Genomic DNA, 144,179 nt, shown 5'->3' with positions numbered 1-144,179 from the left:
ATTCCCTCTGTAGGCGACAACCTCTTAAATATAACTTTTTGGATGTGGTAAATGAGTATTGGGACATAATAAAATCCAGCATTAGCTAGCCTCCTTTCTGACAGTTTCCTTTTTTTGTTTTTTTACACTGAATACAGTTAAATAGAAAAAAAATAACATAAAGAAAAAGAAAATAGATTACAAAGATTCTGCATGTACTACTACAACCCCACCAAAATATCTCAGGGGAAAGAGAGGCTGATATATTTTGTGTCAGAGCCATAGATGAAGAACAATAAAACGGTTCTAATTTAGAATATCTTGGATGAATTTCTATATTACAATTAATGCCCCAAAGCTACATAACAAACTTGTTGTTTTGTTCTTTTCTTTTGTGCATCGCTATTCTGATATCCGCTTAAGTTCCATGATATAAATATACCATAATTGTCTAATGTACCAATTTTGGAAAACATAAAACCTCTTGTTATATTCCTCCCTTTATCTAAATATGCTTTATTCATAAACAATTGCTATTTCATTAAATGTAATGGGAATTCGCTGAGATTTTCTATGTGCTCTTAATAGTAGACTCGAAATGCGTCCTAATAATTGTTTCCAAAAACATAAGCAAAATAGTTTTTTTTACTGTTTCTGAGTTAATTGCTTATTACTTAAATTTGTACAATATTTCCCTATTATGAGCGATTATGTCTGCCAGGAGGAGGCAGTGAGAGTTGGGTAATGCAGATTACGCTCTATAAATGACCTCATTTAACATGGAAGTCGATAAATTCTGCTCGCTTGTTTGTGCCAAGCCGATTACATAATCCTCCCTGAACTGTAATCAAACAATACTGAAAAGCTAATTGTAACGTTGTAACCAGTTTAGTGCACACCAGCTCTTTGAACGGCAACATAAATCACATTTTTCTGCACCCAAAAAAATTCTAGGCTGAATAAATGCATAGAAACATTTTAATTTAGTCCTAAAAAAAATGTATTGACATTTCAGAGATTGCTTTATTTATGTTCATTTACAAAGAAATGGAACAAATTGCAAAGATTTTATAGAAAGTAAAAAAAATAGCTAAAGCCAAAACCGGATTATAGGGAGGGCACCTCAGCGGAGAGGGCCATGCACATCCACAGGTGGTCAGGTGCGGTCCAGGTCCAAAAGGTATGATGGTGGCCCCACCAAATATTTTGCCCAGGTTGGCCTCCCCCAACCGTAATCCAGAATATTCCAGAAATTTAGGGTTTATTCACAAATTGCGGTCATATCGCGATTTCACCGTGACATGTAAATAGACCCTAAGACTTTATTCACCCAACCTGGTGTCAAATTGTTTTCCACGGCCGATTTGCACTTGTGCGGGACCCGTTTTTACGGATCCCTCATAGACTTGAGTGAATTGAGGGATCCGGGAAAAAAATAGGACGTGTCCTATTTTTTCCCGGCCCGTTCATGAGGTCCGTTAAAAAAAACGGCCGTGTGAATAGCCCCATAGACATGCATTGATTTTAATACAGTCGTGTGACAGCCGTTAGAAAAACGGGCATCACACGGTCGATTACCCCTGTCATCTGAATAGTGCCTAAAAGAGAAATTTACTCAAGGATATATCCTCTCCTTCTCTGCACAGGTCACAGAGCGTGCACACAAGACTCTCCCGTAAAAGTCAATGGCGTCGATTTACAATAAATACGTTAAAAACCTAGAGGAAACTGGCAGAATATGCGCCAAATTTATCACAGTGGCTTACTCTGTGTGATACATTTGAGGCATCTTGATAGAAGCTTTCATGTTAGAAGCTTTCCTCTAAGTAATGCAACCTCTTGGTTGACTTGCTTTAGACTAGTATTTTTCAAAAAAATTGTGGTTCACGTCATTAAGGAAATTTGGCGCATTTTAAGACCACATTAAGCCATGCCCTCTTCTATAGAAATTTTTTAAAAGTGTCTGGTAAGGCACAAAAAGTGTCTAAAGCACGTAAAAATTTGGTGCACAACATGTACGTCAGTGTTTTGGCACAATTTGAGGCAGAATTCTTGCACATTTAACATAGTAATTCTGCCCCAATGAGTCAATTTCAGACTAAGGTTTTCTATGTCCATGTGCAAATTTCTGAAATACAGTTCACCATTAAGAGTAGCACCTCAGTCAAGATGGATAAACATGAAAAGAAAATTTAAAAAAGTACAATCAAAAAATTATTAGAAAATAAAGAATTTGTTTCAATATTAAGTTTTAATTAGTAAAAGCAATGATAGGTTGATACATTTTCTTTGGAACAATCTAGATCTTTGGAACTTGATGTTATATACCTCTGGCTGTCTTATAAGGATCCTGCAGCCTCTACCCCAGTCCTTATCATTCATTTGTTATGTAAATTAATAATATGGACAAGCCTATACCTTGAAAAACAATAACCTAATAAATGGGTACATTTCAGAAAAAAAAAACTTTACTATGTCTGCATTAGGATGACCAGTATATTCCAAATATACTTGGGGTTTGTAAATGCCATCCTTCCATCTGTGGCTAGGTGTGACATCACCGTACCATGACATCACCGTACCATGACATCACCGTACCATGATTGTCTGCTGCGGTCACATGACATAACTTTACAATGGATGAAATCTCACAGCCTGCCATTGTAAAAAGAGCCTAGGATATACTTGTCCAAATATACCTGTCATCCTAATATGGGTAGAGTAAAGGGATCATTTCAGAAATGCCCCTTTAATAATAATGACAATAATTAAATTAGTCACACGTAAAAGTCAAGTAAATAGTAAATTTATAAAAATGTTGTATAGAAAAAAAAAATGTATTCTCTTGCTTCAAACATAAATTAGACATCATTTTGATGATGTTAATCAGATAATGAGGACACTGCAGGATAAGCTAACTTGTTGGTAATAAAACAAAGTCGTTATCGTCTGATAAACAAATTATAATAATATTCCTATCACTGACCCCTATTATTTTATTACAGTCTGCACATGCAATAAAACAAACACATCAAGTTATAATTAAACAGTTACTGGAGCACAAAAAGACTGTAGTCAATGCTAATTAGGTGGTCGGGAGTTAAGGAAACAGCCGAGCTCGCTGAGTTACACTGTTTCCGTAACTCCTATAGAAGTGAATAGGTTTTACAGAAACAGACTAGCATGTGAGCTACGCTCATTCCATAACTCCCATTCCCTTCTATAAGAGTTATGGAAACAGCGTAACTCAGCTGTTTCCGTAACTCCCGACCACTTAATCAGGAAGTGGCCGGAAGGCAGCGGGAGCCGAAAAAGGTAGAACGGGGTTTAGGGGCCCCGATTTTAGAGATAGGTGCTATCCTGTGGATAGGTCATAAATGTAAAAGACGGGAAAATCACGGTCGTGTGCATGGCCCCATAGGAATTAATGGGGCCGCAATTCTCCCGTGGATTTTCGGGGGAATTGCGGCCGCAAAAGCACGTTTGTGTGCATGGGGACTAAGACATCTATAAAAATAAAATAAAAAATGTAAAGGTGTACATAGCCTTTAAATCAGCCACAATTGTATCCATTTATAAGTATCTTATGGGTGGAATACAATTGTCCATTTGTGATGAAAACAGCCATTTATATATTTTTAGTCTTGTGTCCTGAATCTGTAGTAACACTTACGTAGAATGTGGATATTTTAAATAATGATTATTGAGTGATAATGCAGAAACATATCAACTGCTCTGTAAAAAAAAAAGGTAGAGAGAAAACAAGAAAGCTTCACAACTTGACCCTGTAAACTCTCCCGTAATCTCTGCTCTGATCAGGATATTCCCCCATGAGTTCAGTCAGCATCCTGAAAACATCTTCCCTGGCACGCAAGCTTTGTCCATATGGAATAAAAGGCAGTGATCTGTCAGACACCCGGAGACATACAGTTATTCTTCTAAATTATTCCTACACAAGCTCTGCCCTCCGCTGACCCTTCTCACTGTCTTTTCCAGTTCCATAACTTTCTCTATTTCCCGATCTTCAAATCTGGACATGAAATCTATAAAATTTCTGCCAACCAGAAAAAACAATACTTTACAAAAAAAGCAAAACTTTTCTTCTTTTTCACTGTACAAACTTTTATCTGTTTGGGGTATTCCTTTAAGAAATGAGAGTGGTTGAGAATAAAAACTCTCAACATGCGTTTGGAATTCGATTTTTACAGGCCACACAGTACTTTTCTTGAGCAGAAGTTTGTGCTTCAGAGCTCCTTTTTCTACTGTGCGCCAGGAGAAGAGATCACAACTAGAGCCAGCCATTTTGGAGTCTACGGAGAACTGCTTTTGGTCACCCACCTGTATACAAGAATACACATCACTTCCTTTCTCCATGTCTAGCAACCTTGTGTGTTCCTCCTAGTCCCCTTGCTTTCTGTAAGTAATCCTGCACTTGGATAGGAACATCAACATACATACATCATCGGAGCTAGCAATGAAAAATCCTCCTCTTATGGTTTTCATTCACTTTAATGGAGGACACAATTTGGACCATAGTATGGTAAAGAAGGGATAACATTATTAAATAATAGCGCTCCCTGGGGAACATCTTTACTGAAAAACGCCGTTTTTTACTCCCTTTGACTTATAACGGGTCAATCAGGTTTTGATCTGCAAAAACCAAAGAAACCTGACGTAAAAGAACTAATGCAAGAGTGAACAGACCTTAATGTAATGACAGGTAGTAAAGTTGGTAAGAGGCATAATGGCACAACCTTCATGGCCGCCACCACAGTTCCCACCATGGTTGTCACATTTGAATTTGAACATTCACCTTTTGTAAGACAATTAGGTCATCAGACGATGTCCTGCTGCAGAGACCACCAGCAATAACATGGGGAAACCCATCAGCAAATGGTCAATCTCCCTGCAGCACCTCCACAGGTGAAATTAAGCATTACACACTACCCATTAAAATTAATGCTCGGTCCGTGTAGTGCACACTGGATCCTCCAGAGCAAGAGACACTCTTTGTAGCCAATCTCCCCTCCGGCTAATAAATGAGGGTCCTCAATGGTGGATGACCCTCTAATGTTAGAATTCCCTAACAGAGGTTTCTAAATCAGAAAGTCCCTTCAGGGACTTATAGTACAAGGACATGCTCTGTAATTATTGAAAGCAGAAGAAAATAAATAAATGATAAGGGGACTAACTTGAATAATTCAGATTTTTTTTTCCATTTTCCCACCGGAAATTTAACTTTAAATTTAGAGAAATATGTAAGACTGTAGAATGTGACTCCCTAAATTGATCATTAAAAGTGAGCGGTATCAGGCCGTCTATGGAACTATAATACAATGAGATCACTCATTAGTCCAATTAACAAAAACTAAACGTCCTAATTTCTTCTCTTAAGCACAATTTAAATTGCTAATTCTTTTATACATTAAACTTTTAGTGCAATGTAAAATCTTTTGGATTTTATGTAAGCCCATGCTGCCAGTGTTTTTACTTCTGAATTAATCTGCTTTAAAGTTAATTGCAATTGATCTGAATTATTAATGATGCCTGATTGTAGTTTAGGGTGGTGTCAGGTGCGGATTAGCACATGATAAATGATCCTTCACTGTCCTAGAAAGCAATAGTATGAGATCTGTAAAAAAGGAGACAGGTAATAATCTGCTTCTAGACAGATACTCTCAAGGAAAGAAAAAAATAACTTTAAGTGAAGCTACAGTTTGGAGTCATTTAAGATTATATTAATGGAGTATTCCCAGAATAGACATTTATCACCTATGCAATAAGTGTCTGATCGCTGGGGGACCCACTGCTGGAACCCAACTGATCACTAGAGTAGGGGTCCTGACCAGGGGCGTAACTAGGAAAGACTGGGCCCCATAGCAAACTTTTGACTGGGGCCCCCCCTCCCCTGGGTGTCACACAACCCCCCCCTTGTAGATAGTGCCTTTATTACAAACCCCCCCTTTTGATAACGCCATACAGCCCCCCCCCCGTAGATAACGCCATACAGCCCCCCATAGATAACGACATACAGCCCCCCTGTAGATAACGCCATACAGCCCCCCTGTAGATAACGCCATACAGCCCCCGCGTAGATAACGCCATACAGCCCCCCATAGATAACGCCATACAGCCCCCCCCCCCCGTAGATAACGCCATACAGCCCCCCTGTAGATAACGCCATACAGCCCCCCTGTAGATAACGCCATACAGCCCCCCCGTAGATAACGCCATACAGCCACCTCGTAGATAACGCCATACATCCCCCCTGTAGATAACGCCAGACCCCCTGTAGGGAACGCCATACAGCGTCGTCCCCCCTGTAGGGAACGCCATACAGCGTCCCCCCTCCCAAAAAATGCGACCTACAGTGTGTCCTAATAAAAGACATGTATCCCCTATCCACAGGATAGGGGAGACATGTGTGATCGCTGGCAGCGATAGGGAGAACAGGGGACCGAAATTCCCCCTGAAGTTCTCCATGACTAACCTCTGATTTCCGGCGTCTGCGCAGCTCTGTAGAAATGAATGGAGCGCTGGTCACGCATGCGCACAAGCGGGACCGGCGCTCCATTAATTTCTACGGAGCTGCCGACACAGACCCCGGAAGTCCGAGGTTTGTGATGGAGAACTTCATGGGACTTTCAGTCCCCCGTTCTCCTTATCGCTGCCAGCGATCACACATGTATCCCCTATTCTGTGCATAGGGGATACATGTCTTTTGTTTAATGGCAGAGCGGGGAGATACCTCCCTGCTCTGCCGTACTGTTCAGTGGCGTCCCGCTGTAGCAGCCATAGAGGCTGCTAGCGGAGCCTCCGGCCATGGTGGGGGCCCGTGCCGGCGGGCGACACGTGCCCCCTCATGCCGCGGGCCCCGTAGCAGCCGCTACTGCTGCTACGGCGGTAGTTACGCCACTGGTCCTGACGCTGAGTCCCCTCGTTCCCCCTCACTGAGTCCCCTCGTTCCCCCCAGTGGTGGGACCCCCAAGTGATCACACTTATCACCTTTCCTGTGGATAGGTGATAAATGTCCATTCTGGGAAAACTCCTTTAAAGTGGTTGTCCAGGTTGGGGACTGTTTTGGAGGCAGCGGAACAGCTGATCAGTGCGGGGTCTGGGTGTCGGACCCCCACCAATCATATACTGATGACCTATCCTGTGGATAGGTCATCAGTATAAAAAATGGCCCCCAAACTGGACAACACATTTAAGGAGTTACTTAAAGGGGTTATCCAGGGAATAAATATTGTTAACCATTAATATTATCAGGAAAATACATCTCACTTACTAATATAGTGTAATTTTGAATGCCATTCTGAATCATGAATTGAGGACCCCGTCACGTGGTGCCGGAATCCCTGTAGTTTTCTGTCCACCACTCCAACACGGCCCCATGTGAAAAAAGGCTTGCACCCCCTTCCGTTTGGTGTCGGTGTGTCATCAATCACGTAACCCCTACTGCTCCATTTCTAAGGCAGCCCTCTTCCTATTCCTGTAGCTCACGGACAGGCAGCGTCAGAGCGCATGCGCAGCCTCACCTCCTCTCAATGCGCATGCTCCAGACTTTCCGGGGGATCCTGGGATTTGTAGTTTTTCAGCACATGCTGAAAAATGAAAGAAGCATAAGAAGACAACCATGTGTGTGGCAATATAGCGGTATGGTAAGTAGCCCGAAAAGAACATTTAATGCTTGGAAATGATACATAACAGTAACTAGAGGTTTTAAGTAAGTGTTTTTTGTGGATTATTATTTTTTTTCTTGGGCCGCCGGATAACAACTTTAAGTAGCAATTCGCTAATATGATGTTATTATCTGAAATATTCCCTGATCTGATGATGACATGCACTGCTGGAATTTCAAATTCCCTCCGCCAGCCTTGTAGAAACTGTCAGCGTATGCTGACAGGTTCTTACGTCAGTGTGTGTCTGCAGTACATTGAGACAATACAGGCTGCTTTTATTCTTTTTATGACTTTTCCACTACTTTATGTGTTAGATACATACACTACCGTTCAAAAGTTTGGGGTCACCCAGACAATTTTGTGTTTTCCATGAAAACTCACACTTATATCTATCAAATGAGTTGCAAAATGACTAGAAAATATAGTCAAGACATTGACAATGTTAGAAATAATGATTTTTATTTGAAATAATAATTTTCTCCTTCAAACTTTGCTTTGGTCTTGGAATGCTCCATTTGCAGCAATTACAGCATTGCAGACCTTTGGCATTCTAGATGTTAATTTGCTGAGGTAATCGGCAGAAATTTCACCCCATGCTTCCAGAAGCCCCTCCCACAAGTTGGATTGGCTTATGGGCACTTCTTGTGTACCATACGGTCAAGCTGCTCCCACAACAGCTCTATGGGGTTGAGATCTGGTGACTGCGCTGGCCACTCCATTCCAGATAGAATACCAGCTGCCTGCTTCTTCCCTAAATAGTTCTTGCATCATTTGGAGGTGTGCTTTGGGTCATTGTCCTGTTGTAGGATGAAATTGGCTCCAATCAAGTGCTGTCCACAGGGTATGGCATGGCGTTGCAAAATGGAGTGATAGCCTTCCTTATTCAAAATCCATTTTACCTTGTACAAATCTCCCACTTTACCAGCACTAAAGCAACCCCAGACCATCACATTACCTCCAGCATGCTTGACAGATGGCGTCAGGCACTCTTCCAGCATCTTTTCAGCTGTTCTGCGTCTCACAAATGTTCTTCTGTGTGATCCAAACACCTCAAACTTCGATTCGTCTGTCCATAACACTTTTTTCCAATCTTCCTCTGTCCAATGTCTGTGTGCTTTTGCCCATATTAATCTTTTCCTTTTATTAGCCAGTCTCAGATATGGCTTTTTCTTTGTCACTCTGCCCTGAAGGCCAGCATCCTGGAGTCGCCTCTTCACTGTAGACGTTGACACTGCCGTTTTGCGGGTACTATTTATTGAAGCTGCCAGTTGAGGACCTGTGAAGCGTCCATTTCTCAAACTAGAGACTCTAATGTACTTGTCTTGTTGCTCAGTTGTGCAGCGGGGCCTCCCATTTCTCTTTCTACTCTGGTTAGAGCCTGTTTGTGCTGTCCTCTGAAGGGAGTAGTACACACCGTTGTAGGAAATCTTCAGTTTCTTGGCAATTTCTCGCATGGAATAGCCTTCATTTCTAAGAACAAGAATAGACTGTCGAGTTTCACATGAAAGCTCTCTTTTTCTAGCCATTTTGAGAGTTTAATCGAACCCACAAATGTAATGCTCCAGATTCTCAACTAGCTCAAAGGAAGGTCAGTTTTATAGCTCCTCTAAACAGCAAAACTGTTTGCTAATTGCACAAGGGTTTTCAAGTGTTTTCTAATCATCCATTAGCCTTCTAACACAGTTAGCAAACACAATGTACCATTAGAACACTAGAGTGATGGTTGCTGGAAATGGGCCTCTATACACCTATGTAGATATTGCATTAAAAACCAGACGTTTGCAGCTAGAATAGTCATTTAGCACATTAACAATGTATGGAGTGTATTTCTGATTCATTTAATGTTATCTTCATTGAAAAAAACTGTGCTTTTCTTTCAAAAATAAGGACATTTCTAAGTGACCCTAAACTTTTGAACGGTAGTGTACATTCGTACTGCATTTTTTTTTTCTTAAAGAAGCAGTTCTAAGAACTACAGTATGCTATTCTCCCCGCCAAAAGCAATAGAAACATGGCGGAATAGAGGCTAACCGATGACATTTGCTATAATTTGACAAATCCTTTTGAAATAAATGAGGATATTGACTGCAACATTTCTCCACGCTAAATAAAAAGGTCAGCAGGAACATTCAAAACTCTGTGGCTAGCACCTAATGTGTAAGGGGGTTATCCAAACACAGAAAATCATATTTTAATGCTTTACTGTAAATGCATAAAATAAGGACACTTATCAAAATACACTTAGTTGCAATATTTATTGTGCCTATGCCCCGTTTGGGTACACAGTCATGTGTCCCTGGAAGTCTTCTAGCTCTTTCCGCTTTGATGACGCGCCGACACATAACCACGTGACCGATAGAGGTCTCCCTCTTCCATTGTGTCGGCACGTCAACAAAGCATGTGACCGCTAGGGGGCTGGCACTGTGATGACGTAGAGGAAGTAAGCCAGCCCCCTTCTTCCTCAGTGCTATCTCGGGCTGGCATTTCCCAGAGCATGCGCACTGTAACAGCCAGCAGGGCCAAAAGGAAAAGAAGTGCATGATGGAACTGTAGTTTTCAAAGCGCACTGAAACTGCTGTCGGGCCTACCTGAAAGTTTTGCGATCGGCTACTTCGGAATAGGTAAGTAATCCAGAAATGAGATTTTGTGCAGGTAGAGTAGATGCAGTAGTGTATAAATGTGTTTAGACATATTTGTGGTGTTTTTTTTTTTGTGTTCTCTAGATGACCCCTTTAATAACAAAATTCACAAACACTCATTGGGCAGATCTAGACGTAGTTGTGTGTAACCTGCGTATTTTCCTTCCCTCTATATCAATTCTGTAAATACTCTATATGTTTTCTCTCTCTATACTTACTGAGTGGGTGGGATCTCCCTGGTGTGATGTAAGAGATGTGCTGTGTGCTCTGAACCAATCAGATGTCTCCCTCTCATGCAGTATCACAGAGATGCTGGGGCAGGAAGACTGTAACATGATCTCCCTCCTTACAGCACCTCGGCACCGAGGGGAGATCCTGCTGCAGCTTCCCTCTCCTACCCATTTCTTTGCTGTTTTCGGCAAAACGTGTATACAGGTGCAAGAACGCCTGTGACAGCAAAACAATACAGTACACAAGAAAATGGCGGCAGCACACTGCGAACACTAATGCCACCTAAACCACTAAATATATATAAATATGCGACACAGGCGTTCTTGCACCTGTATACACGTTTTTGTTTTTTGTTTTTTCATTTTGCTGGAATGTGCTGTCCAAACTTTTGTATTTCTTATGTATTGCATATATGTGGGGTTAGTTACTGCCTCCATTTTTTGATCTCTGGGTGTATGAGCAGCATTAGGGAACTACCTTATAGAGGTCGCCTTGTCGTGGCAGGTGGGCTCACATAATTTGATCAAAATGTGCCCTAAGAACCTCACTATTGTAAATAGATTCAGCAGAAATGCATATTTATTTATATTTATTGGCTTAGGTGGCATTGGTGTTCAAGTGTGCTGTCGCCATTTTCTTGTGTGCTGTATATATATATATATATATATATATAAACTCCTCTCATATCACTGAATAACTAGATCATTTTGCAATTATAAACTTTAGGAAAGCCAAGCGACAAACCTCGTGGGAGGTGACCCTTGTGGCCGTTACCCAAATATCCCAGAAATAGATGAAAACAAGAAAAGTTTGAATACAATTTCTATACAATTTTAGATGAAATTGCCCGTAAAAATTTTGTCGACAGTATCTAACTACATTTTTTAATCTCTCTTGCTGCATACTTAAGTATATGTATTAGAACTCCCCTGTAGCACTATACAGCAGATTTACTTTAATTAGTTTTAAAAGAAAAAAAATAAACTCTTTCACTTGCCATAAAATTATCCATTTAGTGGTGGTCCAAAGGGAAGCAACCCAAAACGCTGACTAATAAATTCTGCCAGTAATTTTATGTTTCAAGTCTTGTTTAGATATAATTAGCACCAGCATTTTTGAAATCTCCATATTTAAAAACCCTTGCGGAAAAATTGTATATTTATTTCAAAACCACTTTTCTGTAATCTAAGAAGAATGAAATCCCTTGCACCCTGCCACTGTGCATTTATACCTTCTGCGAGTTCTGAAACCTCCTTCTCTCCAGCTGTAAATAACTAACATGCTGTATTAGTGATTACAATTAGTGACTACAATTGCTATACATGTAATAGACAAAATCGCTGTGGTCACCGATCGTGGCAGTTGCAGTATTTTCGTTACAAACTCCCAGGAGTTTCTGTTAAGCCTGCATGTCAGAATCCTTCTTTAAAGCGTACCTAACTTTTCAGGTGACTTTTCAGAATAAGCTATCATATGTGTGTACATGAGGAATAACACTTTCTCTGGCCATTATATGACTTGTATCCTGCATTATTTAGCAGTTTTCCCCTCTGCAGGATCTATCTCTAATTCTCGGTTGTCTGAGTTAGTGGGCGGAGTCTAACGTCTATCATATCTTCTATACCCTGCACACATAGAAGAGAATCCTGCTCTCCTCGCTCTCTCTATCTAACACACTAACACACACACACACACACACACACACACACACACACATGTTGCAGTAGTATGGAGGAGCTTATACAGCAGTAATGAGCAGTGTAGCTGAGAATCCAGCACCGGGGTGACATAGGAATCTTACCAGCAGCCTGTGTCTTTCTCACTTTGCTCCTGCTTCCTCTCCCTGTTCATGCCTCCCCCTCCATAGTTTTACATTTAGCGTGTGTGACTCACTCTCTCTCTGCTCCCACCTCCCTTCTCCAAAGAAAGTTATAGGCAAGCAGTGAAGTGACACATCCCTACTTTCGTAAGCCCGTCAATTCTGCTCTGTAACCAGGGACGGGCAACAGGTGGTGGACAGCAGATTACAGGAAGGGAAACACCTAGTGTCAGTAACTTCACACAAAATTTGCATGGATAATACAACTCAATTTTAACAGTAAGTAAACTACAAAGTTGTTCTATATAAGGTATACTATTAGGCTAGCATGTTGTTTGAAAAGCTAGTGTCCATTTAAATTCCACTCAAGACAATCCCTGTCGCATATCATGCTACATTTTGCTGGTAGCATTGATGCGTCTGAAATTTGAGTGCAAATTTGCTTGCCTTAGCTCCATTAGCTCCTATTGGCGGAGCTGTCTCATAAAAGGCGCTTGTCCCTGATGGACAACCCCTTTAAGGATTTGTAACATACTGCAGTCACATGTAATACACTGAAGGATGCAATGCAATGAGAAAACTATGCTATGCTGATAAGGTCACTGTGCCCTGAATAGTTGCACTGACATCCGGTTGCATTCTCAACATACATCTTTGCCCACAGCATGACCCTACAGTGCCACATCTCTATAAAAAAAAGCTTTGGGGCAATGTGGACTCAATGTGGCAACACTGACAAGGAAAACCTAATTCGACAGCCACATTGTTGCACTGCTATGGCATTACTGTTTCCACCACCAACACTTTTACCTACTCATTATATAGTTTCGGTAGAGGGTTCAGTATATCTGTTATAACTGCCATCAGGCAAAAACAGATCAAACTACACTGACCAATCCAGCAGGAAAGAGTAAGCATTGTGCAGCCCACCACACTTAGTTGCTGTAGAGTTAACCTAACACCAACTAGATTAACCCACGATGTGCAAGTTGTCCGTCTTAAAGAGACTCTGTCACCACATTATAAGTGCCCTATCTCCTACATAAGGAGATGGGCGCTGTAATGTAGGTGACAGCAGTGCTTTCTATGTAGAAAAACAATCTATTTTTACCACGTTATGAGCGATTTTAGCTTTATGCTAATGAGTTTCTTAGTGCCCAACTAGGCGTGTTTCTATTCACAATCCCGACACTTCGGTAACGTTTCTGTGGTATTTACAGCAGAGCAAGCGTAATCTCGCGAGATCTCTCTGTAAATGACAGGTTACAGGGAGATTACGCTTGCTCTGCTGTAAGTAGCACAGAAACGTTCCCGTAGTGTCGGAATTGTGAATAGACATCCCGTCCTAGCTGGAAGGAATGTCTATTCACTGTCTAAACACTTCAGTAACATTAATATGTCAGTATAAGACAGCACATAAGAGATCTAGCAGGATCCATATGCGCTGAATAAATGAATCGAGAGAAGTGTATGACGCTGATTGGTCACTGATTGGTCAGCATCATACACTCCTCTGTACAACGCCCACTTGATCTAAAGTAAAAACACGCCCAGTTGGGCATTAAGAAACTCATTAGCATAAAGCTAAAATCGGTCCTAACGTGGTAAAAATAGATCGTTTTTCTAAATAAAAAGCACTGCTGTCACCTACATTACAGCGCCGATCTCCTTATGTAGGAGATACGGCACTTATAATGTGGTGACAGAGCCTCTTTAAGACAGAGGTGACTTTTTTTATTATATAAATTTTCCCGCTTTCAAGCTAAGAAGACAACAAGAGGAATATGTCTACATCATCTAAATAAAAAGTTGTTTACCAGCAAAGAAATCCTCAGTCAGGCACACTAAATCCTCTCTGGGGACACACTAAAATATTCTAAATTAGAGATGACGCTATGAGAATCTGCTTATTACGAGCAATTTATTTCACATTCCAACTATTGTATGACAACGTGGCATTACAAGACTCATTAAAAGGACACAAACAATCTCAGAAACAAAAAACTCTAAGACATTAAAATAATTAAAACTGCAGAAGACTCCTGGTGCAGCGCACATGAAGTGGTTGGTGTCCTGGCCTCATGTGGAGAAGATCTGAGGGCACTGGCGGCAGACCTGCCAAAATTGAAAACTCCTTCCTCGGACTCCTCTTCATCTGTGGTTTCTCGCTGTCAATTATACCCTGATGACAATTCTCAACTCTACCTCTACTGTCCCGATCCTTATTACTTACTATCCAATATTTCTGACTGTCCATGAGCAGTCTACTGCTTTTCTTCAACGTGCTTCCAATGGCAAAAACTGAGTTCATCATTTTTCTGCTGTCTCAAAAATACCCCAGCTTTTCCTGCAACCTCCGACTTAAAATATTTTCCAACTTAAGGTCTTCCTCACCATTATACAGCCTAAATGCTTTTGCAAGCCTTTATCATATCCCAATTTGAACACTGCAACAGCCTGGACTTCCATCTAATAGACTGGTGCCCATCCACTACAATAATGGTTCATGCCATCAGTACCCTACCATGCCTAGCACTTGTCACCTCCTTCCCTTATAGGAAATAAAAGCAACATAGTCGTCTGGCCGTCGCCCCTCTCACTTGTTGGGCCATGTTGCTGAGATGGTGGAGAGGGGGATCAGGTTCATACAGCCCCTAGGATAGGGCTAATAGGGATAGCATGAGGTAAGCCAAATAGCAGTAGCTATGGCACATGTCCGTTTAATCTATTCTCAATTCCAATGCTCAACAATTCTTTGTTATTCCCTTCATTTACTGTCGATCAGCCAGTAAATACAATCCAAAATTCTTAAACTGACATAATGCAAACTTGGAAGAAAAAATTGCTCCTCTGAACGGCGCTCAGGTGTGAATTTGAACTAGTATTTTCACAAAATCGTCGGTATTTGATACAACGATTTTATTCAATATGCTATTAAAACAAATACAAATTCAGTTGCTGCAACGCGTTTCAACCACGCACTGTGGTCTTCATCAGGCAGAACTGAACTGAATTTTTATTTGTTTTAATAGCATATTGAATAAAATCGTTGTATCAAATACCGACGATTTTGTGAAAATACTAGTCAAATTCACACCTGAGCGCCCGTTCAGAGGAGCAATTTTTTCTTCCAAGTTTGCATTACTTCAGAACCACGAGGAAACTAATTCCAGATACGAATTCATCCCATGCGGTTATGGCTCCAGAGGCAAGCACAGTGTGACTGAGTGCATACAAGCTACAAAGTCAAGTTGTGCTGGAGACACTGCACAACTAACCAAGGTGAGCTCTATTCATAGTAACATCTTGTTCAATACATATCAGAACTATATCACCTTAGAGGAGCGCTGTTTTCTCTTCTTTTTTATCTTTTTCTCAAGAATTAAACTGACATACAAAGCTTTCTAACCCTGAAACTTAATAAATTCCTGTAAATGTTCAGAAACTTCCCAAAAAATCCATCTAGTGTAAAACAGTAAATAGAAAACAGGGAGGAGGGGGATGCAGCTGCAGCTTCTCACTCAGCGTTTCCCATAAAACAGCATGGAGGGGAACGGCAGGGGTGAGGCATTGGACTGGCACAGAGAACAGTAGTAGCTTACCCCAGGAGGAGCCTGTCCCATACAGCAGGCATGGACGGAAAATGTACATTTACAAAAAGCATGAGGAAGAAAAAATATCCCAAATCTACAGCTGGTGGATCTGTGATTGTTGTTGTGTATAAGCAACACAGACCCAAATAGTTAAATGGAAATTTCAGCTCTGCTACTTGAGAACAGAATTACTGACTTTTTTTTCCTCCATCACTTTGGTTCTGAATCCAAAAACTAAATTACATTAATTTCCAAGTGAAAATTAGAAATACATTTGGGGAGTAATAGCATAATTCTCCTTCCTACTAATACATTTCACTACATTGTTGAGATAAAACACAAGACTGATTGTTTTTATGGACCAGACCAAATTGTGACTTAATGTGAACTGGTGGTGTAAAGCCTCATTAATCAAAGTAGAAATCCCAAGGCTTGTAGATGTTCTAATTAATCTTCTTCTACTTATACCTAGTCAGGAATGGCAGTACAAGTATTCACAAGACCTTCCCCTCTGCACTGCGCAAAGTCAGCAAAGTGTAGAGACGTTGACATTGCCGAAGTCTCAGTCCCCAAATATTCCAATACTAACTTAAACAGAGGGTGCGTTATACGATGTTGAGTTGTGGGGACTTTTATATACCATACCATTGCTCTGTGGATTCATCAGTAGCGACGGTCATTCAAATGAGAGGAGGGCGGGAAGAGGCGGGGGCAGCTCCCTTTTCATGAACACACCGGACATGCATGAGTCCTCTGTGCACACTGTAAAGGGTTACTACACAAATAGGACACTAAGACCATCCTTTTCCCGGCACATGGACATCAAAGGGGGGAATCTCCTGCACGCTACTCCCCTCTGTTCACAAACAGAAGCCCTTGCACGGGTCGAGCTGGACCGCCCATTTATTACGCGGTTGGCAATTCATTTTTACGACCTGCAGGGACAATGCATGGCCAGACCCGGCTTCCCCTGACGATAACTGATCGTTAGGGTTTAGAGAAGACGGATCCACTTCTACATATAAAGGGGTTGTCTTCATGAGACGCTAGTCCAGCATAATATACTGACAGATACGGACAGTCTCATAGTAAGAGTCTAATTTTTTTCTAAATTATTTTGTCTCATATCACAAAAACACATCCCGAAAAAAAGATGGGCTTTTAAGTACATCTCATTTCAAGCTAGATGCCGAGCACAGAAAACAGGTCCTGGGGGGACCCTGGTTCGGGGAGCCCTTAGCCCACACTAGTTTAACCCTTTATAGGCATGCTCCTATTTAGAGTTACTCTGTCGCAAAAAAGATGCACTTTAACTTTAATGATGATGTTTTTGCTCATTTCCGTATACCGTTCCTTTCATGACTGAGCTTGACTTATCGACCGCGTACAATCCACTGCAGGAAGAGAACCATTATTTATATCACTTTAATGTAATGTGATTAACAGAGATACACTTGGATCTACATCTATAATACGGAATGTGTTGATTCAAAGTGAAAGTCATTAAAATCTTTTTTTTTTAAATCTCTGTCCCTCTGAATGCATTGGCAAAGGCTGTTCTGTTTTGGCTGCAAATCTGAGAATGAAAGCTGCCAGCGGCATTTGTAATTGTAAACTGGCTGATGTGAATTTGCACATTTTACGCTGCCAAATTCTGTATTTGTTTACAAAGGAAAAAGTTGGTGCAGGTAAAGCAGATACTGTATTGTTTTATCTCAAAGTGATCGAGACCTGCAGCATAAACTTCCAAAGACTGCGGCTGGGTCTGAAAGTTTTCTGTCCTTCTATGGGTGAAGTCAATGGCATTCTGGTCAGCACAATATATCCATTAACTCCTATGAAATCTATTTGGTTGATCCCCTAATGATAAGCTGATTGCTGGGAGAGCTTTGTCGAGATCCCCACATGATATTTTATCAGGGGGGGGGGGGTCAGATGGCTAGTCTTCAGCTAACGCTGTGAATGAGAAATGAAGTACTACACAGCGCCCATTGAAACCAATAAACAGACGAGCCGGGTCCGGATAGTTGCTCTTTGCTGTGGCCCTCCACTAATAGAGGGGGTATATCCATATACTCTAATAGGGCATATAAAAAGGGGTTCCCTTAAGCATACAACACCATTATCAAAGGATTTCAAGCTAAAATGAAAAATAAAAAAATCTATAAAAACAAGATCTTGAGTTGTCCGCTTCAATCACGTTGATAAGTTACATTCATCTGTTGTTATTTTTTTTTTCGTTTGAGCTGTATCTGGGAGAGCCGGGTGACATGAAATTCGTCTGCCTCACAGTGGTTGTCTGATTCTGCACAAGCTCAAAAATTGATGACTATGGATGATGGCTATGGTTATCATTTCCAATTACAGTAGGAGCTACAGCTCTGGGGCACAAACTTCTACCCTTAGACCTGAAATACTGTGAATACTGAGAAAAAAGGAACATACAAGTCAGGTTTTTATTTGTATCAAGCTTAGCTCTATGACTTTACGGGGATGTGCTATCTGGATAACCTCTGTTATGGCATACTGATGTCATAGTCAGGAGTCCCCCGTTTGGGACACCTCCCTGTTAGCCAGAGAGGACAGCGTCTGGGTAATAGAGCGACCCACTGCAAAGAGTGTCTCGTTCTGAATGTGAGCATAAATTACATGGTTGCTGATTTAAATGGGGGTCAAGTAATAGGACATTTCTGTAGCAGATACTGTAGGCAGCTACCTCCAGCGTTAAAACTTGACGGCCACGGGAGCTGCAATAGCAATGGGCGTCTTCCTCGTGAGACAACAACTTTAAAGCGACTGTCTCATAAAGACTACCCTAGTCCATATGCACTATTCAGGCATATAGATGTCATACAAGCGTGTCCCCCACTTTGGACCCCTGTTAGCAAGAACAGAGACCTGCAGAGTAAGAGTGGTTCTAGCTCTGGCGGACAGCCCAGCAATGTAATATAATTTCCCTAACAATGTCAGCTGATTGGTGCGAGTCCGGACTGCCAGAGTGGCTTTTATTTTAAAGTGGTTGTCTTAGTTAGACAACCTCTGTAGCGTCCATGGCCATGGGCCGTCGGGTTTACTCACCTCCCGACGCCCGCAGCCATGGATCCGTGAGCGCTGGCCCCCATCTCCTTCCTAGGAGACGCCAGCGCTCACTTCTGCTGGGTCCCGTAGGGTGCCCGCGCACGCTCGTGCCCGGCCTAAAAGGGCCAGCGCGCGCACAAAGGAAGTCGTCATCATTATCAACTGCCACGATTCCTGGTCTATAAGAAGGCCCCAGGCCTTCTGATCCTTGCCTGAGCGTTGTTCGTTTTCCCAGTCTGTCTTACAAATGGTCCCTTAGTGTTTCCCGTTCCAGTTGTTACCCGTGCCTTGTTACCTGTTCCTGTTTCCCGTGCTGTGCCTTTAGTATTGAGTCTGGCACGTCCGGAGGAATACGCCACGCCCTGTGTCATCTGCCACGTCGGGAGGAATCCGCCACGCCTGGCGCAACCTGCGGCTCCTGTGTCATCCGCCACGTTTGGCGTTATCTGCTGCACCCATCTCCATCAGTGCCAGAGCTGCGGCCACCGTCTGGACTATCCAGGTACCCTTGTGCGGGACATTGTATTACTGGGGTTTCCTGTTGTTTGGCCATCTGCCTCCCCGCTACGGTGGTACGGCCTAGTGGGTCCACTAACCCGCTCCGTGACAGCCTCTTTAAAGTGTTATGTGGGGACCAAAAATTATTAGCAGTGTAGTTACTGCAGTATGTGAGTACATTCGCTAATATACATTCCGGTCCCCCGTCACACTAATTCAGAAGGGTCTGGACGCAGCCTGCAGGGCTTAAGGGGAAGCCTCCATGACCTCCCTGGTAGGAAAAGGGTTAAAAGGTGAGGGAGAGTTGGAGGGAGTAGGAGGGGGGGACAAGGAGGAGTCAGGGGGCCGTTGCTGCGCTTCCCGCTGTTTTCGGCATTGAGCCGGAAGCAGCGGGAGGAGTAACACAGGGAAGACAAGCTCCCTGTTGCCCGCGCTCGTAAATATGTTGGAGGCAGTTTTATTAGAGCAGCTGCGTGCAGCTGCTGTGCACCACGGTCCCGGATGGCTGGAGGAGACCGTGGCTGCATTAGCGAGGATCCCGGACGCCGTTTTGCCACTTCAGGCCCGGCGTTCGGGGTCTGTTGCAGGAGACAGGCTCCCCTCCCCCGGCCCCCTTCCTAGCATGGCGGCGGGGGGGGAGTCGGCAACAACCGCTCCTGCTCGGAGCAGGCAGAGAGCGTTGCCGGGGGTGACGGCGACGCAGGCCGGGTCGACCCGTCCCTCCCGGCGGTCCCGACCTCCTGAGCGCCTCAGTCCTGAAGCAGTCCCGCAGACACGGCGTCGCAGAGGGAGCCCGATCTCGGACGCTGCAGGCCAGGCAGCTGGGAGGACCGCGCCTTCCCAGGCCCTGCGTCCTGGCAGGAATCCCAGGCCGGGCTCCCTGTCACCCCTCCCCCATCGGATGGAAGATTTGTAGGACAAGGTACGGCCGCCCCGCCCGGTGATGTTCCGGCCAGGGGGCAGGCTTCTTCAGGATCATCGAGACGGACGCCTAGATCTGCAGCGACGTTGAGGCAACAGGTCCGGTCGGAAGTCTGGGTTCCATCGGTCGGGCGGCAGGTGGCTGGCCCATCGGTCAGCGCTTCATCATCTCCGATCCGAAGATGTCGGTGGTATGGCCAGTCGTCTGCGAGAGAAGAGCTGGAGGAAGGTGAACTGGACGCGTATCGTCGAGGTCAGGATGGTCCGGCTGACGGGAACACAGCGCCTGTGCGGCCCGGTGAGTGTGTAACTCCATCATTGTCATATCCAGCGATTTTTATGTCGGGTGTCGGCGGGGGGGCTGCTAGCGTCGCATCGGTGGCCGGTAGTGGCGCGGGCGGGCGCGATGGCGCGGGTCTGGCAGATTTAGTGGGTTGCTTGAAGGAGCTGGTCGGGCGCCTAGATAGGGCGGCGGCGCCGGTAATCACTGAAGTGTCCCCGGCGGTAGTGTGGGAGGGCCCCAGGGACGTGGGATTGTTACAGGCGCGGCCCGTACTGGCGGTTAGGGAGGCGGTCGCGGTGTCGGTACAGACCGCGGCACAAAAAGATGGCGATCGGGTGCGTATTGATGACCGTGCTCGTGGGGAGGTGTACGTTTGTTTCGAAGGTCCGTTGGGGGCGCATTTAAAGCAGGAGGTGCGTGAGCGGATCTGGAAGGACGAATATGTTGAGATTTTTTCTCTCTTGCCGCTCGCTAAATTTAATTTGGATAAGAGCAAGCGGGACCAGAGTAAAAAGGACGAGGAGGAACGGCGGCGGTATAGGCTTATCCCGCAGACGTTCGTTAATTGGTCGCAGGCGTTCGCCATATTGGCTAGTGTGATAGGGGAAAAGGTGCCGGAAAATAGTTCGGCGTTGTTTTGTTATTTTGATGCCATTGGGGAGGCTTATAGGGCGTATGGGGGTCAGGCGTGGCTGCGATACGATGAGCAATTCCGTCAGCGGAAAGCGGTTCGGCCGGCGATTCGGTGGGACCAGAAGGATATTGCTTTCTGGTTACGGGTTACGGCTCCGGTTAGGCAGTCCTTTCCCGGGAGCGCCGGCCAAGGAGGCCAGTCTAGTCAGGTTGGACAAGGCGGCGGGGGAAAGGCGGGCTTTTGCTGGCAATTTAATGAAGGCCAGTGTAAGTTCGGGGCCACGTGCAAGTTCAAGCACGTGTGTTCCGAGTGTAATGGTGGATCACACGGGGCGGCAAAATGTCTGCGAAAAAAGAGGTCAGGGAACCAGTCCTCCACGGCTGGTCAAGGGGGTGTCACCGGTGAGGGTGGAAAAGATGGCCCCTTATCTAAATGAGTATCCGGATAGGGCGGCGGCTAAGTTGCTTTACGAAGGGTTTTGTGTTGGTTTTGTTATTCCTCCGCCTCCTTATGAGGTTCCGGTTACGCGGAGGAATTTAAAATCGGCTTACTTGCATGCCAAAGTCGTGTCGGAAAAATTGTTAAAAGAAGTTTCGTTGGGTCGCATGTCGGGGCCTTTTGTTGAGTCGCCTGTAAAAGATTTAGTTGTGTCCCCGTTGGGTATTGTTCCTAAGCGCGAGCCCGGAAAATTTCGTTTGATTCAACACTTATCGTATCCCAAGGGTTCGTCGGTAAATGACGGGATTGATCACGAGTTGTGCTCCGTAGTCTATACCTCATTCGATAAGGCGGTGGGTCTAGTGCGGGCTGCAGGTCCAGGTGCGCTGCTAGCAAAAACCGACATCGAGGCGGCGTTCAGGTTGTTGCCAGTTCATCCAGAAAGCCAACGGCTGTTGGGTTGTTTTTGGAATGGGGCTTTTTACGTGGATCGGTGCCTTCCGATGGGGTGTTCCCTTTCTTGTGCATACTTCGAGGCGTTTAGTTGCTTCGTGGAGTGGGTAACGAGGGGAGTATCCGGGGTCGACTCGTTGATCCATTACTTAGATGATTTTTTGTGCGTTGGCCCAGGGGGTTCGCCGGTTTGCGGTAATTTGCTTTATGCACTACAGAAGGTGGCGAGGGATTTTGGGATCCCTTTGGCGCCAGAAAAAACGGAGGGCCCGGTAGCGACGATTTGTTTTTTGGGAATTGAAATAGATTCGGTGGCAATGGAGTGTCGTCTCCCTGCGGATAAGTTGGGTGCTTTGAGGCTGGGGGTACGGCGGGCTTGTAGACTGAAGAAAATGACGCTGCGGGAGCTTCAGTCGCTGCTGGGGAAGTTGAATTTCGCCTGCCGGATTATGCCAATGGGGAGGGTGTTTGGTAGAAGGTTGGCGGCGGCAACGGCGGGAGTGCGTGCGCCGCATAATTTTGTGCGGCTCAAGGAGGAGCACCGAGCTGATCTTCAGGTTTGGGATGACTTCTTGGGCCAGTACAATGGTCGCTCGCTATGGATGGCCCCAGCGCAGGATACGAGTGATTTGAATATTTTTACGGATGCGGCTGGGGCGGGCGGTTTTGGAGCTTACGGGGGAGGTCCGTGGTGCGCAGGTCAATGGCCGGCTAGTTGGGTGTCCAGTGGACTCACGCGGAATCTGGCCCTGCTCGAGCTGTTCCCCATCGTGGTGGCGGCGACCATGTGGGGGGACAGGCTCAGGGATAAGAAGGTTCGTTTTTACTGCGACAACATGGGGGTGGTGTTGGCCATTAATAACATCACGGCGTCCTCTCCTCCGGTAGTTCAATTGTTGCGACATTCAGTGTTGGTGTGTTTGTCGTTGAACGCGTGGGTGGTGGCGGTGCATGTGCCGGGAGTACGGAATTGTATCGCTGATGCTCTTTCTCGCTCGCAGTGGGACCGGTTTCGGCAATTGGCACAGGGAGCGGAACGTCTCGGTTTGGCTTGTCCGGAACATTTTTGGGATCTGGTCTCGGTCCCGTAGAACAACTGTTACAAAGGTCTTTGGCGCGCACGACGTGGAGTGCTTATGCTGCTTGTTGGAGGCAGTGGGAGGAGTGGGTAAGAGAGTTGGGTGACGTCAATACGGATAGAGACAGGTTGGTGGTACTTTTGTACTGGTTAGGGGACGCCTGGGAGGCGGGGTTTTCAGTGGCAAAGGTGAACCGGTTCATATCTGCGGTGGCGTTTGGTTTTAAGTGGCGAGGCTTTCAGGATGTATCGAAGGAATTTCTGGTGTTGCAGGCTTTGAAGGGGTTGCGCCGAGGTAGAGTGGAGGCGGATAGTAGAAGGCCTGTGTCGTTTGCTTTGCTTAGCGCGTTGGGCGGTTCTTTAGCATCGGTCTGTCGTTCTTCAGACGAAATGGATTTGTTTCGGTTAGCTTTTTCGTTAGCGTTCTTTGGGGCATTTAGGATAGGTGAGTTGGTGTTGCCAAGTACCAAACAGGCAGGGGGGCTGAGATCTGGGGAGGTGAGCCTATTCGCAGATCGCCTGGAGGTATGGTTGCGTCGGTCGAAAACTGACCAATTAGGGAAGGGTAAGCTGATAGTTTTGTTCGCCCTCCCGGGGTCGGTTATGTGCCCAGTAGAGTGCATGCAGGGTTTTAAGCTGCAAGGGGGGTCTCCAGATTTGCCTTTGTTACGTCATGTGGACGGGTCGTTTTTGTCCAGGTTTCAGTTTGGAGCTGTATTTAAAAAATGTTTGACGGCGGTTGGTGTCGCGGCGGGCTCATATTCATCTCATTCCTTCAGGATTGGCGCAGCAACAGAAGCTGGGCGCTGGGGGTTGGATGATGAAGGGGTGCGGCGTATTGGTCGTTGGGAGTCCAACAGATTTAAGTCCTATGTCCGCCCCCATATGTTATGAGGTTTGTTGTTAATGCTTAAGAAATGTTATATGGTGGTGTCTAATTGTTTTTTCCGTTTCAGATTCGCCTCCGTGTTTGGTGTGGTTGCTGGGTCATTCTTACGTGCACTGGGGGGCTTTGAGGGCGGACGTCCGCCCGGACGGTCGTCAGTTGCGCATTCCGCGACAGGATGCGGTTGTGCATTGGCTGGGATTTAGAGGTATGTCTTGGAGCAGGGTGTTGGCGGAATTCCAGACATATGCCCGGCTTGATAGGGTTCCGGAGGTCTTAGTGTTGCACGTGGGTGGGAATGACTTAGGAGTCCGCCCCTTTTGTTAGTTGGTGCGGGATATCAAACACGATATGTTGTGTTTGTGGGTTTCTTATCCCAAGTTGGTAATAGTGTGGTCTGACATAGTCCCAAGGAAACATTGGCGGTTGGCTAGGTCTGTGGAGAGAGTCAATAAGGCTCGCATTAAAGTTAATCGGGCGGTGTCCCGTTTTGTGGCAAAAAACGGGGGCATTTGCGTGAGGCACAGGGATTTGGAGTCAGGAGTGGGGAATTTCTGGAGGAGTGACGGGGTTCATCTGACCGAGGTTGGCATTGATCTTTGGAGCTTGGCGATAGCAGAAGGAATAGAAAGGGCGGTGGTGGTGTGGCGGAACTCACACAGGCTTAAGGTGGTCAAGGCCTGTTTCGCTGTGGCGGGGGGAGTCCTTGAGGCCAGTCAGTACAAAATGGTGGGGGGGTCGCATCGGGGGTATGCGTCCCCCCAAAAAGGTACATGGTTGAAGACTTCATCGGGTGTTATCCCTTTGAAGTGGTCTTCTGGTGGAAGGTATATCACTTGAAGGCTTCATCGGGTGTTATCCCTTTGAAGTGGACTTCTAGTGGTCGGTATATCACTTGAGGGCTTCATCGGGTGTTATCCCCTTGAAGTGGACTTCTAGTGGTTGGAGCCATCTGCAGAGGTGAACGGTGCTTCCGAGCTGGTTTACGGCTGGAGGTAATTGGTGGTTTGCAGATGGCTAACTCGGTGTGTTCTTAAAAAAAGGAATATCTGAAAGGGCTTCAAGGACTTCCTCTGCTCGGGTTAATGTTAACGTTAAATTGTTATTTACGATTCTGACCCATGTTGGGTCATGTGAATTATTAGAAGGAATTCTCTGGTGGATTCCTAACTAGTTATCCGAAGGTTTCGGATTTAAATTGTTTTATTAAACTGTGAAATTAATAAACGGCTGCTGTGGCCATTTCACATCCAACCTCGGTGTCACGTGTCTTTCCTAAAGGTGGGGGTGGGGGGGATAGGATGGGGTAAGGGAAGGTTCATTAACACACGACTCTACTTAGGCAGGTCATGAGATTTTCAAAGATTTTTATAGTGCGGCCGGGGAACGGAAGTCTAGTTACGCAGCCTTCTTTGAAGACGTCATGACTCTTCGTCATGTGACTGGCCCTGCTGTACTCTTTGTACAAGCAGTATCATTAGTAGATCAATTACATCGAGTACAGCGAGGCCGGTCATATGATGAAGAGTAAAGAAAACTGTGCAACTAGACTTCCGGTCCCCGGCAGTGCTATAAAAATCAATGAAAATATCAGAATCAGCGCAACGAGGGACCGGAATGTATAATAGTGAGTGTACTCACATACTACAGGGACTACACTGATAATAATTTATGGTCCCGCATAACCACTTTAAGGCATCCCTCCCGTTAAACTCTAACACCCAAACTGGCATCGGGTGTGGGTATACGCTTCTGCACGCTGGGTGATGCCTGAAGAGTATCCTGCACAAGTCCAATCAATTAAAATAGGACCTGGGCACCGGCATGAAATGTTTGCCACAGCAACTGTGCCGTCCGGTGTGCACGGGCAGCTCTCAATACCCGATGTCAGTTCGTATAGCTGGAGGGACACTTTAAGTTAACATCTCATCATGCATCATAGCAGGTGTCATAGATATTGTCCCTCAAAGTCACGTGCTTCTCTAAAATGTGCATTTGAGCAGTGAATTCCAGCACTTGGCATCTATCAGTTCACTTCATGCAGAACTAAATAATTTGGCCATTATAACGTAATAGACGGGGCCCAGAAGATTTACTCAACTATGAGGGATACAAGCGGCAGCCAATACATTTTAATTAAATGAACTTGGGTGACTGATAACATTGACTCGGGAGAAGGGGGATATTTGTACAATTATTGCTATGACAGGTGGTTTTAGATTTCATATTTTGAAGCCAAGTTGGAACGGGTCACACTTAATCAGTATCTGCTGATGTCTGAAATCCTTACACAAAGACTTTGCCCGGTGTGCTATCAAACGCCATACAAACTGCACAAATGCGGGTTATTAGATGAGGCAGTTACAAGTAGATTGTAATAACCAGTTTCAAATAATGGGCAAAATCCTGCGTGAAATGAAGATTATAATTTTTTTTTTGTGTGAAAATCAATGTGGTTATTCACTCTGATAAATGCAAGTAAATCCCATTTTTCTGGCAGACGACTGAGATTGGCTCTTAATGAACGGGACGTTAGCCAGAGGAGCTTGTTAAATTTGATTGCATAATAGTGTAATTCTAAAGAAATGATAGAAGGGGTTCAATGTTTCTGAGCCTTCTTGGAGGGGACACTTAAAGTGAACGACCTCCTTTTACCACCATGTTGTTTAGACATCCAACAGTCTGCTTGTTAATTTCTTAGTATATCTTTATAGTATCTTTAGAGTTCTGTATCTGTAGAGATAAATGAAAAAATTCTCGCTACCTGCATCCACCACCAGGGGGAGCTTAGCACATACTAGTTCTATTATTGAGTTCAATGTATACTGCTCCACAAAATCCATTTACCATTAGAAAATACTCCTTTGATTTTGGAACATCATCGACAAAAGCCAGTGAGATTTCAGAACTTCAATGACAGAAATGTATAAAAATCACCCCCAATAAGTAATTTCTCATCAAAATAATACAAATAAAAATAACCCTTACCTGTGGATCATAGTAGTACCTGAATTACGTCAGGTTTGTTTTTTTGTTTTTTTACTCCATGGAAATCGGAGCAAGCTATGTACTTTCTGTCTGCCAATGGAAACCTGACGGGCCGGAGGCTACCTGAAGGCTAAGGCATCTATCAGAAAATATTAGTGAAATGAATGGAGATAACGGAAAGGTTCCTCTGTAAAAATAATGTATGAGAATAACGTACAGACAAATACCAGGCTCTGTTCACATCACATTTGAGCCATACAGCTGATGGATATACAGTATAAATAACTCCTGTGCTTAGACAGGCCATCAAAATACGGACAGAATAGGAGGAACCACTAATCCTGCGGTTCAACCCTATGATCGCCACATTCCGTTACCGTGGTATGATCAAACGTGACTCCACCCTTCGATTGCGTCACTGGGAAACCTCAGAGACTGGGGAAACCTTCTGCCATCAGCCTTAAGGACCTAGAAACGACCCCAGTGCTGTCTGTTCTATAAGGCCTCGTTCACATCTGGGTTGGAGGCTCCGTTAAAAGCCTCCGTCAAAGATCCTGCAGAGATTACCGGAGATTGATGGAAAACAATAGCGCAGCATGCTGCGCTATTGTCTCCAATAGAATCACGGAATCCCCGACGGAAAGCCAAAGGAACCCTTTAAAGTCAAGTCGGCCGCCGCCGGTGTACGTTGTGAAACGGAAACCGCTGCTTCTGTTATTCCCTTGTTCTGCTTCTCTGACAGAGCAGAACAACGGAACACACTGACGCAGGTGTAAACGAAGCCTAAGCCGGCTGTCAGGGTTCACTAATGTTGCCCTAACAGCAGCCTTTGTCATAGTGACACAATATAATGTATTAGAATACAGGAGTATAAAAATACATTATAAGTATAAAAAAAAAGTTGTCAAATATAGTATAAAACATGTTTTATTATGTATACATAAAGAAACTACACATGCTAGTCCTCAATGAATTAGAATATCATCAAAAACTTCAGTAATTCAATTCAAAAAGTGAAACTCATATATTCTATAGATTCATTTTTCTTTTAATGTTGATGATTATGGAAACAGTTAATGAAAACCAAAAATGTAGTCTCTCCGAAAATTTGAATATTGGGTAAAAGTTGCAGATTGTAGCCTCCTGGTGTGACACTCTAATCAGCGAATCAACACAAAACACCTGCAAAGGTTTCCTAAGCCTTAGGCCTCATTTACACGAGCGTATTATACGCGCGTGCTTTTCACGCGTGTCGTACGCACCTATAATAGTCTATGGGGCTGTTTAGACGATGCGTGAATTTTGCGCAGCGTGAGTGCGTTGCGTAAAACTCACGACATGTTCTATATTCTTGCGTTTTTCACGCAACACGCACCCATTGACTTCAATGGGTGCGTGAAAACAACGCATGCCACACTGACGGTCCTGCGTTGCATGCGCGAAAATCACGCAAGAGCTGTCAAACTCCTGAATGTAAACAGAAAAGCACCACGTGCTTTTCTGGTTACAAACATCCAAACGGAGTGTCAAATTAGAGATGAGCGCACCGAACTTCACCGGGTTCGGCCGAACTCGTTTTAACCGAACCCGGCAAAAAATGTTCGGGTACGCGACGTCAGGAGACAGTCACTGCCCACGGTGCTGAAAGACTTAAACTGTTTCAGCACCATGGACAGTGACTTTCGATCACAATATACATATACGTGTAAAAAAAAAACAGAAGTTCTGACTTACCGATAACTCCCGGCTTCTTCCTCCAGTCCGACCTCCCGGGATGACAATTCAGGCCAAGTGACAGCTGCAGCCAATCACAGGCCAAGCACAGGCTGCAGCCAATCACAGGCTGCAGCCAATCACAGGCTGCAGCGGTCTCATGGCCTGCCGCGTCATCCTGGGAGGTGGGGCCGGATGACAAGAGAGGGACGCGTCACCAAGGCAACGGCCGGGAGACCGGACTGGAGGAAGCAGGCAGTTCATGGTAAGTGTGAACGTCTTTTTTTATTCACAGGTTGGTGTAGATTGTGATCGGCATTCACTGTCGAGGGTGCTGAAAGAGTTACTGCCGATCAGTTAGCTCTTTCAGCACCTTGGACAGTGACGGGCGTCGACTACCTCATCTCTATGATGGCGGCTGCGCGAAAATCACGCAGCCGCGCATCATACACGGATGACACACGGAGCTGTCAATTGCCTTTTGCGCACGCAAAACGCAGCGTTTTTTTGCGTGCGCAAAACGCACACGCTCGTGTAAATGAGGCCTTAAGGGTATGTTCACACGGCCAAATTTCAGACGTATACGAGGCGTATTATGCCTCGTTTTACGTCTGAAAATATGGCTACAATACGTCGGCAAACATCTGCCCATTCATTTGAATGGGTTTGCCGACGTACTGTGCAGACGACCTGTTATTTACGCGTCGTCGTTTGACAGCTGTCAAACGACGACTCGTAAAAATACAGCCTCGTCAAAAGAAGTGCAGGACACTTCTTTCAGACGTTTTTGGAGCTGTTTTCTCATAGACTCCAATGAAAACAGCTCCAAAAACGAGTTGGTAAAAAAATGAGTTGGTAAAAATGCGAGTTGGTAAAAAAACGTCTGAAAAGCAGGGTCTGTTTTCCCTTGAAAACAGCTCTGGATTTTCAGACGTTTTGGTTGACTACGTGTGAACATACCCTTACAAGGTCTGGTCTGCTGCTCAGTGTCCAAAGTCGTGTTTTCACATGACAGTAAATTTTGCATTTAATTTGGAAATCTCGGTCCCAGAGTCTGGAGGAAGAGTGGAGAGGCATCAATCCAAGTTTCTTGCGGTCCAGTGTGAAGTTTCCACAGTCAGTGATGGTTTGAGGGCCATGTCCTCTGCTGGTGTTGGTCCACTGTGTTATACCAAGTCCAGAGTCAGCGCAGCGTCTAGCAGGACATTTTCCAGCACTTCATGCTTCCCTCTGCTGACAAGCTTTATGGAGATGTGGATTTCATTTTCCAGCAGGACTTGGCACCTGCCCACACTGCCAAAAGTACCAATACCTGGTGTAATAACCACAGTATCACTGTGCTTGATTGGCCAGCAAACTCTTGACCTAAATCCCATAGAGAATCTATAGGGTATTGTCAAGAGGAAGATGAGACACCAGACCCAACAATGCAGACGAGCTGAAGGCCGATATCAAAGCAACCTGTGCTTCCATAACACCTCAGCAATGCCACATGCTGATCGCCCCCATGCCACGCCGCATTTATAACACCTCAGCAGTGCCACAGGCTGATCACCTCCATGCCACGCCGCATTGATAACACCTCAGCAGTGCCACAGGCTGATCGCCCCCATGCCACGGCGTATTAATAACACCTCAGCAGTGCCACAGGCTGATCACCTCCAAGTCCCGGACCGAACACAGTGCAGGGAGCCGGGCTCCTAGCATCATAGTGATGTACGACGCTAGGAGTCCCTGCCTCGCTGCAGGACAACTGTCCCGTACTGTAACCATGTTTTCAGTACGGGACAGTAGTTCCACGGAGAGGCAGGGACTCCTAGCGTCGTACATAACTATGATGCTAGGAGCCCGGCTCCCTGCACTGTGTTCGGTTCGGGACTTGCGGCCGAAATACGTTCCGTCCATTACGGACCGAACATGCTCGTGTGAATCCAGCCTAACTGTTCCCATAATCATCAACATTAAAAGAGAAAAATGCTGGAAATAGATCTCTGTGTGTAATAAATCTATAGAATATATGAGAGACACTTTTTGAATTGAATTACTGAAATACATTTTTGATGATATTCTAATTCATTGAGAAGGACTAGTATTAGGTATCCACACGACCATAATACCCTGAGGAATTTATTTACTGGTTTATTTAGTGTAAAACGTGAACAGTGTAAAAATAAATAAAATTTTTAAAAACAGACACATTTTTATATATTCATGTCGAAAAACAAATGACAGTAACTGATATGTACCCCCAAACTATGCCCAAAAAAAAATATTTCTCCAGCATAAAACAAAAGCTTCACACGGCCACGTCAATGAAAAAATATAGCTGCTGAAATGAGAGACATAAACAAAATGGAACTGACCTATTAAGGGGTTAACAGGTAAAAATATACGGGCGCTATACTTCCAGTATACATTCAGATCCTTTTTGTGTAAATATTTTATTTTTACAGTGACAAATAACGCACAGTATCCAACATAAACTTGTCAAACGTGCGCCAAAAGCACCCAGACGTGGAGACTCAACCAGCAGAAAGAGGGTCACGTATCAGACTGTGCAACACTTTAGTATCTGTAGCAACACCATGGAAAATATCATGGACCCCACAATAAGGCTCCATGCACACGACCGTAAAAAAAACTCAGTAATTGCGGACCGCAATACGGTCCGCAATTACGGACCCGCCCGGTTCTATTGGCCGCGGACACCCTTTCGTATCGCTACGGAAGGGTGTCTGTGCCGTAGAACCGTGCCGGGAATTATGGAGCATGTTCTACTTTTTCATTTTTTATGGGCCGTGCTCCCGTACTTTGTAGGGGAGCACGGCACGAAAATGCGGCCCACGGCGGCCGGCCGAGCTCGCAAATTCTGGTGCACGGACAGTCAAAACTGCAACAAATTTATTAAGAGGCATGCACCTCTTAATAAATTTGACGCATCATACTACAGTTCACTTTATTTTTAGACTGGCGTATGAAACGCCAACTTTAGTAAGTTCTCCCCATGTACTCTACTTGTACAAGTCGTGCAGTCAAAAAATAAAAACCACATTGCAAAACCGTGTCATTATGCAGTAAAACCACATTGGGAAAAAATGGCGCAATGTGATGCACATTTCAGAATATATTTATGATTTTCTGGCATAAATAATGCGCTCCAACCTGACGCCATCATTTATCACATTTCTTTCTGATCAAAAAAATGGCGGAAAACATTGCCACTTCCGACCCGGCATTGTTTTTCGCCTGTGCATGCACCAGATTGATGAATACGGAGACTGGCGCACCGACACGAACATATCTCCCCGCTATTGGCTGATATAATTGCGCCATTTTTTGTCATTTCCTGATACATAGACCCTAAATTGTCCATAGCTATCAATTACAGGCCTTGCACAGCGATCTAACCATCCCTAAGTAGCAGCCTATGCGCCATTTTTTCATATTACTGATGTTTCTCAAATGTTCTTTCCCGCCCTCAATTTTTTTTTTATTGCTTTTGTACGTTACAACATTTTGTTTTCCAAAAATTTTTATTTTCTTCAATTTGTACAAAACCATACAACAAATAGGAGCACGCAGGCCCAAACATAATAAACAATATTATCACAATGTGTAATATAACGAATAAAGAAATTGCACATTGTTTTGTATCAAAAATACATGAAGCAGTAGTAAGGAAAAGGGGGCATAAAAGGGGGCATAAAAGGGGGCATAAAAGGGGGCATAAACCCCTCCCCCTTTCTCGGGAAAAGAAAATCCTGATTTAGTTTGGTAAGAAATTTAGCTGTCTCGCAAATGCAGACGACCCAGCGTACCCTTTAAAGCTTCTAACAAGTACCATTTGTTGAGCGTGAAGGGAGACACCGCCTGTTTGAGTTCCGGTTCAGATAAATGCTGCATCATAAATTCCTTCCATTTTATGAATTTTTTTTTAGTGCGTTTGGTTTTAATACGCTCCGCGTTCTATGTGTAAACATTGCTTTAGTTGGTTCATTACATTTTGCATAGTTGGTGTTGTCGATACCAACCATTGTTGTAGCAGTAGTCGCTTAACTACCAAACAGATCAGGTGAAACAGTTAGGCAGGTGTCTCCCTTCCGCTCCGCCACCATCCATCTCCTCCTCCCAATAGTGGAAGAGGAAAAGGACAGGAGACATTGGCAAAGTCAATCCCCACAGCGTATCCATCATGCCACGGATCTGAGACCACAAGGGCTGGATTGCAGAGCATTGCCACAAACCGTGGAACAGATCTGTCCTTTGAATATGACATTTAGGACAGGCCACCAGGCGGTCCGGCCTAGCAGTGCTCGGCGGTATAGTAAAACCGAAGATTGACCTGTGCATTATACGAAACTGAGTATCTCTCCAGAACTCCCTCATCACATGTTTCCGAACTGAACCCCATCCTATCAGAATTTTGTCCCGAAGGTCCCCGTCTCCTAATTGTTCTTCCCATTTTGTAAAAAATTGTTCCGGTGGAGTAACAATCAAGCTATCCCTAATTTTGCAGTAGATATGTGAGACAGACAGCATTCCAGTATGTTGAAAAATTGCTTTATCCATTTAGTTTGTGATCACTTCTCGACCCACCTCCCTTAGCGCATTCCCAAAGAAATGCTGGACCTGAGCATATTGGATGCTTTGGAAAGGTTTTAGCCCAAATTTGTCTATCAATTCTTGGCCCGTAAGCCATCTCGGATCCGTGTCATGGAGTAGATGCTCCACCCTGAGAATACCCCTCGCCCTCCATTCTGCAAAAAGACTACTATCTCTTCCTTGAGCAAAATCCGGGTGATTCCATAGGGGAAGATATTTGGAAATTCGAAAAGATAGACCATAACTCCATCTCATAGCCCTCCAAGCCATGAAAGTATCTCTGCAGATCACCGATTGCTTTATAAACCCAGGCATAGCTGATAGGGACGAGTGTAGGAGCGTGCAGAGGTCCCATAGGGCACAAAAATGTGATTCAAGCGCGTGATCTGAATGATAACTAGTAGACGCCACCCAGTCTATGACATGTCTTGCTAAACAGGCCAAATTATATCCTCGTATATTAGGTAAGTTAATACCCCCCCCCCTCTCCTTAGTGGCCATGAGCTTGTCTAGGCGGATTCGAGGCCTCCTCCCTTTCCATAAGAAGTGACCAAAAGCCGACTGTAATCTTGAGACATCTGCATGCTTCAAAAGAAGTGGCAAGGTTTGTAATGGGTACAATAGCTCCGAGAAGCTCATCATCTTAAGAAGGTGATTCCTACCCAATAGAGAGGGTGGTAAACCATGCCACCTTTTCAAATCATGTAAGATCTTCATAAATAAGGGGAGATAGTTCAAACGATAAAGGGAGTCGGCTGTGCGCCCAATATGTATACCCAGGTATTTGATTGATCGTTTGGCCACTGGAATATTGTATAGCTGAGTGGGTAACCCCCCCCCCCCCCCCCCGTGGGTCTGTGGTGCCCAGAAACAGAGCCTCACATTTTGACACATTCAACTTAAATCCAGAAAAAACACCGAAGTCCGATATGACATCCAACACTTTAGGCAGCTCTGTGTCCGGGTGAGCCATAAATAAGAGGATATCATCCGCAAAAAGAGCCAGCCTCAGTGTCGCTCTCCCGATCGAAATACCCTTAAATGTCCGGTCTGTATTCAAGGACCGGGCCAAGGGCTCTAAAGTCAGGTCAAATGTTACAACATTTTAGCATTGAAATAAATGTAAAAAAATACAAATATTTATTCATTAAAAAGCGTAAAAAAAACGTCCACAGGCTTCATAGTGCAAACACGGATCACAAATGAGCCCACAGGACAAATTACGCCATTGTCTCTTCTTCGCGCTCTTGTTTGAGCAGGTCATGTGACAGGAAACAGTCATACCGTTTTCGGCCACTGGCGTCGCTCTTTGGCTTCACTCTCGGGCTGCTGACTGCTCCGCGTTTTACTCTATAGCGCCACCTAAAGCAACTGCTTTCTAGGAATAACGCTCCATACCATAGCTTTATATATCCTGCAGAAATGTATATGTAATGATTGTTAATTATTGCTAATTAGCTATGGAATTATAAAGTAAAATCACTTGGCATCTAATAACATGAAATTAGTAACGTGATGCTTTCTAGTACAGTTTTTCTTACGGTACAAGGCTGGCCTCTAGCGGCTGAACTGGGGTACTGCATATAGTAATCTGTTCTGCAGCAGAGCTGTTGTGACAGAAAATCATTACCTCATTATTTCACTGTAATGAACACACAATTTGCTACATTGTGTCTGCCTGTTTTCACAAACATTAGGAGAAATTAATTAATGGAAAAGCTGACTGCATCATGATAAACAGCCACAAGTTTCACAAAAGGGTTATACCCTAGTCAGGACTCCATTCATCACACAGGATAACTAGTCTATAGAAAACTACACTTACATATTAGAGAACTCATATACTGCAATTCCCTAATGTACATCTAGTATGGGATAGTAGATAACAAGGAAGCAGAATCAAATTCCTCTCCATTCCGTCAAAATTGTCTGCAGAATACAGATTGCCGCTTACAGTAGTCTGTTTTCTTCCTCTAGCACTGCCGGGACAGGCTGTCATAAAACCGACTGCTTGTAGAAAGGCAGTGGGAAATCTGGTTTCCATGTTTCACTATTAGGGTATGTTCACACAGGGCGGATACGCTGCGTAAAAACACACAGCGTATCCGCTCTGGTCGCCGCAGGGAATTACGACCAAAAAACCGCACTAAATTGTGGTGCAGTTTTTCGGCTAGGATGTCCGCTGCGGAAAACTGCACAGAAAAAAACTGGATACTTACCATGGCGACGCTTCCCTCTGACGTTCTACAGTCCTGGGATGACGTTTCATCCCATGTGACCACTGCAGCCTGTGATTGGCTGCAGTGGTCACATGGGATGAAACGTCACCCCAGGAGGCCGGGCTGGACAAAGAAACACAGAATTCTGGTTAAGTATATTAATTTTTTTTCTTCTAGATTGCGTTTTTTTGCGGCGGAATCGCTGCTTTTCCGATGCAATAGAACGCAACATCTGCTATTTTTTGCAGGTTTTACCTCCCCATTGAATTCAATTTGTTTACGAAAATACAATACAATTGACATGCTGCGGATTAAAAAACTGCACGTCTATTTATGCTTTTATTTTCCGCTCACCATTTACGCAGCGTTGGGATGAGGTTTCTTCAAATCGCATCCAGTTTGCTGCTGCCGTATTATCAGCATTGTGAGAAACTAGACATGGACCGCACAATCCACAATATATACGTTGATCTGAGCCGCTAGGCATAATTTAGAAACATGAACATGAGGTTCTTTGTAAACATTTTGATCAAACTGTATAAGCCCACTTGCCACTTCACGGCGACCTCTTTAAAGTGGGTCGCTACTCTATCGGTTGCAGCACCGCACGGTGGCCCCCGCCACCGCAGAGGGAGCAACCCAATGGTCCAAAACCACCCATGCTAATAGACCGTGCCAAGCCTCCTTAGCTCTGGGCCACGTCCCCCCACAAGTGCAGCACTACAGCAACAGACACCACCATACAGCACCACAACATGTGAACAGATGGAATCAGCTCACCTTGCCATGCGCCCCCAGTGGCCCCCCGTATTATGCTGTGCATTTTCCGCAACAAAATCTGTTGCGGAAAATCTGCAGTGTTTGCGTAGCGTGTGGACTAAGTGGACTACGCTATTGATTCTGCCCAAAAAAAAAAGGGAAACCTTACGGAACGGAGACAAACGGAAACCATTAGCAACGGAAGCGCTGCCATTGAAATCAATGGTAATTCTAACGGAAAGCTATGGTTTCCGTTCTTGGGTTCCCCTGACGGAAAGGTCTGATGGAACCCAAGAACGAAATCCTGAAGCAGATGTGAACGAAGCCTTAAGAGAGAGAAGAGAGAAGAATCTGTGGAAAGCTGCTGGAGAAGCGGTGGCACCATCGCGGGGCGGGAGTCTGTGGTCCTGGAGCGGGTTGCGGGTGACAGGTAAGGGGCCTCTCTGTGCAGAGTCGTGTAAGCGGTGTGGGTACTCTGCATCACGGAGGAGCAGCCTTGTCTCCGTCATCGATCATCTACCAGCCCGAACCGTGTCTGTGCCTCATATTAAGAAGTGTTGTTGTTTTCCTGCTGCGGTCGGGTGTGCCGAGAACTCCGACATTGTTTGAGTTGCCGTAAATCTCCTGTTTTCGTACCATCTTTGCCACAACACACCTGCATTGGCCCTTACACCACCACTAGGGGGCCACACTTTACAGGCGGATTTACATTGAAGATGAATAATCTATATACCACCTACAGCTAGGTTTACCTGCCATTGTGCTTCTTCCATAACAGGATGAGAATTGATCTAATCCGACAACAGTAACATCTAGATCTGACCGCTCCTTCATTATAAAGAGACACTTTACTCATTAACCTTTTATCTAGGAGAAATGGCCAGAACACGGCAATAAGAGCTGACACCGCCATTAATCGGGGACATTTCTCACTGTCTGAATGTGGTGTCCTCAGAGCCCTCGCTGTAGACGCAGATGATGATTCGTTTTCTTTTCACATATTTCAGATAAAAAGCAGCACAATGCAGATATGTTGTCTACAATGCACTAATAGTTCCCAACCGATATCTGTTGATGAGAAAGCTGGGTGACAGCTAATATCGAATCCTTTACAGTTCACACGGGAAGATACCCAGCTTTCCCAGTCATCAGAATGGCAAATCTGCCCATTGCTCACTGCTTTAACTAGTTAGATTTGCAATTTCGAGTCTAGAATAGGTGGGTGACCACCGCTATGAGAGCTGTAATAACATGGGAGCTGTCATGTTGATTGTCCCCCAGCTTTCCTAGGATCAGATATAACTCCAATATAACCTCGTCTATTAACCCGGAGGGGAGTTATGCTGCAAAGAGCTTGACTTCAATGCACGCCACGTAATACTATAATACTAGCCTCGCTGCAGGTAAAATGTGAACGCATTGCCAGGTGTCCCCCCCCCCCCCAGCAATGGCATCACCACGTGGTCCATCCCTTTAAATAAATGAGCCCTAAGTGATTCCACTAAACATCACCCCAATGTGCATATGTGGGGGTTAGGCACTCCTCAATCTCCCTATTTTTAGGGGGTCAACACAGAGATGGCTGCTATACCCATAAGCATATTGCTCCAGCTTCTAGGTGCCTTAAAGGGGTTGTCCAGGCAGACAACGGATTACCCATCCGCAGAATAGGTCATTAGTATATGATCGGTGGGGGTCCGACACCCGGACCCCGCATCGATCAGCTGCTCAGGCTGCCTCCGCGCGCCAGATGTCATCCAGGGTATGTAGTATTCAGAGCCGGAAGGAGATGGCTCCGACCACTGCATAGCGGCCGTGCTGCAGAACGAAAACTCTGCTCCTATTCACTGCAGCTCAGCAGCTATTCCGTGACCGGAGCCATCGGCTTCAGGCTCCGAATACTGCATACCCTGCAAACATCTGGCGTGTGGAGCAGCTGATCGGTGCGGGGTCCAGATGATGGACCCCCACCGATCATATACTGATGACCTATCCTGTGGATAGGTCATCAGTTGTCCGTGCCTGGACAATCCCTTTAAGGACAGCAGACCCAGGGAAATTGATTTCCCCACATCTGCTCTTCCCTATTAGTGATTCAGCTAATATACAAGCACAAGATGAACCTTCACGATGTAACGGGGTTTCCCACTAACAAGATAGGTAATAATTGTTAGATTACTGGAGCCCCATTGTTAGGACCCCCATGATCAATAGTACAGTATAAAATGGGTGGCAGCCCCTAACAAAATCTATCGTTACGGATTTTTTTAATTGATTTTTTTTAAGTTTGGAAAGGAAATGATTAAAGAGATTTACAGAGGAAATTATTAATGATCACAATGTTGTTTGCTGGGCTTAGTACAAGCAAAATATAATAGCACAAATCCGTGTTCGCCGAAATTTGATATCCAGACTGTCTGTCAGAGGCAGGGAAGTGTGAGAAATTAATTATAGATGGATGTTTAATCACCTTCATTACTAGTCACTCCCGGCATCCAGGCATGTGAGCAGAATGACTGATGAAAGACATCTCTTGTATTTTCCAGTCAATGGCCGAAATATCGGAGCTGGGGCAGGAACAGAACATGACCCGAGACATTCACGTTGTTCTAGAACAAAAAAATTATATTTTCCACTATATTTAATTAGATTTTCCATCTCGGGGTCATAATGCATCCAAATTCCTATAAATATCACTACCATAAAGTGGATACTACAGGCTATCAATGAAACCAGAAGACATGGGATAATGCCATTAGTGATAAGCAACGACCATGTGCCCATTATGGAAATTCAATGTAGTTTCTCTGTTGGTAGAGTCAGTTGAAGTAAGGCTCTGTTCACACTGGTGTCATGACGGATATGATGGATCTGTTATGGTCATTTCATTTCCCCCCAATTGACTTATAATGGGATTAAGCAACATGTCTCCGAATCTCTAGATACTTTTGGCCATGTGGCCACCAGGCCTGGTCAACATATAACATTCGTAGTGAATACTATAGCAGCGTGAACATTTTCATAAAGTAGATCTTACAACCCAAAAAAATAAAGGCGGCCACGGAGTCCACCAACGCCTGATACCAGAGAGCATAGAATGGCAGCTTACATTATACATGTCAAGCAGCAGCTGCAAAAGCAAATAGAATTTTAGGGTGTATAAAAAGAGAGATAAAAACCTGTGATCCAAATTTAATATTACTCCTCTACAAATCCCTTGTAAGGCCACATCTTGAATATGGAATTTCGTTTTGGGCTCCACATTGCAAAAAGGATATAGGAGAAGTGGGCAACGAGATTATTAAATGGGATGGGAGGTGTCGCTTACGATGATGAAAGACTAGAGAAATTTGGCTTGTTCAGCTTGTAAAAAAGAAGACGCCTTAGAGGTGATATTATCAACATGTATAAGTATATGTGTGGTCAATACAGAGAAGTAGCACATGATCTGTTCTTTCCAAGGACTCTACAAAGGACCAGGGGATATCCATTGCGTTTGGAAGAAAGACGTTCATTGCGTTTGAAAGAAAGACTTTTCAGACATCAATATAGGAAAGGGTTCTTTACAGTTAGAGTAGACAAACTATGGAATGCCCTACCCCAAGACGTAGTAACGGCAGAAACTATGTCAGCATTTAAACAAAGGTTAAATTATTATTTACTGGTGAATGGCATTGAGGGTTATAATGAATCAAGCAATGAATGATGTGTAATGTATTGACAAGAGTTGAACTTGATGTCCTGTGTCTTTTTTCAACCTATGTAACTACTGTATATACATGGGAATCAATTCCTTTAATATGGCGGTTAAACACAATCACTATAGAGATGAAAGACACTTCATTATTCTGATAAACAGGAGCGAAGCTCGTAAGGGGGACTCTACTCTTTAATTTAAAAAAATATAGTAAGTGGCTGTGGACTTAAAAAATTATATATTAGTCACTATCTATTAGTAGTTATGGGTATTTATTTAATGGGGTTGTCTAGTTTCAAATTAATTTTATTTTTTATATAATTAAAAGTCATACAATTTTCCAATATACTTTCGGTATTAATTCCTCACGGTTTTCAAGATCTCTGCTTGTTGTTATTCAGTAGGAACATTCATTTTTTACTTCCAGTGGATAAAATTCTATCCAGCAAGCAGAGATCATGAAAACCGTGAGGAATTAATACAGAAAGTATATTAGTAAATTGTATAACTTTTAATTATAAAAACAAAAAACATAAATTTGCTGAAACGGGACAACCCCTTTAATTCGGACCTTTAGCCATATTATATGTACCGTTGCTTAAGGTATTGGTCATTTGCTTTACTACAGCAGCCCATGAGTCTAGGAGCAGGTGCAGTGAATCAAATGACTAACTTTTTACAAGAAGTAGTCCTTTATGTATACTAATATATAACAGTTTTAAGCTCTTGACCTTTCTCTGTGGCAGGAGAAAGGACTTCTGATCATGACAGGGTCTACTTCTATATTGCATGCTGTCCCTCTGAGATCGATCAAGATTTTGCGTGAATCACCCAATTATTTTATGATTCGCTGTCAAATGTCATACGTGTCATAGCTTAACTGATGACATAGCCAATAAAGGGCAAAGTCGTTTTTACCATAGAAATGACCTGACACATACACGCTCATATTGTCATTAAGGTGTGACACATAGGATAGGGTTACTAAGTACCGTACATCTCATGCTATATACTGTACCCATATGATATCCAAAGGCGTGCAGTATTTACAATGCGATGGCTGTATACAGAAGAGGAACTAGAAACTCCACGATTTTAAGAGAATATGGGGCAGATTTACTAATGAAGTCTAAAATTTAGAGCGTAGACTTAGACCAGGCAGTCATAAAATAAATTTATCGAACTGGTGCATGCTGTATGGTACATTTAGTGCATCTAGCTAGACATGTAAGGCTTCGTTCACATCTGCGTCGGGACTCCGTTCATGGGTTCCGTCGGAACTTTCCATCAGGGGAACCCATGACCGGAATCCAAACTGAATCAAACGGAAACCGTAGGTTTCCGTTTGCATCACCATTGACTTAATTGGTGACAGATCCGGTGCAAATGGTTTCCGTTTGTCACCGTTGTTTAAGGGTTCCGTCGTTTTGACAGAATCAATGCCGTAGTCAACTGCGCTATTCATTACATCAAAACGACAGAACCCTTACACAACGGTGACATATGGAAACCATTTGCACCGGGTCCGTCACTATTGAAATCAATGGTGATGCAAACGGAAACCTATGGTTTCAGTTTAGATTGCGTTCATGGGTTCCCTTGACGGAACCCATGAACGGAGTCCCGACGCAGATGTGAATGAAGCCTTAGACACATTTCTCTTTTCTATACCACCTCTTGGTTGGCTTAGTTCTTGCCAGTTTTTTGCGACAAAATATTGATGCTATTGTGTCAGCGTATTTTAAGCCACACCCTTTCCACTAAACCACTCCCCTTTTTATACAAAACTATTATAAATAAATTTATTTTGTGGTACAGTACAATGATTGTGACAATAATGGCATTGACTCTGTATGTATCTATGAGTAAAAAATATTTCTCTGGTTCAGGTTAATATAATTTACAATGTTTTTCTTCATAAAATATTTGCTCCTAGAAGAATTAAAGTGTCCTTTACACCAGTGTGAATTTTCTTACATTCAAAAATCACAGATAAGGCCCTGTTTACATTATTTTCCTTCAGAGGTATACGTCAGGAGTAATTCCTGAAGTATATGTCCAACAGAAGCCTCCGACCTATGCCACTATACAGGCATACAGTGCCATATGTCGGCCATTGACTCCCATTGAGAAAAAAAACTATTCCACGCGTCACACGTATTTTCTTTACTGTGTCTAGAAAAGCGCAGCAGACTATGCTATCGCATACAGTGAAAAAAAGGTATACCCATATACCGGCCCTTTTGGCATATGATGGGTGCATGGGGGCCTATGGATACGTTCGCTATGTGCACCAAGAGCTTTCCCAGCGCATACGCCCAACATAATTAAAGTGTGTACAGAGCCTAACAAATGTTTTTAAGTATAAGTAACACCAAAAATATATGAAAACAATTTGGGCCTGTGTAATAGAAAATCTGGCCTTGTTGCTCCTAGCAACCAATCAGATTCCAGCTTTAATTTCCTAAACTGCTTTTGAAAAATGAAAGCTGCACTGTGATTGGTTGCTATGGGCAACAAAGTCAAATTTTCTTCTAGACAGTTTTGATGAATAAGGCCCAATGTGCGTATATCCAGAAATCGCTTGATTGTCCTGTAAAACAGGTTGCAGAGTGGGCGGTGCTTATGCAAATTTGTATATAAGTGGGCGTTCTCGTTAGGATCTGGGGCTTAAAAAGTGTCTTGCATAAGGGGATGCAAATGTTGGGAGGTATGTAAATATACTCAGGATATAATGTACCTAAATTTCAAGGCCTAGACAGCTTACACTTCAAAAGAGTGAGCACTTTAGGACAAGTATTACCATTAAAGATCTGTCACCAGTTTATTAATTCCCTATCTCCTAACTAATCTTATAGGCGCTATGATGCTGATAATTACAGTGTAATTTTTTATTTTTTTTAAAAACGTTTATTATTTGCAAAGTTATGAGCATTTTTCTAAATATGCTAATTTGCCTATACTTGCCAAATGGGAGGTGACGCTTTCTTTTCACTGTGGGCATTGCAATGTTTTCTGTATGACGCTGTCCAATCAGCATCATACAGTTCTCCTCTTCCCTGCGAAACAACACAGTGTGATCTTATAGTATACAGCAGGGGTCTCAAACTCGGCCGGGTAAGTGGGCCACATATATAAAAAATGGGAAGTTGACGGGCCGCATTACTTTCAAATTTGATACAATACAAAATTATTGTTAATCAATTAGTTATTTGATCTACTATAACACTATATTACTATAATAATAATACTACATTACTATAATAATACCGCTAGGTTTAAAATTTGAGAGATTTCTCCACGTGCTTATTTCAACAATCCAGTTTTCCAGTTTAAGTGTCGCTAAATGCAGTCCGGCGGCTCAGTTGGCAGCGTTTGGCAGACACACATGTCAAGATTGGGCAGCCCCTTTTTAGTGTCACAGTGCCCTCTGTAGATAATACACAGTACCCTCTGTAGATGCTGCCACAGTGCCCTCTGTAGATACTGCCACAGTGCCCTCTGTAGATAATGCCACAGTGCCCTCTGTAGATAATGCCAGTGCCCTCTATAGATAATGCCACAGTGCCCTCTATAGATAATGCCACAGTGCCCTCTATAGTTAATGCAATACACCCCTAGATAATGCCAGTGCCCTCTGTAGATAATGCCACACACCCACTTGTAGATGCTGCCACAGTGCCCTCTGTAGATGCTGCCACAGTGCCCTCTGTAGATAATGTCAGTGCCCTCTGTAGATAATGCAACACACCCCTAGATAATGCCACATTGTCCTCTGCAGATACTGTCACACACCCACTTGTAGATGTTGCCACAGAGCCCTCTGTAGATGCTGCCAGTGCCCTCTGTAGATGCTGCCACAGTGCCCTCTGTAGATAATGCCACAGTGCCCTCTGTAGATAACGTCAGTGCCCTCTGTAGATAATGCAACACACCCCTAGATAATGCCAGTGTCCTCTGCAGATACTGTCACACACCCACTTGTAGATGTTGCCAGTGCCCTCCGCAGATGCTGCCACAGTGCCCTCCGTAGATGCTGCCACAGTGCCCTCCGTAGATGCTGCCACAGTGCCCTCCGTAGCTGCCACAGTGCCCTCCGCAGATAATGCCACACACACCCCAAATAGATAGCTCCATTGGCGCTCCCTCTAGGAGTGGAATCCCCAGCCAGAGCGTTGCCGACGCTTTGGCTGGGGATTCCTCTGCTGTTGGAGCCCCTGATGTCACTGTCCATACACTGTGACGTCAGGGGATTGTTCTGGACGGGAATGTGAAATCGGGAGCAACCCCAGAGCTGGAGTCCCGGGCAGAGCACTAGTAGGTTTTTCCTGGGACTCCAGCTGTGATCCTGACATCACTGGGACTCCAGCTCTGGGGAAGCCCCTGACATCATTGTCGATGTATGGACAGCGATGTCAGGGGATTCCACAGAGTCCCGGAGCAGAGCCGATACTAACGCTCTGCACGGGACTCCAGCTGTGGGGAAGCCCCAGACATCGCTGTCAATATGAGGACAGCGATGTCAGGGGATTCCCCAGAGTCCCGGAGCAGAGCCTATACTAGCGCTCTGCACGGGACTCAGGCTCTGGGGAAGCCCCAGACATCGCTGTCAATATGAGGGCAGCCTGTACTAGCGCTCTGCTCGGGACTCCGCTCTGGGGAAGCCCCAGACATCGCTGTCCATAAGTGGACAGCGGTGTCAGGGATTTCCAGAGTCCCGGAGCAAAGCCGATACTAGCGCTCTGCACGGGACTCAGGCTCTGGGGAAGCCCCAGACATCACTGTCAATATGAGGACAGCGATGTCAGGGGATTCCCCAGAGTCCTGGAGCAGAGCCTATACTAGCGCTCTGCACGGGACTCAGGCTCTGGGGAAGCCCCAGACATCACTGTCAATATGAGGACGTATTTCGGCCGCAAGTCCCGGACCGAACACAGTGCAGGGAGCCGGGCTCCTAGCATCATAGTTATGTACGATGCTAGGAGTCCCTGCCTCTCCGTGGAACTACTGTCCTGTACTGAAAACATGATTACAGTACGGGACAGTTGTCCGGCAGCGAGGCAGGGACTCCTAGCATCGTACATAACTATGATGCTAGGAGCCCGGCTCCCTGCAGTGTGTTCGGTCCGGGACTTGCGGCCGAAATACGTCCGTCCATTACGGACGTAATGTGCTCGTGTGAATCCAGCCTAAGAGTGCCAGCCGAACTTTGCATTTGGCCTCCAGTATGGCGGATAGAGGGGGATTCCGAGCAGAGCAAATGTACAGATGTTGTCCTATTGGGATAACCCCTTTAAAGAGGACCTGTCACTAGGTTATATAAGTTGAACTGGTTAACTGACCTGATTAGCACGGTCTTCCTGTTGTGTTGGCTCCCTCTATGCTAATTTGCTGTAGTTAGCCAAACGGGCGTGAACATCCCTCAAGCTGCCTCGCGCTGATTGGTCAGCATCAGTCGCAGGGAAGCTAGCTCCACCCTGTTGGCTAACTAGAGCAAATTAGCATATAGGAAGCCAACACAACAGTGGGCCATATCTCTGGAACGGGAGGGTCCAGGAAAAAAATAAACACAGCCATGGATTTGGGAAGATGGCGCTATTCATGTCTGTGAACCAGTACAACTTAAATAATCTAGTGACAGGCCCTCTTTAAGACACTTACATTAAACTTTCTCGTGTTCACAGATCACTGACATTTTATGAATTAATCAACAATGTCTTCTGAGGGATGACTGACAGGAAGTCCATAAAAATCCCTACACTCATGATCATTACTTTATTAACTGTATCTGCAGTTCTGATAACCCCCTGAGACACATATCTATGAGTGAGTGATACTAGCAGCTCTTTGTCATCCTTGTTAGGAGATTATATGTTATAAAATGTAATTTCTAGACGTGTGTTGCCTTCATTTCAGGTTTGCTTTTTTTTTGTCCCCACTCTTGAATATTGAGTCATTTCATCTGGTCCAATCCAATTCTTGACACCACATAATAGGTCACAGTATGTACTATGTACCACAGTATATCCAATATGGAGATCACGCCTATAAATATCTACAAGTGTCCCAAAATGCTTCCATCATTGATGACCTGTTCCATTCACATCCTCACATTTTCAGAATCGTTTTTGGCAGGTAGGACTTCGTTGCCATTCTTTGCCTTTTCATCACTGCTCACTTGATCATAGTCCTGTTTTTTTAGACTAGCACCATCCTTCATTTCTATATCCTTCTTCTGGTCGTGGTTTTCCGACTCTGCCTCTTTCTTTAGCATACGATAGTTGTAAAAGTTCCCAACGAAAAGGAAGAGCCCGGCAAACACCATAATGGCCCCGCATTCAAAAAACATGTATTTGTAGTCTCCAAAGGTATCTACAATAGCACCTGTATGTAATAAAAACAAACAAATTTTAGGACTATACAATACGCAGGTCTTAAAGGGGAAATCCAGCCAAAATGATCTATTGATATATGAGGTCATATTGGTAAAGTCTGTGACCTCAGACCACCAAGGATTTCTAGAAGGAAAGGGTGATATAGAGAACGTAAATGCTTTCGGCACTTTTCAGAGATTTCTACTACCGAAAATCTGACGCAGCTTTTTGCAAAGGTCCATTCAAATCTATGACATATCAGGTAATTTGACTGGATCCCCCTTTTAATGATATCATAAAGCACCAATATTTTGCCACCTTAAATTCACCTTATACTGGACAAGTATTAAGGTAATACCACACATAGATCAGAGGATACAACTTTTACTTGAAAGTTCAATATGAAGTAATCAGAAAACCATAGGCTAGTTTGCAGAACCTGTTACTCATATGTGGTCCCTCAAACTTGACCAGGTATAAACAAGGCGATTGAAATAAATATATAAGAAAATTACCTCCAATTGGGGGTCCCAGGAGAAGGGGGACACATTCCACAATGGTGACCAGTCCTACAGCACTTGAAAATCGTTTTGCTCCGACAAGATCCATAAGAGTTTCAAAGAGCAGAGCACAAACCATGCCGAACCCTAAGCCAAAAAACACAGAGTACACAACAAGACCAACATAACCCGTAGCAAGAGGGCACATGAGGTGGCAGAGACCATTAAATATTATGGCAAAGCTGAAAAAGTATTGGACTCTTGGCCTTATCCATTTTATGTTAGCGATCATTCCAGTGGCCGGTCTAGCAATCATATCAACGATGGCAAGTATGGACAACAAGAAGGCCGCTGAATACTCGTCCACGCCAAGGTGCTTTCCGTAAGGAGCCAAAAACACTATAGGTGCATAAAAGCCAATAAACATCAACACATTTCCAATGAGGTAGATCAAGAAGCCTCTGTGCTTAAACAAACTCAAGTCCAGGACCTTATTGAATTTCGTCATACAACTTTCTTTCTTTTCAGGTGTCACTACTTTTACAGGTTCTACTAGACTCATGTTCACTTTCTCTGGGTCTTCGTCTTGGATTGACTTGTCTTTGTTCTTTTTGGTTTTAGACGTATTGGGTCCGATCGGTCGAAACAAGGCCCCTGCAACGCAGCAATTAAGCAGTAGGGAACCCAAAATCAGGAAGCTTCCTCTCCAGCCAAACTTGTCAAACAAAAACTGGTTCAAAGGAGCAAGTGTAGAGAGTATAACAGGACTTCCTGCCATCGCAAGGCCATTAGCGATTGGGCGTTTCTTCCGAAAATATTTTCCTACCACGATAACTGACGGCTGGAGGTTCATAGAGAAACCAAACCCTAGATATAAAAAAGAAAAATTATAATTAATAATAGAATAACAAACAATCTGGTCTCTACAACACATTATAATTTATAATAACTCCACTAGGGAGTGCCTTGGCGATATTGAAGTTTACCATTTACATTTTTCATTAGATTGACGCCCTACTGAATAATTTTTAGCTACATAATTTTGTACACAGCAGCCCAAATAGTCTTGGTGACATAATGTGTGACTAAGGCCCCCTTCATATCACATTTATGAACTATGTTTATATTGCACGTTGGGAAGGCTCCCGATTTATGCGATAACATGTCCATAGGGCTCTATTAGCCCGATGGAGGCCAAAAGAGTGTCCCGTCGGGCTGGTATACGTTGGTATACTTTTCTTTCAAAGGATGGAATAGCGTAGAAAACAACATTATTCCATCCTGAAGGATCCAGCAAATAAACGTATAACTTCCCCGGGGACTCCAACCCTGGGGAAGCTCCTACGGTCACTGTCCATATATGGACAGTGTTCTTAGGAGCTTCCCCAGGACTGGAGTCCCCTGGTAGAGGTAGCCTTGCTGCAACTTTGAACAGCAGCTAGTCCCAACTGCTGGTGAGGGGAAGTGCCACAGTATTAAATGATGGATTTTCTAGTACATCCTTTTTCAGAGAAGAATACTATGACTAGTATTTAATTCACAAAGATTAAAGGGGTTGTATAAGTTTAGAAGAAAAGGTCTGCTTCTTTTTCCAGACACAGTGCCACTATTCTCCATGGCCTGTGCCTGGTATTGCAGCTCAGCTCCATTCACTTGAATGAGAATGAGCTGCAATACCAGACACAGCCAATAAAAAAGATGGCGCTGTTTCTGAAATGCAGACCCCTTTATTCTAATCTCATTAATGAAGGTCTCACTTATTATATAAAACCTATTCAACTTCAAAAATAAAAAAGCCAATATTTGATATAATTAGATAGTTTAATCCCTGTATTACTAAAAGCTATGAAACTTTTCAATCAGCTACATATTTCAACAGCGCTACTATTGCCTATAGGCTGTGTCTGGTAATGCAGCTCCATTGAAGAAAAGCAGATCCTTGCTCTAATCTTTTGCAACCTTTTTAAAATCAACATTGACCTAATGCTGCTCATTGAAGAAATCAACCTGAAGTCCAGGACAAGCGAGAGATTTGTGCTGCACAGTTTAGGTTACAGAGGATTGCGTAGACTGAAACATTGTAACAAATGACCATCTGCTAGAAGTATTAGGTCTGTACAGATTTTCTGCCTCTGAATGTAAACAACAATGTTCCCATTGCTGACAGCAAGCAGAGATCTTGAAAATTGTGAAGAATTGAAATGCAAAGTTGAAGAGAAACTCCAGCAGACACATAAAAATAATTCCTAGCACTTCCTACCTTGCTTTTCAAAAGGGAATAGTCTAACTTGTACTGCCATCTTGAATTTTAGCTCTGGTAGCTACAATTCACATGATGTCTTAACCAGGCAACAGATAAGGCGGTATGGCCAGATCACATCTATCAGAAGCTATATTTATATAGATCTTTCCAAATTGTAAGCATGATGTTGGAGAGCCACAAATGCAGGTCTAAGGCACAAGAGGGGCTGCAGACTGTGCTTTGTGCGGCAGCATGCATTTCACAGGCAGTGTGCAAACTCCAGGAATGGTTAGGGATTGTTGGTTGGCAATGACCCTACATCTTCTACAGGAAACAGGAAGCATCCTGGAGGAGATTCAGCATAAACAGCAAAATACATAGGGCTAAGAAGATTTGGGTTGTCATTCAAGTCCATTCCTGGATTTTTGCTATGAAATGACCCAGGTAAATTCTGCCTAACATTTTATTATTTAGAAACCTAAAAGACACAGCAGTGGCATCAAATATCATGATTACAGGGAATTAACATGGGAAACTATGGTTTTCTTTTTCTTAGAAAGTTTCATAACTTTTCATCATACAATGATTAAACATTATTTATCTACAACCCCCTTAAGTTTTAATCTTATACAATACAATACAATACAATTGTATTGTAGAGAGGGGGAATTGCTGGATAAATGGCCTTTAAAATACTTTCAGGAACTTCTGTAACGATATTACAAGAAAAAAAAATCTTAGATAATGAAAAATAGGCATTAATATATTTTGGGTGAGACTCAAAGGATTTATGAAATGTAACAAGTTATGCAAATTTAGGTTGAATGCCAACCACTAGGTTGAATGCCAACTACCCATTTAGGTAATAATCAATTATAGCTCCTTATTATCTCATCATTAAATTTCCACTGACACAAATCTAATTTATTGTCTTCTCATTTTACTAGCATTAATTAGGAGGAGATCGCTTCCTACTCAGCATTCCTCTAGCTGACTTGTCATTAAAATGAGTTTTAGTCACTAACAAAATCCTTGCTGTAAATTACACTCCAAAATCCTTTCCTTCGAGTTACCTGTGGAAATAGGTCCTTTGGGACTGAAATCATTAAATGTCTGTATGGCAGAAATGGACTCTATTAATTTAAACTGTACAAAAACATTTACGCTCTAATGCTTGTCCCTCGTCCATGTTTACTGATAATAGATTTGACTTAAAGGGGTTGTCTGGTTTAATAGGGGCGGTTCCCCCATTCAGAATCCTCATCTATCAGCCAGAGCGGAGAGAATCTATACAGAGTGCCTTTCATTCTGGAGGACCCAACATGTCCATTTATGACATGTACAACCCATTGATTTCAATGGGAACTGTGTAATACTTAATTTTACCGCCGGTGGCGCTGCAGGGGAATTGAACATTTGCTACTGGATTCCTTTGCAGATTATATCACATTGACGGGGGTCCCAGAAGCAGGACACCCTGTGATCAGCCGGCAAGGAACACTTAAGATACACTGTTTTGCAGGGTTCTGTTGGGGAGGGGAGTGTCAGGGTAAATGTCAACTATTTTTGATGTTCTTGGTGTTCTTGGAAGGCACTGGTTCTCCTTGCGGAGATCCAGCTAATGTAGGGAGTCTTACAAGCAATGCTCCCTGGGAAAAGTATGCAAGTTAGCTCTCCTTCAGAAGGAAGAGAACTGTTTCTCTAGTGCTACCTAAAGCTAGCTATCCCAAATGCCTGTACCATTATAAAGAGCCTTGTTGTTCTGTAGTGGATAATTCTGAGTTAATGGTCCCCAATTCAGGGCTATCGTCTATTAGGAGCGGATTTCGGCTATAAAGAGCGTCTCTCACTGTGGGGGATCCAGCACATTCATGCATTACACAGACAGCCCATTGATTTCAGTAAAAATCTGTAATGCTTTATCTCTCCTGTGAGAGTGCTGCAGGAGAATTAAACACTTGCTGCTGGGTTCCCTCATCGATTACAGATGATCACTGGGTTCTCAGCAGTAGAAAAACCTGTGATAAGCTTATCGTTAAGAGGCTACAAAAAAAGGTTGTTCAAAGTAGACAACCCTGTTAATGCCACTTTCGTATACTTAAAATGGTAGAAGAATTTTAATCAAGACTATTTGCAAAGTGCTTTATTTTTTTTATTATTTTAGATGCATTTCAACTTTAAAAAAAAGTTGCAAGTCTTTACATAGGGCAGGATGAAAAATCTGACAAGTCTGCTTTAAATAGCCACAAGAGGATGGTGGTACCCATAACATATATAAATGCCCCTCAACTAAACCATGGATAAATTTGACAACATTACATTAGAATTTTGTATTTTCAGCAGAGCTTACTTTTAAATGTTCCCTGCTGAATCTACAGTATGCATTTGAGTGAGCGGTAAGACATTTTACAAATGGTCTTCATTTTTCCTTATTATTATAATAACACATTTACAAGAAAAATAACTGAGCTGTAATATTTACTGCTTCCCATTAACTTTGCGAATGTACTGTATAAACGGAATATTACATTCCATTTTGTCATACGTTAATGTTACATGACATTTTGTCTAATGGCAATATAACCTTGGGCACCTTTCCTTTATCATAAAATGTCGCTCACAAATCAAAATATTGATCGCCCTGTCCAAATCCCAGCAAGAAATTCATATGCTAAAAGAGATTACGTTAAGTAAATTAGCATATAATGCTTCATTACCTGCTATGACCCCGACACAGATATAAAGCTGTATAATACTGGTGCTGAAAGTGGCTAAAATCATGCCAGTTCCACTGAGGAGACCACCAAATATCACCACTGGTCTGCTGCCATATCGGTTTACCAGAATACTGCTGACAGGACCTAAAAACAAATAAACAGTATAACAATGTAACTAAGAAAGATACATAACAATTATAACAAATACAAATGACAATAGAAATAACAAGTATTGTGTTATGTGTTTGGGATTGTTTATTTCAGCACAAACCTTATCCAACGTTTATTTAGTACATATTTATCAAGTTATGATAAATTTTAATTTTGGAAGAACTAATTTCTTTTTTAATACTTGAGTGATCTCTATGGCATCATCACTCTTACATACATACGTTCCGTCTTTTTTGACAAAAAGAATAGCACAGTCTGCAATGCAATTCTTGCCTTCAAAAACTTTGGAACCTCATCAGAACTCTTTACTGTCACTCTGCAAGACTTCTGAAACAAACATCTTACAGTCCTGCTGTTAGTAGCTGAACTTCCTAGACTTGAACTCTGGACTCTCCGGTCTTAATTTGTAGTCTTGACCCCTCTGCTACAGAGCGTCTTGCGTGTTCTAGTTTTGTCCCAGTCATGTGTTACTAATCTTGATCATTAGTTAGTGATTGCAACTGCTATGTGGTCCATCACAATACTTGCTGCCATATTTTCACCCACAGCTTTGTACTTACCTGATTATTCTAACTTTCCAGTAATCCAACCACTATTGCTCTCCAGTGTAGCGAACTCTGCATGTTTGACCATGGCTGATCTCTTGCCCGTATACCGAATGCTGTATACAACTGACCACGACTGATCTTCCCCTCCAGTGTACAAAAATCTGCATACATCTAACCACTGCTTATCCCTCTTTCCATAGCACTTCATCTGCAGCCCAGCTGTCATTTTGTGAATATCCTAAGGATTGCGACCTGTGAATCCCCTTGCAGAAAAACGAATAATTGTGGGGGTTTAGGCTGCAGCTCAAGGGGTTCCTTAGACTCCATACCAAAGGTTATCCTGTGCCAACGCTATTTTTCTTGCCTTTCCTTTCTTAAGAATGCCTTATACAGGCACAAGAAAAAAGTCAAGGAAGATTTATAGAATGAAGCTGACAAAATCAAATCAAGTCGAAGGGTTTGCAGATAGTCCTTACATGCTCTGGTGATAGAAGCAGAGCATCATTACCCACAGAACAAATGACTTCTCCGCTGTGTGTTCAGCAATTTGTACTGGGAATGCCAGCCAGATTACAGCGTGAAAAAATGCCCAGTCAGTGACTCACACAAATAGAATACAATTTAAAAAAAAATAATATATATACATATAAAGAATTTTCTTGCCAAGGTGAAACCAATATAAGTAATGGGACAGAATGATTTCAAAGAGCGGAGAACAGACAAAGCAAGATGAAAATGATCATTTCTCAAGCATTATACTGGAAATTGTAAATCCTCCTGTGTGTATATATATATATATATATATATATATATACATATATATATATATGTAAAGTACTAAACCTGAAAACACCACAAGGATCCCATGATGGTTACCAAGCAACGCAATCATACATTTTCCATAAAAAGCTGAATAAAATGTGCCGTGCGCTGCCCAGTAAACAAGAAATGCTGCTTACTCACTTATTATTTTTGGTTTTGGTTTAAAATGGAAAATGCAGTTTTACTTACTGAACAAGAAGAGGAAACCATTGAACTTAACTCACTTAAAGAGGAAGTATCACCTGTTATAAGACCCTGTATTAAAGGATTTCCGACAGTTTTTATTCTTAGTAAAGGGGGTCCCCTATATATAAGCAAGAACGAGAGGGGCTACAAAGAGTAGCTCTTGTCCTGGAGGACCCACAAGTTCTGTGCATTGATTATAATGAGCATTGTGTAATGCTTTACTTCCCCTGTAGTGGTGCTGCAGGGAAGCTGAACACTTTCTGCCGAGTTCCCCAACAAATTATAGCTGAACATTCGGTTTTAGCTGTTGAGTTGAAAGACATATCTGAAACAGACCTAAGTACCAATTTCCATTGGTCGGTTTCCAGATTCCCAACATCGGTCTGCAGTTTCTCTCTAGCTGGCAACTGGGTTATACTTAACATCCTTCATCTGTACATAGTCATACGGTTTAGAAGTTAAAAGGGTTTTCTTCATAGAATTTTATAGTGCTGCCGGGGGACCGGAAGTCTAGTTGCACAGTCTTCTTTGATGACGATACGACTCTTCATCATGTGACCGATTCCGCTATTCTCTATGTACTTGCTGTACTACTGCTCCTGCTTGTACATAGAGTATAGTGCCAGTCACACGACGAAGAGTCGTATCGTCATCAAAGAAGACTGTGCAACTAGACTTCCGGTCCCCCGGCAGCGCTATAAAATTCTATGAAAATCTCAGAATCAGCGCAACGGGGACCGGAATGTATATTAGTGAGTGTAATCATATACTGCAGTGAGTACACTGCTAGTAATTTTTGGTCCCCACATAAACCCCATTAAACCTTTTAGTCATATGAGCGTTTGATACCAGGATAGTTGTACGTTTTGAATCATGCTTTATAAACTCATATCTACCCCTAATAGACAGAACCAAATGTATGACCTGGTAATAGAAAAAATAAAACAGCGAGTTCTTTTGAATATGAAACTGTTCTTGCAGGGCGGAGGAAGATTTTAGTTCCCCTTCACAAAACAGCTGTGAGACCTAATCCCCTGATTAACCCAATAATCGCTAGGTGGGAACTCGCAAGTCTCCTTAACATAATGCCAATTTTCCATGATGTGTCTCACATGGCCAGAAATGGAGTTGCCAACTGCGTAACTTATATCAATGTTTGAGAGTGGTCGGTTATCTCATCTCACTGATTATATTACATTATAAACTTCTAATAATTGCATTAGAAACCAGAACATAAGTGGTCACAATGCACATATCAGTTTAGTCAAGCACAGTGCTTTGCGGTCAGATCCGGTCACGCACTTAGTAAACAATTACTAAGTATTCTGTAGAAAATGTGTTATTGATCACAGAAGTCGTCATTACATTTCTATATTTCACTTGCTTTTTACCGATCTCCCACCATCCACTCTCATTTATTCTGGTTTCTAACAAACCTTACTTATATAGCCCGATGGACCTGTCATTACAACATCAGGACAGATCTGCTTCAAGGGGTAGTCTCAGAATCGACAATTATCACCATTCTACAGGATAGGAGATAATTGTCTGATCACTGGGGCCCCCGATTGATCACGAGAACGGGGGTCCTGAACACCCTGTTCCTCCTCACTGCTCAACCTCGGTGCAGAGGACACTGAATGGAGCGGAGATCGTGCCTGTGTGCTGCCGTTCTTTTTAAAGTCTATGAAAATGATGGAAACAGCTGAGTACGGCCCTCTGCTGTTTCCGCCAGTTTAATAGACATTGAATAGAGCGGTGGTGCATGCTCCATTCAAGTTTCTTTTCACTACAGGGGGTGCAGTGAGGAGGAAGACAGTGCTCCGTACTCCCGTTCTCGCGATCGGTGGTGGCCCTGCAGTGAGGAGGAGCTTGAATGGAGTAAGGGATTTTGGTGGCTTAAAATGGAACAGGGCATTCAGGACCCCCATTCTTGCGATCTGTGGGGGTACCAGTGGTGGGGCCCCCAGTGATCAGACAATTATCACCTATCTTGTGGATAGGTGATAATTGTTAATTCTTGAATAACCCAGTTAAAGGTTTTTTGTTAAGGGATTGTATGAGCTTAAAGGGATTTCTACAACATATGCCATAAATGTCTGAAAGGTCAGAGTCCTACCTCTATAAGGAGAATGGGGGTTTGATCTTCCAGGCAGGGCAACCAGCAGGTGTTCCCATAACTCCCATAGTCTTGAATAGAGAGAGCTTCGCACATGCGCGCCAACCTCTCCATTCAGTCTCCCAGGTGTCCAGCCTCAGCATGCCGGGTACCTGTCGGATTCTCTATGATAGTCGTGTTGGAGGAGCTGAAAGGGTTTTTTCGGAAATGTGATATTTGATGACCTATCATTATGATATGTCATCAATAGTACATTGGTAGGGGTCTGCCACCCGGCACTCCCACGATCAGCTGATTGTAGGGCTGTGGTGCCCCGGTGAGCACTGAAGCCCCCTCATTGCTTGCCAGGCACAGCTCTGTACATTCGGTAGTGGCTGTGCCTGGTACTGCAGCTCAGCCTCTTCACATGAATGGGACTGAGCTTTAGTAATATACAGTAGACTACCCGCTGTAACGGCCAAGATTAGAGTTACTCTTAGATGCCACAATCAATAGCGGCCACAGCATCTAGATCGTTAGACAGAGGGAGTGGGTTATGGCAGTCGGGGCCCTGGCAAAAGCCTCCAGGCCTGCCATAACTTTATGCCTATTAGGCCGTGCTGATTGCATAGCCATATAGATTGCCTCTCAGTTTGTTCCTGACAGGTAACAATGCTTTTGTATTTTAAATTAAATAAAGTTTAATAAAGTTAATTTAAAAAAATACATATAATGTATGGGGTATCACCAGAATCATAATGACCCTTACAATAAAGTTATCAAATTATCTGGCGGAATTTTTTTTTCTCTATTTCATTCCTAAAAAATATAATCCTAAAAGTTAATCAATTGGCAAAATAAAAAAGTTATGGATCTTGGAATGCCGCAACATAAAAAAACATTTCATGAAATGTGCTTATATTGTGCAAAAGTAGTAAAACATAAAAACAGATACATATTTGGAATCACCGTAATCGTACCGACTCATAGAATAAAGATAACATGTTGAAAGAGTTAAAAAAGGTGATTCGATAAGTTAAATGTACCCTAAAATGGTGACATTGAAACACACAAGTCCTCGTACGGCTATACAAATAAAAATGTTATGTCTCTCGGAATTCTGCGACGCAAAAACGAAATATAATCTGCGGTTCTGTAGGCCAAAATAGGCTTGCTCCGGAAGGGGTTAAGTGTGATATCAGTGAGCTGCGAAGTAGAACAGTGGGCAATGCTGAAGATATATATTACCAGCCTAGGTCAAGGTTCACCAGTACACTAACACAGACTAAATGGGCCCCTTGAAGTGCTGATTGGGGACCCTAAAATAAAGCACCACATAATCTAATGAGCATTAAAAGGGCAGATACAGGGGTTCCATGCTGAATTTAGGTACAGTAATGCCACATATATTGTGCCTTGTATTTGGCAAATCCTTCACTAAATAAATAATATGAATATAAAAGATGAACACACAATGTGGATATCAACAAGAATCTGCGTTTTTGCAGACTGGCACTCTCACAGCCAAGCATGGTTAATTGTCAAGAAGCGAGACGTGGGGCTGAAAGACTAAACAGACAAATTAGATGTAATGAGCATGTTTCTCCTCCGTTTTCTTTTAATCAGCTTGAAAGTCAGAAAAGTTCACAAGTTGGAGAGAAACTTTTACACAAGTTAAACTTTTACTTTCAAGGTCAAGGTAAAATGTCAAGGTAAACCATTATGTCCTTGTATTACCATCTCCATATAGTTCAAAGAGCAAAAGTTTGTTTAAATAGAAACTCTCACCAGAAGAGACTCTCTTTACATTAAGATATGAGCCCATTTAGCATGACTGGGAAGAGTCATATGACACACTTGCATGTATTGGTGTAGCTACAGGGAATATGGAGGTCCTAGAGTCGAAGGAGGCTCCATATAGTGTGATGTATGTCATGATTACACAATGATAGATAGATAGATAGATAGATAGATAGATAGATAGATAGATAGATAGATAGATAGATAGATAGATAGATAGATAGATAGATAGATAGATAGATAGATAGATAGATAGATAGATAGATAGATAGAAAATAAAAAGATCAGCACCAAAAGTCAAAGAGATATGGGTGCAAGCCCCAGGACCTCAACTTCTAGACCCATAATCAAATATTTATAAGGGGTTTTTATTCACCCATACAAATACGTTTCAGCATCCATCATGGGCCTTTCTTCTTGAGAAAAGCCCATGATGGGGGCTGAAATGTCGCATTTATATGGGTGAATAAAAACCCTTTTTTTCACTTGAAAACTATATGGAGTGCTGCCTATTTTTTGGATATTAGATGGAAATATAGACAGACAGACAGACAGACAGACAGACAGACAGACAGACAGACAGACAGACAGACAGATAGATAGATAGATAGATAGATAGATAGATAGATAGATAGATAGATAGATAGATAGATAGATATGAGATAGATAGATATGAGATAGATAGATATGAGATAGATAGATATGAGATAGATAGATATGAGATAGATAGATAGATATGAGATAGATAGATATGAGATAGATAGATATGAGATAGATAGATAGACTGGGGGGGTCATCGGAGCTGATTGATTTTCATAATTTTTTAAATACTATAGACCAAACCGTGAAATTCACTTTAGTTAGCTCACGGACGACACTACAATTTTTGGACGTCCTGGTGGAGTTTGATGGCACAACCTTCACAACAGACCTTTTTGTAAAACCGACTGACCGGAACAACTTGTTACGATACGAGAGCTCTCACCCAAGGGGTTTAATTAAATCTTTACCAGTCAGCCAACTTTTGCGAACAAAAAGGATTGTAGACAAACCAGATAGACTAGCCTCTGGTCTTGATAAAATGGCTGAGAAGTTTAAAGATCGGGGCTATCCCAGTCGATTATTGGACCAACATAGACAAAGGGTAGAGCTGACCCCTAGATTAGATCTTTTAAGAAATAAAAACGACAAGCCTCATGCTAAACGCATTCCTTTCATCTCAACATTTTCTGAGATGAGTTGTCAGGTTAATAACATCGTTCAGAGACACTGGCCTATGTTGGGCAAGTGCCGACAAATGGTGGCAGTGTTTCAAAATATGCCTATGTTCTCCTATCGGAGACCGCCGAACAACAAAGATAGACTAGTGAAATCGGATATGGGTCCCACTAGAACTGGTCAACAAATGTACATACACCCCCCAAAAAAGGTTGTTTTCCGTGTCTTAATTGCACGAATTGTACACTTATGCTGAAGGGCCACTCTTTCAAACATCCAGATACGGGTCGGGAATTTCTGATTAAACATTTCCTTACATGTGATACGACCTTTGTTATTTACGTACTCCAATGTCCATGTCACCTGCTATATGTGGGGGAAACATCGTTGGATGTTAAAACCCATTTAAATCAACACAGGTACACAATACGTAAAAAGAGACTGGATATCCCGGTTTCAAAGCACTTCACGGAATTGAGACACAATGAACGGGACCTTAAATTTTACATTATCGATCACATTCCCCCGCTTAGACGAGGTGGTAATCGGATCAAACTATTGAAGACACGGGAATTATAGTGGATACATAGACTTAAAGAGGCTCTGTCACCAGATTCTCAAACCCCTATCTCCTATTGCATGTGATCAGTGCTGCAATGTAGATAACAGTAACGTTTTTTGTTTTTTTTAAAACGTTCATTTTTGGCCAAGTTATGAGCAATTTTATATTTATGCAAATGAGCTTTGAAATGTCCAACTGGGCGTGTTTTTTTTCGTATGTCCAACTGGGCGTGTATTGTGTTTTTAACTGGGCGTGTTTACTTGTTTTACTAACTGGGCGTGTTTACTTGTTTTACTAGCTGGGCGTTGTGAGTAGAAATGTATGATGCTGACGAATCAGTGACCAATCAGCATCATGCACTCCTCTCCATTCATTTACACAGCACATAGTGTTCTTACTAGAACGATGTGCAGCCACATACACAAGTGTCCTGATAATGAATACACATGACCTCCAGCCTGGACGTCACGTGTATTCAGAATCCTGACACTTCTGAATCTTTTCTGTGAGATTTCCAGTAAGGGAAACGAAATCTCGTTTACGTCGTAATCTCGCGAGATTACGCGTGGCTTGCTGGAATCTCACAGAAAAGATTCAGAAGTGTCAGGATTCTGAATACACATGACGTCCAGGCTGGAGGTCATGTGTATTCATGATCAGGACACTTGTGTATGTGGCTGCACATCGTTCTAGTAAAAACGTGATGCTGCTGTGAAAATGAATGGAGAGGAGTGCATGATGCTGATTGGTCACTGATTCGTCAGCATCATACACTTCTATTCACAATGCCCAGTTAGTAAAACAAGTAAACACGCCCAGTTAAAAACACAATACACGCCCAGTTGGACATACGAAAAAAACACGCCCAGTTGTCCATTTCAAAGCTCATTTGCATAAATATAAAATAGCTCATAACTTGGCCAAAAATGAAAGTTTTAAAAAAACAAAACGTTACTGTTATCTACATTGCAGCGCCGATCACATGCAATAGGAGATAGGGGTTTGAGAATCTGGTGACAGAGCCTCTTTAAGACCTTAAAACCATTTGGGCTGAATATTGACTTCCCTTTGGGTAATGCTATATAAATTGCCTTTTCCTCTTATGACCCTCTGAAACCGCACTGATGTCAGCCTCTTTGGAGGTATCCTGATTTTATAGTGTTTGTCTGATTTTAACGCATTTCACTTTTCTACTTATTCACAGATCATGCTTTTTTGTGAAATGGAAGAACTCACCAGAAGTGTAACCGGCTATTAATTTGCTACTAATTAATTTTTTGTACTTACAATAAAAATGACTATTTACTGTATCCTATTCTTGTCTATATGTCAGTAATGGATGCACCAAGTATTATCAGTACTGTGTCTATCTCAGGATTTTGTGGGTGGAGCTCATAAATCTTCAGCAGGAATACATAGTGTCCCTTACTTTTCCCATAAGTAATTTGTGACTATTTTTGTCCAATTTAAATGTAGAGTGACAACCATTTCCTAGAATAATCACTATTTATAGTGTGGGACTGAACAATTAGTCCTTTTGAGACATCCTATACAGGATTGAGTGGGGAGGCTTGTAGTCACCTATTCGCACTACAAATGCGGTTAGTGTGCGTTTTCCATACCCGTCCATTTATTGATCTTTCCGTCTTAATTGATGGTTGAGCCTTGAGTGCGCTCCTGTGGGTGCTCTTATATATTCTGTACCCAAGAGGTATAACCTTGGTTGCGTGTATACATAACAAAAGGATAGGTTGTCTTCCTACATGATATAACTATATATACATGGGTTGAACATTGAGGGTAGTGGCACTATTATCTTGGTCTAATAGTACGAACTACTGGAGTGCTGCCTATTTTTTGGAAAGATAGATGAATAGATAGCTGGATGGATGGATGGATGGATAGATATGAGATATAGATAGATAGATAGATAGATAGATAGATAGATAGATAGATAGATAGATAGATAGATAGATAGATAGATAGATAGATAGATAGATAGATAGATAGATAGATAGATAGATATGGGATAGATAGATAGATAGATAGATAGATAGATAGATAGATAGATAGATAGATAGATAGATAGATAGATAGATAGATAGATAGATAGATAGATAGATAGATAGATAGATAGATAGATAGATAGATAGATATGGGATAGATAGATAGATAGATAGATAGATAGATAGATAGATAGATAGATAGATAGATAGATAGATAGATAGATAGATAGATAGAGATGCTCTAGAATTGTTATTTCACGGGGAATGCAAGTAGATGTGTCAGGAGATCCGACAGGTCCTTTTTAAAAAAGTAATCCACCAAAGTTTACTTCTAGAAATATCTAATTAATAATCCATGACACGACTTGACTGCTGCCAGGATAGTTCCCCCTTCCCTGCCCTCATCTCAGTGGAAACTCAGCTTTGATGTATAATCACCTGATTTAGACTGGTTTCTATTGATGTCCTCCCTGGGTCGTTAGGCAACGAGTCCCTATAACCAGTTTGTCTCCGGTCTTCTGCTCAAGACCCAATTGGACCTGATCGGGGGACACTTTTTTTTTTTCCTTACTGTCATATTAATTAGATTTAGAACAAATATCCGCTCCGCTGTATCGTATAGCTCAATAATACACAAACTTCTCATCGTATTACCGTCTAATAACGCCTTTGCATATTTTTTAATCTACATTTGAACTCCACGGTTTATGGGTCACATACGCGGTTCATAAACATCCCACATTTGTTTTCCTTTCTTGGCCTTTGATGCCCAATCAAACTCTATGAAATTGCTTTATTTGACAGTGCAAAGGTCAGACAATCCATTCTGTGTTGAATTGGCAGCCGGGGCGCTTTAATGATCAGGTTAATTCTATGGGAGTATTAACCTTTTACCTTTATAGACTGTTTGTTTGCTTCTCCCTCTTGCTGGCGTGTTAACAGAACGCACGCTCTTGTGCCATTCTCACTGACTCGCGAGCGCATCCATTATCACTTACTGTAATTGTACTGATCGTGTTTACTGAGCTGCATAATTATCATGAGCTTATAACTGGAGCCGGTGACATACAGCGGTCATGAGCGGAACACAAGAATTGCTCCGTCAAAGACGTTTTTTGCAGCTAATAACCGCGACATGCTGTTTAGACATACTGCGCCATTTAATTACTGAACCCATTTAATGTTTTCTTTATCATACGATCACCCGGACTTGCCCACATACTTATTCACATGTCACGTATCATTGGCTGTGCTCATTAAAGATTTCACACTTTATAAATCCTTTTTAATTCTTTCAATGATAAAATCAACCTCTTAGGCTAAGTTCACACTAGCGTCAGTATACGTTCACCTCTTTTCCGTCAGAGGAAGAGAGGATCGAAAGATTAAATGGAAAGCAACGGTTCCGTTAGAATTACCATTGATTTCAATGTTAATTCTTTTGGTTCAGTTGCTCTCCGTTTGTCTCCGTTCGCTAGGTTTCCATTTTTCTCTGGGAAACAAAAGTTCTGCAGACTGCACTTTTGCTTCTGCCAAAAAACAGCAACCTAGCGAACGGAGACAAACGGAAAGCAACTGAAACAAAAGAATTACCATTGAAATCAATGGTAATTCTAACGAAACTGTTGCTTCCCGTTTAATATTTCGATCCTCTCTTCCGCTGACGGAAAAGAGGTAAAAGTATATTAACGGTAGTGTGAAAGAAGCCTTATTAATATTAACCCCTTCCCCACATCTGCCTTATATATACGGCGCATGTCAGGTGAGGGAATAAGCCCGCTCCATAAAACGAGCATGTCGGCTGGGTGTTACACCCCCCGGTGGCCGCAGCCATGGATCTGTGAGCGCTGGCTCGCATCTCTTTCTTAGGAGTCGCCGTGTCCCGTAGGGTGCGCGCGCGCGCTCGTGCATGGCCTTATCCAGCGCGCGCACATTCGAAATCATCAACTGCCCATGATTTCTTGGACTATAAGGGCCCTGCCCCTTTGCTCATTGTCTGAATGTTGCTTGTTTATCCCATGTCAGTCTTGCAAATGGTCCCTTAGTGTTATGCTGTTCCTGTTGTTACCTGTGCCCTGCTACCTGTATCCCATGCTGTGTCCTTTTTCCTGAGCCTGTTAGTGTTGGAGTCATGTTCTATTGCACCGGTGTCATCCGCCACGTCCAGTGTCATCCGCCACATCCACTGTTATCCGCCACATCTGGCGCAACCTGCTGCACCCACCTCCATTCGTACTGAAGCCTCGGCCACGGTCTGGACTACTTCAGGTACCCTTGTGCTACGAACTGTTATAGACTCTTGCATAGACTGTGACTAGGCCAGCTTCCTCTCCGATACGGAGGAGCGGCCTAGTGGGTCCACATACCCCGTGATCGTGACAGTGGCATTATTTTCACTAGATTTGGATTTTTTAAACCACTATAGTGGAGTAAAGACAATGCACAAATTTAGAAGCAATGGGAAACAGCTCCTCTGCTTTTTCTTTGCACCAGTTTTGATAATATTACATTACCTGAATATCATCTCTGGTATTTAGGACAGCAATAAAAAGGATCACATATAACCTGAAATTGGAGCTGTAATCCAGCAATAACCTTTGGGCCACATACAGTAAAATAGTAAGGACTACATTTTATCCAATTGACGTGCCAAATGAATTCAAAGTTGAGAGGATGGTACTGCTAGAAACTAAATATACAGAACAGCATTGAACGTCAACCTATAGGTGGTCATCAGTGCAATCTACATTGGCTCTATGGGGGAAAATCCATCTCCTTGAAGAAATGACAACTTTTTCTTGCAAGTACTACAAACAGTCATGCAACATAGTCGCAGTTGCCTTGAGTTGCACAAGTTTTATGAATCAATGCATCCTTATGAGTGTAACTACCGTGCAACATTAAAACAATTGTTCGTAGTCTTAAAGGGGGTTGTATGAGATACGAAAAAGGGTCTGCTTTATATTTATAGAAACAGCGCCACTATTCTCTATAGGCTGTGTCCGGTATTGCAGCTCAGCCTCCATCACTTCAATATGCATGAAAGCAGTCCCTTTTCTAATTTCATACAAGCCCTTTAAAAGGTTGCATGCCTCCTCAGCGACACCGGTATTACAGTTTTGTAGTAAATACCTTGTTTTTGCTATGAATATGTTTTGCAGCTGATATACATTTGGCAGAATTAATATAATAATCCCCTATTAGGAAGTTCAATCATAACTTTTAAACCTGTCGTGAGTTATTGTGCATCTCAACACAATCGCTGTAATATACTGTAGACCGTTGTGGGCACAGACAAAATAAGTGTATTTAATGTAACAATATATGTGGCCCGCACATGGTTGGAGGGGTTGCCCCATCAAGACACATGCCCTTTTTTGAGACAGGTTCACTTGATCGTGAGTTGAACACGAGGTGCAGGTTTATGGAAAGCCCAGTGTTAATAACAGGTGACTGGGGGTTCTAGACAGAGTCATATCTGGAAACTCCTGATCCTCAATGCAAAATCTTTAAAGGGGTTCTCTGGGCATTTGATATTGATATTTATCAATCCGACTTCCGGCACACCCCCCATCGATCAGCTGATTGATGGGGCTGTAGCAATCGTCACTGCAGCATTTTTCCATTTTGCAGGCAGAGCGCTGTACATATATGTAGCGGCAGTGTCTGTCATTGCAGATCCGGTTCCATTCAAGTTAATCGGACTGAACTGCAATCCCAGGCAAAGCCACTATGGCTGCGTACGGCGCTGTGCCTGGCAAACACTGAAGAGGCCGCGGTGACAAAAGCCACAACCCCATCAATCAGCTGATCGACAGAGTTGCCGGCAGTCGGACCCAAACCAATCTGATATTGATGACCTATTCTAAGGATAGGCCACCAATATAAAATGCACGGAAAACCCCTTTAACAGAACCACCGATCTACCATGTGCCATTTATAATTCTGGTGTCTGTGGCAAAGGGGCTTTTGGGCCCCCTCAGACGAAAGCCGATTCTGCATTTCCTATAGCTACGCCCCTGATTCGAGAAGCTGCCGCTGCTTACATGCTTCCTCCTGCAGGATATAAAGTATTACATGCCGCTTATTAAGGTCAATACATGATGGCTCTGAGTCCTCCAGAGCAGCAGTTCTCCAGCCTGGCTAATAGAGGGGCAAATTGTCTACAATAAAACTGCTAGATTTTACTATTAAGTGCTGGACTTTTTCATTTTAGTATCCATATCCCTGAAGAATAAATGGAGTCCCCTTCTGGCTCCCTCTGAAAGCATGTTCTTAAAAACATATGTATGCTTTTTGCCATGTTAAAAAATGCCTTTTCTTTTGGGCTTTAGGCTTAACTTTAACAATTTAGACTGTGAGCAGAGATCTCTGGGACCTCCGCCATGTGTTTGTCCATTCATATATCCATCCAAGTATAGATACAATGGTACAAAAGTATAGATACAAGACTGTCTGCCTTAGGTGCCCCTTTATTATTTTGCAAGACAGCTGTGGTCACCTTAGGCATAGGAATCTTGGTACAACCAAAGTCCGGCAGCGTCATCCACCAGCCGTGGCCACTGTGGCTAGGGGTCCCAAAAACGTACTTGTGCTGCTGCTTAGAAAACAATGCAAGTAAAAATGATTCCTTAGGAAACCTCCCTAGTGAATACCTACAATGAAAAACTTTTCACCGGAGTTTCCCTTTAAGTGTTACTCTAGATTTAAGCTCATATAGAAGATCCCGCCAGATGCCAACTGTGGCCAGCTCAAAGTTAGTGAGTTGTTTTCTTACAGTGGCCACATTCCAGCGCTGGATAATGTGTTTCCCCTCCTGTATATTGGATTAGTCGTGTTATGCTGTTCCAAGGACATAATAATTAATACTGATCTTTAAACCTTCAATATAAATAATAAGCGAGGAAATTCACGCTGTTTCTCTCCTAATCTATTAATAAAACTGTCCGTTAGAACTTCAGAGCTAGTACAGTAGGTCAATAGTTTGGTCTGTGTTTTTTTTTTTACTTTTGCAAAAGAATTGCTGCTTCCAAAATGCAGGAATTCCCGTTCACAAAATACGGCATATTTGTGTCTAGACCCCAGGCTCTCACCCTATACTACATGTGCACCCTGGAGGGCGACCGCCATGTCTCTAGGGGGCACGCGCACTGTCCCCATACTGTGCTTTTAATGTACAGCATGGTGTATTATCATAGATTGGAGGGACTTTGGTGTCATTTGAGCAAGGGGTACTTGGCTTAGAGTAGTGGTCTCCAGAACTATAGCTCTCCAGCTGTTGAAAAACGACATGCTTGGAGTTGTATTTTTGCAACAACAACAGGTTGGAGACGCCTGGCTAAGGCTTCGTTCACATATCCGTCAGGGCTCTATTCTGGCGTCCTGTCTGGAGCTTTCCGTCAGAATGGAGCCCTGACTGAAAAAAGCGTAAACCATAAGTAGTCGACTACGCCATTCATTCCGTCAAAACAACGGAACCCTTGCACAACTGAGACAAACGGAAACCATTGGCACCGGATCCGTCACCATTGAAATCAATGGTGATGGAAATGGAAACCGATGTTTCAGTCAGGGTCCCGTTCTGACTGGAAGCTCTGAAGGAACGTCAGAATGGGACCCTGACGCAGATGTGAACGAAGCCTTAGATAAACAGTAGCCTAGACTGATGAATTGTAATTGTGTGAGACTACGTCAGGGATTGTAGCCGCTTATTTCTACATTTGTTTTCATTCACTGACAGCTAGCAGAGATCTTGGAAAAAGTGAGTGGTTGAAACAAAAAGTGTATTAGAATGTTGCAAAACTTTTTATTTGAACCCCAAAAATGCACTTTATGAGCAGAATCGGGTGATGAGCATTTTCGTGGGCACTGCCATTGTAATTCGTGTAAGAAGAAAATTGTCGTTTAATGTTGCAATGTGTGAACGAGATTTTGTAAAACCCCACGGAAACATCCGGAGCATATGACACATGAGGTAAAAAAAAAAAAAAAAAAAAAAAAAAAAAAAAACACATTTGCCAAGCTGACACAGTAATGTGAGAAAGCGCTTAAAGGGTAACTTCACACGTAGCGTAAACGCTGCAGATTTTCCACAACGGATTTCATTACTGAAAATCCGCAGTGTAATATGGAAGCTGCAGAGTGGATTAGATTTGAATGAATATCATCCACACGCTGCGTAAACAATATGCCGAAAAAATGTTCAGAAATTGACCTGCGGTGCGTTTTTTTAATCCGCAGACTGTCAATTTATGCATCAGAATTACTTCTTTTCTGTTGCAGGTTTTCCCCATTGAATTCAATGGGGAGGTAAAACCAGCAACAAATAGCAGATGTTGCGATTTTTGCAGCAGTAAAATTGTAATTCGCAAATCAGAAAAAAAAAATATCGTACTTACCTGGATCTCTATGCTTCCCTTTCCAGGACAGCCTCCAGGGATGACATTTCAACCCATGTGACTGATGCAAATCCAACCACATACAATTTGGGCCGGTTTTTCGGCCGGAATTCCCTGAGGGCTCCATGGCAGATACACTGTGCACTTCTACGCAGCATAACCGCCCTGTGTGAACACACCCAAAGCCTCATCCAGGACACATAAAATCTATTTCAATATTTATTCTTGGAGGCTTGTTGCACTCTTCATTAAAGGGGTAATGGGGTTTGGGTGTGAGTCACGTGACCATCTACCTCCGGGACAGACTCTTCACCCAGATATACAATGCCACTACTTCTTTTGCGGACAATAAACATTTCCAGATTGTGAATAAGGGTCATATACCCGCACTTTTACTACGGACAGCACTCACGGGACTATGGCAGAACGTCAGTGATATTTCGCTATCTGTAGAATGTCCCTCATGCATTGAAGCTCTGCCAGTCTGATGACATTCCTCACCCCACCCTGCAGCCAGGTGACACTCCGCTGTTGTATTGCACAATGTTTGCTCAAGATCCATGTAAACGGATGGTAGCCCAAGCAACGAAGCACAGATATCTCTGGGTTTAAAGGGGTATTCCCACCTGAGATATTTATGGCATATCTATGGGATATGCCATAAATGTCTGATAGATGCGGGTCCTACTTTTTGCCACAGTTTTGCAATGTGGTTTTTAGCCGCGCGGCTTGTACAGATGACATAACTACTTTCAACCTGTTTCACCTGTAGAAGCTCGTGACCAAAAACCGAATCGCAAAACCGAGGTGAAACGCGGTTTTGATGCCATAATTGGCTTAAATGCCACTCTGCCAGCGCCATTAAGCATCTCAGGATGAAGTTTCATTTGAAGCCAAGGGCAGAACGGGAAGACCTTCAGGCTCAATACTGCAAGTTTTCAAAGGATATTCAGGGAACAGAAACTCAAACAGCACTGCGGAGTAGTAGAAGTTAAAGGGGATGTCTCTATAAGACACCCCCACAATTATAGCCAACACTGCAAAGAACATCTCACACTGTGGAGGACTCAGCGCCACTATTACATGGTCGACCATTCTTTTGAACAGGCGCCGTGTAATACCACATCTCTCCTGCAGAGGCCACTGACTAGTGGTTTCAGATCCTGGACCCACTTCGATCAGCTGATCGCAAGTGATTCCTCATTTAGAAAAACCAGTTGTCGAGAAGCGATGAGACCCCTTTAATGAAGTGATATTCCTACTTTGTTATGCGTACTCTCTGAACCTTTCAATTCACTGATAGCAAGCAGAGATCTTGAAAAGGTTTCAACATTTTAACACAGACATTATTAGAAGAAATTGCAGAACATTTTATTATACCACGATTAGGCTTTATTTACATGAATAAAGACAGTGGGAGGAGGTTCATCATTTTAGGTCTCCTTTAATAAAATGATTAAGCTGGTCATACACTTTAGATAGCTTTCGGTGAACGATCATTCGGTCGACGGCTATTCCTTCCGATTCCCCCATGCACATGTACGCTCGGATCGGCCGAGCGTATATTTGTTATCATTAGGGAGAAGGTAAAAAGCCTCTGCCAGATTCCTATACTAACTAAATAAGGATTGGGAATGTTGAAATTCAACATGTGTGACCCTTCTCTCCCTGACATCTGCCTTTGAGAGTTGGGATGTCATCATATACATTAGATTATCGGCGAGTTCGGCCGACATACATAGGTCTAATGTTTATGGCCCGCTTTAGTCTTAATTCAATGTAAAGTTTTATCCAAGTCTGGAGACTTTTTCAATATGTGACTGCGCGGTAATTCCTCTAAGTGGCTTAATCTCCTCTATAGCCACAATTACTTCCAGCTGCGCTACTGTATGTAATGCAATAACATATAGAGAAATTCTGCATCTGCTGAAACTTTTCCATCAACAGTAATTATTAGTTGTACTCGAAACAGGGAATTTATATAACATCAATTACTTATTAATAATTGCAACTTAATTATTGCTGGAAACTATCTACAGATGCATAACTTCATCCAGTTGTGAACTAAGAGCCTTCTCTTCCTTAGGCCTATTTCAGACGGCGGTAATATGGCGGCATTAAGTTCGATTTCGTAGAATCGTGCTGTAGTACAGACCCTGGTATATGACCCCAGTAAGGCCATCTGAAACAGGCCTTAGGGTATGTGCACACGTAGTGACCAAAAACGTCTGAAAATACGGAGCTGTTTTCAAGGGAAAACAGCCCCTGATTTTCAGACGTTTTTTGAGCAACTCGCGTTTTTCACGCCGTTTTTTACGTCCGTTTTTGGAGCTGTTTTCATTGGAGTCTATGAGAAAACGGCTCCAAAAACGTCCAAAGAATTGCCCTGCACTTCTTTTGACGAGGCTGTATTTTTACGCGTAAATGACAGGTTGTCTGCACAGTACGTCGGCAAACCCATTCTAATCAATGGGCAGATGTTTGCCGATGTATTTTAGCCGTATCTTCAGACGTAAAACGAGGCATAATACGCCTCGTTTACGTCTGAAAATAGGTTGTGTGAACCCAGCCTTACTTTAAAACCTCAAAACAATTTAAAGGGATTTTCCAATTTGGACAATCTTTACTTGTTAGAAGTGTCTCTTGAAAATAAGCAGATCACAAAGTGTCTTCCTCCTGGAACCCTCAGCGATCAGCTGTAATCTATGGGGAAATCTGGCAGTAAGTGTTGAATTTCCCTGCGGTGCCACCACAGGGTACATTAAGTATTACACAGTGCCCATTCATATCAATGTGATGTCTGTGTAATGCAGGACAGGACAGGTCCTCCAGAGTAAGAGACGCTCTTTGTGACCGCTCTCAAGTCTAGCCAATAGATGAGGATCCTGAACAGAGGACCCCCCTCTATTAACTCTAATTCCCTAATAGGGTGTAGGGAAATGGGTTTAGTGAACTGGACAACCCCTTCAATGTGTAGGTTCAGAATATACTAAAACATTGCTTAAAAGGAAATTCCACAATATAGTGTTATTATCTTAAACACTGAGAGTTTTGCAATTGTGGTTGATTTAGGGTATGTTCACACGCACTGTTTTCAGACGTAATTCGGGCGTTTTACGCCTCGAATTACGCCCGAAAAAACGGCTCCATTACGCCTACAAACATCGGCCCATTGGTTTTATGGTGTTCTGTTCCCACGAGGTGTAATTTTACGCGTCGCTGTCAAAATACGGCACGTAAAAAGACGCCTGCGAAAAAGAAGTGCATGTCACTTCTTGGGACGTTTTTGGAGCCGTTTTTCAATGACTCCATTGAAAAACAGCTCCAATAATGGCCGTAAAATACACCGCGAAAAACGCGAGTTGCTACAAAAACGTCTGGAAATCAGGAGCTGTTTTCGCCTGGAAACAGCTCCGTATATTCAGACGTTTTTGGTCACTGCATGTGAACATACCCTTAAAGTACTTTTGTCATAGCCCGGCGAATCCATCCGCAGAGTAAATGCTGCTGTTTATGACAGCCTGTGTTACATTTTTCTTATATTCAGGTGCAGGGCAGGCTTTAGGTTGGTTGGTGCGCTGTGCTCTACCCGCTATACAATCATAGAGTGCCAAAAATAATATTGTTAGTTGCCTAATGTCACTGTAACATCAATAAACAAGGAAATTTAGCTGCATCCTGTGCAACTGCCTTAGGGTTGGGCACTAAGTGGGGGTTCGGGTGTGCAAGCTCCTGGGCCAGCAGTGCCCCTTAAGTAGTGATAAGTGATGCACCCTGTCGACCAACACAATTTCCACAGCCCTAATAGGGTATCAGATATTTGGGTCCAGTCTCACATAGTGGCCACGGGGCAGCTGAAAGTCGCGCTGTTTGGTGCGGTTATCAAATTAATTGTTAATGTCCACACGGTTTTAAGAGTAAAACTGCTGTTCATCTACAAAATTGTGAGGCCATAGGGTCCTTTCATTAATGGGCACGTGAATTTTCAGTTAAACATCAATTTTACTTACAAAACCATTAACAATCAATTTTAAAATCGCACCGAACAACATGTCGAAGCGGTTTTTAGCCATTTTTTCAGTCTTGGCGACGCACTGGCCACTGTGTGAGACCGTACCCTAAACTTTAATTTAAAAAATGCAAAAACTACATAGGCTCCAAGTAGAAAACAGTCAAGAAAAGTATAACAAAAAGGGCCTTGTCGGCTTTTCCCATAAAATTGGTAATTTACTGGTTGCCCATGAATTTTTGGAATTCTCACCAATGAGAATTTAAAAAAAATAAAAAAAAACACATGGGAAATCTCCTGATTGTTTACATACATGTGTGTAAGGCTGGGTTCCCACGGAACGGATAGGCTGTGTAAAAACCACGCAGCGTATCCGACCTGGAAACCACAGTACATTCCGTCCGAAAACCGCATCACATTGGGGTGCGGAAAGTAATGGTAAAAACCGTTCATACTTACGTAGGCCGTTGTTATGGCGACAAGTCTGGCCTACCTGGATTATGCTGCAACCCATGTGACTGCTGCAGCCTGTGATTGGCTGCAGCGGCGGTCACATGGGATGTAACACAAGTCGCAACACTTGATTTTCTGTTGCGGGTTTTTCATCCCCATTGAATTCAAATGGGAAAACCCGCAACGGAAAATCAACAAAGACGCAACATAAATTGACATGCTACGGAATTATAATCCACACCGCAGGTCAATGTATTAACGTTTACGCTGTGTTTTTTTTCCGCAGCGTGGGCAGGAAATTTTCTAAATCTCATCCACTTTGCTGCTACTGTAAATGCTGCGGAATTTCCGCACAGAATTCCGTTGCGGAAATTCAAACAGCGTTTACGCTACGTGGGAACCCGGCCTTAAGGGTGTTGCATCAAATATGGCTTCCTTGTTCTAGAAACAGTGCCACTCTTATCTATGGGCTGTTCCTGGTATTGCAGCTCATCCCCATTCACTTGAATAAAACTGAGCTGCAATACCAGACAGAGCCCATGGATAAGAGTGGCGCCGTGTCTGGAAAGTATTGGGACACTGCTGCAATACCAGGAACAGCTGCTACAAAAGCAATGGCGTGTGAAAGTACAAATAGGAATGAAACCTGTGTAAAAAATGAAGAGGCTGCAGCGCTCGTACGATCACCACGGCCCCTATAAACCACTGATCGTCAGGGGAGCCGAGAGTTGGACCCCCACCGATGTAATATTGATGTCTGATCGTAAAAATAGGCCAATTTAAAAATCCCGGGTTACCCCTTTAAAGACCTTGAGCTAAATTCTTCCAGATTGGCCACCATTGCTCCGGTACATCGCTCAGCTCAGATTTCTTTTAACGTCAGTGTCTATATTTAGCAGCAAACACTTCTTGAAAGTCTATGAAGTAATTCTCCACGATGTCATGGCCTCAGGGTACAGTGCAAGAGATCTAGTTTTGTTTTACGGTGTCGTCCGAGGAGTAACCACACAAGCTAGCCACAAATCTTCTGAAGGTCCCTCATTCTTCACAATAGCCAACAACAAAAAAGACAAATATACAAGGCGAACGAAACATTGTAATGGGTGGTCTCCAACCTCTGTCTGGCCAGCTGTTGCAGAACTACAACTCCCAGCATGCATGTAACAGAGCATGCTTGGAGTAGTAGTTTTGCAACAGTTGGAGAGCACTACTTTATGCAATGCCGGTTGGGTTCACACTCTAGAATTTTGGTCAGATCACTTCATACATTGCAGTAAAATCACGCTGTATGTATATTTTAATATGACTTATTCCTTTGCCAATAGCAACCAATCATATTGTCAACTTCTCCACTCCCCCCCCCCCCCCTCTACGTGTTATTCAGATTACCCTCATAGCGCCCAATGATAATAACATAGTTACCAACAATTCCAATATTCCTCCGACTGTTCCACAAACTGTACCGCAGAGGGGTGGTGTTTATGATCATTTACTTCAAAGGGGCATTTTGGGTTAGGACGATTCAGTGGAGGATCTGTCAGCTCTCCTGACATGTCTGTTTTAGTAAATACTCATCTCAGAACTCTGCATTGTACCATTCCTCTGTTATTCTTCCTAGAAATGTATGAATACATTGACAACTGGGTGTTACCAGTTGGGGGTGTGTCCCTACACAGACTGACATTGTCCAATCAGTGCTGACAGAGTGAGACTGTGTAGGGACACGCCCCTTTGACAAGGAGAATGGTAACACCCAGTTGTCAATTTATTCATACATTTCTAGGAGGAACAACAGAGGAACGGCACAATGTAGAGTTTTTAGAAAAGATGCACCAGAATTGTGTTGTTGTTTTTTTTTTGTGTTTGACCAGCCATGTGAACATCACTCACCTCCCGCATACATGGCAGCCAGCAGTAATGAGGATATCCAGGCGATTTCACTATAAGAGGCTCCGAAAAACTCCTGGATTTCTTTGTAGAAAACAGTTATTGCTTTGGAGAAGGCGTAGGAGAATCCCATTGATATGAAAGCGCCGAAAACCACAACCCATCCCCAGCCGCCATCTGGAGGGATGTACCCCAAGTCTGTACCTGCTGCCGGAGCCATTATGAAATTAGGACGTTGTTCTCATAGATCTGAAAAATAATCAAAAAGTATTTAAGTGTATAAAATACTAAATATTACACTGCTCTATGCGGGGGGGGGGGTGTATTGCTGTATAACTAAGCAAATTTAGAGTCTGGGAAAGCTGGGTGTCAACCAATCATAAGGGCTCCTATGGTTGTCACCCAACTTTTCCATATTCCTGAATGCAGTGATACATTCCCTGACTTGTGCTTCTGTATAGCGAGGCAAATTTGTCATTCAGGAGTCTGGGAAAGATGGGTTTTCAGCTTTATTGACAACCATACAGACTGTCACCCAGATTTTTCGGAATCACATTTAGGACAAGATTTAATAGAACGGCATAGCTAATTTTTTATTTTAGTGGGTAATCTCTTCTAAATGGGGTAAACTAATGGAAAATTGATGTCATTCTGTTTTCCTGTGTATTCCGGGTAAAGGAAAAGCCTCTCGTATTCTATCATATCTGAATCGGTGACGACTTAATCCCCCTTGCTCTACAGACCGCCCTGTGTTCATGCTGAATTTACCACATTAAACGCTGATCCACATGAAAGCCGCTTATCACATGTTCCTCATAAATATAATAAGCCGGGACTCCGGGGACCCTGGTGGCTGTATACCCACAAAGGGACCATTTATATACAGTTTAGGGTCTGCCGGATGCAATTAAACTGAGATCTGAAGTAGTTTAGCTATCAAGCGGTATCTTGTCTTAGGGCATGACCACACGTGGCGGATTTCCTCCGCAACTGTCCGCATCAATGCCGCACCTAATCCGGGTTGCGGATTACGGCTGCGGATCTGCACAAAATGTGCAGAAAATTGATGCGGACTAGCTGCTGCGGACTGCGGGAAAAGTGCTTCCCTTCTCCCTATCAGTGCAGGATAGAGAGAAGGGACAGCACTTTCCCTAGTGAAAGTAAAAGAATTTCATACTTACCGGCCGTTGTCTTGGTGACGCGTCCCTCTTTCGGCATCCAGCCCGACCTCCCTGGATGACGCGCCAGTCCATGTGACCGCTGCAGCCTGTGCTTGGCCTGTGATTGGCTGCAGCCGTCACTTAGACTCAAACGTCATCCTGGGAGGCCGGACTGGAGACAGAAGCAGGGAGTTCTCGGTAAGTACGAACTTCATTTTTTTTTACAGATACATGTATATTGGGATCGGTAGTCACTGTCCCGGGTGCAGAAACAGTTACTGCCGATCGCTTAACTCTTTCAGCACCCTGGACAGTGACTATTTACTGACGTCTCCTAGCAACGCTCCCGTCATTACGGGAGCCCCATTGACTTCCTCAGTCTGGCTGTAGACCTAGAAATACATAGGTCCAGCCAGAATGAAGAAATGTCAAGTTAAAAAAGCAAGACGTATCCGCAGCACACATGACATGTGCATGACAGCTGCGGACTTCATTGCGGAACTTTGAATCTCCATTGAAGTCAATGGAGAAATTCCGCCATGAGTCCGCCACTGCTCCGCAACAGACAGAGCATGCTGCGGACACCAAATTCCGCTCCGCAGCCTATGCTCCGCAGCGGAATTTTACGCCTCGTCTAAACGAACACTGCTAAATTAAAGTGTAAGTCAATGGACAAACGGCTCCGCTGCGGATTAACGCTGCGGAGTGTCCGCAGCGGAATTTCAGTGAAAATCCGCCACGTGTGGTCATGCCCTTATAGCTACGGAGTGATCAGTTCTGTCTGGGCCTGAAGGGGTTTCCCAGTAAAATAAAAATGGAAAATGATAATATAAAGGTTGATGTTTTTCAATGTCTGTATTATGGACACGACACATGGACTCTTTGCAATTCCACTGAACCAAACGGGGATCAATATAGAAGTCAATAGTGATCTAAAGGGCTTATCCCGGGATCGACATTTATAACATACAGTATCCGCAGGAGAGGAGATAAAGGTCTGACCACTGCTGATCACTAGACCGAAGGTCCCGAGTCCATTGTTTCTCCTCACCGCACCCCCGCAGTGAAGAGAAGCTCGAATGGAGCCACTGTCGAGAGTGCACCCTGTTGCCCCATTTATCATCTATGGAGTTGACGGAAGGAGTTGAGCGTTGTACTTGGCTCTTTCTGTCAGTCCCATAGACATTGAATAGAGCGTCAGCGCGCATGCTCGACCACCGCTCCACTGCTCGGGGTGCAGTGAGGAGGAGCGGGGGGCTTGGGATGCCTGATCTAGTGATCATTGGGTTCCCAGTGATGGGGCCCCCAGCGAACAGACAATTATCACCTACCCTGTGGATAGGTAATAAATGTTGATCTTGGGATAACCCCTTTAAGTTCGGTTCAGTAAAACCATAAGAGTTAAAATAACAGGGTGCATCTAACAGCCGCAACAAGCGGAACCCCCTAAAATATGTCCATATGACAGCCGTCCGACATGGTCCTCAGGAAGGGGTCTTTTTTTGAAGCATGTTTTTTTGCTCTAAACTGATTGACAAACTGATGACAGGGCTGATCTCAGCAAAGAAATGATCCAACATTTATCAAAAAGTTTACACCAGTGTTTGGCATAAAATGTGCAACTTTTCTCAGTACTCATCCAATTTGAAGAATGACGAGAAAAGTGGGCTTGGTCTCCAAGAAGAAATATTTTAGGTCCATTGATTAACTAAACTAAGGGCTTATTCAGACGAACGGGATATACGTCCGTGCAACGCGCGTGATTTTCACCCGCGTCGCACGGACCTATATTCGTTTATGGGGCCGTGCAGACAGGTGCGTGATTTTTACGCTGCATGACATGTCCGTTCTTTGGGCGTATTACGCGCATCACGCACCCATTGAAGTCAATGTGTGAGTGAAAATCACGCATGCCACACGGAAGCACTTCCATGGGACGAGCGTGATTCGCGCAACAGCTGTGAAAAGGATGAATGAAAACAGAAAAGCACCACGTGCTTTTCTGTTTACAAACATCCAAACGGAGTGTGAGGGTGTGTTCACACGGCTTATTTACGCCTCGATTTACGTCCAAAAATGCGGCTCGATAGCGTTGGCAAACATCTGCCCATTCATTAGAATGGGTCTTATGTTCTGTGCACACGGTAATTTTTTTTACGCACCGCTGTCAAAAGGCAGGGCGTAAAAAAAGACACCCGCGTCAAAGAAGTGCCTGTCACTTCTTCAGACGTAAATGGAGCCGTTTTCCATGGACTCCATGGAAAACCAGCTCCATTTAACGTCCGTAGTGGACGCAGCAAAAAGCGCCTCAACATGCCATTACGGCTGAAATTACGGAGCTGTTTTCTCCTGAAAACAGCCCCGTAATTTCAGCCCTTACAGACGCTGCCGTGTGCACATACCCTCATAGTGATGGCGGCTGCGTGAAAAGCATCATACGGGGCTGACACACGCAGCTGTCAAGTGCCTTTTGCGCGCGCAAAACGCCACGTTTTTTGCGCGCGCAAACGCACACACTCGTGTGAATCCGGCCTAAGGGAAATAACACAAACGTATGCTACAAGTCTGCAACTGTGCATAGCAGGCATAGATATTATCCTCTGCCTGTCCTAGAGGTCAAAATGCGCCAAATTTACTAGGAGCCATGCAGCTTTTAACGGGGTTGTCCCAGAATCAAAATGATCACCTATCCTTTTTCTGATTGCTGAAGGCCCCACCGGTCATCAGAACGGGGGTCCTGAAACCCCAAATCCTCCCACTGCACCCCTCGCAGTGATGAGGAGCTTGAAAAGAGCAGCAGTCGAGAATGCGCGTTGTAGCTCCATTCAATGTCTACAGGAATGAAGGAAACAGCCGAGTAAAGGGATCGGACGTTTACGTAATTCCCATAGATATTCAATGGAGCGGCAGCGGGCATGCTCGACCACCGCTCCATTCAAGCTCCTCCCCACTGCTCGACTGCACCCAGCGATCAGAAAATAATCCCCTATACTGTGGATAGGTGATAATTTTATATTCTGGGACAACCCATCTAATTCCTTTTAATTTGCCGCAAATCACTCTAACTACCTCTTCTAATTTGACTGCCGTACAATACGCCAGTCTTAGTAAGTGTGGGTCATTGATGATCAAATGTACGATGGAAAGGCTTCAACTGCTGTGACGTCCGCCAGTCACTAGAATGAAGTTGCGGTGGCACTAGGAAAGCAGTGTGCCACTTTGGGGGACGACGACGACGACACATTGACTATAATGGGCCGACCATGCGACATCCAAAAAAGGGAAAGTGGGGGCGACAGGAGCCGAAGTGGCGCTGCACTTTCCCAGTGTTGTTACCGCTTCATTCTAATGATTGGGGGCGGTTTACAGCAGTTTGACCCCCAGTGATCGAGTATTGATGACATATCCTATACATTTTATTAAATGACACATCACTGGTGCAGTATTTTAGATGTAAAATGACACAACGCCCCTGCATGTACCTGGCCTAACACATAATACTGCAGCTACTCAAGTAAATATGAGAAACTATAACTGATAACACATATCAGAAAATGCTGAATTAATGTAATCTAATCCACTCAAACGGAAAACTCCCTCCTCATATACTCTTGCCTCTTCGAGATTTCCTTATAAGAATGTCCTGTACATGGACAAATACATAGCGCGAAATATATAAGTATCTAATATAGATACATAAACATAAAAACATACATATTGTATTTTTCGGACTATACACACTGACCAACTACACCAGTTTCAACAAACACAGACGTAGCAGAGTTGAATTTGTCATTTAATGCGTTTAGACTGCCTTATTTGTCAACTCTTGGAGTTAAGATGACGCAGGGACTGTAGGCTGACATACAGTTCTATGTAAAAAAGTCAGAAACATATCACAATGAGTTGTCCCAAATGACAAACTCAGCTCTACTACATCTGTATCTGTTAATAGCAGTCTAATAAGGTGCTCTGGTGGCAGTGCAGATGCTGACTTGCCCAGTCCTACCATGGTGTGAGCCGCCCAGTGCAGCATGTGGCACCAGTGCCGCCTCTTCTGTGCTCCACGTTTTCAGAAGTTCCTGCAGAGTGAAGTTCCCCAGCACTGGAGCTTTCATTCACTTACCATGTGCCGGGTGACGTGGAGCTCTCTGCTGCTAGGAAATAAGAGCTGGGGAGAATGAAAAAAGTTTGAACCAAACTTCATCTGTATATGAGGGCAGCAGGATGCTGGGAGGAGCCCTGCACGGTCACACCATGAGCAAACCTGACCCCCTCTTCCTTCCCCTCTCACCTAGACAAAGGGAGGCTGGAGAAGTTTTGTAGCATAATGTGATTGGTGCAAACATCTGCAGAGCTGAGAAAGGACATACAGATGTAGCCATCTTTATCTTGATATTTAACACATGAAATAAAATGTGGCAACAAACTGTAACTTGACTTTTTCAATGGCTTTTGTGTGATATCATGCTGCAGCAAGTTATCAGAGTCAAGGTAAAAGCCATGAACATATTTGAGGGCATTTAAAAAAAAAAAAATAATAATAGATTAGTCAGTGTGATTAGTGTCACTTTGTAATTAGTCTTTATTAACCCCTTAATGACCGGGCCATTTTGCACGTTAATGACCAAGGATTATTTCTTGTTTTTTCACGGTCGCATTCCAAGAGTCGTAACTTTTTTTTTATTCCGTCGACATAGCCGTATAAGGGCTTGTTTTTTGCGGGACGAGTTGTATTTTGTAATTGTACCATTTTTAGATGCTTATAATGTATTGATTAACTTTTATTAACTTTATTTTAGGAGAGAATTGAAAATAAGCAGCTATTCCAGCATTAATTTTCACGTTATAAATTTACGCCGTTTACTATGCAGCGTAAATAACATGTTAACTTTATTCTATGGGTCGGCACGATTACGGGGATACCAAATATGTAAAGGTTTTATATGTTTTTTCTACGTTTGCACAATAAAAACCCTTTTAGAAAAAAATTACTTGTTTTTGCATCGCCGCATTCCAAGAGCCGTAACGTTTTTATTTTTCCGTCAATGTGGCCGTATGTGGGCTTGATTTTTGCGGGACAATGTGTAGTTTTCATTAGTACTATTTTGGGGTACATAGGACTTATAGATTAACTTTTATTTTATTTTTTTGGGGGGGAATGGGAGAAAAGAGAGAATTTTGCCGTTGTTTTTTGCGTTTTCTTTGGACGCCGTTCATCCGGCGGTTTAATTAATGTGTTCATTTTATTGGTCAAGTTGTTACGATCGCGGGGATACCATATATGTGTATGTGTGATTTGTTTTGACAGTTTTACTAAATAAAACCACTTTTTGGGCCAAAAAAGTAGTTTTATTTGACTTTGACTGTAATTTTTTTTTTTTTTTTTTTCACAAACTTTATTTAACTGATTGTCATTTTTTTTTTAAGTCCCATCAGGGGACTTCACTATGCGATCTGTTGATCGCATATATAATGCTTTGGTATACTTAGTATACCGAAGCATTATTGCCTGTCAGTGTAAAACTGACAGGCAACCTATTAGGTCATGCCTCTGGCATCGCCTAACAGGCAGATGCTGAAGACAGACCTGGGGGTCTTTGTTAGACCCCCGGCTGTCATGGAAACCCGACGGCGACCCCCGATTTGTTTGCGGGGGCGCCGATCGGGTGACAGAGGGAGTTCCCTCCCTCTGTCAAACACATTAGATGCCGCTGTCACTATTGACAGCGGCATTTAATGGGTTAAACTGCCGGAATCGGAGCGTGCTTCGATTCCGGCAGTTGCAGCAGGAGCCAGGCTGAGTATAACAGCCGTGCTCCTGCCGCTGATCGCATGGGTACGCTGTCAGTACCCGCGCGATCACAGGACGGATATATCCGTCCTCCTGCGCGAACTAGCAGCTGCTGAGGACGGATATATCCGTCCTTCGGCGTTAAGGAGTTAAAAAATGTTTTTACTTTTGGAGATACAGCTGCTCTGTGTTCTCTATACAGAACAGCTGTATCGCTCGTTTTTACAATTAATCCGTCAGTCGCGGAGACTTGACGGGTCGACACGCAGGATCCACCTGTAATCGATCACATCTAAGTTCATTATTTATTCACATCTAAGTTCATTAGAAACGCAGGACCCGCCGACACCAAACCTGTCAGTGGCGCGGGACTGACGGATTCAGCGTAAATTGAGCGATACTGTTGTTCTGTATAGAGAATACAGAACAGCTGTATCTCCAAAAGTAAAAAGTTTTTTTAAAGGAAGGGTGTCGCGAAAAAAAAATTTTTTATATCAATTTGCTTTTAGTGTTTTATTAAAAAATGTTTTATTTATTTGTGTGTTTGTGTTTTACTTTTTTTTATTTTTTCACTTTTTCTTTTCTATGGGGGCTGCCATTTTTTTTTTTCATCTCTGTATGTGTCGATTAAAGGACCAGTAGCACGAAAAAAAAATTTTTTAGATCAATTTGACTTTAGTGTGTTATTAAACATTTTTTTATTTATTTGTGTGTTTGTGTTTTCTTTTTTTTTCTTTTTTCACTTTTTCTTCTCTATGGGGGCTGCCATTTTTTTTTTCCATTTCTGTATGTGTCGATTAACGACACATACAGACATGGAATACGGCACATACAGTCCCATAGTGAATGCAAACGGGGCCCGTACCATCCACTATGCTGTACGCCGTCTGTGTGGGAACGGCGCATGCGCCGCTCCCACACAGTCCAAGTTGAACTGTGCGACGTCCGGCGCCGTTTTCCTGTGGACCGGAAGTCGTGGCCGGACAGTAAGATTACTACTTTCCGGTCGCGGCTTCCGGACTTGTGCACTTGGAGCGGAGGTAGCAGACGGAGCGGACGGACCGGAGGGAGCGGCGGCGGCAGGAGCAGGTAAGTTAGGTCTGTGTATGTACGTGTTTTACTGTGTGTTTACTACTGTATGTAACCTACTACACTGTGTGTTAGCTCAAAAAATGGCGGCACACAGTGTAGGAGGTTTGACCGTTCAATCCCCTCCTTTCTCCTGGCCCTAGCCAGGATAAAGGAGGGGGGATTGTTTGTGGACACTAGAGCGAGTGTGTTTTCTCAAATTTTGCAGCATAAAGCAATGTGGTTGCTTTACCACATGCCAATGCTGCAATTTTGGGAATAGCTCCATCTAGTGACCAGCACTGGGAAATATTATAAATTAGAATCTAATTTATAATATTTCCTGACTCGTGAAAAAATTAAAAAAATTAGAACAATGTTAAATCATTTATACACTAAGGGTATGTGCACACACACTAATTACGTCCGTAATTGACGGACGTATTTCAGCCGCAAGTACCGGACCGAACTCAGTGCAGGGAGCCGGGCTCCTAGCATCATAGTTATGTACGATGCTAGGAGTCCCTGCCTCGCTGCAGGACAACTGTCCCGTACTGAAAACATGATTACAGTACGGGACAGTTGTCCTGCAGAGAGGCAGGGACTCCTAGCATCGTACATAACTATGATGCTAGGAGCCCGGCTCCCTGCACTGTGTTCGGTCCGGGACTTCCGGCCGAAATACGTCCGTAATTAGTGTGTGTGCACATACCCTAACTGTTTAAAGAGGCTCTGTCACCAGATTTTGCAACCCCTATCTCCTATTGCAGCAGATAGGCGCTGCAATGTAGATAAGAGTAACGTTTTTTTGTTTTTTTTAAACGAGCATTTTTGGCCAAGTTATTACCATTTTTATATTTATGTAAATGAGGCTTTCTAAAGTACAACTGGGCGTGTTTAAAGTAAAAGTACAACTGGGCGTGTATTGTGTTACATCTGGGCGTGTTTACTTCTTTTACTAGCTGGGCGTTCTGACGAGAAGTATCATCCACTTCTCTACACAATGCCCAGCTTCTGGCAGTGCAGACACAGCGTGTTCTCCAGAGATCACGCTGTGACGTCACTCACTTCGGCGATGCAGATAAGTCGATGTAGCTACTTACCTGCAAACGCTGATGCTGCTGCAGAATCAACTGTAGCCTCTGGTGCCGATGTGGCCGACACGATGCAGGACCTGGGGCAGGAAGTGAGTGACGTCACAGCGTGATCTCTCGAGAACACGCTGTGTGTCTGCACTGCCAGAAGCTGGGCGTTCTGAGGAGAAGTGGATGATACTTCTCTTCAGAGCGCCCAGCTAGTAAAAGTAGTAAAAACGCCCCGATGTACGCACATAATACACGCCCACTTGGACTTTTACTTTAAACACGCCCACTTGGACTTTTGCAAGCCTCATTTGCATAATTACAAAAATGGTCATAACTTGGCCAAAAATGCTCGTTTTTTAAAAATAAAAACGTTACTGTAATCTACATTGCAGCGCCGATCTGCTGCAATAGCAGATAGGGGTTGCAAAATCTGGTGACAGAGCCTCTTTAACAAAAAAATAAATTCTAGCGACACATTCCCTTTAAGGTCTCGTTCACATATACGTCAGGGTTCCGTTCTGACGGAGCTTTCCGTCCGAATGGAGCCCTGACTGAAACAAATGGAAACCATAGGTTGATTTCAATAGTGACGGATCCAGTGCCAATGGTTTCCGCTTGTCTCAGTTGTGCAAGGGTTCTGTCGTTTTGACGGAATCAATACCGTAGTCGACTACACTATTTATTCCGTCAAAATGACGGAACCCTTGCACAACTGAGACAAATGGAAACTATTATACAAAAAAATTTGTAAGTATGGCCTGATTTATGTTGTTTTTTTTTGTATATTAGTATGTCCCGTCTTGGTGAAACGGAAACCACTGGCACCGTATCCCTCACCATCGAAATCAATGGTGTTTCCGTTTGTTTCAGTCAGGGCTCCATTCTGACGGAAAGCTCAGACGGAACGTCAGAATAGAGCCCTGACGGATATGTGAACGAAGCCTAATTGCTAAGTTACACTAATTGCACTGACTAATCTATTTACTTAAAAAACAAAAACAAAATGCCCTCAAAGGTGTTCATAGCCTTTAACCCGTTAGTGACCGCCCCATAGTCTTTTTACGTCGGTCACTAACGGGCCTTATTCCGATGCCATAGACTTTTTACGTCGCGGTATCGGAATAAGTAAACAGAGCAGGGAGCTGTCAAATCTCCCTGCTCTCAGCTGCCAGATAAGATCGCCGAGTGTCTGTGTCTCCCATGGCAGCCGGGGGCCTAATAAAGGCCCCCAGGTCTGCCTGGAGTGAATGCTTGCTAGATCATGCTGCAGGCATGACCTAGCAGATGCCTGTCCGTGTTAAACGGACAGGCAGTAATACACTGCAATACAAAAGTATTGCAGTGTATTATAATAGTGATCGCAGAATCGCATATTATAGTCCCCTAGTGGGACTAGTAAAAAAGTTTTAAAAAAAGTTTCATAAAGTTAATAAAAAAAAATTTGAAAAAAAAAATGAAAAACACACTTTTTCCCCTTACAAACTGCTTTAGTATTAAAAAAACAAAATAAAGTTAAAAAGTTACACATATTTGGTATCGCCGCGTCCGTAACGACCCCGACTATAAATCTATTACATTATTTAACCCGCACGGTGAACGCCGTAAAAAAATTATATAAAAAAACACTGAAAAAATTGCTATTTTCAGTGAATCCTGACTTTAAAAAAATGTGATTAAAAAGTGATCAAAAAGTCGCATCTACTCCAAAATGGTACCAATAAAAACTGCAAGTCTTCCCGCAAAAAAAAAGCCCTCATGCGACCGCATCGGTGAAAAAATAAAAACCTTACGGCTCTTCAAATATGGAGACACAAAAACAAATAATTTTGAAAAAAAAAGCGTTTTTACTGTGTAAAAGTAGTAAAACATACAAAAACTATACAAATTTGGCACCTAAAAATGTTGCTATTAAAAAATACAACTTGTCCCGCAAAAAACAAGACCTTATACAGCTATGTTGACGCAAAAATAAAAAGGTTATAGCTCTTGGAATGCGACGATGGAAAAATGTAAAAAATAGCCTGGTCATTAAGGTCTAAAATAGGCTGGTCATTAAGGGGTTAAGGATTACTACTTCTGTAGAAGCTGCTAGTGATCAGGGGGAGTTTTTGAGTCCAAAGAAACAAGCTGCTGCAAAACCTCTTGGCAATTATATTCATGAATTGTCACTTTCAGAGAACATGTTATGTGGAATCATTTTGCAAATTCAATTATTATTATTATTATTAGTATTGTCGTTATTATTAGTATTATTATTAGTATTGTTGTTATTATTAGTATTATTATTAGTATTGTCGTTATTATTAGTATTATTATTAGTATTGTCGTTATTATTATTATTATTATTATTAGTATTGTCGTTATTATTATTATTATTATTATTAGTATTGTCGTTATTATTAGTATTATTATTAGTATTGTCGTTATTATTAGTATTATTATTATTATTATTATTATTATTATTAGTATTGTCGTTATTATTAGTATTATTATTAGTATTGTCGTTATTATTAGTATTATTATTATTATTATTATTATTATTATTATTAGTATTGTCGTTATTATTATTATTATTATTAGTATTGTCGTTATTATTAGTATTATTATTAGTATTGTCGTTATTATTAGTATTATTATTATTATTATTATTATTATTATTATTAGTATTGTCGTTATTATTAGTATTATTATTAGTATTAGTATTGTCGTTATTATTAGTATTATTATTAGTATTGTCGTTATTATTAGTATTATTATTATTATTAGTATTATTATTATTATTAGTATTGTCGTTATTATTAGTATTATTATTATTATTATTATTAGTATTATTATTAGTATTGTCGTTATTATTATTATTATTAGTATTGTCGTTATTATTAGTATTATTATTAGTATTAGTATTGTCGTTATTATTAGTATTGTCATTATTATTATTATTATTAGTATTGTCGTTATTATTAGTATTATTATTAGTATTGTCGTTATTATTAGTATTATTATTAGTATTGTCGTTATTATTATTATTATTAGTATTGTCGTTATTATTATTATTATTATTATTATTAGTATTGTCGTTATTATTAGTATTATTATTAGTATTGTCGTTATTATTATTATTATTATTATTATTATTATTATTATTAGTATTGTCGTTATTATTATTATTATTATTAGTATTGTCGTTATTATTAGTATTATTATTAGTATTGTCGTTATTATTAGTATTATTATTATTATTATTATTATTATTATTAGTATTGTCGTTATTATTAGTATTATTATTAGTATTAGTATTGTCGTTATTATTAGTATTATTATTAGTATTGTCGTTATTATTAGTATTATTATTATTATTAGTATTATTATTATTAGTATTGTCGTTATTATTAGTATTATTATTATTATTATTAGTATTATTATTATTATTAGTATTGTCGTTATTATTAGTATTATTATTATTATTATTAGTATTATTATTATTATTAGTATTGTCGTTATTATTAGTATTATTATTAGTATTAGTATTGTCGTTATTATTAGTATTGTCATTATTATTATTATTATTAGTATTGTCGTTATTATTAGTATTGTCATTATTATTATTATTATTAGTATTGTCGTTATTATTAGTAGTATTTTTATTATTATTATTATTATCATCAGTATCATTTTATTATTATTATTATTAGTAGTAGTATTTTATTAACTAGCTGTGCCCGCGACTTTGTACGTGCAGACCAATGAAAAACTGTGCCCGCGACTTCGTATGCGCAGACCACTCTAAAACGTACTGATGCGGTTTTTTATAAGTATACTCCTAGCCTTGGACCATAATCAAAACAAAGTGAAAAAAAAAGACAATAAACAAACTTCAATTAAAAATTTTTCTTTCAGCAGTCGGGTTCACTACGACAACGCTTCCCTGTAAGGGTATGTTCACACGAGGGCGTCCGTTACGGCTGAAATTACGGGGATGTTTCAGCCTGAAAACATCCCCGTAATTTCAGCCGTAACGGCATGTGCAGGCGCTTGAACGCCGCGTCCATTACGGGCGTAATTGGCGCTGCTATTCATTGGAGTCAATGAATAACGGCTCCAATTACGGCCAAAGAAGTGACAGGTCACTTCTTTGACGCGGGCGTCTATTTACGCGCCGTCTTTTGACAGCGGCGCGTAAATATACGCCTCGTGTGAACAGACAAACGTCTGCCCATTGCTTTCAATGGGCAGATGTTTGTCAGCGCTATTGAGGCGCTATTTTCAGACGTAATTCGGGGCAAAAACGCCCGAATTACGTCCGTAAATAGGCCGTGTGAACATACCCTAAACAATGTTAGGCCGGATTCACACGAGTGTGGCACATCTCGGATGTGAAAAACGGCAGTTTTTCACGTCCGAGGTGCATCCGTGCTCTGCGCTGCGGGACGCGATGTTACGCATCCCCCATAGGAGAGTCTAAGGAGGGATGCGTGAAAAAATAAGACATGTCCTATTTTCTCACGGACCCTTCACATGGTCCATTGAAACAACGGCCGTGTGAACGGCCACATTGAATTATATAGGTCCGTGTGACGGTCGTTGTTTCGACGGCCGTCCCACGGATGTTTAACACGTTCATGTAAATAAGGCCTTAGCAGTAGAACCACCAGGGATGTGCGCATAAAGATTGGTGGAGTTGCTAACACTGGAGAGAGCCACATAGAGCTGGATGTGCGTGCGCAAAGCAGCTGACACCGAGGTCCACGGCCGCAACGCGCAGCACAGAATTTGATTTGATGCAAAATACTGCAATAATGTGACCGATGTGTCCCAATGACAATTACAGACTGAAAACACTTTTAGTACTATAAACTTTGCTTTCTAAAATCGTAAAAGGGTTTTTCGACCATAGACTTTTATGGAATATCATCTAAATATGCCGTAAACTTCTAATCGCTAGAAGTCCAACTGATAAAACCATCAATGATCCTAAAAATAAGGGTGTACGGTCCCCAATCCCATAAGCAGTTATTCTCTATGTATGGGAGATACAGAAACAGATGAGAGCCAAGGCATACATAGCAGAGGCAGACCATGCAGCTGCTATGGGGCCCTTGGAGAGAGGGGGCCCAGCCCTAGTTAGTCCAATCTTCTTTGCTATTAGTTAATGACAACCTGTGCAGGACTCTCCTCTAGGGGAACTGTATTGTTAGCACAAACAAAAGGGTGTGAAGGGGGAAACAAACACAAGGCCCTTCTGTGGGTGGCAAAATCCTGCCCTATAATCAGGGGCCATCTTACTATGGCGCCCCCTCTCTTCTATATATGCCACTGCTGAGCATGCTCACTACAGTAGACTATGATGTTTCATAGAAACGCTTAGACCAAAGATCATTTACAATAAAAGTGTAAGCTTGAAAAGAACAATAACATAGAAACATTCTGTCATTTAAGAAGAATAAAAGCCATGAGATTATGTAAACTCTATAAAACACACATTTTATTTCTGTTTATTTTGGGATGTCACATGTTCACCGTTAATCTTTATTACACAAGTTTATGCTCATTAAAAGTATGATGTCAAGGTTGCTGATAAACATTAGGCTCAATGACCAGTTTTGATGGAGTGACTGAGCCTGGAGTGACTAACCCCAGCCTAAACTACACTAGAAGGACCAAAAGTATTGGGGCACCTACACATTACACCGACAGGAGCATTTATGACACCCCATTCTAGATCCATAGACATTAATATGGAGTTGGTTCCCCTTTCTAGATAAAACATCTTCCACTCTTCTGGGGAGGATTTCTACAAGATTTTCGGGAGTGTGTGAGAATTTTTACCATTCATCCAGAAGAGCATTTGTGAGGTCAGACACTGATGTTGGAGGAGGGGGCCTGGCTCGTAATCTCCGTTCTAGTTCATCCCAAAGACGTTGGATGTTGTTGAGGTCAGGACTCTGTGCGGCTAGCCATTCTTCCACCCCAAATTCCTCCAACCAACCAACCAACCAACCAACCAGCCATGTCTTTATGGACTTTGTGCACTGGAACAGAAAAGGGAGAACCCCAAATTGTTCCCACAAAGTTTGAAGCTGCAATTGTCCAAAATTTCTTGATATGCTGAAGCATTGAGATTCCCCTTCACTGCAACTAAGGGGCCGACCCCTGAAAAACACCCCCATAGCATTATCCCTCCTCCTCCAAACTTTACAGTTGGCACAATGCAGTCAGGCGGGTAACGTTCTCCTGGCATTCCCCAAACCCAGACTCATCCATCAGACCGCCAGATAGAGAAGCGTGATTCATCACTCCACAGAACACATTTCCACTGCTCCAGAGTCCAGTGGCAGCATGCTTTATACCCGTCATCCGACACTTGGCATTGTGCTTGGTGATGTAAGGCTGGCATGCAGCTGCTCGGCCATGGAAACCCATGTCATCAAGCTCCCGGCGCAGTTTTTGTGCAGATGTTAATACCAGAGGCTTGTAACTGCAGTTATTGGGTCAGCAGAGCGTTGGTGGCTTTTCTGCACTATGCACCTCAGCACTCCGCTCTGTAATTTTACATGGTCTGACACTTCGCGGCTGACATTCCTAAACGCTTCCACAATAATATCACTCACAGTAGACTGTAGAATATTTAGGAGGGAAGAAATTTTATGAACTGACTTGTTACAATGGTAGCGTCCTATTACAGGACCATGCTAGAATCCAGTGATCTCTTCACAATGACCCATTCCATCACAAATATCTGTAAAGACGACTGCATGGTAAGCTCTGGATTTTATACACCTGTGGAAATGGGACTGAATTACACACCTGAATTCAATGATTAAGAGGTGTTCCAATACTTTGGTCCATATAGTGCATCTAGAAATGTAAATGTAGTACCAGTCATGACCAGCGATGAAAGTGGCTACCCGTGTATTAGGGTAAGTATAATGCTCAAAACACAGTATTAATGCCCCATGTCCACAGAAAAAAAATTGATGATAAAAAAAATTGTCCTCACTCAAAGCCTCCTGCCCTTCTTCCCCTTTAAAGGGAAGGTGTCACGAAAATTTTTTTTTTTATATGTTATTGCTTTTATTATGTCATTAAAGTAAATTTTATTTCTTTGTATTTTTGTGTTGTACTTTTTTCTTTCTTTTACTTCTCTATGGGGGCTGACTTTTTTTTTCATCTCTGTATGTTTCGATTAACGACACATACAGAGATGGAATGCGGCACATACATCCCCATAGAGAATGCGAACGGGAGCCGTTCCATTCACTATGGTGTACGCCGTCTATCTCCCACACAGTCCAAAAGGAAGGTCTTCGGCAGAGCGACATCCAGCGCCATTTTCATGTGGACCAGAAGCCACGGCCAGACAGTAAGATGACTACTTCCGGTCGCGGCTTCCGTCCATATGTTCAGAAGCAAGGACTAGGAGCGGAGGGAGCGGCGATGGCAGGAGCAGGTAAGTTATGTTTGTGTATGTGATGTGAATGTTCGTGTTATACTGTGTGATTACCACTGTATCTCATCCTCCTACACTGTGCATTCGCTCAAAAAATGGCAGCACACAGTGTAGGAGATTTGAACATTCAACCCCCTCCTTTCTACTGGCACTAGCCAGGATAAAGGAGGGGGGATTGTTTGAGTACACTAGAGCGAGTGTGTCTTCTCCAATTTTGCAGCATAAAGCAATGAGGTTGCTTAACCACATGCCAATGCTGCAATTTTGGGAATTGCTCCCTCTAGTGACCAGCACAGGGAAATGTTATAAATTAGAATCTAATTTATAATATTTCCTGACTTGTGAGAAAAATGTAAAAAATTAGAACAATGTTTAATCCTTTATATACTAACAGTTTAACTAAAAAATAAATAAATATTTTTCTAGCGACACATTCCCTTTAAAGAGGCTCTGTCACCAGATTTTGCAACCCCTATCTCTTATTGCAGCAGATAGGCGCTGCAATGTAGATTACAGTAACGTTTTTATTTTTAAAAAAACGAGCATTTTTGGCCAAGTTATGACCATTTTTGTATTTATGCAAATGAGGCTTGCAAAAGTCCAAGTGGGCGTGTTTAAAGTAAAAGTCCAAGTGGGCGTGTATTATGTGCGTACATCGGGGCGTTTTTACTACTTTTACTAGCTGGGCGTTCTGACGAGAAGTGTCATCCACTTCTCTTCAGAACGCCCAGCTTCTGGCAGTGCAGACACACAGCGTGTTCTCGAGAGATCACGCTGTGACGTCACTTCCTGCCCCAGGTCCTGCATCGTGTCGGACGAGCGAGGACACATCGGCACCAGAGGCTACAGTTGATTCTGCAGCAGCATCGGCGTTTGCAGGTAAGTCGATGTAGCTACTTACCTGCAAACGCTGATGCTGCTGCAGAATCAACTGTAGCCTCTGGTGCCGATGTCCTCGCTCGTCCGACACGATGCAGGACCTGGGGCAGGAAGTGAGTGACGTCACAGATCTGCACTGCCAGAAGCTGGGCGTTCTGAAGAGAAGTGGATGATACTTCTCGTCAGAACGCCCAGCTAGTAAAAGTAGTAAAAACGCCCCGATGTACGCACATAATACACGCCCAGTTGGACTTTTACTTTAAACACGCCCACTTGGACTTTTGCAAGCCTCATTTGCATAAATACAAAAATGGTCATAACTTGGCCAAAAATGCTCGTTTTTTAAAAATAAAAACGTTACTGTAATCTACATTGCAGCGCCTATCTGCTGCAATAGCAGATAGGGGTTGCAAAATCTGGTGACAGAGCCTCTTTAACTTATCACTGCTGCGCTGTACATTCAGCATTTATTACAGGATCATCTACCATCCCCCCCCCCTTATATTTTGTATTTCTGCTCTTTGGGCACCTTTAAGTCTGGAGGAGATTCACAAGGCGGATTTGAGACCTTCATTATCGGCACATCACCAGGCGTCGACTTATCTTCTTTTCAGTAGATGCAGCAAATATTTTGAGTGTCCTGTTTCTTGGCTGCAGGATAGGGATGTCTGTTTACACACATTGCGATCTCTGAACACAGGTCAATCTAGTATTTGTTTTTAACCAATTTTTAAAGTGACCGTCCAACATTTTGTATTTTTAATCTCAATCTCTGCTGACTCATTTCTCAATATATCTTTACCCGGATCAGAGCTTCATTTTTTTTGATCCAGAGCTCCAAATCCCCTGCATAGGCATGGAGTCAAATTATAGAACTGCAGCCACCACTAGAGGGAGCTTATTGCATACACCTTATATATTGAACTATACATGAACTCAATAATAATTACATTTTATTTTTGTCATAAAGAACCACACTAAAGCCTCATGCACACAACCGTAGGGGTTTTTAATGTCCGCAAATAAGGATGTACAGCCGTAGCCATCCACAATTAGGGAAGCACCCATAGACTTCTATGGGTGAGTCTGTGCCATAATCGCAGACAATAGGACACGTTCTATATTTTGCGGATCATTTCTGTGGCTCGGACACAAATGCGTAAATATACAGAAGGGTGTCAATGGCCTATAGACATGATTGGGTAATTACAGAGGAAATTGTGGACCTAATCAGTAATTATGGTCGTGTGCATGAGGCCCAACACTACAATATAACAAAGCGTTGACCGCTTTAATCATGCAAACCTCCATTTCTTTTCTTTTTTTCATATTAGACTATTAGAATTACATATTAGAAAAATAAAAATTGTTCACAGATAAACAGTTGAAAAAAAAACCTAACTCGCTTATTGTAAATATTGTATTTATCTTTTTGTTTTTTGACTTGTGAAGTGTTCTGGCTCCTCCCTTCTGCGCCCATTTCATCGTATTTACAGTCAGCGTGGAAGGTTTACTTAAAGCCGCAAACCGTGACAAACAAAATCTGCCATCAAAAACAGGCACATTTGGGTCCTTTGAGGCTTGAGATTAGGCTTCATTCACATCTGTGCTGTTTATTTCCACTCCGTCAGAAGAACAGAGAAACGGATAGAAAAGTTTCCGTAAAACTAGTCAATGGGATCTGTTCTAGCCCCAGTTAGACTCTGTCCCGTCAGGGTTCTGTTTATTTGACTGAAGCAATACCGTGGTCTGCTGCGCTATTTTTTTCAGGCCAAAATGACAACTACTTGATATAAAGGAGTCTTCGCTCTTTTAGAACATTGAAGTCAATGGATGACTGATACAAACTGATATGCCTTCCATTTGAATCCGTAAGGGCCTGTTCGCATCAGTGTTGGGCTTCCGTTCGTCTGTTTCGTCAGATGAACGGAAAGACAAAAAACGGAAGTATCGTTTCCATTGCCTTTCAAATGGTATTTTTGTTCGTTTTCCATTAAATCACACCTGTTTTTTTTTTTATTCCCCCACAGAAAGCATAGCATAGCACACTATGCGATTATTTCCGTGAAAAGAAACGGAAACCTAGCGTAACAGGCAGGCTGAAACAAAAAGATTTAAAAAAAAAAATTACCATTGAAATTAGTGGTCATGCAACCCGAAACAATACTTACCGTTCATCGGCCGAAGCAGATTAAAAGGAAATCCAAACAGAAGCCCAACGCTGATGTGAACAGGCCCTTACGGATTCAAATGGAAGACATATAGTTTTGTATCGGTCAACCATTGACTCCAATGTTTAAAAAAAAATAAAATCCTGAAAACTCCTTTACATCAATTTGTCACTTTGGACCGGAATTTTTGTTCTTTAACATTGAAGTCAATGGATGACGAATACAAATGGATATGCCTTCCATTGGACGGGTAATCGGGTCATGTGTATGAGGCCTCAAGGTAATAGAATTTTTTTTTATTTTTACAATGACTTAATATTGCAAGGGATGTAGATTTAAACTATGCATGGAGCTTAATTTCCAGTTGACACGGAACCCCCATCTGCAAAACAAAGTGGGGCATCACCATCAAGCAGCGGCTCTCGCTCTGGTGGAGTCGAGTGGTCCATGTAATATTTTAAAAGGCATTGCCCCTTCTAGACAACCCCATTCATATGGGAGCTGGTGCGGCGATCAGCTGATTGCCACAGGTCCAGCTCCTGCCACCCCCAACAGCTGACTTTGTCCATGGAAGCTTAGACAAGCCAGATATTTTCCCTGCAGGTGAAGTGATATAATATTACATGGATGCTCCTGTCCACCAGTGTCTCTCCGCTTTGGCTGGGGGGGGGGGGGGGTTTGCTAGTTACCCTGCATATGATGCCCACACCCTGAGCAGGCATATAGACAGGTGTTATATTTATGCTACATTTCCCTCTGTAGCAGCCGCTGGAAGGGGATGTCTGGTGAGATAACCCAGACTAAGTCATTGCCCCCATGACTCAATAGCTGACATATCTTTGATTCAGCTCACCTTCTCATTCTTAGTACTGGTATTCTGTGGATTATTAGGACCATTATTTGCTTTCAGCGGAATGGAAGAGATTTTTTTTTTTCCACAGAAGTTACGGCGACAAAATTTGCTGTGTGAATCCAGCCTTACAGTCCTCGCAATCTGGAAATAGTCTCTTCAGCTATACTACAATGTCATTGCAGAGACTTTGCTCCTTCCCTGACAAGCAGGGCTAAAAGCTTTTTCGATTGGCTGTTCTGAAGAGAACAGAGGATCACTATGCAGAGAACCGGCTGTGGGGAGATGAACAGCCTGCTTGTCCACCAGAACTCAGCTCCTTAGGTATACACGCACAATGATATACACTTTGAACACAAGATGGCGTCATACTACATGAGTGACAACTTCACTGGATCGTTTTATTAAAAGCATGTAAACATTTGTTTTACTATCTATACAATATATTTATGGTAGTACAACCCCCACCCCCTTTAAAACCAGGAAGATGCCAAATTCTTTAGACCAAGTCGCTCCAATAAGGAACCGCTCCAAAAATAAGTCGGGTTAAAATTTCATAGTATGATTTCTATGATCAGGACTGATAATAGCAAGCTTAGCTCAATAGGGTCTCTAAAAAAAAAAAACATACCATGGTGACAGCCCCCAAGCCAGTGGTACTGTAACTAAACACGTTCATTAGGAGCAGTAACGGGGTCAGTGGAACCAGTTTCACAGACAAGAAAACACAGAACAAAATGAATACATAAAATCTCAAAACAAATTTATTAAATCGGAAAAGTAATGACATCAAGTAGAATGCCAACATGTGCAAGATGGCAATAAAATAAAAAAAAATAAGTTAGCGGGCCAAATGAAATACACACAAACATTTGCCATAACCGCACTACAGTACTCCGTTGTTTTTACAAAATGTGGATCTTCACATGGATATTGTGCAGGTCACTCAGCACCAATGATCTGCCATAGAATCTGGGAACTTGCTTTTATTGGTGAAATTATAAGATTAAAAACATGGAACACTCATGAGAAGAAACTTTAGCGCTATAGCTTATCAGCTTCAATTTTTTTAAACTTGTAGATTGGCCCAATCTTGTTTTTGTTATAGAACTTTATTTCCTGTTAACTCCGCAAGACCCGAGATTTTTCATATACCGCACCACATAAGAAACAGGATACATGCTTTTTTTTTTATGCCCCTCCCCATGAAACAAGTTGCAAAACATAAAACCTAGGGGGGGGGGGGGGGATGTACACAACTATCCAAAACTAGGTGGTAATATTCCAGTAGTCGATCAGATCTGTTCGCCTATAAAACAGGGGGTGAATAAATTACTACTACTTACCATTTGTGAAAAATAAAACCACAAAAAAACCAAAAAAAAAAACAAAAAACCGACATGCTTTCCATTATCCAGACATGGCCCAAAACAGTAGGTTGCACATAGCCTGATAGTAAGTGTAAAAAATATTGAGCGTTTAGTATACATGGACTTGCACCAACATTAATCCACCTGCAAAAAAAATAAATTATAATTCTTAGTGTAGCTAATGTTTGACAAACTTCTGACATGTCATAGTGACATGTCAGAAGTTTGGGTTGGTGGGGTCCGAGCACGGAGATCCCCACCAATCGCTAGAATGAAGCAGCTGAAGAGTTTGTGTGAGCGCTCAACCTCTGTGTGTCTGTTCAGCTTTTTCCGGAAATGAATGTCTCAGAGTACGGACTCAATAGAAAGTCTATGACCCTGTACTCCGATACATCAGCTTTCCGGAAAAAGCCGAACAGACACGAAGCGGATGAGCGCTCACACGAGCACTTCAGCTGTTTCGTTCTAGAGATTGGTGGGGGTCTCAATGCTCGGACCCCACCAACCCAAACTTCTGACATGTCACTATGATGTGTCAGAAGTTTGTCAAACGTTTAGCTACACTTTAAATTAAGATAATAGGTGTAAGTGTTGCCTATAGCAACCAATCATATTCCAAGTGATCCGATTGGTTGATGTAGGTAAAGGAGGTCCAACTTGACCCTGTAGATGCTGCCGATGTTATAGATCACTCCAAATGTCAAATAGCGACCGGAAGACTGCGTTAAAAAAATTATTTTTTCTATCACATCCTTGGTGGACATCACCCATTTGCAATACATTAGACAAACACATTTATTACTGCAACATTGAGATGTAAATCTCACGCACATGACAGACCACTGGAATAGCACGACAAATTGACAAATCTTAGCAACCAATGATCAATTATTTTATATTATAGCTTTATTAGCAGGAGGGGCTTCTGTATCTGTTGGAACTTTAATTCAAGCAAAAGTAAAAAGGTGGAATTCCCCAGTTTTAATAATGTTATTTTTTTTTAGAAAGCAAAACAGACGTACAGACCACGAACCTACTAACCCCCAAAATATCTCATTTACCGGAAGCCCAGCAATGTGGAGATTAAGGATCCTCCTGGCTCAGTCCCTTCAAAAACTCCATCCAATCCCCTATATAAATAGTTCTATTTGGGACACAATGCAGACCCAAAGAGATGCCGAGGAAATACTCTACTCCCTTAACATCTGCACAGGACCCCAAATAAGACTTGCACGACCCAATAACAAACCCCCCGTCCCCGTCACACAGAGCTTCACTTGGTTTGTTAGAGTCATTTGAATAACAAAGCAGAGTAAAAAATAAATAAAATAAAAAAATCCACACAATAGTAATGAGGAAAAAAAAAAGTCATACCCACATTAATGATCGTATCATTCAGATTGAGAATACATATCCAAAAGTCAAAACTTCAAAAAATGCAGCAGATGAATATAAAAACTTAAGCCGTTGTCATAAAAACACGACCTGTAAGTTACATGGGCTTCCTACAGCCCAGGACAGTTAGATCATCAGATCTTCACAACTTTTCTAGAAACCAACTGGTGGACCAAAACCCAAATTGGGGCAATGGTGATATTTGTCCAGTCACAATCAGATTAACCAAGTAGTCTTAGATGTTACACCACAAATTCAAGTACTCTTGATGGATGGGAGTGAAGCCAACAAATAAAGATTGTCCAAAAGCAAGGTATATCCATAAAGCGGAAAAAAAAACCAAAAAAAAAAACCATGGGTTTCATAAAAGAACAAAAACTCTAGAAAGCATTTACATTTATATTGGATTAAAAAAAAAAAAAAAAAAAAAAAAAAAAAGGAATGCTTTCCAAAACTTTAACATTGCTTTCGATACAGAGCGGACAAGGAGAATATATATTAAAAAAAATTAAAGCTGTATGAGATTATAGAAACATGCCAATGTGAATCAGTTCTATTCACTGCAATGGGCTGAGCTGCTATACCAGGCAGAGACCATTGATGAAGGTGGCGCTGTTCCTGGAGGAAAGTAGCCATGGTTTGCTTACCTCTTACGACCCTTCAAAGCCAGGCGGAAACACATGAAAGTTTTGGGGAGGCATATGTAATGTTCAAGGGAAAACAGATGAGGTATGTGATTTGTCAAGGCTTTTTCTTTCACAGTTTTGTTTGTGCAAGACATGGGCATTGGGTAATAAAACGTATACAATAAGCACGAAGAAAAAACAAACAATTGAATACAAGCATAAACCAATATAACCCCACACCCCCCCCCCCCTAACATGGATAAAAGGCTTGCCCCTGTAGTATTCACTCAAGTATATATATTGGGCATAATATTAGTCTTATTGCTTTTTAATCTTATATTGCAATTTATATTTGAAGAATTCCAGTTGAATAACTTTAAAAGGAGAATATATAAAAGGCTTCAAGTATGGTAAGCTCCAGTCTGCCTCCCTCCAGTTACTACAACCTTTTATATAGGCCACCTGCTTACTAAAACGGTGCTTGGACATAGACAACCTTTAGATACGAGAGTCTAATTCTTTCTGTGGCATAAAAGCCATGCAAAAAGCATGGTTGGCCAACTTCTTTTCTCCCCAAAGGAAACAAAAAGTTGCATCACACAAGCCAATTTTCTCACACTTTTCACATCTCCCCAAAAGTTAAGAACATGTGTCCAGGGGGTAACATCTTATGCATTCCTAAGGACACGACTATTTTGTGGTGTAGCAGAAGTAGCCGTATAGCCTAGGCCTAAAAGTTTTACAAAAACGTTGTCCAAGTTGGATTGTAAGCACCTACACCGACCATTGGCAACAAATCCATTGGACATAATTGCAGCTACCAGTTTGGCATTAGGCTTCCGCTACATTCACGGGACTGGTGGCCCAAGCTCGGACAAGATCACAGACAACCATCGTCTTCACTACAGTCCGGATAAGTTCAAGCACTTAGACTGATCCTATATTCAACATTTTAGCAACTGGAGATAGAGCCAGGTCTAAGTTACAGTCACGGGTGATACAGGACTGGTCAACTAAATGTCAATCCAGTAGAGAACTTCTGGATCCAATATATGAAGTCCAAGAAGGTTTTTGAGGACATCTTATTCAAAGCACCAAAAAGGAAGTAATCCAGAATGGATTGCAAATACGGTAGAGACTAGGTGCGTGTAAGCAGAACATGGTATATTACAGGACAGATCTGAAGAGGGCAGCAAGGAGTCACGAGGGCTCACCAATCCAGTAATTGGGATGGACTTCTAGCACAGCAACAAAAAGGAAAGTCTACGGGCCAAGATAGTCAATTGCAATATACACTATATTTTACATAGTCTTAAAATGGGCACTGTAGTATCAGTCTACAATTATTTTGGGTAATGCCATATGTGCATTTCTGGGGGGGGGGGGGGGGGCAAAAAAAGTTCAACCACAGGTTTGGGAAAAATACCACACAAGACTTTTAAAGTGTCACTAAATTTAAAAAGTCCACACCTGCAGCCAATATCATCCACACGTCTATACGTAACTTTATCTGAAGGGCCTCGGTGCTGGAGATCGGCAAGATAAAGTAGTGATCATGGGGGCAAGGACTTGACTCAACAATCCTATTGAAGAACGCTACAATCTGCCCCTCACCCTGGAATGGCCGATCACCAGAAACAATAGACTATATTCAGCTGCACGGCAAGCAGATAAGGCAGACTTATGTGCACCAGGGATATATTTTTATGGGAGTTTAAGATCGGGATCCCACGTAGGGTAAACGCTGCAGAATTTCAGCAACGGAATTGTGTGCAGAAATTCTGCAGCATTTACAGTAGTAGCGAAGCAAATGAGGAAAAAAATAAAAAAATCTCATGCCAACGCTGTGGAAAAGACGCTACGTATACATTCATTGACCTGCGTTGCAGAATTAAATTCTGCAGCATCTCAACACAAAAAAAATAAAACAAGTCATACCTTATTGAAAAATCGACGTTTCATCCCATGTGACTGCTGCAGCCAATCATAGGCTGCAGAGTCATCGTAGAAGGCTAGACTACGCACAGAGAAGACGGGGCAAGTATGGACGCTTTTATACACAGCGGAAACGCTTTCCGAAAAACTGCACGACAAAGTGGTGCGATTTATCGGGCGGAATGTGCTGTGAGTTCCAGGTTGGAGATGCTGCAGGATTTTTAAGGGGGTCAGCGTATCCGACCTGTGGGGACGCGGCCTAAGCGTAACTTCCATAGACAGCTCTGGAAGAAAAACGCAGTTTATTAGGACGACGTGTTAGATGGATCAGTTTTTATGGCAGGGTGTAGCGGGCTCATCCAAGTTTGTATACATGGTGTAGTCCCAATTTCCGACATCGAGGCATTCTCCCTTATTAGAGTATGGGACATTAGGGTGCAGTGCACGGCTGGACAGATCCCAGGAGGCAGGTAGTCAATGTACCTAAAAAACGGTGACAGTTGATTAACTTTTTGGGCCAATTTTTTACCCTTTTGTAATCTTGTACACTTAAAAAAAATAATAAAAAAAAAAAAAGTCACGTTGGCTCCCAAAGTCTGCAGTATTTTGTCTACCCCTGGGGTAAGGTCTTGGTTTTAGCAGTTCATATGACGGTGCTAAATGACTCAAGATGGAGCAACATTTAAAAGTGAGGACCGTGTAACTTTTCAAATTCAATAGGGAACAAAGCAATTCCAAAAAACTACAAAGTCCAGCAGACTTACATGGAGGAAGAAAGTCCTATAATCTATACAAAGCTGTAGAAACCTAAAAACGGGTCTTCTAAACATATTCCGGGAGTAGTACAATAGACCAGTCCCATGAAGCAAGCTCCTTAAAACGACATAGGATTACGGCCCTTGGAGTAGACCTTGCCACCTCCATACCCACACAGCCCTATAAAACTACCACAACCTACTTACAGTACTCAGATAAAAATCTATTGTTCTAGATTTGGTCTTCTAGTTTAACTTTTTATAAAGATAGCACCATTTACATACAAAAATTAAAGCATGTGAACAAATTAAAACCCGCTATAACATGTGCTTTCTCCAAAAACAAAAAGTTACATATATAGTAATCAAAACAAAAATACTGAAAGAAGCATTAAAAAACGACAGGCATTAAAGTATATAACGCGTGTATTGCAGCCTCTGGGATGATGAAGAGTATTGCAGTACTTTGGAAGCGGTCCAGGCATGAAAACGGTAAACTGATAAAAAGTTTGATCGCTAGTGTTTAACTTTTTTTTTTTCAGAGTTATAAATAAATCAGAAGGGACGTAGAGGGGAGACAGACACAAAGCCTAGTGATATTGCCTCAGATATTACCCGTATTAAGTCTTCAAACTTTAAAAGATTCAGTACCACTTCGACATAATGTGCCGCGGTGTAGCAATGAAGGCACTCCAACATGTAACATCCTCTGCATCATAGAAAAGTAAAAAAAAACAAAAAACTTTGTATTAAATATAACGCAGAAGACCATTCTTATTCTACAGCAAACCTACAGGACTTACAAGGGACAGCGAAAAACATTTCCACTATTTCAAATGTTAAACACCAAAAATTCAACCAGTTGAAAAGAAAAAAAAAAACAAAAAACAAAAACAAAAACCACACAATACATAAGTTTCTTTAAATAGAAAAAAAACAAAAAAAAAAAATTGACAGGATAAAATATCAAGTGGAACTGCCCAATAAAAAGCTCAGGCATCAAAGGCATCCGACCTCCAGTACCCGCAGCCTCCAGACGTAGGTTCGCCCGTGCTCTAGTGCATAGATATCTTGGTTCCTCTAAAGCAAATCAATAAGTTACTTTAAACAATTCCTACCTACAAAATTCGAGACAGAATGACGCGATCGCACGTACACCATGAAAACAATGCTGATAATTGCACTTTGTAAACTCAGGTTTCACTGAAATAGTGGTGAGAAACTTAAAAACTAGCTGCAACCCTACAGCAACTCATATACTGCAACCTTGAGAGCGCCCATCCACGAGTACAGGGAGCCGTCCACAGACATTAAATACTGAATAAAGTTTTGTTTTTTTTGAATGGTCTTTCTTCCCATTGGCAGCAAGTAAAAAGCTGCCCGAAATCTACAAAACTTTTTGAAGACACTGGGGATAAAGTTTAGCAACTGCACATTCGAAGTGACGGCCAAGGTCCCACAGCCTCTCCGAAGACTCGTAGACTTTTTTCCAGCTGTCGGACACCTCGTCGTATTGATAGAGGGAATTCTTTCGACTGGTTCGGAATACAAACTCTTCCACGCTGACTTGGGTCGCCCGAACAAACAGGTTGAGTTTACCCTTCAGGACCAAAAGTTTGATGTATGGGTTGGAGGACTGTTCGCATGGCAGATCTTTCTTTCTAGTCCAACGGTTCTGTTCCACGTCATAAGCCTCCACGGCGAGCACGCGATGGTTTCCTCGGATGCCAGCTACATAGTAGATGGAATCTTTGTATACAGCCGCCATCCCCTGAACTCTTGGCATAGTCATGGGAGTCAGGTAACACCAGTAATCTTTTGGAGGATCGTAGCACAAAAACACATCTCCTATATTGAAAGCAAAAAGGAAACGCCAATTTTATTCAAAATTACAATTAAAGGAGGGATTATTGAAAATCAAGTCAATGTCAAAAACACATGAAGACCTAGAAATATTTCCTTTATAATGGCCTAATCTTGAAAGGAGAACTCTAGTGATCACAGGTTACATGGATGATGCTCCAGCGGTAGAATTTAAAATCAATACTTTATTTTTTTAAATTGTATTTTTATCCCTTGGATCAACTACTCTCACCCTGGGTGAAGCTTAGATATCTCACGAATGTGAAGCCGGTGTAAAAAAAAAAAAAAAAAAAAAAAAAAAAAAAAAAAAAAAGGAAAATAAATGACAGAAGGGGCTAGAGTGTGACGTTTATTGGTGTGGTAAAGAGTGTGTCTAAATAGCCTCAGACAGCTACAACGTAGAAACCATACTGTAACAACCAATGTAGAGAACACAGTCATACAATGTAAAGATAATACTATGGTCTCACTTTTTGCTTAAGTTTACATTGGGGAAAAAGCTCCTGAAGTTAAACGTAGGCTATGCCTAACAGTGGCATCGGCCATTATAGACCTTAACGTTATCTGTTAAACGGATAAGTCATGAACTGGGGTAATGAGAGTTCATGACGTATCCGTAAATGGAAACCAGTAGTCTATGGCTGATGGACGCCACAATTAGAGAGCCTATAATGGTATCTGTTTAACTGACGCATCATGAGAGGATATTGGGAAGTCCATGATTTCTCCGTTAAACATATGCCTGTAAAGTACGTCATACAATTGCATACATCCCCATAGGCTCGTAGGTTAAGTATACTGTGCAGTATCTTTTTGTAGGACTGTTCGCATGGAAGATCTTTCTTTCTAGTCCAACGGTTCTGTTCCACGTCATAAGCCTCCACAGCGAGCACACATCGAACAATGGCGGAATTTCACGGGTTTTTTTCTATTCCCCACCCCAAAAAAAAAAAAAAAGTTAAATAAAAAAAATGATACGTACCCCAAAATGGTGCCATTAAAAAGTACAACTAATCCCAAAAAAAAACAAAAAAAAAAACAAACACTACAGCTAGGTCGACGGAAAAATAAAGTTATAGCTCATTGAATGAGAAACTAGAACGAGAAAAAAAAAAAAAAAAGGCCGTCATTAGGGCCTAAGATAGGCTGGTCACTAAGAGGTTAATAGTCACGAAAGAGTCCTAGACGCCAAATTTTGTCTGGACCATAATGTGTTGTGAAGCACACGGGCAAAACAAATACACTGCGTTCTACCCAGTGCAGGGGGTGGTGCATGACACAAGAACGCTTTGCTGCTCTTTACATCCTTTTGTCATGCTCCGCCCCTTTGTGGCCCTGCACATGGAATTTTACAGGCTTAGTTTTGCTCGGAATATTCCTTTCATATCAATGGTCGGTGGTTGAAGTGTAGGTTTACGTAACGTTTATACAAGATACATTTCTACATACAGATTGTAAAAGATTGCACAATATTGCCCACATTGTTATTTACAGAAGTGAGGCAATAATGGGATAGATGTCTTACATGATTCAAGGGACTTTCTGCACTATAGTAGGAGTTTACCGGGGGGAAGCGTATGCAACTTTTCTTCCTATACGGAGCCTTGTGTCTCATGCACGAGGCCACATTGCGGTCCCATAGTACTTCCTGCCTAAAGCGCTGCAGAACATTTATGTAGAAATCGGTCATACATGTATAGATGATACACATGTGATCGTTCTGCTTTGTCATGTGGAAGGACATTATCCCTTTAACCCCTTAATGACCGGGCCTGAAAAGACCTTAATGACCAGCTCAATTTTTCTGTTTCTGCCCCTCTGCGCTTCAGCAGCCATAACTTTTTTATTTTTTCATTGACGTGGCTGTATGTGGCCTTGCTTTATGCGAGAAAAATAGTAATTTTTTTTTCCCACAGATTGGTGGTAAAAAAAAAAAAAAATTTGTACAGCGTTAATATAGGAAAAAGCGATTCTCGGAATAGTTTTTTTGATTTATTTTTTATCCCGTTCACGTTTCACGCTAAATAACCCATTAGATTAATTATTCAGGTCATTACGGTCGTGTAGATACCTAATATGCGTAGGTTTTTTGTTTTTATTTAGTGTAGGGGCAATAAAATGTATTTTATGCAAAATAAAGACTCTTTTTGGGATTTTTTTTATTTATTTATTTGTTTTGTTACTTTTTTTTTTTTAATCCCATCAAGGGATAACTTTATTTGTAACTTTATTTTTTACTTGTAATGTATTAGCATACTCCTGTATGCTAATACATTACACAGTGTCACAGGCTGCTGATCGGGCAGCACATAGTGTGCACGAACAGCAGGCACACGGAACAGACAGCCCTGGGGTCCTTTGTAGGTCCCCAGGGCTGACTGCAGAGGGATTCCCCGGTGTTTGATCACATCACTGGAATCCCGGTGATGCGATCAAAGAGGGGAATTCCCTTTGATCTTTCCGCGGTCACGGACCGCGGTAATCAAAGAGTTAAAGGAACAGTGTCATCACAATTTTTTTTTTTAATATGTTAAAGATGTTAGTGCTTTATTAAAAACGTTTATATTTATTTGTGTGTTGGTGTTTTTCTTATTTTTACACTTTTTCTTCCCTATGGGGGCTGCCATTTTTTGTTCCATTTCTGTATGTGTCGATTAACGACACATACAGACATGGAATACGGCAGCCACAGTCCCATAGGGACTGCGAACGGGTCCCGTCCCATCCACTTCTGTGTACGCCGTCTGTGTGGGAACTGCGCATGCGCCGCTCCCACACAGTCCAATTTGAAATTGGCGCCGTCCGGCGCCATTTTCCTGTGGACCGGAAGTCGCGGCTGGACAGTAAGATTACTACTTCCGGTCGCGGCTTCCAGACTTGTGCACTTGGACCAGCGGCAGCGGACGGGCCGGAGGGAGCCGCGGCGGCAGGAGCAGGTAAGAGATTTCAATGTATGTTCGTGTTTGTGTACGTTTACTACTGTATGTAAACCTACTACACTGTGTGTTAGCTCAAAAAATGGGGACACACAGTGTAGGAGGTTAGACCGTTCAAACCCCTCGTTTATCCCGGCACTAGCAAGGATAAGGGAGGGGGGGGATGCTGAGAGCTCACTAGAGCGAGGGCTTTTTACCCAATTTTGCAATGCTGCAATTTTGGGAATAGCTCCATCTAGTGACCAGCAATGGGAAATATTATAAATTAGAATCTAATTTATAATATTTCCTGACTCGTGAAAAAAATAAAAAAAATTTGAACAATGTTTAATCACCTACACACTAAATGTTTAATTAAAAAAAACATGTTTTTCTGGCAACACAATCCCTTTAAACAGCTGGGGTTGGAATGTTTGCCGACCCCAGCTGTGTTCAGGAGGCTGCTCTAAGATCAGGAGCTGTTAATAAGGGTATGTGCACACACACTAATTACGTCCGTAATTGACGGACGTATTTCGGGCGCAAGTACCGGACCGAACACAGTGCAGGGAGCCGGGCTCCTAGCATCATACTTATGTACGATGCTAGGAGTCCCTGCCTCTCCGTGGAACTGCTGTCCCGTACTGAAAACATGATTACAGTACGGGACAGTTGTCCGGCAGAGAGGCAGGGACTCCTAGCGTCGTACATAACTATGATGCTAGGAGCCCGTCTCCCTGCACGGTGTTTGGTCCGGGACTTGCGGCCGAAATACGTCCGTCAATTACGGACGTAATTAGTGTGTGTGCACATACCCTAACAGCTCCTGCTTAGAGGACGAGCGCTCATCAGCCTAATCTGCAGCGACGTCAAAAGACAGTGGGCGGTCGGGAAGGTGTTAATGTCTAGAGATGTGACTGCGATCCCCTGTAGTGACAGACAGGCTATGGAAAGGATTAGGGTATGCTCAGACGCTTAACAAAAAACTTCTGAAAAATACGGAGCTGATTTCAGAGATTTTCAGGCGTTTTTGAAGCCGAAAATGAAATTTGGAGCTTCTTTTCAGACGTTTGAGGTGGTTTTTTTTGAGGCATTTTTCATAGTGTTCCATGGAAAATCAGCTCCAAAAAACACCTAGTCTTTTTACGCTCCATTTTTTGACAGCAAAGCGTAAAATAAAGGCTTGTGGGAACAGATCGTAATTCCCATTGAAAGCAATGGGCAGATGTTTGTAGGGGTATTAGGGGCGTTTTTCAGGCATAATTCGAGTAGTAAAACGCCTCCATTATGTCTGAAAATAGGTCGTGTGAACCCAGCCTTAGTGTAACCGCATCATGGCTTCTGTTCTGTTTTCTGACGGACCTCATTTACTAGAACTAGGTCTGTTGGGAATCCGGTATGCACGACAGCAAGTAAAGCGCTGCAGACTGCGCTATTATTGCCGCGAAACGTACCGGAGAGCTTGATGGAAACTCCTGAGGGAAAGTGTGAACTGAGCAATGACAAAAAAAAATAAAAAAAAAGGAATAAAATAATTGCATTGTTCTTTATGAAAGGTTACATTAGGCCTGGCCTACACAGACAGTAGGAGTCCATAGAATACATTGGATGTCACAACTTGATGGAGCCAGATAGGCAATGCAACAAAGCGCCCATGATTAAACGTTCAATTTTTTTTTAATGGCCTTATTTTTTGCTGAAAAATCTCAGCGTACATGGATCAGAGCCATCAGAGAATGCCATGAGGTCCATGAAATACGTAGAGCGCGATTTTAAGAATACTGGCACCAAATTATGTCGAATGTGTACGGACACTCTAAAGATGGCCATACACAGACAAAACGCTGCTAAATCAGACGATTTTGGCTGATCCTTTTCCCCCCGACATTTTCCATCCTCCATAGTCAAACATGTTGACTTTAAACATTTCCGATCCTTTGTTCCCACAGGAGAGAAGCCTCGGTCAGGTGTCTGGAGGAGACTCGCCTCTCCCTATTGATGTATCATGCATGCTTGGTGAGACTGCGGAAGAGGCTATATCCCCCAGCTCAACATCTCCCCCTCTATCCTAGGCTGCCTTACATAGGAAACCTGACCGAGCCACTTTAAATGCCACCTAAAAAGAAAAAAAACCTTTCCATCTTCAACGTATCTTACCTTGTAGGATGTATATCTTGTCGTTATACTCGACAGCGCTATGAAACTCCATTGCAACAGGCATTAGACTCACAGCCGTCCAACAGTTATCTCTCACATCGTAGCACTCCACAGACTTCAGAGGATTGCGGCCGTCCCCTTCATAAACGCGCCCCCCTATTGCGTATTGCTTACCACAGCAATGAACCAGTTTGCAACCTATTCGTGCTCTGAGCAGCGGCGCCTTTGCCAGCCACCGATTGTTCGGATGGTCATATAACCAGAAATCACTTTCAGCTCTATGGTCTATGCAGACGTCGTTGTTACTGGGTTTGTAGCCCCCCGCAATGTAAAGTTCATTATCTGGCGTCACGAGGATACCAACTTCTCGCAAGTCTCCGGGGGGTTTGCATAGTTTATAGACTTTTCCTGTGAGCGTGTCCAGACAAGGCACAGTTTGCTTCTTTCCTGAGTGTTTGCTGGCGGCTTCGAAGCAGATAATCATTTCGGAAGCGGTCATGCCGAGACGCCGATTACAGTAATTGGCACTAATCTTTCCCTTTTGTATATGGTTTTTAGGCATTGCCCGTGCAAACATAGGAGGGATCTTCTCCACAAATTGTTCTTCCATAAGAGGCATACGGATACATTTGGCAAATATCTCTGGAAGATGCATTTCTCTTTCGGCTTGGTCGTGCTCAAACCAGCTGATAATGCTGTCGTAAACGTGTTCTTCCTTATCCACGTCCAGGTCGTCGCTGTTCAGTATACCAATGAGCTGATCTTTCCTCAGGTGCAGAAACTCCTGCTCTTTGGTGACGTACAAAATCCTTTTCCGAATGTATTCTTGAGACTTGTCCTTCAGTTCCTGGTGACCGTAATGATCGGCAAAAATAAATACACCGATGCAGTTCTGTGGGTCCAAGCGGCTGATCATGTATTGAGCGCACTGGTCCTGTAGCGAAGAGATCTGGAAGATGCTAGCTGCAGTGAACAGAGCCTGGACGTTGGCCTCGGTCAGCTGGACTCTGGAGGTGTATGCATAGTTCAGTACCAGCTGCATTGAATCAGCTTCGATTCCCACTAACCGGACCTCTTTCTGTGTGCTCTCTGTAAGGCCGCTAGTGAACATAGATCTGCAGTGGGGGGAAGAAAAAGGAAGAAGTTCAGAAAGGTCAAAAAAAAAATAAAAAAAAAAAAAAAATGGTCCACTTGTACAAGTTAGGCAGTACAAAGACTAGCTGAACATTGGGCCATAGTGTGCAGAAATGCAGTAAGTTAGAAGTGGACAACTAAGGGCCTGTTCACATCACCGTTCGCTTTCCGTTCCAGGGTTCCGTCAGAGGTTTCCATCTGGCGAACCCCGCAACGGAAAGTGAAACCACAGCTTCCGTTTCAGTCACTATTGATAGCAATGGTGACGGAAACATCGCTAATGGTTTCCGTTTTAACACCAGAATCTATAGCAAAGTCGACTGCGCTATTGATTCCGTTGGAAAACCGGAAACCTGCCGGAATGGTGACGAACGGAAACCATTAGCGATGTTTCCGTCACCATTGCCATCAATGGTAACGGAAGCTGTGGTTTCACTTTCACTTCCCGTTGCGGGGTTCACCCGACGGAAACCTCCGATGGAACCCCGGAACGGAAAGCCAACGGGGATGTGAACAGGCCCTAACCTAGTTGTTAACAAGTGACATAAAACCGTTGACCTACAGGGGCCGTCTCATGATTATTAGATCGCCATGGGTATGGATTCTTTACTCCCCAGCAATCAGTTGTCATCACCGAGGGAAGTCACATTCAGCCATACATTTCCCCTGCAGCAGCCATGAACGTCCGTCAGAGCAGCAACGGCTCACCCTTTTATGATGTCCATATACCCCAATAGAGCATATGGACAGGGGATGGTGGAGACAACCCCTTTAAGGATGTAGAATTTGCACTTACCAGTTTCATATAAGGAAAGCAGGACAGGAGCAGAATGAGCTGCATGTTAGTTAAATGAACAACTTCTATGTGCAAATACAAGATACCAACGGTGTGGACACATACAAAAAAAAAAAAAAAGATTTCTATCAGCAAATAAAAGGGGTATGTACACTGCTGCAGAATATTTTTGTATTGCTTCCATGCATTTTAAATAAAAAACAAAAGCAACTTTGCAAGTAGTCTGGATTAAAAGTATCTTACCCTTTCGTGTACACAGCTCCTATGCAAACCTATGCGTCTTCACGGTTACAGACTACAATCAAACCCCATGTGTAGTCTGAACCTTGAGTCATCTGTCTAAAACTATAGTTAGACATTTTCGCAGTCCATAGGAAAACATCCACTAAAGTGGTCTACTATTGATATAGCTACATTATAGACGGGCATATGGTTATACCTGAAGTATGGACTGATTGCTGCAAGAACGTTTCGGTGGCAAGAAAAATGTTTCCCGTGATCCACTTCTACCACGATGTCGGTCAGCTGGCCTTCATCATACATGGCTTTAAGCTGCTGGAGAATGCTGCAGGCATGGTAAGGATCCATCCCACTACTGACTGGACTGGATGAAGGGATTCCATTCTGTGTTTGTAAAAACTTGGCTACTTCTAAAACAGGAACACAGAAATACAAACAACGCGAATGAGAGAACGGACATTTCTTGTAGCAGCCCTTACATACGTTATTCATAGCAGATCAGGTCCAGCACATAGGTGTCCAGGGAGCTGAGATATAGGGGGCTGTTTGGCAGGGACCAGGATGGGTCCGAGTCAGCTGGAGGGAGATAACCAGGTGTTAAAGCAGTTTTCCAGTCTTATGTAAATCAAGCTTAAAAGGGGTATTCCGATCTTGAAAGTGACAGCAAATCCCTAGGATATGCCATCATTTCTGACCTCTGGGACATCCTCTGATATGGAGAATGAAGGGGCCACTGTGCTGCATGCCCTTTAAATTTTCCCTGCACAGCAGGACTCCTGGCCACCCGACTGTGCAGGGAACTGCAGACGGCCCCATCCACTTGAACGGAGTAGTGTTGTAGTTGCCAACAAGGCGAGTAGCCGAGACCGCCCTGAAGGGGTCACTGCGCTAAAACAGTGCTGTGGCCCCTTCATTCTCATCAGTGGGGGTCCCAGAGGTCAGACCCCACCGATCATAAAGTGATGGCATATCCTAGCAATACGCTATCACTTTATAAGATGGGAATAGCCCTATAAAGTAGACCTATCAACTTCTCTGAAAATACTTGCATTCCCCATAAAATAAAGTTGGAGCATCTTTTCTAAGAAGCCTGTTGTGTGGTTCCTCTAATTCCTCCTGGAAATGTATGAATGAATGATCTCCTAGCCGTCTTATGTGTATGGCCAGCTTTTGGCAAGACCCATACAGCGTGTTTGTCACCAAAAATGAAATCTATCACTACAAAACGTGGCTGAAAGCAGAAAGCAAAGGTGATTTATGATACCCCATAGGAAGTTATCTAAAACATGTAGTGCCCCACATCTATGGTGTATGTCGAGAAAGCCCCTAAAGTAAGCACTAGACATGTCCATAAGGCTTTATAAGCCCTACGGAGGCCAAACGTGTCCTTTTGGCTACCCTCCCAACATTTTTTACGGGGTATGAAACGCCACTGTATGGCACACGTTACAGGCATCCATTTACCGTATACATCATGAGCTTTCAATAGGTTTTCATAACATATTGGTTAAATGGATGCCTTAGGGCGTGTCCACGCATAATGTAATAGCTGCAGAAAACTTCTGCAGCAATTCCGTTGAAACTAGCAAACTTTCCGCTGTGGCAAAAACGCACCATTTGCAGCGTCTTTGACAGCGGAAAATGGTACGTATTTTGCTGCGTTTTTTTCAATGTTGGGAGATGGTGACATCTCCTCTGAACGCAGCAATTCAGTCCACTTTCCGCAGCAGGAACGGACATGCTGCGGTACGAAATATACGCACCGCAGGTCAATTTCTGCTCGGAATATTTATGCAGCGTGTGGATGGGATTTGTTAAATCTCACCTACTTTGCTCCTACTGTATTCTGCTGCGTATTTTCCGTCCGCAATTTCAGATGGAGAAAAAAACCAACGCAGCAGTTCCGCTACATTTGGACGGTCACCTATAGACTATAATGGTAGCCGTTTAACATATGACATTGAATGGATATCATTATGCTTTATGGGTGACTGATGCCACTGCTAGATATGTCACTGCCTACTTTTAACGTATAAGTCAGGAGCTTTTCCCGGCGTATACGTGAAACGTAGGCTTATAAATGTAATGTGAAGTAGCCTGAGCGATACTCAATGGCTGCACGGGGTGGTTTTTTTTTTCTTCTAAGTGAATTCATAAACGCAAGATTTTAATAGTAGAAGTAAACGCGGCACCCCTCTAACTTGTTACACACAACGGTTGGGAAACATGACTCAATACAACAAGGCAGCGAATATAATACTGCGGGAGAAAGGAAGGAGAGGATGCGGGAGAAAGGAAGGAGAGGATGCGGGAGAAAGGAAGGAGAGGATGCGGGAGAAAGGAAGGAGAGGATGCGGGAGAAAGGAAGGAGAGGATGCGGGAGAAAGGAAGGAGAGGATGCGGGAGAAAGGAAGGAGAGGATGCGGGAGAAAGGAAGGAGAGGATGCGGGAGAAAGGAAGGAGAGGATGCGGGAGAAAGGAAGGAGAGGATGCGGGAGAAAGGAAGGAGAGGATGCGGGAGAAAGGAAGGGGAGGATGCGGGAGAAAGGAAGGGGAGGATGCGGGAGAAAGGAAGGGGAGGATGCGGGAGAAAGGAAGGGGAGGATGCGGGAGAAAGGAAGGGGAGGATGCGGGAGAAAGGAAGGGGAGGATGCGGGAGAAAGGAAGGGGAGGATGCGGGAGAAAGGAAGAGGAGGATGCGGGAGAAAGGAAGAGGAGGATGCGGGAGAAAGGAAGAGGAGGATGCGGGAGAAAGGAAGAGGAGGATGCGGGAGAAAGGAAGAGGAGGATGCGGGAGAAAGGAAGAGGAGGATGCGGGAGAAAGGAAGGAGACAACCACAAAATGGCAGTCAGGACAGTCACTTTCTCAGCCAATTACCTGTAGAGCACTGGCTGCTGTATATCGTATACAAGGATATAATGTTAGTGAACTCAGCACATGAGGTCATCGGATCCATTTTGAAACTGGTTCTGATTGGTTTCCTTTTTAAAACTCAATAGCGGTAACGCCCTAGTGAGGGTGTCAGTCTTTGCACTTGTTGAAGTTGCATTCAATGGGGCTAATCCCCATAAGGCTACCCAATGCCATTTCCACATCAATAATGGATGTCACTTTTTTCCGTGATCTGAATTTCAAATTCTTGGTAGAAAAACTTGCACCATATTAACCACCTAGCGGACTTATCCGACGTGTGAACGTGGCCTAGTGATATATCTATGACACAGCTGATACTTTCCCCTTAAGGCTAATGCTACATGACGACATTGTCCACGGCACAGGTCGCACATCCAATGTTGTCGTATCACCCGGCACGCATCGCAAGTAATGAAAGTCAATGTATTCGCAAGTTACCACGACACCACAGTTGCAAGGAATCCAAACCTGCTGGACTTCTGACCACAATGGCTTTTACTACCTGCGATGCTGGCAGGGTGACACAGTGATATTTGGACATGCGACCTGTCCTGTGGCCAGAGTCGCCATGTAACCCTAGCCTTAAACAGCTGTCACAATGACGGTCTTTAGGATTGGCGCTTGGAGGCGGTAACCAGACACTCAGAGAGGGGGAGCATATCTATGGATGAGTCTATGTCAACAGTGCCCTCCATGCTGCGGGCCGGGTTTAAAGGGGTATTCCCACATCTGACATTTATGGCATATCCACAGAATATGTATCCCCCCCCCCCACCCTATCCCTGAACCTCCTGGTGAGACGGCCACCGCCACCATGTGTAGCGTGAATAGAGAGAGGCACCCGACTCCATCTACTATGGAAATTACAGAGATAGCCGAGCAAGCTCCGTTCTTGATCCCACAACTGCGACACATTTACAGCATCTCCTGAGGATATGCTATAAATGCCAGAGTTGGGAATACCCCTTTACCTTTATTAGGAAGCTATAGGTACTCGAAAACAGTCTCATCCCAACAAACCCTATTTCAAAGGATACCGACCATCATCTGCGACCTCGGTGGGGTAAATGTAATATAATTCGCCGCCATTCAAATGAACGGCTGTACGCGTATTAAGTGGACGGGTCCTAAGCGAAATAGAGAGAAGGTCTTAGACGGTGAGCCCCTCTTCTAAGGTGTCCATATGCTCAATTAGGAGCTCGCGGACACCACACACACGTCAGAGCGGTCGTTCCCAAGGAAACTAGCCAATGGTATTTAAGCGCCATGATAGTTGCGCAGCGTCCACGATGAAGCTGCTCGATAAAGTTTACACCGATTTTCATTGGTCAGCAGCACCAATTATGAATCGTTTCAGACCAATGACCTGGCAGCTTTCTTAAACGTGATGGGGAGCAGCTCAGGACATGGAGTATATGTGATATAAGGAGGGGACCCTCTAGGGGATTGGGTAGTAACAGACATAGTACTACCTACAAGGCAATTCTCCCACATAAACCCGATGTCAACCCCATAAAAGCCCTATACACAGGCACATGAACGTAAACCGACTCCTATAACACCCCCAAACCGAACACTGAGACCACACAGCCCCCACAAACAACCCACCTCCTCCCTGCGCAGCCATTCTCCTCCTCCGGCTCCAGCTTGAGTACAAAACGTCACTTACTTCCTTTAGAAAGCCCGGATGTTTCCAGCCAGCCAATCAGAATCCTCCCCTCTCACAGCCGAAGCGAATCTATTGGTTAGCTACAGTAAAGGACGCCGGGAAATGTAGTTCTATTCTGTAGTAAAAGGTGGAGCCTGTCCCGGTGTTTTGTGTGACGTGTCATCAGCTGGGAGAGGAATGCCGGGACATGTAGTTCTGTAGAGGAGGAGGAGGGGGATTGCTGAGTGTGCTGATTAGAGGAGGCTGAATCAGCTGGACCGGGTTGTGGCAGTGTAGGGTGATTATGGCTGGCAGGCGTCATGGCTCTCCGGTCACACTGGATTATTTTACTATGGTTGCACTGCTGCAGGTTGTCCCTGAAAATATGGTGCAAATGTTTACAATAATAGCAAGTCACATGCAATTCCCAATTAGGGAATAATGGGGATTAGAAGCAATATGCAAAACACATGATTTCTCTCATTCCCTATGGGGAAAAAAATAGAATACAATTTGCGATTAATTTTTTTAGCCTAGATGGGGGAGGGGAGATAAGAGATGAAGAAAAAAGTTGCTCGTGTGAAGTCCCACGTAATAAGGCTATGTTCACACGCGTAACAAAAAACGGCTTAAAATACAGAGCTGGTTTCAAGGGAAAACAGCTCCTGATTTTCAGCCGTTTATTAAGCAAACTTGCGTTTTTCAGCCGTTTTTGGAGCTGTTTTTCTATAGGGTCAATGAAAAATGGCTCAAGAAGTGACATGCACTTCTTTTTCACAGGCAATTTTGTTTTGAAAAACAGCCACGTAAAAAAACACCCCGTCGGAACAGAACGCCAGTTTTCCCATTGAAATCAATGGGCAGATGTTTGGAGGCGTTCTGCTTCCGAATTTTTGGCCCGAAAATAAGCCGTGTGAACATACCCTCAGACTATGTTCACACGCTTAGCAAAAAACTGCTCAGGGTATGTTCACACGGCCCATTCTCAGACGTTTTTCGGCCCGTAAACGCCCCTGAAAAACGGCTGAAAATACGGGGGCTGAACTCCTGCAAACATCTGCTCATTGATTTCAATGGGAAAAACGGCGTTCCGTTCCCTCGGGTCGTTTTTTATGCGGGTGTTTTCAAAAACGGCGCGTAAAAAACGCCCCGTAAGAAAGAAGTGCATGTCACTTCTTCAGCTGTTTTTGGAGCCGTTTTTCATTGTCTCAATAGAGAAACAGCTCCAAAAACAGCCGTAAAAAACGCCTGATCCATAAAAAATGGCTGAAAACAGCTCCGTATTTTACAGCCGTTTTTTGTTTAGCGTGTGAACATACCCTAAGGTTGTGCAATTTTAGACGAGCGTGTGTCAAATCGGCCGTGAAAAACTGCAATTTTTCACGGCCGATTTGCACTCGTGCGGGACCCGGTTTCACGGATCCCTCATAGAGTTGAGTCTATGTGTAAATGGCCCCATAGAAATACATGCAGCCGTGTGACGGCCGTAAAAAAACGGACATTGCACAGACATTTCGACGCTGTGTACGTGGACGCAGTACGGCGGCACACAGTCATGCTTCTGTATTACGGAGCTGTAGGCGCTCCGTATTGTCCCTTTAGGCCGGGTTCCCACGTAGCGTAAACGCTTCAGAGCTTCCGCAAAAATGTGTGGAAAATCCGCCCGCTGCGGCAAAAATCTGCTGAGAAAACGTTCATAAATTGACCTTTGGTGCGTTTTTTATTCCGCAGTATGTAAATTTATGCTGCAGAATCGTTGCACTTTTGTTTTGTTTTTTCCCTATTTAAATAAATGAGATAAAAGCCGCAACAAATTGCAACTGTTGCTATTTTTGCGTTGGAAACGCTGTGATTCCGCCACAGAAATCGCGAGTCTGAAAAAAAAAAATCCCTTTCTTTTGTTTTAACTCAATAAAAAATATTTTTTTATTTATTACCCTGGCGTTGTCATAGCGACAGCTCCTTATTACCCCGGCTGTTCTCCGTGCAGCCCGGCCTTCTGGGATGGCGTTTCATCCCATATGACTGCTGCAGCCAATCACAGGCTGCAACGGTCACATGGGCTGCTGCGTCATCCCAGGAGGGCGGGTTGCACAGAAAACAGAGGGATGTGTCGCTATGGCAATGCACGTGAGGTAAATATTTTTTGCCACCTCTGTTTTACGCAATAGCGATTCAGGACGAAAATCTGCACTAAAATTTGGTGCGGTTTTTCGGCCAGGATTCCCAGTGGGTTCTAAATCGGATACACTTCGTACTTTTACACAGCGTATCTGACCTGTGGGAACGTACCCTATCACCTATGCTAAGAATGGTGTCCACCTACTGGCACCCACACCGATCACCGCCCGCAAGCACTGCGGCCTGTTCATTGTTTACCCGGCACAGCGCCGTCATTTGGTAGTGGCTGTGCCTGGTATTGCATTTGAGTCTCATTAACTTGAATGGGACTGAGCTGCAAAGCGCCACCAACGAATGTATTGAGCTATGCCTGGTAAACAATGAATGGGACAAGACACTGATTGATGCGGTGCCCGGGAGTCGGACCCCCACTGATGTGATATTAATGACCTATCTTATGAATAGGTCATCAATATCAAAGTCACGGAAAAACCCTGTAGGCTATGTTCACACGCAAAATCAAAAACGTCTGAAAATACGGAGCTGTTTTCAAGGTTAAACAGCTCCTGATTTTCAGACGTTTTTTAAGCCACTCGCGATTTTCGCGGCGTTATTTACAGCCGTTATTGGAGCTGTTTTTCTATAGAGTCTATGAAAAACGGCTCCAAAAACAGCTGAAGAAGTGACATGCACTTCTTTTTCGCTGCCGTTTTTTTGCGTGGCTGTTTTTCAAAACGGCTGCGTAAATAAAAAACGGCACGATTTTTCGGCCGTTTACGGCCCGAAAAACGGCCGAAAATAGGCTGTGTAAACATACCCTTAGGCTATGTTCACACGCAGTGTTTTCAGGTGTATTTCGGGTCGTTTACGCCTCGAATAATGCCTGAAAAAACGGAAGCTGAACACGCCGCTGTTTGAAAAAACGGAGCGTAAAAAGACGCTCCATAAAAAGAAGTGCATGTCACTTCTTGAGGCGTTTTTTGGAGCTGATTTTCCATTGAACACTATGAAAAATGCCTAAAAAAAAGCCTCAAAAGAAGCCTGATGTTCACACGGCCTATTTTCGCCCGTTTTTCGACCAAAAAATCGGAAGCAGAACGCCTCCAAACATCTGCCCATTGATTTCAATGGGAAAAACGGCGTTCTGCACTGACGGGCCGTTTTTTTACGTGGCCGTTTTGAAAAACGGGCGTGTAAAAAACGCCCGCGAAAAACAAGTGCAGGTCACTTCTTGGGACGTTTTTGGAGTTGTTTTTCATTGACTCCAAAAACGGCCGGAATAAGCAGCGAAAATCGCAAGTTTCTTAAAAAACTTTGAAAACCAGGAGCTGTTTTCCCTTGAAAACAGCTCCGTATTTTCAGACGTGTTTTGTTAAGCGTGTGAACATAGCCTAATAGATGAATGCTTCTATTAGGGTATGTGCACCCACAAACTCAAAAACATCTGAAAATACGGAGCTGTTTTCCCTTGAAAACAGCTCCTGGTTTTCAAAGTTTTTTAATCCACCCACGATTTTCGCTGCGTTTATAGCTATGTCCGTTTTTAGAGCTGTTTTTCTATAGAGTCTATGGAAAAACGGCTCCAAAAACGGCTGAAGAAGTGACATGCACATCTTTGTCACGGCCGTTTTTTTATGCGCCCGTTTTTCAAAACGGCCGCGTAAAAAAACGGCCCGTCGAAAAATGGCAGAAAATAAGCCATGTGAACATACCCTTAGGCACAAACTTTCACTTTCAACAGTAGTTGATTTCCCATTGTCCCAGCAATGGACAAGCCCTTTAAGTGATGCTTCTCACATGTGTTGTTATGGTGATGCATAAAACTACAGGATACAGTCAAGACTCCATCACTTGTATTGCTAGAGAGGAAAGATCTATGGTTTACTAAAATAGTGTACAAAATATACAATATGCAACATTCAACCCTAAGGCCGGATTCACACGAGCGTGTGCGTTTTGCGCTTGACAGCTCCGTGTGTCAGCTGCGTATGATGCGTGGCTAGGTGATTTTCGCGCAGCCGCCATCATTATGACACTCTGTTTGTATGTTTGTAAACAGAAAAGCGTGGTGCTTTTCTGTTTACATTCATACTTTTGACTGCTGTTGCGCGAATCACACGCGTCCCATGGAAGTGCTTCCGTGTGGTGCGCGTGATTTTCACGCACCCATTGTCTTCAATGGGTGCGTGATGCGCAAAATACGCACAAAGAACGGACATGTCGTGAGTTTTACGCAGCGGACACACTCACGGACAGTCTGCACGGCCCCATAGACTAACATAGGTCCGTGCGAGGCGCGTGAAAATCACCCGTGTTGCACGGACGTATATAACGTTCGTCTGAATAAGCCCTTAGTGTATGTTCACATGCTTGTGTTTCCAGGCATATTTCGGGGCGTAAACGCCTCGAAATACACCTGAAAAAATGGTAGCTAAATGCCTACAAACATCTGCTCATTGAATTCAATGGGAAAAACTGGGTTTCGTGCAGACAAGGTGTTTTTTTACGCCACCGTTTTAGAAAACGGCGCATAAAAAACGCTGCGTAAAAAGAAGGAGCATGTCACATCTTGAGCCATTTTTGGTGCTGTTTTTCATTGTGTAATTTTCAGCCGTTTTTGACTCTGTGTGAACATACCCTAAGGCTAAAACCTCTGACAGGTGAAAGTGACTAACATTGATAATTGCGGAAAAAGTTTCTACTCGCTATGATAGAAAGGTGTCAGCAGACGCAGAGCATCGCAACGATTGGGTCCACATAGCTGCAGATGGGGCAGAGTGTCTATGCTGATCCCTGTTCACCTCCAAAAGCGACTAAAAATGGGCACGTGAGCCTCAGAACTGGACCATGGAGCATTGGAAGAAGGTGACCTGGTCTGATGAATCACGTTCTCTTTTACATCATGTGGACGGCCGGGTGCGCGTGTGTCGTTTACCTGGGGAAGAGATGGCACCAAGACGCACTATGGGAAGAAGACAAGCCGGCGGAGGCAGTGTGATGATCTGGGCAATGTTCTGCTGGGAATCCTTGAGTCCTGACATTCATGTACAGTAAATGTGACACGTACAACCTACGTAAACATTGCTGCAGACAAGTACACCCCTACATGGTAACGGTATTCCTTAATGGCAGTGCCCTCTTTCAGTAGGATAATGCCCCTGCCACGCTGCAAATATTGTTCAGGGATGGTTTGAGGAACATGACGAAGATTTCAAGGTGTTGACTTGGCTCCAATGTCCCAGATATCAATGCGATCGATCATCTGTGGGATGTGCTAAAAAATAAAGTCTAATACATGGAGGTCCCACCTCACAATTTACAGGATATAAAGGATCTACTCCTTCGGCTTGGTGCCAGATCCCACAGGGACCTGCAGAGGTCTTGTGAAGTCCATGCGTTGACGGGTCAGTCGTTTTGGCGGCAGAATGGGTTCCTACACAATCTGTGGCGTAACTACCGCTGTAGCAGCCATAGAGGGTGCTATGGGGCCCACGGCATGAGGGTGCCCCCCTCCGCTAGCAGCTGGAATGGCTGATACAGCGGTAGCGACGCCACATTCAATAGTATCCACATCCTTAGTACGCAGATACTATTGAACTCTATGGCAGAGCAGGGATGTAGCTGCCTGCTCTGCCATACGCTACAGGTCACGTTCGGCCTGCAGTCAATCAGGTGCAGGGATCCCTGCGCAGGCCGGCGTAATGACGCCACTGGATCACGCCGGCCCATGCAAGGGCTGTATAGCACTGTCTACAGGGGGGCTGTATAGCACTGTCTACAGGGAGGCTGTATAGCACTGTCTACAGGGCGGCTTTATAGCACTGTCTACAGGGGGCTGTATAGCACTGTCTACAGGGGGCTGTATAGCACTGTCTACAGGGAGGCTGTATAGCACTGTCTACAGGGGGGCTTTATAGCACCGTCTACAGGGGGCTGTATAGCACTGTCTACAGGGGGCTGTATAGCACTGTCTATGGGGGGGCTGTATAGCACTGTCTACAGGGGGCTGTATAGCACTGTCTACAGGGGTGCTGTATAGCACTGTCTACAGGGGGGCTTTATAGCACTGTCTACAGGGGGCTGTATAGCACTGTCTACAGGGGGCTGTATAGCACTGTCTATGGGGGGGGCTGTATAGCACTGTCTACAGGGGGCTGTATAGCACTGTCTACAGGGGGCTGTATAGCACTGTCTATGGGGGGGGGCTGTATAGCACTGTCTACAGGGGTGCTGTATAGCACTGTCTACAGGGAGGATGTATAGCACTGTCTACAGGGAGGCTGCATAGCACTGTCTATGGGGGGGCTGTATAGCACTGTCTACGGGGGGGCTGTATAGCACTGTCTACAGGAGGGCTGTATAGCACTGTCTACAGGGAGGCTGTATAGCGCTGTCTACAGGGGGGCTGAATAGCACTGTCTACAGGGGGGCTTTATAGCACTGTCTACAGGGGGCTGTATAGCACTGTCTACAGGGGGCTGTATAGCACTGTCTACAGGGAGGCTGTATAGCACTGTCTACAGGGGGGCTTTATAGCACTGTCTACAGGGGGCTGTATAGCACTGTCTACAGGGGGCTGTATAGCACTGTCTATGGGGGGGCTGTATAGCACTGTCTACAGGGGGGCTGTATAGCACTGTCTACAGGGGGCTGTATAGCACTGTCTACAGGGGGGCTTTATAGCACTGTCTACAGGGGGCTGTATAGCACTGTCTACAGGGGGCTGTATAGCACTGTCTATGGGGGGGGCTGTATAGCACTGTCTACAGGGGGCTGTATAGCACTGTCTATGGGGGGGGGCTGTATAGCACTGTCTACAGGGGTGCTGTATAGCACTGTCTACAGGGAGGATGTATAGCACTGTCTACAGGGAGGCTGTATAGCACTGTCTATGGGGGGGCTGTATAGCACTGTCTACAGGGGGCTGTATAGCACTGTCTACAGGAGGGCTGTATAGCACTGTCTACAGTGAGGCTGTATAGCGCTGTCTACAGGGGGGCTGAATAGCACTGTCTACAGGGGGGCTTTATAGCACTGTCTACAGGGGGCTGTATAGCACTGTCTACAGGGGGGCTGTATAGCACTGTCTACGGGGGGGCTGTATAGCACTGTCTACAGGGGGGCTATATAGCACTGTCTACAGGGGGGCTGTATAGCACAATCTACAGGGGGGGGGGGTGTATGGCACAATGTACAGGGGGGCACTATCTACCAAGGGCAGGCTGTTTATAGCACCTAGGGGAGGGGAGTGGGGCCCAGTCAAAAGTTTGCTATGGGGCCCAGTGTTTCCTAGTTACGCCCCTGTACACAATATTAGGTGGTTTTAATGTTATGGCTGATCGGTGTATCCTGTATACTAAAATACACATAGAGCTCATGTACACTCCTAGTATTCACACTTCATGAGGCACCATACTTTCCACTAGATGCAATTCTTTAGAGCAGAATACCTCCATAATTCAGCAGAATCTGATAATCTATTTTTCAAAAATTCATACAGAACCCATATAAATTCAGAGGTACAGTATGGACCTATATAATTCTATGAGTGCCATATTATAGATCAAAAATTAAGGGGACCATAAACTAACCTGATATAATGGCAGATTAGTTATCTCTGCTCAGTTTGCTGTCTCATATGTTATAGTTTATAGATTACTTTGCAGTTTTGTGCCATCAAATACAAGAATAAACTAATTTTGTGTGTGTGGGTCAGTTCACACATAGCGTAAATACGGCAGATTTTCTGCAATGGATTTTGTTGTGGAAAATCCGCAGCATAATACAGTAGCAACAATGTGGATGAGATTTGATCAAAACTTCTCAGAAATTGACCTGCGGTGTGTTTTTTTAATCCGGAGCATGTAAATTATATTTGCGTAATTGTTGCTTATTTGTTGCGGGTTTTCCCCATTGAATTCAATGGGGCGGTAAAACCCGCATCAAAAAGCAGCGATTCCGCCTCAAAAAACGCAACTCAGAAAAAAAAAATCTTATACTTACCCAGAATTCAGTGTTTCTTCGTCACACGATGCAGCGGTCACATGGGATGAAACTTCATCCCAGGAGGCCGGGCTGCAGGACGGTATAGGGACGTGTCGCCGTGGCTACATGTATGAATCTTTTTTTCATTTTAGGTCCATTTTTCTGCAGCGGACATTCCGGTCAAAGAACTGCACCACAATTTGATGTGATTTTTTGGGCCGGAATTCCCTGCGGTGCACAGGGCGGATACGCTGTGTGCTTTTACGCAGCGTATCCGCCCTGTGTGAACATACCCTAAGTGTTTATATTGAGACAGCCGCACAGCTGCAATACAGCAAATAATTCCTGTAGTCAAAAATGACTCTGTAGATCACATCCCTTGTCACAGATGCAATTCAGAGATGTTCCCCTGATCTTTACCATTTAATTAGTTCCAATACTTAGCATTTCCAACACAATTGTTCCATCACACCCATCGCTGCAATTAGAATTAAATGAACTGTGCAAATCACCCGCTCATGTGGCACTAGGTTATTTATAAAGAGCGAGGCGCCATACATTCGAGGCAGACGTGACGTGTCACTGGTAATGAATGTAGGATTCCCCTGTCCTTCGCTCTTTGCTTTGTCTGGCTATGTTTCTGGAGGAAGCGTCTCTGGAGCTCTGCTCTTGTGTACTGGATTATAATGTGATAATAATGATCTTTAATTTGTTGCCTATCCCTCTGACGCTGACTAAAATGGTGACGAGACGACAATGAGCTGCCATGCACCAGTAATTATTATAACAGCAATTATATTCTTTGTGATTTGATTATGAAAAAAGAAAGCAGAGATAATAGGAGGACAATTACTTTTATGTATTGATCTCTCCAAAGACAATCAGGAGTCTTATATCTAATAATACTGGAGCGCAATCACCGATGAATTCTGCGAATACTGAACTTCATACATATTCTATAATGATAAATATGAGAGAGATACAGTAGATAGATAGATAGATAGATAGATAGATAGATAGATAGATAGATAGATAGATAGATAGATAGATAGATAGATAGATAGATAGATAGATATGAGATAGATAGATAGATAGATAGATAGATAGATAGATAGATAGATAGATAGATAGATAGATAGATAGATAGATAGATAGATAGATAGATAGATAGATAGATAGATAGATAGATAGATAGATGGCTATGAGATAGATAGATTAGATAGATAGATAGATAGATAGATAGATAGATAGATAGATAGATAGATAGATAGATAGATAGATAGATAGATAGATAGATAGATAGATAGATAGATAGATAGATAGATAGATAGACCAAAAAATAAAAAGCAAAAATGTCAGCCGAACAGTCGCCATGACAAAGTTCCTTCAGTCCCATTTTAACAGGTGTATAAAATCCAGCACTCGCCATGCAATCGCTTTTACAAACATTTATGCAAAAATGGCTCGTTGTTCAATGAATACCAGCATGGTCCTGTAATAGGACGTCACCATTGCAACAAGTCAGTTCCTGAAATTTCTTCCCTCTTAGATATTCCACCATCAACTGTGAGTGGTATTGTAAAGTGGAGGCGTTTAGGAACCACAGCAACTCAGCCACGAAGTGGAGACCACGTAAAGTTACAGAGCGGGTGCGCCGAGTGCTGATGCGCATAGTGAATATACGTTGCCAACGCTCTGCTGACTCAATAACTGCAGAGTACAAACCTCCACTGGCATTATCATCCGCAAAAAAACTTTACCTGAGAGCTTCATGGCATGGGTTTCCATGGCCGAGCAGCTGCATGCCAGCCTTACGTCACCAAGCACAATGCCAAGCGTCGGATGGAGTGGTGTAAAGCCGCCGGCACTGGACTCTGGAGCAGTGGAAACGTGTTCTGTGGAGTGATGAATCACGCTTCTCTATCTGGCGGTCTGATGGATGAGTCTGGGTTTGGCGAATGCCAGGAGAACATTGCCCGCCTGACTGCATTGTGCCAACTGTAAAGTTTGGGGGGGGGGAGGGGGGATAATTATATGGGGTTGTTTTTCAGGGTTCCAGAGAAGGGAAATCTTAATGCTTCAGAAAACCAAGACATTTTGGACAATTGTAGCTTCCGACTTTGTGGGAACAGTTTGGGGTTCGGCCCTTTTCTGTCCCCCTATGACTGTATCCCAGTGCACAAGCTCCATAAAGACATGACTGGTTGGTTGGTTGGGGGAGTTTGGTGTAGAAGAACGTGACTGGCCGCACAGAGTCCTGAACCCTATCCAACACCTTTGGAATGAACTAGAACAGAGATTGTGACCCGGGCCCCCTCCACCAACATCAGTGTCTGACCTCACAAATGCTCTTCTGGATCCACTTTTATCACCTATTTACAGGACAGGTGATAAGTGTCTGATCACTGGGGGCCGCAGCACTGGCTCCCATCTTGATCACGAGATTGGGGATACCAAGTCCCCCGTTCCTCCTCACTGCACATCTGCAGTGAAAACTTTGAATAGTGTGGCGGTCCAGCATGCGCTCGGCTGTTTCTGTCAGCACCGTAAACATTGAATGGAGCGGCAGGGCACATGCAGCCCCCGTAGTGAGGACAATGTGGCAGTTTAGGGCCCCTGTTCTAGTGATTGGGGGTGGTCCTAGTTGTGGGATCCCCAGTGATCAGACACATTACCTATCCAGTGGATAGGGAATACATTTTGATTCTGGGAATACTCTTTTAACCCTTTATTGGTATCTTAATAATTCCCTTATTTAAAGCAACACCGTCTGATAACCGCTTTAAGAGAATGCAGACGTATCTGAAACAGTAAAGTACTTCACATGTGAATTCAGCCTTGATTATTTCGCCATCAATAATAAAATGTCTTTCAATGTTTAATTGTTTCAGATGTAATTAAGATTTACTCTGTCTCGTCTTTACCGCGCAAGCATTTTATAAGTATTGTCTTACGAATGGATCACTGCCTACTATCAGCACTCGCAAATTGCAATGAATCCTTAATAGAATTATAATTGAATTTCTGAAAGGGAGCCTCTGTATAACATCTGCTTGGTCATGTGACCCAATGTCCCGTTATACCCCGGGCTTCATTCTCATATAGCAATTATCGACGCGTTTTGGTGCTTGATTCGTGATAGCTCTTCTCTCAGTGCAGGATAAGGGTCCTGATGAAGAGTGTGGGAAAAAGAATAGAAATAAGCTTCTATAAATCGATTCTGAGGTTTTCCAATTTCCCTAGCTGATGTTTGTGTGGGCTGTGAAATTGCACAGAGATTTATAAAAAAATAAAAATGAAATATAAGATAAGTATGACTCCCATTGTACAGCCTATTACAACCAACGTATCTATTCTATGTAATAGATGCTTTACAGATTGAAAGACTGTATTCTGTTGTTTTATTTCCTTTATTCTCAGATTATCCCCCAAAAAATCAGCATACTCAACACATAGAACTTTAAAAAAATTTTAAGGGAACATTTACGACTTAGAAAAAAATCCTTGATTTGTCTTCTGCTTTTATATCGGTTTCCGGGAAAACTGGATAACCGCTAAAAAAGCAGCCATTACATTACAAATACATTGGCTTACTCATTTTGCGCCGATCCTAAAGGGGTTTTCCGGGACTATAGTATTGATGGCCTTTCCTTAAGATTGGCCATTAATATCTGATTGGTGGAGGTCCGACTCCCGACACCCTCGCCGATCTGATAATTGGAGCGCCGCATCTCCTTGATTGTTTATCAGGCACAGCGCCGTACAAGTGAATGGTACTAATCTGCAATACCAGGCATAACCACTACCACACATTAAAGGGGATGCTGCAATCGCTGGGCGGCACGGCCCCTTTAGATGGTGGGAGAAGTCAGACCCCCAAAGATCTGATATTGATGGCTTATCCTGAGGGTATGTTCACACGCTTAACAAAAAACGTCTGAAAAATACAGCGCTGATTTCAGAGAAAACAGCCTCTGATTTTCAGGCGTTTTTGAAGCTAAGGGTATGTTCACACGGCCAAATTTCAGACGTATACGAGGCGTATTTTGCCTCGTTTTACGTCTGGAAATACGTCTCAAATACGACGGCAAACATCTGCCCATTCATTCAGAGGACCTGTTATTTACGCGTCGTCGTTTGACAGCTGTCAAACGACGACGCGTAAAAATACAGCCTCGTCAAAAGAAGTGCAGGACACTTCTATACATTATATGCAGGACACTTCTTTGGACGTTTTTGGAGCTGTTTTCTCATAGACTCCAATGAAAACAGCTCCAAAAACGGACGTAAAAAACGCCACGAAAACGGCGTGAAAACGCCGCGAAAAATGCGAGTTGGTAAAAAACGTCTGAAAAGCAGGGTCTGTTTTCCCTTGAAAACAGCTCTGGATTTTCAGATGTTTTTGTTGACTACGTGTGAACATACCCTAAGGCTGGGTTCACACGAGCACATTAACGTCCGTAATGGACGGACGTATTTCGGCCGGAAGTCCCGGACCGAACACAGTGCAGGGAGCCGGGCTCCTAGCATCGTAGTTATGTACGACGCTAGGAGTCCCTGCCTCTCCGTGGAACTACTGTCCCGTACTGAAAACATGATTACAGTACGGGACAGTTGTCCCGCAGCGAGGCAGGGACTCCTAGCATCGTACATAACTATGATGCTAGGAGCCCGGCTCCCTGCACTGAGTTCGGTCCGGGACTTCCGGCCGAAATACGTCCGTCCATTACGGACGTTAATGTGCTCGTGTGAACCCAGCCTCAGAATGAAATTTGGAGCTTCTTTTGAGGCTTCTTTTCAGACTTTTTTTAGGCGTTTTTTGAGGCGTTGTTCATAGCGTTCAATGGAAAATCAGCTCCAAAAAACGCCTCAAGAAGTGACATGCTACTTCTTTTTACGGAGCGTCTTTTTACGCTCCGTTTTTTTTTTTTTGTATAAACTCTTTTTATTGAAACAGTTGCAGAGAATACATCAACACATACATACATCGTGGAAGGCAGCATTTATGCCTGGTACATCAATACTTTATGCTTGAGAACAGTAACTTCTCCTCATAACATCTAAAATTGCACACCACAGCATCACAGTTTAATGTATGTAATCCTTAGATCTTATTAGCTCAACGGTAAAATTACAGACAAACAAATGAACAGATAAACCAAACATTGTGACCATTTTCAAGCAGAGACTGCTATCTCATAGTAAGTATCATCCCGCTTAGACTAGATTGCCAATCATCCCATTTACCCAATCTATTCGTATCCCTCAAATCATTGAGTATCCCTGAGCCTTGTCTCTAAACGTCAGCCAAGGCTGCCATATTTTAAGAAAGGATATCCTATTTTTATTTTCCCACCCTGCAAGTTCTTCCAGCCGACAAAGTTGGTGGTTTGGTCACAAGTTGATCCAGTGAAGGAGGCGTTGTGTCCCTCCATTTGGCAGGAATTAGTAATTTAGCCGCCGACATAATAAATGTGGGGAGATTTTTGGAAGATGGAGTAAAATCTTTGGTGGGCAACCACAGTAAAATCAATTCTCTAGTGAGGGAAACTGGATTTCCACAAATTCTTGAAATCAAAGTTTCTACTTCTTTCCAAAAGGTCTGAACCACCGAACATGACCACCATATATGTGAGATACTGCCCACTTCTTTCCCACACCTCCAACACTGATTCGAGGGTGAGATTCGAATCCTATGTAAGTAATCCGGTGTTCTGTACCACCTAGTAAGCACCTTGTAAGAATTCTCTTGCATTCTGACACACCTAGAAAATCCAAGTGAATGACGCAGAATGCAAGATCTATCTTCTTCAGAAAATGAGCAACTCAATTCTCTTTCCCATGCTGAAATAAAACCCTGAGGTTCATCATCCAAATTTGTTATCAATTGTTTGTATATCTTAGAGAGAGACTTTTTAGGGGTTGAAGCAAATAAAGTATAGTTTTCCAACCAGGTGGGATCAGCTTTACGTTCAGCTATTAATGTCAGAAATTTCTTACATGTATGTGAGAAATCAATTATTTGTAAACTAGTGGGTCTAGGAATATTCAACTCTTCATGTAATTTTTGTAGGGTAGGTGGACCCGAGGAGTCAAAAATTTTGTTCATGTGCAATGACTGTAGTTGAGACCAAGAGTCAGGAACAGTAGTGCAATTGGGATTTACTAAACATGGTAGTATAGAGAGTGGTGCCATCAGAGAAAACTTATTATTATGCAGGTGTAGTGCCGGAGAAGTGTGGCATACCTTAAAGGAACAGTGTCATCACCCAAAAAAAATTTCATATGTTCAAGATGTTAGTGCTTTATTAAAAACGTTTATATTTATTTGTGTGTTTGTGTTTTACTTTTTCTTATTTTTACACTTTTTCTTCCCTATGGGGGCTGCCATTTTTTGTTCCATTTCTGTCTGTGTCGATTAACGACACATACAGACATGGAATACGGCAGCCACAGTCCCATAGGGACTGCGAACGGCTCCCGTCCCATTGACTTCAGTGTACGGCGTCTCTGTGGGAACTGCGCATGCGCCGCTCCCACACAGTCCAATTCGAAATTGGCGCCGTCCGGATTTGTGCACTTGGACCAGCGGCAGCAAACGGAGCGGACGGGCCGGAGGGAGCCGCGGCGGCAGGAGCAGGTAAGAGATTTCAATGTATGTTCGTGTTTGTGTGTGTTTACTACTGTATGTAAACCTACTACACTGTGTGTTAGCTCAAAAAATGGCGACACACAGTGTAGGAGGTTACACCGTTCAAACCCCTCGTTTATCCCGGCACTAGCCAGGATAAAGGAGGGGGGGATGCTGAGAGCTCACTAGAGCGAGGGCTTTTAACCCAATGTTGCAATGCTGCAATTTTGGGAATAGCTCCATCTAGTGACCAAAAATGGGTAGTATTATAAATTAGAATTAATTTATAATATTTCCTGACTATTTCCTGACTCGTGAAAAAAATAAAAAAAATTTGAACAATGTTTAATCACCCACACACTAAATGTTTAATTTTTTAAAAAAAAACATGTTTTTCTGGCAACACATTCCCTTTAAGCATTCCCCAGGTCATATCGCTCACTACCGATGATCTAGCCGGGAACGCAGTTCCAACCCAAAGTGCGGAAGCTAAATTATACTTCATTAATCCCCTTTCTATAGCAACATGTGGGAGTGCCTCATCCACCTTTGCCAATTGTGTCCATCTCCCCAGTTGTATGGCATTATAATATGAGGTCAGATCCGGTAACGCCAACCCTCCTTCTCTTTTCTTCCTTACCAGTTGCAGATATGCAATTCTAGGCCTTTTATTATTCCACAAAAAATCTGTGAATAGGCGTCTAAACCTTGAAAAATAATATTTAGGGATGTCAATTGGTAGTGTCTGAAACAAGTATAAGACCTGCGGCAGAACGAATGTAGTTAGAAGATTCTTACGGCCTATCCACGACATATATGGGATATGTAGCTTACTCAAGAAATCCTTAATTTTATAATACAATGGGTTGTAATTCCGTGTGAAAAGCATTTTAGGAGCAGACGTAATTTTAAGGCCCAAATATTGCAATTTGGACTTTTGCCACTTAAAAGGTGATTGGGAGCTGACTGTCAAAAATGTCTGGTGAGATAGAGTTATATTTAATGCTTCCGATTTTTCATAATTAATCTTAAAATTTGAGATCCATCCAAATTCTTCGAAAATTTGAATGAGATTCGGTAAGGCTACCCTGGGATTCGTTATAAATACTAGCAAATCATCAGCATACGCAGCTGTTTTGTGTTCGAATCCCCCTACCTTGAGGCCCTTAATAGTGGGAGTCTGTCTAATTTTAAGTAGTAATGCTTCCATTATCAGAACAAACAACGTGGGGGACAAAGGGCAGCCTTGACGTGTGCCATTATGAATAGGGAAAGGATCTGAAAAGGTGCCATTCACTTGAATTCTCGCTGTAGGGTCTTTATATAAAGAGAAAATCCTATCAATGAATGGTTGAGGGAAGCCAAATTTGGCAAGGGCAGCTTTTAAAAATACCCAATCAACGAGATCAAAGGCCTTCTCAGCATCAGTCCCTAATAATATCAGAGGTATGTTGTTTTGTCTATCATGATATATAGCATGTATCGTTCTTATAGTATTAAATTTTCCCTCCCTCCCTGGCACAAATCCCATTTGTTCCACTCCCACCAATTTAGAAAGAAAAGTATTAATGCGTGCTGAGAAAATCTTCGCCCACCATTTCAAATCCGAGTTTAATAGGGAGATAGGCCTATAGCTACTGCACCTTTCCAGATCCTTACCCTCCTTAGGAAGGATTGTAATGTTGGCCTCCAAGGCTTGTTTAGGGAAAGTGGCTCCAATCAACATAGCATTACATAACGACAGGAAATACGGCGTTAGTATATTTTTAAATTTTTTATAATATATGATGGGCAGCCCATCAGACCCCGGGCTTTTCCCATTTGGAATTGACATCAATATTTTTTCAATTTCAGACAAAGTGAATGGGACCACTAATGAGGATCTTTCCTCTTCTGACAAGGAAGGCGCCTCAATAGATGCTAAAAATTTTTGTATAGCATCAACATGTGATGTTGCACTATTCTGCTTAGTGTCTTTTGTAATATTATACAGTTCCAGGTAATAATTCCGAAACTCTCGGGCAATAAGATCTGTTGTAGAGAGTTTTTGTCCTGACCCGTCTTTTATGGAGGAGATAAACGTTTTCCCTCTTTGTTTTTTAATGAGGCTTGACATTATTTTATTCCCCTTATCCCCATGAGCATATGTTTTGTATTTTAGTAGTTGAAGGGATTTAGCCGATTGCACATTAAGAATATTTTTAAGTTCCTGTCTGAGGTGCCTTAATTCGACCTGAGCAGATACCAGCTGCGCACTTTTGTGAATATTTTCCAACGATACAATTTAGCCCAATACCCGGTTTATATTCTTCACCCGGTCTTTCTTGATTCTAGACCCCAGAGCAATAAGTTCCCCCCTTACAAAGGCCTTATGCGTCTCGCATAAGATAGGTTTAGAAACAAGAGGGTCGTCATTAAATACAAAAAATTCTCTCAATCTGTGTTCCAGGGCCTCGGAATCTTTAGTATTTTCTAGTAAAGTATCATTAAGCCTCCAATTCCACCGTCTTACTGGGAGTTCTGTCAACTTAAGTTTAATGGAAATCGGGGCATGATCGGATATAGTAATGTTACCAATGGAGGAGGAGGTGACCACTGACAAGTATCTTTCGGAAATTAGCAAATGATCCAAACGCTGATACGATTTATGTGGAGCTGAATAAAAGGAGTAATCGCGCTCGGACGGGTGGTGTATTCTCCACACATCGACCAGTTTCAGTGTAGTTAACAATATTTTGAGTCGTCTGCGGGCTTTATGTGTGATATGTGACATGTTGGAGGTGGAATCCAAATTCGGATCCAGTACCAAGTTAAAGTCCCCTCCTACTATCACTAACCCTTCAAAGAAGGGCTGAAGAGAATGCAATACCTTTGTCAACCACTGCGCCTGTCTCACATTTGGTGCGTAGAGATTAACTAGTGTAATTTTCGCGTTCAAGATCGTACCTTTGAGGAATACATAACGACCATGGGGATCAATTTGAGTGGCTTCATGCACAAAAGGTATAGTGTCACGTATCGCTATAGAAACTCCCCTCGAGGCGGTAGGATAAGTACAATGATACCACTTGTCATAGGGTTTAGTGGGAAGCGAAGGAATCTTACTTGATTTAAAATGCGTTTCTTGTAAGAAAATCAAGTCTGCACTTTCTCTTCTCAACATATTGAAGACCTGACTCCGTTTCTGTGGGATGTTCATGCCTTTGGTATTAAATGATATAGCTTTAAGCGAGGCCATATGTCAGAGATACAGTGAGACAGACGCAGTGATGTCTAAGCACGGTCACAGTATAAACAGAAAAACATAAACTATATACATAAATCCCTGTGCAAATATCAACCCCGAAGCGAGGAGATCCATAAGGGACGTCCAGGGCTGCTAACAAGATCTCCATTCCGGAGAGAACACAGGGTAGAGGACGGGGGGAAGGATAGAACGCCATGGAACCAAGTTCCACCTCCAGAAACTGTATCATCTAATTAAACCGTTAGACAATATTATACAATAGTATGAACTGTCCTAAAACTCCACATCTTTATACTAGTGTAAGTTAGTCTACCTATACATAGCATCTGCCTAGTATAGTATACAAGAACAATAATGATACGCACTTCCACATTCTCATAATTACACCATAGCAACAACTAATATCTTATTAGCGATATAGATATAGCAGATAACAGAATATACACTGCCTTAGGACAGATGAAAGAAACCGAGTATATGAGCAATGCAGAATACACAGGGATATGCTAATAGAACATATCATATCTAGAAAACACTCACGCATTCCCCATGGCTCATAACTTATTTAGTGAAAGCAGAAGAGATCTCCTCAGCCTTGACGATCAGTTCAATCAGCCAAATTTGGTGTTTGATGTTTCCGATATCGTGGCGATTTCATCCTGGACGCCATCTGCCAGCCTTGTGACGACGGTAGATATGGTAGCTCCGAGGCCGCTTGCGCAGGTAACCACGACGGTATATCAAGTGGAGGGGTGCCCAACTTTTCCCAAAATTTAGGGAGGTCATCTGGAGAGCGGATGGTAAGTTGTCACCCCTCTATCATGGTCGCCAGACCGAACGGGAACAGCCATCTCACCGGCAGCTTTTTGACACGTAGCATGTCCGTCACTGGTTTCAGGATCCTTCGTTTGGCCAAGGTGCTAGGAGCTATATCCTTAAAAAAGAGTAGTTGTGTCCCTTCGTAGATAAATTCCTGTCGTTCCCTCGACGCTTTCAGCAAACTTGATGTGTCTATGAAGCTCAGCAGTCCACAAATCACATCCCTCGGAGGCTCATTCGAAGCGGGTTTCGGTCTCAGCGCTCTCTGAACGCGCTCCACCACCATTTTGTCGGCCTTCTCCTGACCGACGAGATCAGCAAAAATCTGGATGATCACTTGAGGTAAGGCGTCTCCGGGTACTGATTCTGGCAGACCCCGCACTCTAATATTAGATGTGCGTTATTTATGTGATTTTGGTGGGAAACGAGCATGTTGGAAATAGCTGCACTATGTCCTAGAATGGAGGTTTGTGTTTCCTCCAGCGAGTCCACGCGTTGCCCAATCTGTTTGATATCCCCTTTTATATCCGCTAGCTCTTTCATTATCGGGGATATTGCTTGTGTCAGTACCTTTTTAAAGTAGGAGCGTGACAGTGTGTCTCTTCCCCTCGCTGAGTCCGAGTAAGCTGTAGAGCTGTCTCCCTCCGAGTCGTCATCTGGAGCTTCTTCAGCATGTTATGTCGGCGCCATTTTGTCCCGGCCCGCAGGAGAAGAAAGTTTCTTTCTCAGGAATTTGTCCATTTCGGACTGATTTTTGCCTTGCTTTCAAGGGCAGGGTGAATCTCTGCCCTTATCCCTTGATGTTCTCACCATGTTGATTTTTTAAATTGCCTTAGGAGCTGTAGTTTCCAGAGGTGAAGTGAGGAGCTCAGAGATTAAGCTGCCATCACGATGCGCCGTAACTCCGCCCCCCCCTTACGCTCCGTTTTTTGACAGTGAAGCGTAAAATAAAGGCTCGTGGGAACAGAACATTGTAATTCCCACATTTTATTTTTTCTTTATGATGACCTGTATACGTTCTTCACAACATTTATTTTATTTACCTTTCTTTTATTATCCATATTATTTTGAATCCCATTTTCTCAAAATGTTAAAACTCCCAGGAATTAACAATTCAATTATTATTTGAGACTTTAACTATTTACTTCTACCTGCGAGTAGAACAGTTCACATATATTTTCTGATATCTCAACTGTTTAATAAAGATATATTGAAACGGAAAGCAATGGGCAGATGTTTGTAGACATATTAGGGGCATTTTCCAGTCGTAATTCGAGGCGTAAAACGCCTCCATTACGTCTAAGGATAACTTAATTCATTTTTTAATAAAGCGGTTCAAAATGTATATATAAAACAGATACCTACGCACTTTTTTACCAGAATGTTTATTCCCAAATTCTACCATACAGTGCCACATAGCATTTTCATACAAAGCCCACACAATGCTGCCATTAAGTGCCCAAATAATACGGTCTTAAAATGCCAATATAATACAATATCCAAATAATACTACCACATAGTGCTCACACAAAACTGCCATATATTTTCTACACAATTCTGCTGGTAAATGCCCAAAACTATAAGTCATTGTCCAAATAATACCACCTTACAATGCCTATATAATACCACCATACTCTATCCAAATAATACTACCACATAGTGCTCACACAAAACTGCCATATATTTCCTACACAATTCTGCTGGTAAATGCCCAAAACTGTAATTCAGTGTCCAAATAATACCGCCATGCAATGCATAAATAATAACAGAGTTAATGGTAAAGTCTCTTTGGTCTAGGGCAGTAACGGGGTTAATGGTAAAGCCCATGGTGGTCCAGGGCACTGAAAGTTTACATGCTCCACTATAGGGATGCTGCTATGGTCCAGTCCTTGGGAGTCAATTGTCAAGTTTGCCATCCCCTAAAACTGGCCCTACACCCGAGCCCCATAAATAATATGTGATTGTTGCGGGGCCCTGTTAAAAAAATTTGCACTGGGGGCCCAGGGGCTTCAAGTTACACCTCTTTACACATACAAATCTTGCTCACTATGATATTATTCTTCTCATTATTTATGATATAATATGTTTATATGCAGTAAAATTGACACCTGATGAAAATTATATCCATAAAAGTAATATAACCTACAAATTAAAAAAAAATAAAAAATTGTATATGAATTCACTGATTAAACTTGTTCAGGGAATACTCTCATTAAAAACTGATTAATGAGTCTTCATCGGGACCCAGGAGATATTTGGCAAAGATAATTTACATGACAGCTAATTTACACTTATACCCATAACACCAAAATAATCAAGTAGGGAAAGTTTTTTTTCTGTTTTTTAAAGCAACGCAGTTGAAAAAAAAAAATCCACAATAAAGTAGAATTTTAACTAACGAAGGGTTAAAACATTTAGTAATTGGTCAATAAGTGAATAGTCAATTTCACATCCCGATGTGTGTTATATATCGTTATAACAAGAATTATTTGACGGTTCTATTTTGAAGTGGTCGCTCCACCCCCCGCTCGCTGATTAATGATCTTCACGCTGACTTGGTTGTCAAACAAGCTTTAAAAATAATTTATGGTTTACATTTTTTTCCAATTTGCTCTTAGTTCTACACCTTGTGTGACACATTATCAGAACATTAACAAGTCACCACAAGACATAGCGTTTCTTGTACTGAGCCAAACACCTGCAGTCTAAACTGTACATTCTGCATTCAGCTAGAAGTATATGATAGTTTATTAAAATAATAATAATATATTATAATGTATAATACACTAAACATATATGTATTGCCTCCCAAACACGAAGCCAGGAATGATATTGCAGTGCGAATGATGTGAATATGACCCCCATGGTCTGTTCTTTTATGCAGAATTAAAAATCATCGTTGTCGGCAGCACATCTCCCTCTGTAATCAGGAAGATGTGCTGCCGTCATGATGAAAATGTATGGGGACGAGCGCTGGTCCCTATACATATCAAATCATTGCTCCGTGTAAAAGGAGCAAATGAGCGCCAATCAACAAGTTGTCTTGTTGATCGGCGCTCGTTTACACGGGCCATGTAATAATACCATAGCAATGGTCTTATTGAGATACTAACAGGGACAAAAGGGGGAATTGACCCTGGGCCTCAACCATATAGGGGTCTCCAGCTCTCTGTACCCTTTGTGCACATTCAACTCTCCACTTCCTCCTCGCAGCTCATGCAGAATTTACATAACGGCTCCTCTTCCTACTTTGGTACCTCTGTAATAACTGCTAGACCATTGCATTTACACAAATCAATTTGCGTATCTTATTATCATTTTTTTTTTAGCATACTGTACCTGAAGATCTCACCTACGAGTATTACCACATTGAGATGATCGTATTCGACAATCGAAATTAGTCTAATCATATGCAGAACGATGCATGTGAAGGAAACTTAGCTTCCGACAGAAAAAAAATGGTGTCATGTTCCTTCCGATGCTGGAGCCATGTCTCTTAGCTTTAATATGGTCTGCCTGACCATGATGATAGTAGCGTAGGGGGCCTAAAGAAGTTTTACAAGCTTTATTATTGATAGTATATCCCAGGGATGCACCATCATGTGCGATCTGTAGGGATCAAGATCTGGGTCGTCTCGAGAATGAAGGCGACCCAAATTTTTGAATTTTTTACAGATAAGATCACACTTACCCAGGTGCTATATCTAGTATTGCAACTCAACCCCATTTACAAGACGCAGTCCATGAATAAGAAAATTTTTGGAAAAAATTACAAAGGGTCCACGGCACTGCCACTTCATTCTCATGATCTGCGGATGTCCCAGCTGTCAGCCCCTCCACCGCTCACACATCAACACCTATTGATACAGACCTTGTTTAGGGCTATTATCTTGGCACATTGTGTGAACATAGAGCTCCTAAGGCCTTATTCACATGAGCGTTGAATCGATAGCCATCACGTAGACCTACGTTTCCATGGGGCGTGTGAAAGGTCCATGAAAAAATAGGACATGTCCTATTTTTTGGCGCTTCACGCATCCCTCCATTGACTCTACTCTACGGGGGATGCGTGATAACGCGTCTCGAACAGGTGCACCTTGGACGTGAAAAACTGCATGTAGCCTTATAGGAACATCTCCATCACTGAATGATTTATCCTTTAAGAGAAATTTCCTTTACGATTTTTGGCTCGACAGTTTACGGGAGAATTTGAATATTTCACACTACAAAATTTGAGTTTGACAAATGCCACAATTCTGATAATTTATTGGGCCAAAAAAAAAGACAATAAATAGCGCTTTAATGCCTAGTCTTCTTCTACTATACTGTTCTGTTCCAATTGCAGGATTGTTCCTTCAGCCAATTGTTCTGTGTTAGGGAAAGGAGCTATGCAGGATTAGTTCCAGCAGATGAATTCAATGCATAACAAAGCTTACCTGATGTGACTAGAGGTGAGAAACTCAACAGGGGGTTGCAAACCTAATAGTGGTTTCGGAATTGAGACTCTCCCAGGTGCCGGAAGATCACCAGAGTGTGAAAGCTCTGGCTGTCATTTTTGCATGTCAATATGCGATTGCAGCACTAGCCTTTGGCAAGTGGGTATGATAAAGTAGCCGGGAGTTCCAAGAGAAGAGACACAAATAAAAGAAGCGGAAAAGAATAGGAGCTTTGAATTCTGCACTTGTAACATCTCTACCAAATTGTACTGTGATTGAAAAACGGAACAAGTGGTGTATGGTGATACCGTCACATATAAAGCTGCGGAGTCCGCGCAGAATGGAAAAATATTGTTCTTGAGATTTACTTTTCGTCTAGAGCGTAGCATGATCTACAGGATGGCTGGCATGGAGGCTAATCATCTGGATCAGCCCCCGAAAGATGGAGCTTCCATCTGTGTTATAATTAGCAATGCCGTTCATTTCCAGATAGCAACTGCCTAGCTGTATATTTGTCACTATCCCATTCCGGCACTTGCCAGTAGAAAACTGGCAATCACATTGGTAAAGCCTAGAAGTCTTGGCTACTCTTCATTTTATTGTTTTGAGTTGAAAAATGCAAGAGTGTCAGAAGTTGTTTGAGGTTCCTTAAGTGTTGCAAAGAGTAATCTCTTCACCATATGGTGCATAGTTAAGACTATATTGCAGGCAAGTAAGAGAATTGCCTATCATGTTGGGCCAATAGTGGCCAATCTTCTATTGGTCACCTTACAGTTGAAGATTAAAGTGGACTAAGCCAAGAGCCTTATAATGTAAGTTGGAGGTTCCAATCTGGACAACCCCTTCTTGGAATGATGCCATAACCTCGGCTTCTTTTACCTCTGTGGAACCATGAATGGGCAACCATATAATACATGGTCACATCAGGTCATCTAGAGTTGGAGCCTGTTAGGGCATTTGGACATTAAAGAAGAAGGTCCCCTGCTTGGCATACCCCCTCTATTTGCCAGAGCGGAAAGCTTTTAAGTAAGAATATCTCCCTGGCAGACTCGGCCTGTCCATGAACCCTATTCATATTAATAAACACCATGCAGTGTCGGACTGGCCCACCGGAGGATCCTCCGGTGGCCCCAGGCAGCGAGCTGCTTTTATCCGGTAGTGGAGCAGAGAGACATTGTTCTCATGTCCTCAGGATGCAAATACAATTGAATACTATAATAGCAGTACTATAATACCATAAGGCGCTTGGAAGAATCCCTCCACAGGCTGGCGTGATGACGTCACTGCATCACGCTGGACTATGCAAGGGTCCCGTCTCAGCATCCCGAAGCTGTTGAGCAGCTCCGTCTTTCACGGAAACGGGGCTAAGTAAAATATTCTTTGTGTTTGCGGGGCCATGTGGCACTATAGGCAAGGAGAGGTCTGTGTGGCACTATGTACAAGGGGTAAGTCTGTGTGGCACTGTCTACAGTAGGGGGCTGTGTGGCACTGTCTACAGTGGAGGGCTGTGTGGTGCTGTCTACAAGAGGTGGGGCTGTGTGTGGCACTATATACAACAGGGGGCTGTGTATGGCACTATCTTCAGAGGGCTGTGTGTGGCACTATTTACAGGGGGCTGTGTGTGGCACCATTATTATTATAGTGTGTGGCACCGAGGGGGCATTATTTTCATCTGAGGCACTATAAATGAAGGTTTTTGAAGAGGGTGCGGAAGTGCTAGAAAAGCGAGAAGCCTAAGATGTTTGTCTTGCAAATTTTGGAGAGGCAATTTGTAGTCGGGAGAAGATGTCAGGGCAATCTGGGCCGAATGAAGAAGAAAAGGGAAAGTGAGCGACTCCAATCTGAGAAGACGTCATCGGTGAGTCACTGGATTTCATTCTATTGTATTAAAGGAGTTTTCCCATCTTAAACATTTATGGCAAATCCACAGGAAATGGCAAAAATGTCTGATAGATTTTGGTCCCAGCTCTGGATCCTGCCGCTATATCAAGAACTGACTGCAGAATCCAGGTGGAGACCAGTGGGGAGAGTTCCGGAAATCAATGTAGCGGAGTACGGGCTCAATAGAAAGTCTATGAGCCCGTACACCGCTTTTCGGAAAAAGCCGAGCAGAAACAAAGTGGCTGAGCCCCCAACAGATTAAGTCAGATTTACTCACAGTTGGTAAGTTTGTCAGTCCATGAATGGAGAGTATTAGGCAGCCTAAAACATAATAAAAATGAAAAGTCAAGTTTAAATTATAAGTAACACTTATTTAGATTAGACACAATAAAAAATTCCCTTTACTACATCACGTTCACAACTCTGCTACGCAGTCTGCAGGGCATAGCATCTGAGGTTCATTTAATTCCTAATGTAGTAATTATCACCAGTGAACAAGTGGAAAAAACTGTGGCAAATCAAAGAAATACATTTCACAGCGGAGGGTTTAATAAAATTTTTATGGGGTAGCAAGTTGTTTAAAAATTGTTTAATCAATCTCATCTGCTTCTTAGACCTGCCAGGAGTCCCTGTGTTTTTTTCTTTTATCTGCAGAAATTATATGGAAAGGCAATTACAATTTGTCATTTTAAGGTTTGTGCCGCTGACAAAGAACAGAGAGGAGAGTGTTATGTACTTAGGTAGAATGAAACCTCCATTTAGTAACTTGCAACTGCTCTGAATACATAAATGAGAGAAAATGTAATTAAACCTGGAGATTTATTAGGCATAAAATGAGGCAGAATCACAATTGACTCATACACTGCGTAATCTTAATTTAGATAGATAGATAGATAGATAGATAGATAGACATGGCCATGGCTGGCCTTAGACACGTTCGACCAGTGCGGTCACACAGGACGCCAGCCGCCACACTGCAAGAGGTGCGCCAGCGGGTGTGTGTATCCCCATGCCGTTGCAACTACCAGCGGGTCAGTTGCCACGCGCTAACTGCACCCAGGGCCGGCCTTAGGCAGTCGCCTTTCCGCCCGGGCGCTTCTTCACTTAGTGTCCGTTGCTATCGCTGTAGCAGCCATAGCGGCTGCTAGCGGCGACACCGAGCATGAGGGCGGTGGTGCCGCTAGCAGCCGCTGCGGTTGCTATAGCTGTAACGATGGCACTATAGCAGAGCAGGGAGGTATCTCCCGGCACTGCTATCTACTAGCGCTACTGTCGCTCCCTGAAGAAGCTTGATGTCACTGTCCATATATGGACAGAGACATCAAGCAGCGCTCCAGGAGCGGAATCCCCGGCCACATGGGGATTCCGCTCCTTCAGGGAGCTACAGTAGCGCTATCTATACTGGAAGCGGGGGGGGGGGGGATTTGCTATCTACAAGGGGGCAGTGGGCTGTGTGGCACTACCTACAAAAAAGGACAATAGTGCAGGAGCACACAAAATACCCAGCTTTCCCGGCTATCAAATAAATGTGTGGAAATAAACTAATATATAACTTTTATTTAATCTAGCTAAATCCTTTAGATTAATCCTTTAGCTAGACTAAATAAAAGTTATATCTTAGTTTATTTCCACACATTTATTTGGTAGCTGGGAAAGCTGGGTATTTTGTGTGCTCCTGCGCAGTTGTCCTTTTTTGTAGGTAGTTCCACACAGCCCACAGCCCCCTTGTAGATAGCAACCCCCCCCCCCCTTCCAGTATAGATAGCGCTACTGTAGCTCCCTGAAGGAGCGGAATCCCCATGTGGCCGGGGATTCCGCTCCTGGAGCGCTGCTTGATGTCTCTGTCCATATTGCTCTCCAGCTATCAGGGTCATTTTGTAGTCCTTGTACTACCTACATGGGTGCTGTGGGCAGTGTGGCACTACCTACCAGGGGGCCGTGGGCTGTGTGGCACTAACAACCAGGGGGCTGTGGGCTGTGTGGCACTACCAACCAGGGGGCTGTAGGCTGTGGGGCACTACCAACCAGGGGGCTGTGTGGCACTCCCTACCAGGGGGCTGTGGGCTGTGTGGCACTCCCTACCAGGGGTCTGTGTGGCACTCCCTACCAGGGGGCTGTGCAGTACTCCCTACCAGGGGGCTGTGCGGCACTCCAAAGCAGGGGGCTGTGCGGCACTCCCTACCAGGGGGCTGTGTGGCACTCCCTACAGGAGGTTTAGAGGTTTTCTTCCTGCGTCTTTTGCATTCGCTTCAACAGCTTAAGAAAAAAACACAAAAAAAGTTACACAACGCTGTCAGTTGCTAAAGGAATTTTGAGGCAGATTTTTTTTGCCTTACAAAAAACATGTAAACATACCCTATGAGTGTAGTGCTTGTTCTTAGCCATTTTCTGTCTTTCTCTAAACAATTTTTGGTAGGGGGGCCCTGAGGACATTTTATTTTTCCAGTGCTGCCTCGAGTCCGAAAAGGTTGGGAAACTCTGTACTAGGCTACAGGATCCCGTCATCGAGCAGCTTAGTCCGTCATGGGAAGAGGGCATAGGTGAGTAAAATTTTTGTTTTTGTTTGGGGGCAATGTCTACAAGGGGGAGGTTGGGGACTGTAAGGCACTGTCTACAAGGGGGAGATGGGGGGGCTGTATGGCACGATCTACAAAAAGGAGGTGGGGGATTATGGCGCTGTCTACAGGGAGGCTATATGGCAAAATCTACAGGGGGCACTATACTGTGTGGGGGCCACTAAGCGGACATTATATTGTGTAGGGGTACTACAGGTGGCATAATACTATGGGCACAATTAGAGGACAAAATACTGTGTCCTTAAAGGGGTTGTAATATATTATATTATTAAATATTATTATTATTATTATTATTATTATTATTATTATACTGTATGGGGGTACTAAAGGGGCATTATAATTTTTTTATGGGGCATTTTTTTTTTTTAATGATGGGGTGGGTTGCCGAAAGATTATTTCGCACAGGGCGCCATCTATCCTAGGGCCGGCCCCGTAGATAGATAGATAGATAGATAGATAGATAGATAGATAGATAGATAGATAGATAGATAGATAGATAGATAGATATAGAGCAAAAAGCCTGAGAAAGGCTCCAGTGGAAGGAGCTGAAACGTTGCTTATGGGACAATAAAAGTACCCTCTTTTTTCACCTTCACAAACGGAGTGCTGCCTATTTTTGCTCTATATACAATTGGAATTTTGGTCTAATCTCCTGGGCTTGCACCCATATTATACCGGTGCTGCTGGATCCATCTGTTTATCTAGATGATAGATAGATAGATAGATAGATAGATAGATAGATAGATAGATAGATAGATAGATAGATAGATAGATAGATAGATAGATAGATAGATAGATAGATAGATAGATAGATAGATAGATAGATAGATAGATAGATAGATATGCTTGAGAAAGGCCCATGTGGGCTGAAACGTTGCACTGACGTATGGGTGAATAAACCTTTTTTTCACTGAATTGGAACTTGTGTTGTGCTGCCTATTCATTTGGAAATAGATAGATAGATAGATAGATAGATAGATAGATAGATAGATAGATAGATAGATAGATAGATAGATAGATAGATAGATAGATAGATAGATAGATAGATAGATAGGTTTATATTCATAAGGACACTCAGGTTGCCACTGTTTATGGGGGGGGCACTCTCTGGTTGTCACTGTTTATTGGGGCACTCTCTGGTTGACACTTTATGGGGGAACTCTTTGGCTGGGACTGTTAATAAGGTCTTAAATTGAATTTCTAAACTTCACTTTTGTTAGCTATTATATACAGTTGAGTTCAGATATTACTGGCGTGGTCATCTGTTACTTTATGAGATTTGATACAATTATTTCCTGACTGACATAATTAAAGTCATAGTGAACCTATTCATGAGCTTATCTATAATGGGAACATTTTATTTGGCTGAGTACAGCACAGACCATGAAAAGAGCTTCTGAGCCCTAAATGACCTTCTACTACAGATTTTCCTGCTCATCACGTCAGAGCGGTAACTTGAAGCTCCTTGGCCCCATTACAAAATCTGTAACAGGACCCCCCAAATATCACGTGTCATTAGAACTGAACTTTTCATATGGGACAGAGACCAGGGGCGTAACTAGGAAACACTGGGCCCCATAGCAAACTTTTGACTGGGCCCCCTGCACAGCCCGCCCTTGGTAGATAGTGCCCCCTTGCAGATTGTGCCATACAAACCCCCTGTAGATGTGCCATACATCCCCCTTGTGGACTGTGCCATACAGCCCCCCTGAAGACAGTGCTATCCAGCAACCCCCCCTGTGGACAGTGCTATACAGATACCCCCCCCCCCCCCGTGGACAATGCTATACAGCCACCCCCCTGAAGACAGTGCTATACAGCCCCCCTGTGGACAGTGCTATACAGCCCCCCTGTGGACAGTGCTATACGGCCCTCCCTGTAGACAGTGCTACACAGCCCCCCATAGACAGTGCAATACAACCCCTCTGCAGACAGTGATATACAGCCCCCCTGTAGACAGTGCAATACAGCCCCCCTGTAGACAGTGCTATACAGCTCCCCTCTAGACAGTGCTATACAGCCCCCCCTGTAGACAGTGCTATACAGCCCCCCTGTAGATAGTGCTATACAGCCCCCCCCCGTAGACAGTGCAATACAACC

General features: G+C 42.9%; 2 protein-coding genes across 3 annotated transcripts; both read right to left on the bottom strand.

Moving 5' to 3' along the window:
• Positions 1–45,616: 45,616 nt before the first annotated feature.
• LOC142657376 (monocarboxylate transporter 2-like) lies at positions 45,617–79,556 on the bottom strand. Of its 2 annotated transcripts, none has more exons than XM_075832399.1 (5): positions 79,468–79,556; positions 74,185–74,430; positions 52,024–52,167; positions 47,080–47,931; positions 45,617–46,574 (listed from the first exon to the last, which is right to left on the bottom strand). In XM_075832399.1, the coding sequence occupies exons 2-5, from the start codon at positions 74,399–74,401 to the stop codon at positions 46,291–46,293; spliced, it is 1,497 nt and encodes a 498-aa protein (XP_075688514.1). In that variant the 5' UTR covers positions 74,402–74,430; positions 79,468–79,556; the 3' UTR covers positions 45,617–46,290. The 2 variants fall into 2 exon arrangements, with proteins under 2 accessions (XP_075688514.1, XP_075688515.1); XM_075832400.1 differs by lacking the exon at positions 79,468–79,556 and adding an exon at positions 79,351–79,430.
• Positions 79,557–100,497: 20,941 nt separating this feature from the next.
• Positions 100,498–114,371, bottom strand: KBTBD8 (kelch repeat and BTB domain containing 8). Its single transcript, XM_075834007.1, has 4 exons — positions 114,344–114,371; positions 110,021–110,231; positions 107,652–108,766; positions 100,498–102,564 (listed from the first exon to the last, which is right to left on the bottom strand). The coding sequence occupies exons 1-4, from the start codon at positions 114,360–114,362 to the stop codon at positions 102,104–102,106; spliced, it is 1,806 nt and encodes a 601-aa protein (XP_075690122.1). The 5' UTR covers positions 114,363–114,371; the 3' UTR covers positions 100,498–102,103.
• Between the last annotated feature and the right edge of the window lie 29,808 nt (positions 114,372–144,179).

This window comes from Rhinoderma darwinii, chromosome 7 (genome assembly GCF_050947455.1).
Source record: "Rhinoderma darwinii isolate aRhiDar2 chromosome 7, aRhiDar2.hap1, whole genome shotgun sequence".
In the NCBI taxonomy this organism is placed as follows: Eukaryota; Metazoa; Chordata; class Amphibia; order Anura; family Rhinodermatidae; genus Rhinoderma; species Rhinoderma darwinii.
Note: the sequence above shows the minus strand (reverse complement) of the source record. Positions and strands in the feature narration are given on the sequence as shown.

Coding starts and splice junctions, on each gene's coding strand:
- LOC142657376 (XM_075832399.1), bottom strand. CDS start 74,401: ATGGCTCCGGCAGCAGGTACAGACTTGGGGTACATCCCTCCAGATGGC. Junction 52,168..74,184: donor GGCTGCCATGTATGCGGGAG/GTGAGTGATGTT, acceptor ATTTGTTTTTAG/GTCCTGTCAGCAGTATTCTG. Junction 47,932..52,023: donor CTGTGTCGGGGTCATAGCAG/GTAATGAAGCAT, acceptor TTTTATATCTAG/GGTTTGGTTTCTCTATGAAC.
- KBTBD8 (XM_075834007.1), bottom strand. Junction 108,767..110,020: donor GCAATCAGTCCATACTTCAG/GTATAACCATAT, acceptor CCCCCACTGCAG/ATCTATGTTCACTAGCGGCC. Junction 102,565..107,651: donor CAAGATATACATCCTACAAG/GTAAGATACGTT, acceptor CTTTCAATATAG/GAGATGTGTTTTTGTGCTAC.